Source organism: Amphibalanus amphitrite, unplaced genomic scaffold, assembly GCF_019059575.1.
Source record: "Amphibalanus amphitrite isolate SeventyFive unplaced genomic scaffold, NRLGWU_Aamphi_draft 000189F_arrow, whole genome shotgun sequence".
Classification (NCBI taxonomy): domain Eukaryota; kingdom Metazoa; phylum Arthropoda; class Thecostraca; order Balanomorpha; family Balanidae; genus Amphibalanus; species Amphibalanus amphitrite.
This window is the reverse complement of record NW_024881684.1, coordinates 561-144739: the sequence shown is the minus strand read 5'-3', so window position 1 is coordinate 144739 and position 144179 is coordinate 561. Positions and strand designations below refer to the sequence as shown.

The 144179-nt window shown below is 48.9% G+C and overlaps 3 protein-coding genes and 2 long non-coding RNA genes across 8 annotated transcripts; 4 read left to right on the top strand and 1 right to left on the bottom strand.

Annotated features, from left to right (window-relative positions):
• The first annotated feature begins 50576 nt into the window (after window positions 1-50576).
• On the top strand, window positions 50577-56498 carry LOC122384416. Its single transcript, XR_006257033.1, has 2 exons — window positions 50577-50896; window positions 54332-56498. It is a non-coding gene; the product is annotated as an uncharacterized LOC122384416 (long non-coding RNA).
• Window positions 56499-63569: 7071 nt separating this feature from the next.
• On the top strand, window positions 63570-65176 carry LOC122384415. The gene is made up of 2 exons (XR_006257032.1): window positions 63570-64982; window positions 65147-65176. It is a non-coding gene; the product is annotated as an uncharacterized LOC122384415 (long non-coding RNA).
• Window positions 65177-74403: 9227 nt separating this feature from the next.
• LOC122384414 (heparan-alpha-glucosaminide N-acetyltransferase-like) lies at window positions 74404-124157 on the bottom strand. Its single transcript, XM_043371800.1, has 10 exons — window positions 124049-124157; window positions 122632-122700; window positions 122116-122317; window positions 121874-121995; window positions 116040-116200; window positions 115579-115703; window positions 111165-111348; window positions 82463-83140; window positions 80950-81089; window positions 74404-75055 (listed from the first exon to the last, which is right to left on the bottom strand). The coding sequence occupies exons 1-8, from the start codon at window positions 124138-124140 to the stop codon at window positions 82953-82955; spliced, it is 1143 nt and encodes a 380-aa protein (XP_043227735.1). The 5' UTR covers window positions 124141-124157; the 3' UTR covers window positions 74404-75055; window positions 80950-81089; window positions 82463-82952.
• On the top strand, window positions 75053-80885 carry LOC122384413. 4 transcript variants are annotated; one of them, XM_043371798.1, is made up of 2 exons: window positions 75053-77504; window positions 77611-80885. In XM_043371798.1, the coding sequence occupies exon 2, from the start codon at window positions 77773-77775 to the stop codon at window positions 80488-80490; it is 2718 nt and encodes a 905-aa protein (XP_043227733.1). In that variant the 5' UTR covers window positions 75053-77504; window positions 77611-77772; the 3' UTR covers window positions 80491-80885. The 4 variants fall into 4 exon arrangements, with proteins under 4 accessions (XP_043227733.1, XP_043227730.1, XP_043227731.1 ...); XM_043371795.1 differs by having other exon boundaries at window positions 75053-79725; window positions 80093-80258; XM_043371796.1 differs by having other exon boundaries at window positions 75053-78869; window positions 79159-79270.
• A 10423-nt stretch (window positions 124158-134580) lies between the features above and the next one.
• On the top strand, window positions 134581-136091 carry LOC122384435. Its single transcript, XM_043371819.1, has one exon. It carries the CDS (start codon window positions 134605-134607, stop codon window positions 136036-136038), a length of 1434 nt encoding a protein of 477 aa, XP_043227754.1. The 5' UTR covers window positions 134581-134604; the 3' UTR covers window positions 136039-136091.
• Window positions 136092-144179: the final 8088 nt, after the last annotated feature.

Sequence of the window (144179 nt, the reverse complement as noted above, 5' to 3'; positions counted from 1 at the left end):
GGACGGTCGAGCGGTGCCGAAAGCCGGCAGAGTTGTGCGTAACGTCTTTTCTGACAGTGCCCAAAGAGCGACATGATGACTGAGGAGCATTAAATGCTCAATGCGCATTGCTTGTACAAGGCTGATATGTTCGCGCATTTTTGTTTTATTTTTATAAGCTGCAAATAACAGGCAGATGGCATATACCTGACGCAAGGTTAGGAAATATTCACCTGTATTTAAAGGTAGTGTGCCAGCTTTCCTGGACCGTATGGAGTTAATGGCCCAGATAAGGAGAACCGGATTTTTAGAACTTATCCATACCTTCAAAACTCATGGAAACGTCTTAAATTCTTCAAATTTTGAGTACCCCAGTGCGATATTCGCCCCGACGGGTTGTCGGTCGTACCCCAACCACATTTCACACCACTATGAACAATAAATGCACACACTGAAATCGCTATCACCGATATGCTCATCCAATCAAGTTTCGATAAACCCGTTCATCATCATCTCCTGCGGTTTCGAACACGCCTGTTAGGTGGTGCGGTAGACCGCGCCCAAAGCCAGGGCCCCGGTAACGTGAGGTAGCCGAGTCGGGGCAGCGTGCGCTGACCCAAGCCGGGGCCGCGCGTCCTCCCGGTGTCATGTGATAGCCCGGGGCTGCCCGCGGGGATGCGGTAGACCGCGCCAAAAGCTGCGGCCCCGGCTTGGGTCAGCGCACGCTGCCCCGGCTCGGCTACCTCACGTTACCGGGGCCCTGGCTTTGGGCGCGGTCTACTCATACTTTGTGGTGCGGTGGTGGTGCGTCGGGCCGCGCGCTCTGACTTCGGCCAAGAAAATGCGTCAGCTGATCATTGTCACTTCTGCCACTTGCGTGTGGTGAAATGGGGTCATAACTTAAGAGACGGCTTTTTCATATCAATTATTTTACATAAAATCATATTTCAAACCATAAGTAATGTTCGACAGCCAAATAAAAGAAACAATACCAATACAGGCTTACAGTTTAAGGCTAGACATTGTGTTGTCTACGATTAGACAGCTGATAACTCATTCCCGTACGTCGTAACGCATTCGCGATTGTTGCCGACGCCTGTTTGCAGGTCAGCCCACTACAGTTGTTATACATATCGAAAAACCGATAAACTTTTAGGCGAAAAAGGCACTATTCCAGGCCCATTTTTGATTTTTTTTTACGGTATTAGGTAAAAGCAGAAGCTTCTTATCCTTGGAAAAATAAAATGGGAAATCTTTCAGGTTCAGGTTCAGGTTCAGGTTATGAGCTAGGAGTAGACACTGTCTATTTGGTGCTCATATCGTGGAATGCACTAATCAGAGGATGAGCTTTAGTGGTCGACTAGGGTAGCCCAATGTCGGTCAAGCCTCTTCTTGAAGGCACTAGTACTTGGTGCTGACACAACATAGTCTGGCAGCTCATTCCAAGGGGTGACTACTCTGTTAGCAAATGACATGTTTCTGAAGTGGTGCGTTGACCGCCTTTTCTTCAACTTAAATCGATGACCCCTGGTTCTTTCATTGTCTTGAAATTCAAAGAATCGTCCTGCATCTATATCAACTTTTCCTGTTACAATCATGGGTGGAGAATGTTTGAAAAAGTTACCCCGGCCGGCGACCGATAGTCGCGGGAAGACGATATACTCAGGCCCATGTCACTCCACTTTTGATGACATCATAAGGGGGTCTCAGGACAATTAATGGCGCGGTGCGCCACAATCGCTCCCAAGCTACTGGCCATCAACTGCCATTTTTGAAAATATTATTTTGAAATAAAGTTCCAAGTAATGAAAATATTGTAATAAAGTTGTAACTTAAATCTATAGCATATCTAAAAACTTACTTAAAAATGAATTATCCATAGTAAAAATATAAGCTCGATGCGTTTTTACGTTGCTTTCCTGCTGCTGCAGAGGGTTTTTAAATCGTCTATATCTTCAAAACCGGCCATTTCTTAGCATATTGCAGCATTGCTGCTCTTTTTTGTCGCTGGAAAATTAGTTGGGCTTTCCATTGACATCAACGGCTGAGCGGTATGTGTAGAGTGCCATCAATAATCTTCAAATGAAGTTAGTCATTTTTACGTTGCAAAGGAATGGAGTACCCCTTGCGAGCATCAGGGGTGACGTCACTCAGGATCCGTCTCTGATTGGTCGGCGGGGGAGTGACTGTACCTTCTATAGATGGCCTTGGATATACTCACGTTTTTCTCAACGGTCATCATCAAACCCCTATTCTGACGCATGGAATAGGATGCTGTGTTTGCTCAAGGATGAGCGTTGTATCCGACACCGTATTATTCATAACATTTTTGGAATGATCGAAAAGGCAATTTCCTTTTAAATTATCATTTCTTTTTTCTTAAACTTCCAATTTCACACCTAACCCAAACCAAACCATATGCCATTTTGAGTACCTAAATGTTGCGTTTTCAGCTTTTTATTGTGTCTCAAAATAGCTACAAAAGTCAAAAAAGACAACTCACCATAGTAGAAGCTTTACAGAGAAATTGACAGATCGAACCAAGCAAAGCACTAAAATAGGTCACTGACATCCACGGGCGTAGCCTTTTTCAATGTTGGGCGGCTCTTATAATAGGGGAAGGTGGGGTAAGACGGACCAGCTAAGGTTTGAGGCCGCATATCTTGCTACACTGCTCTCGTAGTTCATATTATTTATAGTCTTCGGAATGCTCAATCCTTCCTCTGTTGATATGTGTAAAGACTAAATTTCAAATTAAAGACATCTAGGTGGTGGATGCTCTTAAAGAGGGACATGTCAAAAACTCAGACAAGAAAAAACGTGGGGTAAGACGGACCACCCAGCAGTGCCTGCTATCCGTTCATGTGTGTTACGCTTCTGCTCTGTACTCTTGTAAGAAAAAGTAACCAAAATGGTAAAATAGCAAAATGAGCCTTTATTCTTTACTCATGTGTGATGGAAGTGCAGCTAAAAGCTGGGAACATGTGTGTTGATTGTCGTTTGGCATGAATCCATGCTAACTGAGCACTTGCATGCATGGCTCACATGCAACAAAGACTCCTTCATGAAAAATTAGCTTACTTAAACTGGTGTCAATGTTTTGGAAAAGAACTTTCCATATGTAGGGAACAATGGACCACCACAGGGTAAGATGGACCACAGTGGTCCGTCTTGCCCCAAATCTAAATTCTGTCATTATCATGACGTATATGTCAAATAGCCCAACATTGCAAAACCTTGCCTTTCCTAAAGTGTGACTATAACTAAGTTTATAACTTTGTTCTTCACAGTAAAGTGCAAAGTAGAAACTAATCATGCAAGAAAGGCGCCGTAATTGAATCACCCGTAGACCTCTTATATTAGATCGGTTTGACGAAAAACAACATTTTTCTCAATAACTCAAAGGCTATTCATCCTAGCAGCATGAGCTCAAGGTGGCCATTGTTACGAAGGAAAACAAACATAGTGAGTGCATAAAGCAGTAGATACCAGCAGCGGTTCAGCCGGGAGGGCTGGTGGTCCGTCTTGCCCCGCTGGGCCGTCTTACCCCACCTTCCCCTACAAACAGGGAGTCGATCCAGGAATATCGACCGGTCCCGGTCTCGTAGCTCAGTTGCTAGAGCGTTGGATTCCGCGTGGCGAGAGCACGCGGCCCGGTTACAACCAACTATATACCCTGGTTACAACAGTCCGAGTTCGAAGCATGATGGCCGCTCGGTGTTTATGAGCACCCTGACGGGTACGCTCATAAACGGGTGTGGTTGCGGTTGGTGGCAGGTCAGTTGAAGGCAATGAGGTCAAGCAGTAGTTTTGAAAAATTGCGCCGAAGGCGCGCCAAAATTTCGAAACTGAACAGGATTTGAGAGCAATCTTGGCATTGGCGACCACACGCGGGTCTTAGGGTTGGAGATTATGGCAAGTTAAGTAAATGGTAAATACCTACCTGATTTGCAATATTACGCCCATGGAAGTCAACATTCGAAGAGCGTGAGTTTTCTTTTCTCGTATGGAGACAGCTTTTAGGATTTACAAGAGTAGAAAAGTTACCCCGGCCGCGCCGGGGTAGGCTGAAAGTTACCCCGGCCACGGCCGGGGTGGCCGGGGCAGGTTCTCCACCCATGGTTACAATCTTGTAAGTCTCAATTAAGTCACCACGCTTGAGTCGATCTCGCATGCTCATCAGATCAAGCCTCGTCAGCCGTTCTTCATAGGGATAGGCTCTAATTTCTCGTACAAGCTTGGTAGCTCGTCTCTGAACTTTTTCAAGCTTTTGTATATCTTGAACCATGTGAGGACCAACCGCAGACAGGCAATAATCTAGATGCGGGCGAACATAAGTGGTGTACAAGGACCTGAAGTTGTTGACATCAATATTTCTGAAAGCCATTCTTAAAAGCCTTAGTGCAGTCATTCCTTTCAGTGCCGCAGCTTGGCAGTGGCATGTTGCTTTCAGGTTGTTGGCTACAATCACGCCCAGATCACGTTCGTGAGTTGTAGTGCAGATCGTCCTGGCTTCATCATTACCTTTCATGACATAGTCCTCTGCAGGGTTCATATATCCACAATGCATGATCTTGCACTTTTCAACGTTGAACTTAAGCAGCCACTGATCTGACCATTCAGATAGCCTGTCAAGGTCTGCTTGCAGTGTTGCAGTCTTGTTGGGTTACTATGTCTTTGAACAGTTTTGTGTCATCTGCGAACAGTTTACAGCCACTCTGCACCAGGGTTGGAAGCTCATTGATGTAGATCAAAAACAAGGTCGGTCCCAATACCGAACCTTGCGGTACTCCACTGGCCACATCTACACACTGTGACTGGCTTCTCCCCACTGTGACCTGCTGTTTTCTGTTCCTGAGGAAGTCGGTTAACCAAGCGAGCAGTTGTCCTCTTATTCCATAAGCACTCAGCTTGTGGATGAGTCTTGCATGCGGAACTCTATCAAAGGCCTTTTGGTAGTCAAGATATGCAATGTCCACAGCTTTGCCTTCATCCATCCACTGAGTCCAGAGTTCAAATGCTTCAAGTAGGTTGGTCTGGCACGATCTACCCTTTACAAATCCATGTTGGTGCTCACTGATCAGCCTGTGCCTGTTAAGGTGGTCTTTGATGTGTCTCAAAATAATTCTTTCCAGAACTTTGCACAGCTGACAAGTAAGACTTATTGGACGGTAGTTTCCAGCAACTTTCTTGCTCCCTTTCTTGAAAATTGGAGTGATGACTGCCATTTTCCACTGGTTCGGCAACTGTCCTTGAGTCAGAGAGCACCTAAACAGTCTTGTTATGGGCTTTGCAAGCTGTTCTGCAGTGTTCCTCAAAAGGGTTGCGGGAAATCCGTCGGGGCCCCCCGCTTTACCTTCTTTGAGACAGTTCAGCTCGTTAAGTACTTCTGTTTCAGATATGTCAAATTCATTAAGTGTATCCTCCTCGTCCACAACATTGGGAAAATGGGGCAAACATCCAGTCTCTTCTTGGACAAAAACCGATTTGAAGCAGGCACTCAGTACTTCTGCTGCCTGCTCATTGCTCTTGGTCAGGTCCCCGCTTGTGGCTTCAAGATCTCCTACTGTAGGCTTAACCTTCAGTTGTGATCTTATATATCTGTGTATTTTCTTTGGGCCTTCCTTTCCTTGCAGGATTATGCCATTTTCATACTTTTTCCTTGATGCCCTTATGAGCTGCGTAACCTTGTTTCTTTGCTCAGCGTATGCATTATAACTGTTGGATGTGTTCAGTCTTGTGAATTCTTTCCACCGTTCGTGTTTCAACTTGACTTCTTTTGTCAACCGTTTTGACCACCATGGGACAGTTTTGTGATTTTTTTTTCATTGATGAAAGTGGCACATGCTGCTCAATATTCTCTTGGATAACCTCCTTTATCTTGGACCACATACTTTCCACATCCATGTCTTCAAGAATGTTCCAGTTCACATCTTGCAGACTCATCCTCATGTCCTGATACCTCCCCTTGCCAAAGTTATATCTGGAAGAGTCTTCTTGTGCCACAGCTTGAGTAGTAAAATCAGGCTGGTACTGATAGTCCCATGTAAGTACAAGATGGTCACTCTTTCCAATGGGGGCACTGGTCTCAATATGATCAATAGCAAACTCATCTTTTGTGAACACAAGGTCAAGTAACGAAGGCGATTGTCCAATTCTAAACCTGGTTTCGGTCATAGTATGTTGCACCCAGAAAAGATCTTGAGTTGTATCGTAGAACTGCATTGGATATGAATCTTCTGGACCATCAACATGACCTGACTGCCAATCAATCTCAGGGAAGTTGAAGTCCCCAAAGACTAGCAAATGCTGTACATGTACCAGTGCTGTTTGTCTCAAAGTTCTAAGCAGCTTCTCATTGTTGCCCTGCTTGAAGGTGACCGGTAACACAATCCCAGTAACATAAATTCAGAGTTATCCAGTTTGATGGTGCACCAAACAGATTCCTCAAATGATGTTTCACCCATTTCTGGACAATCAATAACTTTGATGCTGTTTTCAACAAATATCAACACCCCTCCTCCCTTCCTGTTTCCTTTCCTTGTGTGTCGAATGGCAGAGTGATATCCCTCAACTGCAAAATCCTCTTTCATCCATACTTCTGTAACAGCTATTATATGTGGCTTAATGGTATTGATATTTGCGCGGAACTCATCAAGCTTATTTCTCAAGCTATTGGCATTTGTGTACCAACACCTTAATTTGTTCTTGCATATGCTCTTTTGGCTTTTACTACTTGGGTATGACCTTCCCCCGAAAAATACGGTGAGTGTCCTTTCCCTTCACCTGCAACTCCGCCTCCAATTCGGCCCTCTGCTTTCTTTGGGATTCTCTTTCCTCTGGAGTGAGGTCCCGTGTGATGTAGATGTTGGGGAATCCCTTATCCCTCAACTGCGTCCTCCTCTTGATGAGAATGTCAACATGCTCCTTCTCTTTGACTCTGATCAGCATCAGGCGTCCTTTAAGCTCCCTGCGTTCGTGGAGTTCTTCGGGTTGGGCTTGCTTCTTGCCTAAGCGATAGATCTTGTCGACTTGCACATTTTCTTGGGTACCAACCAGTGCCGATACTACTTTCATGAACATCTCTTTGTCATGTTTGACTCGTTCATCTGGTGTTTCGGCCTGACTCTCGGGGACGTTGTGCAGAATCAGATTGTTTTCCCTTTTTTCCTTTTCGTACTTGCTTTCCATAAGCATCTTCAGATCTTTTGCACTGTTGGCCTGCTTGTTAATTGTCGTCTCAATCTGTTTTTGCTTGTCCGATATTTCTTTCTGCTTCACCAGTATTTCATTGCAGAGCTTTTCCTCCATGTTGTTCATCCTTCTCTCGATACTCTTTTCCAGCTTCGCTCCTCCCTTGATCTTGCTTGTTTCTATTGACTGCATGATGCTCTTTTCAGCGCTCTCGATGCGTTTTTCAATGACCATTCCCATCCTAGCTACAGACATCAGGTTTGGCTTGCAAGTCATGCACACCCACAAAAAGACTTTCTTGAACTTTGTCAGTGCTCTGAAAGCGTCATTTGTTAACCCCTGACATTTCGGGTGGAACCATTTTTGGCAAATGTCACACCACACGCTTTCTTCCCCATCCAGAATTTCCACACCACATGCCTTAGTACCTCCACTGCACCAGTATCTCCTGCCCTTAGCCTTACCTCGTTCCTGGTTTGTTTCTTCGCTCACCGTTCTCCCTGCGCCATCAGTGCTCTCATCATCTGAGTCAATATCATCTTCACTGCCTTCAGTTTCTTCATTTTCGGGCCCAGCTCCTTCACTGGTAGACATTTTTGGCGCCCCTGAGGCACTATTTAATCTTGCCCCTCTTACCTTTTCTTTTTTCGGCGGCATGTTACCTTACCTGATCTGTGCCACTGCTATTTTGATTAACACCTTAACACTGATTTCCGTTTGTCAAAACTAATTTTCTCGTCTTGAAAATCGAGAAAAATGCCACCAGGTACTTGCAAATCGTTCACGCCGCTTCACTCTACTCGGCCGTGTTCAATGTGCCTTGACCTTGAACGGGCTACCACTAGCAATGGCGGATACAGGAGGGGCCAGAGGACGTCCGTCCGGTAGGAGAGCCAGGAGTGGAGAAAAATTCAAAGGTGGCACACTACCTTTAAAGCCTATGGCGTTGCAGATAATGCGATAATGGGATGTCGGATGTCATCAAGTAGCTGCTGATTTGTACATCGCTATGCACCCATCGACCAACGCAATAATTAGTTAATTGCCTTCGCTTCACATCATAAGGCTCGCTCGTATTTCACCAAGCAGATATCCTCCATGGAAAATCTTATTTGTTAGGAATCGTTAACGTTTGTTCGAAGCATGCGTGAGTGGTAGGTTGAGGAGTGATTGTCCTCTTGGTCCTATATATAAGAGTCAACAAGAGCCGAACATTTACTGGACCGTCTGCTGCAATTGATTCATATGCACGTGAAGCGTCAGCGAAATTCATAGTCCTTTGTGTCGTTTGTACAGAGGTCGCTGATGGGCACGGGTCAATGCCGCAGTCGTGGGCGGAGCCTAATGTCATATGACGTATGAAAGCCTCTATTCAGGATGGAAAAACAGTTAACATTACGAGTCAATGACAAGTGCCATAAATATTTAAGTGACAACAAAATGTATTTGAAGAAAAGGTTTCGGCAGGTCTTGAAACGGCTATTTCCTAAATATGGTTGAAATTTTTCCACGCATTTAAAAATAATCGCGAAAAATTAGGGTCTCAAGGGGTCTGGCGTTAACAGTAGTGCCAGCCAATTGCCGAAGCGAGTTACATCCCTTGACTATGAGTTCTTCTAGACAAACCCCTGTCACTAGCGACGGATTAACACTTTTTGGGAAATACTGCGGCGACATGTAAAGTCCTACTTTGTACAGGTCACCGCTGAAGTAATGAGCGCATATACTGTAATCGGACGAAACCTAGCACCAATCGTTAATGGTGAGGTCTTTCATCAAAAGCGAGTATCGCACAGATTCGTGTTTCAGTTGGACAACTTTCTCTAACGCGTCACAGCACCTGCCACAGAATGCTCGCTATAATCGAAAAAGGGAATATTCACTCTATTCGGGGCACTCCGGAGTCCAATCTCTGTGACCGCCACTGAACAGAGAGTTGTAAACCTACGCACGTGCGTACCACGCCGTAGTAAAGTGACATTGCCTGACCCTCCAGTAGAGTGTAGCCATTGATGGTCGGGACACCAGCATCGACCAATAGGGGCTCTCTCTGACAGGCGAGGAGCGGGAGGGTCAGAGGGGGGGGGGAGGGGTTGACCGCGGGGCTACTGGCCGGCGCAGTGCACAGTGGGGATTTTTCCGATCTAGCACGTATTTATTCGTAGAGGGCAAACCAAAATTAGAATTGTAGCCAGATTGTGCACAGATGTTGGCTGGTGTGTCCTGGTGAGAATTTTACCTGTAAATGTGCATAATCAACATAGTATAGGGGGTTCAATTGGACCCCCCGCTCAGCCGTTTGGCCCCTGATCAAGCTAGAGCTTCGCGGAAAAGTCAAGCATGCTGCCTATGACGAAATGAGGCCGAATATATCCAATTTCAAAGTCCAAGGTCATAAGCTGACTTTCCAAGTCAGTTTAATGACCCAACTAAAGTTGGGAAATCGAGACCTCTTGAAACTTCGCAAAGTTAGGGTGTTACGGGGTATTTTGGGGTGCTGATCACGAATTTCATGTTAGTTTTGATCACAGACGATGTCTTTATGCATTTAGGCCAGGTCGGGTCAGGTCAGGTTAGATCAACTAGTAGGCGTCCTGCCGGCCATACATAGAAGTGTCACCTACTACTGATAGCTTCGTAACATGGAACGAAGGCACTAGAACTACTTCGTAAATATTCAAATGGCTGCTAAAATCGAAATCAGCACCAAAAACTACCCTAGAAACAAGTAAAACTCGAAAAAGTGAACCAAGGTCATCAAAAGGTCAATGACCTTGACTTGACCTTCACGTGACCTTGACACCCACCATTATGCATGGCACCAACATCATTTCACATATTTGAACGTTTAAAACCACAAAAAGACTGGAAACCGCGGATAATGTGAGCTGGCATACGCCGAATCGCGATTCCGGCCAAACATGGTCTCGAGAAATATGCCACAGGTCAAAGGTCAGTTGGGTCAGAGTCATGAAATTTTTTGGTTAGATGTAAAATTGATGATCTCGAGGGCACCGAAAGTTTCGGCGCGATCGGCCGCTTTTTGCGCGAGTAATTTGCGGAAAACCATGGGGTTTTATCCGACCCCTTCCCCCTCCCCCTCCCCACAAGTGCGATGGTTAATAAGGTTACGGTATGTATAATTTACGCTTGTCATCCTATTCCTAATGAATGTGTCTCAGAAAATATGCATCATATAAATCACGAAGTAAAATTATTCGCCTATGTTCGGAACATACCTATATCGTGCTGTTTGCCCTAGCGCTCCTCGAGTGGGGTGTTAAGATACTCTAATGTGAATATTCCGTGTTCAGGCAAGTTCCGGCAGCCAAACTAGGCGTTGTCTTGTGTAGGAGAAAGTGGCGAATTCGATAGGATATGTTTCGGAGTGGAAAAGTGTGGAAAACATTGTTGATTTCCTACATTTATTTAGAATACCATTCTTTCAATATGGTGTCTGTAAGGGTTTTTTGTAAAGGGCATTTTTGTGACCTTAGTAAGGTTGTGGCATACTTTCTGTTTGCCATTCCATTCCAAATAAAGGTGCCTTTCAGACGATATGCAACTTTAAGACCTCGCAAGATTAAAACCAACAGGACAGGACAACGAAATTGAGCTATACTTTCGGGCCTTGCTGAGCCCATTGAGTAATCACGCATGAGTGTAAACTTTGGGCGCATTTTTCCTAGTATTGCTGTGGACATACAGATAAAACAATGCCATATATGAAAAATTCAGACATTTCGTAGCCCCACTGACACAAAAAATAAACAAAAATCCAAAAAAGGTTTTTTGAATTAATAGGCGCTAGATCGGAAAAATCCCCACTGTGCAGTGGGAGGGGTGGGTGGAGGTAGGATGACAGGGACGCCAGCCGCAGGGCAACAGCGAGCTTTGACCCCAGGCGTGCGAGAGCGATATGTCTGATGCCATTTTGTGAAGCAGACGGTATGTCACGAGGGAGGTTTGACCGAAATGACTGTTAAGGCTACACTGAAAACTTGTTTACCATTTTCTGGCGGGTTTGTGAGGAACTCTCCAGGGCCCGATTTCACCAAGTGAATATATTCCATTACGGCGGCGTACATATTCACTTTTGGCATATTATGACATATTCAGTTTCACCAAACTTCGTACTGGGATACTTATTCAAGACAAAGTATGACTGCATAAGTTAGTCGTTTTTTGGCATACTATTACATTTGAGGTACCTCTGGGTAGCCGATCTGCTTTTTCAACAGCTGTTTGCCGAGTTTGCTTGCATCGAAAGTATGCAACTTTTTGTGGCATACTTTGAGAAGCAGCTTGGCGAACAGCAATTTGTGTATGATAATGTTGCCGATTTAATGACTTCGTCGATGCAACGTAAGATAAAATACATGCCACTGGCCCAACTAAAAGTTTTAGAGGTCATAATGATTATTTCTTTTTTGATATATAGGTAGAGTATCGTGTGTCAGGGCTTATGTTGAAATAAAACCCAAGAACAGCTATTTTTATAACGCTATCTCATCTTGGCATCAGTGCAATTTAAAATCACTCCATCATGCAGAAACACAACAGGGAATGCCTTTTTTCATTCGCATTCCCGATGACGTTTAGTTTTCCACTTAAAAAGAGCGACAGTTCACATTGCATTTTGATAACACAAAAGACCAATAGCGTTTCAAATCTTTCTCACCGTGATTATTACACCGTGCTAATCCGTGCTAATCCTAATCCGTGATTAATCCGTGACACCGTGCTAATCCGTGATTATTACACCGTGCAGTTATAGGTACAGCGTTTTACCGAAGAGGAAGTAAATAGCTGGCGAGGGCGAGAGGAAGAACGGAAGGCCAGTTCAGCAACGCGTTGATTGACATGCCCAGCATGTTGAATCACAAGTCACAACGCTTCAGTACATTCGTTCTCATCACCCACTTTTAATATTTCTTTGCAGTAGGGTAAGGTGCCTAATTAGCGACCCTTTCCGATTTGCGACTTACCTCCCTACAGAAAAACTGGCAGGAGAAAACGGGATAAAAACATCGTCAAAAGGTCAGCAATACTTTGGTTATCAAATTAAATTATTTTCCGGTCGTCGATGTTCCTGGTGGGACGTTTCAGGTGAGTTTAAATAAAAATGACGAGTTTCTTATCCAAAACGTGTGTGTTTGGGCCCTCTCTGATGAAAAGCGATGCACATTAGGATGATGCACCTTTTTTATTCTGAATCGACATTCCTCTTTTAATTAATTGCCGTTTTCCCATAGTGAATCGCTCAACTGTGCACAGCATGGCGGTTAAAAATGTGTCGCAACTCATATTTCCTATTTGTGTCTGGCATGGTCGCAAATAGACTTCTTTTTAGCACGGATTAGCACGGTGTAATAATCACGGTGAGAAAGATTTGAAACGCTATGGGGGGGGGGGGTTTGTGGGCGTGTCACCTCACCCAAAGACGCTGTTTTCGTGAGAATATAGCCCCGAATCACTTTCGCACCGTCTTTGCTAGCGCGTAGGAGCATTGGAAAATCGGCGTTTAGCGCACCTAGGAGCTTTTTCCAATCGTATACGAGCGAAAAATTTTGTGGTACCATGACTTCTCTGTTTGGCCCTCTAGGGGCAATGAACCAGCGCGCGGCCGCTGCGCAGCCAAGACGTCCGTCGCGGTCACGTGACTTAGGCTAGGGGACGCGCGCCCGCGATAACGCTGTGTCCCATTTCTGCCTGGTCTGTCTGGCGACACACGCGTTGCCGTCCGCCTCCCCGCCGCCGCCATGTCATGTTATTCGCTTGTCGCGTGTTATACCTCATCGGGCTGTCACCTCACCCAAAGACGCTGTTTTCGTGAGAATATAGCCCCGAATCACTTTCATCAGGGACATATATTCAGGGTAAATCACGCGATCTCATTACGACACAGACAGCAGCGCATACACGACCAGACGAATGGCCCGCCAGCCCCCCCCCCCCCCCCCGAGAGGGATGCACACCATCACGCCCCAAAAACTCCGACACGGCCGGACACGGCACGAACTGGACGGGCGGACGCCGATAGCGGAGTCGTAGCCTGAGATTGAGGCTCCGCCGGCGCCGCCTGTAATGGAGACGTCAGTCTCACGCCGGCCGACCCGCGGCGGAATCGCCAGGATTGCGACGTGCACCACACCAGCAGCGAGGAGACCCAGCTCCAGCTCTCGAAACTGCGTCATGAAATGCGTGGAAGAAAAATCCGGCCGGGCCAGGTCGTTGCCACCGATAATCACAAACACCTGGCGACAACCACTCATAGCAGCGCTGCGAATCGCCCGAGTCCGGAACGATTCATCGGCGAGTCGAGCGCCACGCCAGCCGGCACAGGTGACGCGCCATGTCGGCTCTAGATGCGTCGGTAAATGAAAGGCAAAACTATCTCCGATCACGAGCAGCATCGTCCTGAAACGAGAAAGGATGACAGTCGATGAGTGGACCAGAATGGCGGATTGGCCAACAGTCCAGAATCAGCAAACTACCGCAAGCTGTGTCAGCCCTGAACAAACGTGATGAGACGGCAGCGACTACAGGGGTAGCAACCCGGCGCCAAAACTGGCCAAGAGACCAACACATACTGGGCACAGGGACCCACACCGCTGGGCACAGCGACCCGGCGCCAAAACTGACCAAGAAGCCAACACATTCTGGGCACAGCGGCCCGGCGCCAAAACTGACCAAGAGGCCAACACATTCTGGGCACAGCGGCCCGGCACCAAAACTGACCAAGAGGCCAACACATCCAGGGCACAGCGGCCCGGCGCCACGACAGGCCAAGAGGCCACCACAGACTGAACACAGGGGCCCACACCACTGGGCAGACGTTTACATATTACGAAGCGTATAAAAAAAAACTTATTCAGTGCTGCCGAGCCGATCCAGTGTTTACGACTCCGACCCAGGTTCGAAAAAATATGTATGTGCATATTTAATCCATATAACTATATAAATGCTTCGTTTCCAGCTCTAATCCAATTGGGGAACAATAATCGACTCCGATTTCGTTGCCGAGCCCACTTTGCCCAAAACCACCGACTCCAGCCAACAAATCCCTGCCTCCCCGAGATGCGAACTCGGTACCCACGCGTGAAAGCCGGGGTTCTAACCGCAAGACCATCGAGGCACTGATTACAACCCCAACCGCGATTCCGTAGCACGACGGTGAGGAAAACCTCAAACCCAACGCCGAAGCCGCCGCCGACGGCCGGGAACAGAGGTGTGCAAACCCAAAGCCGAAGCCGCCGCCGACGGCCGGCCGGAACTGAGTTGTTGACACATGACACCCTGGCCGGGCGGGCGAGCAGCGGAGGACGTGCCGGCGCGGCTAGACACATGACGCCCGCGGCGCGGCGACTGGGCCGGCCGGATCGGCCGAGACAAAGGCCACGCTGCTGCGCGTCTCCCAGTGCACAAACGCAGCCGGAGCCCGGTATTAGAGATGCTAACTTTCCTCCAAAAGCCACAACCGGCACCGTTCCACACCACGGCCAGCACAAGGATCACCGGCACAACACCACAGTTCAACCACCAATGCCGGCAATGTACCAGCGTGATGAACAAATATCTCGTTTATGCTGTTTGTAGGACAATTTACAACAAGAAGTATTACTTGTATCCAAATATAACCCATGCACATGACCGGCAAGCTGCCGAGAACCACTACCACATCGCTATTGGCGTAATGTAAAATTACCGGCCAGCCGGCAACGTATTAACCCGCGCCCTGCTGGGGGGGGGGGTGTTTGAACACCCCCCTTGTGGTTTTTCGCGAATATCTGAAAAACGGCGGCGCGGAGCGCCGCCGTTTTTGGTACACCTTATCGTACATCAATTCTAAACATGTTGTAAAAATTTCAGACCAAGGTCATTCAAGGTCAGGTCACCAGGTCACTTGAAGTGACCTCACCTCATAAAAAGTTTCAATGTCTGTCATAGCTACACCGAGTGACCGATCGCTTTGAAACTTTCAGCGATTGCTAAGAGCAATAGCATGTACAAAATGTATATCTCAGAATTTTGATATCGATGACCTAAGGTCAGGTCAATTTTGCGACCTCCCCATTTTAAGTCAATGGGAGAAAATTGAAATGCGCCTCTTTTGGACAAAAGACATTATAAACACTCCCAAACACCGAATTACAAGTGGTTCAGACACACTGAACATGAAAATGGTGTCAGTGACCCTTGTTTATGCCCTGAGGTCATCTTAGGTCACGAATGGTATCTAACAGTTTTTCGCAAATAACTTTTGATAGAGGCATGCTAGAGCGATGAAAACGCCTTAGATGTGTTCAGCTTGACGATACGGATCGACTGATATGCAACATGACCCTTTCCGGTCAGGTCATGACCTTGACCTGAGGTCAAATTTTCAAGTTGACCTTTCAAGGTCAACTTATAGTTCATTCGATGCGTCTTGACGAGAGGAACACAATGCCGGTAAAAGTAAGCTCGTACAAGGCTTGAGTCAAAAGTTATTGCAGAAAAACTGTTTCCGAAAAATCGGCTATTTTTGCAATTTTTGCCCCCTGCAGGCAAAACCGTTGACGTTAGGTCAAATCTGAGAGAATTACTCAGAAAGGGCTTTAATAGGGCTATCGAATGCTCTTTTCCGCGGCGCTGTAACTCTATTGGTTCTCGAGTTATGCATTGGCTTCTTGGAAATTTTCGACATTCGACCTGGAAATCGGCGAAATTTTGCCTTCAATGACCTCTGGTGACCTGACCTTTGACCTGACCAAAAAATTGACCGAAGTGATTTCGTCATTATTTTTGACGCTCTTTCGAACGCCGCCTTCCGCGTATCGCTACGTGGCCCAGCAGCCGAGTTACAAGGGGGGGGGGGTGTTCAAACACCCCCCCCCCCAGCAGGGCGTGGAAATCCAGAACCCCCAGCCGGGCGCGGGTTAAGGAAACCTTGCACCTCTACCCGGTATGGAGGACCAAGGCATACATTACGAAGCCTAGAGGCGACACATCATTCCCAAGATTGCCGACAGGAACCACTTGCAGCCTCGAAAACACTGTCTCACACAAACCTGGCGTGATGGGGACGCTAGCCCGGCCCTAGCTCGCATGAGCATTGCCCGGAAACACCACTCATCAGTATAACACAACAACACATGCACAGCACACCGCTCTAAATTGATCACCACCAAATCGAGCACATATAAAAACCGGGAAGCCGAACGGCAACTGTGTGCGAAAGATATATGCGTACCTTGTAACGCCAGTTGGTTGTAAGAGCGGAGCGCCAACGCGTGTGTCGCCAGACAGACCAGGCAGAAATGGGACACAACGTTATCGCGGGCGCGCGTCCCCTAGCCTAAGTCACGTGACCGCGACGGACGTCTTGGCTGCGCAGCGGCCGCGCGCTGGTTCATTGCCCCTAGAGGGCCAAACAGAGAAGTCATGGTACCACAAAATTTTTCGATCGTATACGATTGGAAAAAGCTCCTAGCTGCGCTAAACGCCGATTTGTGTTATCAAAATACAATGTGAACTGTCGCTCTTTTTAAGTGGAAAACTAAACGTCATCGGGAATGCGAATGAAAAAAGGCATTCCCTGTTGTGTTTCTGCATGATGGAGTGATTTTAAATTGCACTGATGCCAAGATGAGATAGCGTTATAAAAATAGCTGTTCTTGGGTTTTATTTCAACATAAGCCCTGACACACGATACTCTACCTATATATCAAAAAAGAAATAATCATATGATGCCACTGGCCCAACTAAAAGTTTTAACTTTTAGTTGGGCCAGTGGCATGTATTTTATCTTACGTTGCATCGACGAAGTCATTAACTCGACAACATTATCATACACAAATTGATGTTTGCCAAGCTGCTTCTCAAAGTATGCCACAAAAAGTTGCATACTTTCGATGCAAGCAAACTCGGCAAACAGCTGTTGAAAAAGCAGATCGGCTACCCAGAGGTACCTCAAATGTAATAGTATGCCAAAAAAACGACGAACTTATGCAGTCATACTTTGTCTTGAATAAGTATCCCAGTACGAAGTTTGGTGAAACTGAATATGTCATAATATGCCAAAAGTGAATATGTACGCCGCCGTAATGGAATATATTCACTTGGTGAAATCGGGCCCTGGAGAGTTCCTCACAAACCCGCCAGAAAATGGTAAACAAGTTTTCAGTGTAGCCTTAACAGTCATTTCGGTCAAACCTCCCTCGTGACATACCGTCTGCTTCACAAAATGGCATCAGACATATCGCTCTCGCACGCCTGGGGTCAAAGCTCGCTGTTGCCCTGCGGCTGGCGTCCCTGTCATCCCACCTCCACCCACCCCTCCCACTGCGCCGGCCAGTAGCCCCGCGGTCAACCCCTGCCCACCTCTGACCCTCCCGCTCCTCGCCTGTCAGAGAGAGCCCCTATTGGTCGATGCTGGTGTCCCGACCATCAATGGCTACACTCTACTGGAGGGTCAGGCAATGTCACTTTACTACGGCGTGGTACGCACGTGCGTAGGTTTACAACTCTCTGTTCAGTGGCGGTCACAGAGATTGGACTCCGGAGTGCCCCGAATAGAGTGAATATTCCCTTTTTCGATTATAGCGAGCATTCTGTGGCAGGTGCTGTGACGCGTTAGAGAAAGTTGTCCAACTGAAACACGAATCTGTGCGATACTCGCTTTTGATGAAAGACCTCACCATTAACGATTGGTGCTAGGTTTCGTCCGATTACAGTATATGCGCTCATTACTTCAGCGGTGACCTGTACAAAGTAGGACTTTACATGTCGCCGCAGTATTTCCCAAAAAGTGTTAATCCGTCGTTAGTGACAGGGGTTTGTCTAGAAGAACTCATAGTCAAGGGATGTAACTCGCTTCGGCAATTGGCTGGCACTACTGTTAACGCCAGACCCCTTGAGACCCTAATTTTTCGCGATTATTTTTAAATGCGTGGAAAAATTTCAACCATATTTAGGAAATAGCCGTTTCAAGACCTGCCGAAACCTTTTCTTCAAATACATTTTGTTGTCACTTAAATATTTATGGCACTTGTCATTGACTCGTAATGTTAACTGTTTTTCCATCCTGAATAGAGGCTTTCATACGTCATATGACATTAGGCTCCGCCCACGACTGCGGCATTGACCCGTGCCCATCAGCGACCTCTGTACAAACGACACAAAGGACTATGAATTTCGCTGACGCTTCACGTGCATATGAATCAATTGCAGCAGACGGTCCAGTAAATGTTCGGCTCTTGTTGACTCTTATATATAGGACCAAGAGGACAATCACTCCTCAACCTACCACTCACGCATGCTTCGAACAAACGTTAACGATTCCTAACAAATAAGATTTTCCATGGAGGATATCTGCTTGGTGAAATACGAGCGAGCCTTATGATGTGAAGCGAAGGCAATTAACTAATTATTGCGTTGTCGATGGGTGCATAGCGATGTACAAATCAGCAGCTACTTGATGACATCCGACATCCCATTATCGCATTATCTGCAACGCCATAGGCTTTAAATACAGGTGAATATTTCCTAACCTTGCGTCAGGTATATGCCATCTGCCTGTTATTTGCAGCTTATAAAAATAAAACAAAAATGCGCGAACATATCAGCCTTGTACAAGCAATGCGCATTGAGCATTTAATGCTCCTCAGTCATCATGTCGCTCTTTGGGCACCGTCAGAAAAGACGTTACGCACAACTCTGCCGGCTTTCGGCACCGCTCGACCGTCCCCGCTCCCCGCCACAGCGCGAGGAGCGCGAGTGACCGCGCGCCGGCCCGAAACCGCCGCAGGCCAAGACCACAGAGGCGGGGCTTAGCTGTGACGTTATAACGTATCACTGACTGACTGGTGATAGCCTCTACACACCGGGTGAAAATCTTGCTCGAAATTTAACATAAAGAGTCAATGAGAAGTGCCTGAAATATTGAAATGGCGACAAAATATCTAAATTATAAAAGTTTCGGCAGGTCTTGAAACGGCCATGTCCTGAGCTTGGTTGAAATTCTTCCACGCATTCAAAAATGAACGCGAAAAATTAGGGTCTCAAGGGGTCTGGCGTTAACAGTAACTTATTCCTTCTGCTCCGTAGGTAAACAAACAAGTCAGAACCGCTCGCAACGATAACCTTCGATGTCAGTTCGCTCCAAAATCAATCAGTCATAAACCGTTTTGAGCGGAAGTGCTGCTGTCCGCAACATGAAGCTTTATCAGCGCAGTTTGGCAGCTAAAACGATATTGAGAACAATTGGAACGACGCGCAAGGTTCCTATCCGGAATAGTGTTATAAACTTCCTCAGCATTTCGCGCTGCAAGTCCGGAAGAAATGTATGTACTACCTGCTTAAACTATGCCAAAAGTGAGCTGCGCAAGCAAAAAGCTCAGAACCTTCCAGAAGACAAATGGAACGGCTTTCATAACCGACAAATGGAACGGCTTTCTACGCGTGTGGGACCCGGTGATTAACCAGCACATGCCGATGAAGACCGTCAAAATGAAGCATCGACACCGCCCCTGGATGGATGATGATGCTGTGACAGACGCGATGGCGGCTCGAGACCAAGCGCGGATCGACAGAGACACCATCCCGTGCGATGACACTGACCGAGAGTTTCGGCAATGCCGTAACGCCGTCAAAGTGGCCATTAATCGAGCCTGCGCCTCCCACTATGCCTCTCTGTACAGAAACTCGCGACCCAAAACGTGGAAGAGCATCAGACAGTTTTTGATTGCATCAAAGAAGGCCGAACCGAGGACTACCGACCTGAATGCTGCAGACAACGGGTGGCCAGATCGACTGAACCGATTCTTCGCGTCAGTCGGCCCTGACGTGGCTGACGCCCTGGCCGCGGAGGACACCGGGGACAGACTGACACCCCGTCCGCCACGTGTGTGCTCGGGTGCATTCAGACCGAGGGCCGCCACTCTCCCCGAGCTTTCTGCGGCGCTCCAGCGGCTGGGATCCTCGCGGGCATGCGGATCAGACGGCATCACTGTGCACATGTTGCGTGAAACGTTCCCAGTGATTGGCCCCAAGCTTCTGGCGCTAGTCAACAGTTCTATTGTTAGTTGTGACGTACCTGTGTCATGGAAGGCCGCCACTGTGACTGCGCTTCACAAGAAGGGTGACATTAGCGACCCAAACAATTACAGACCCATATCAGTGTTGCCTGTTGTCGCCAAGCTGTGTGAAAGAGTTGTTTGCTCCCAGCTAGTGACGTATTTAAGCGAGCACCACATCCTGTGTCCCCAGCAGTACGGGTTCCGGCCGGGTTTGTCCACGGAGGCGGCCCTGCTCGATGCTGTTACGTACGCGGTGACGAACATCGATAGTGGCCGCGTGACGTCACTTGTCACCGCTGATACGTCGAAGGCCTTTGACAGCGTTGAGCATGGCCGTCTCCTGGACAAACTCGGTTGGTACGGGATTGACTCCGGATGGTTCTCGGCCTGGCTGAGAGGACGCACACAATGTGTGAGAGGTGGATCAATTGCTATGAACGTGTCCCATGGAGTGATCCAGGGTTCGATTTTGGGGCCGATTTTGTTTTTGATTTTCACCAATGATTTACCTCAGCACATTCCACATGGTAAATTAGTCATGTACGCTGACGACACCCAGTTCCTTGACACTGACTATTATACAAACTTGCAAAACTTGAAGGACCGCATCGAAACTTCTCTCTCAGTTGGACTGAGATGGTTCACCCAAAATCGTCTGAAAATTAACCCAGCTAAAACTGAACTGATAATAATCAAATCTAGACGTCAAAATCTTGATTCAACATTCTCGATTCATTTTGGAAACGATGAGCTTAAACCAAACCACAGTGTCAGGGTTCTGGGGGTCGTCATCGATTCTCACCTGATTTGGGATGAACACATCACGGGTGTTGTTCGTAAGTGCTTTTGCGTGCTGGTGTGCCTGGCCAGGATCCGACATAAGCTACCGAGATGCACAAGACAGCTGATGATCGAAGCTCTAGTATTTCCCCACATACGTTACTGTTTAAGTGTGTGGGGAAGCTGTACGGTCACACAGAAGCGTCGCATCCAGAAAGCTATTAACTTTGGTGCGCGTATTGTTAGAGGTCTTAGACGGCGCGATCACGTGACTGCGGCGCTACGGGAACTGGGGTGGCCCACCGTAGACGAGTTGATCGCCGAGCGTGACCTCGCAAACGTCACTCGCATCATCGACTCATCTATCACTCCTGAACTTCTGCGCCAACAGTTCGCACTGCGAGCCGATGTGTCATCCCGCAGCACCCGCGCCGTGTCCGACGGCCGGCTGCAGCTGCCCCGGGTCCGCACCGAGTTTGCCCGCCGAAGTTTTCTTTATCGTGCGGCGAGTGCGTGGAATAGCCACAGGTAGTCAGCTGTCACTTGTCATATAGGTATAGGCACGGTTGTCACATGTGTTTTATATTCACTGTTTTATGCCAGTGTGTCATTTTTTATGTAGCACCTGTCTTGCCTAAGCGTTTTTACAATGTCTGTTTATTTGTCATTGACGTAGACACCATAAAAACCATGTCAATGGAGGGTCTTAATAAACTATCTATCTATAAGACCCACACAGTGATGGTGCCGGGTCAAGCGATGCCATGTGTCTAGACGCAGACGTGTCGAGCACATCGTCAAGTCGCGTTGATGCCACAGTACAGGTGTCAGATCCCTGCGCAGAGAACCGCAAAAAGACGACGATTGACTCGTTCGTAGTCACAGCCCAAGAGCTCGAACGACAAGACGTTGATCTGTCGCTTCAAGTGGTCATAGAAGCATTGGGCTCTGGCGCCATGGCAGAGACAAGCCTAACTGAGCTTTCCAAAGCAGTCGGGTGTGCTCTCAATGGCCACCTTCTTAAAGATGTGGAATCACTAATGCCTGAATTCATAAACATCACGTCTCTTGAAGCCCTCGACGTGACGGAGTGGCTAAGAGCTCGTACCAAGCCAGTGATAAGTCTATTAGAAGCCATGACCAAAGGAACAGGAAAAGGAAGCAAATCGGGTCAGAGTTCAAGCTGTCAAAAAAAGCTCAACATGGTCCTTGCCTACGAAATATGATGTCCTGTAGACACTCTCGTTTTGTCGGCCCATTCAGTTTCGCCAACGCCATTGTGAAAAACACTTTTCGTCGGAGCGCTGCCATCACTGAGCTAGACGCGGTAATGACAGCCAGTGGCTCCAAGACGACACACAGAAACTTTCTGCAGGCCAACGGCGAGACACCAAACATCGTATGCACCTGATAGTGAATTATGGTTAGATAACAATCAGGTTGTGGGGAGGACGACGCGTGTTTCTGCTGGCGGCCAACGACTGATGAGCGGCTGCACTATTGTATTGTATTGTATTGTATTGACATCGCGTCTCATCCACTAGTGTGGCTTTTCATGAGAACAAGTACAGATATAAAATGTTAACATGGATGAGTGGGAACAAAATCACATCACAATAACTATGCACTCCATTGACACACATGATGTTCAAACATTCGGTCGATCTATCATCCCTGTGATTGTACTAAGTATTCTTTCAGCCGTCTTTTGGACCCCCCACGAACGGACTGGGGCAGCGCATTGTACGCGGAGACAGTCCTGTACATAAACTGCCGCCGGCCAGTTTCTGTTCTGATCACCGGCGGTTGCAACTGTTGCTGATAACTGGCACGTGTGCTCCTGTCGTGGACCTGGCTGGTGGTCGTGATCGACTGGGCGATTGTGGCTGGCTCGCCGATGACCAGTGCTTGACGCAGCAAGCAGATGCAGCGGTACATACATAGGTTGTGAGCGGAAAGCCAGCCTAACTGTGAGAGCACGTCACTGATGTGATCGTGTTTTTCTGAACCTTCTGAATGCGATGCATGGCCTGCTTTGGAGCGCTGCCATAGACGGGAATACAGTATCGAATGATGGAGAGCACTAATCCGTTGATGACAGTGGGCATGACATCGCCCGGCAGTCTATGCTTGGCGTGACGCAGACCAATCAGCAGACCATTACAGCGATTGACAAGCTCATCAACATGCGGCTCGAAAGACAGGTATCTGTCGAAAACCACTCCTAGGTTTTTGGCTGTCTCCGACTCGACAATGCGCGCGCCTTCGACGTGGAGCGTGACGGGGGGCAGACCACGAAGCATTTGACGGGTACCAATCACTAGAAGTTTTGTTTTGCCGGCGTTGATTTTCATGAGGTTCTGGCTAAACCATGCGAACAGGTCCCTCAGGGCGTTCTCCATACGGTTGACTAGCAGATCTAGTTCAGCTTTGCGACCGGTCACTAACACCTGAGTATCATCTGCGTACTGAGTAATGAGGACGTCGCTGTCAGTGTGCAAGCACATGTCGTTTACAAAAATCGAGAACATCAATGGCCCAAGGGCAGTACCCTGATACACACCGATCGGATTAGGTCGCTTCGCGGATAACTGAGGGCCATTATCCGGCGTGTCAAGACGAACTTGTTGGTGATGGTCTCGAAAATAACTTGCAAACCACTCAGTGTGGACACCGTACAGTATACAAGCTTTTCAAGGAGCTTTTCGTGGCTGACAACGTCGAACCCCTTACTCACATCAAGCAGGACTAACAGTGCTATTTTACCGGCATCCATCGCGCTCAAGGCATGGTCGGTCACCCTGAGTAGCGCCGTCTCAGTTGAATGCCGTGGGCGAAATCCATGCTGTCACTAAACAGGTGGTTCATGGAGAAGTACGTGAACAGTTGCTGATGTTCGTGAACAGTTTACACGTTCGACAATTTTTGCGAGACATGGTACTGTTGAGATAGGTCTGAAACTTGATGGATCATTCAAGGCGCCGGCAGATTTGTAAATTGGATGAACAATCGACAGCTTCCATGACTCCGGTACGATCCCCGTGACCAGACTAGTGTTAACTATTGACAGGATCACATGACCAGCCGCACCAAAACACCGCTTCACAAAACGCATGGTTAATCCATCAGCTCCGCACGCACTACTACCGTTCATGTCCTTCACGATACGGTGGAGCTCCTCTAGGGTCACCGGCTGCACTTGGAACTGACAGGTCGCCACGCGCGGCAATCTGACAGGTAGGTTTCCGGCGGTGGGGTCGGCACGCCTCGACTCGGCGACCGCGGCTGCCGTGCGCACGCCGATATTAGCAAAAAACTGGTTCAATGTGTCACGGTCCAGATCAGGTAGGCTGGTCGCCTCCATAGCCTGCAGCGCGTCCGACGCACCACTCCAGATTGATGCATCTCTCAAGCCGGGAGAATTTGAAACCCTTCAGGTAAGTCGTGAGTTTTCTGCGTATTTTTTATGTTTTGCTAGCTTGTCATGTGCGTTAATATACACCTCCCTCCGAGGCATAAGCGTCCTGCCATATGTATTGCATTCAAACGAAATAGATGATTGTCCTGGCCGGGCTGGCCCAGCCTTGGTTGTCTTGGTATTTTTTTTTTTATTCAGGCCTCCCTCCAACGGGCACTTGTGGCCCATTTACAGGAGGGCTCCTCCTCCTCCTGGCCCTCGTTCCCCCACCCCCCAGGCTACGGCTGAAGTGGGAGCCTACCCCACACCTGGTGACACAGCCGGGGACGACGCCCGCGGAACGGGCGGAACCGGGAATCGAACCCGAATCCGGCACCGCCCGCACCGCGGGTCGACGCCTTAACCCGCGCCCCACTGGGGGGGGCTATTTATAGCCCCCCCTCCCGTTTTTTTGCAATAACTTCAAAACCGCTTGACGTATCGACGCCAAACTTTCAGTACCTTCAGCTGCATCAATTTGACACCTTGTGTCAAAATTTGAACTTCGTAGCTACCATAGGTCGGCCGAAAATGACGTCAGAGTGACGTCATGTTCGGCCGATTTCGACGCAAAACATTGAACCACGGCAATCGCTCCCAAGGGCTCAGTTTTTAAGCTAGATCCAATTTCTTTGCATGAGAGGACTCAGAATAGATTGCGCTATCAAACTGCTATCTCGGATTTTCAAAATTTTGAAAATTTCGAAAATTTCATATAATAAAATTCAAAATTTACATTTTTACATTTTTTTCGAAAAGTTTTTGACTTTTCGAAAAACCGGAACATATGTGATAGAACGCGTTATTATGACTAACTCTAACAAGTTTTAGCTAAATATCTTCAAAAATGACCAAGTTATACGCATTATTGCAAAAAATTCACAATTATTAGTTTTTCAAATCAATTTTTCACCACGTATTTGACATCGTACGCCAATATAAATAGCACCATCGTGTTCCTGAGCTCAAAGTGCATCCAATAGACACCTTTTCTGTTGAAAAATTATAACTTCAAAAATTGACCTTTTTTGACCTGAAAGTGACCTGACCTAAGCTAAATTCGACTCAAGATGACCTCGAATGACACAGACGACATCAAATTCGAAATCGTTGGCCTAAATGGACCATAAAACATGTGTCACGTGACCAACGTATGATATAATATTTTCGTGACCTGTGATGACCTGACCTTGACCTGAAAATCAAAGTACAAGTTTGGTACCCTCAGGGTGTCTAGAGCATCTGTTCACGAGTGTGTGAGCCAAAAATGAGCCTGCTCTGACTTGTAAGACGGCGGCCAGAGCCCAAAACGTGAACAAGCCAAAATGCTAATAATTTTTACTTTGACCTGACCTGTGACGTCATCGGTGACCTCGAGGTCAATGAAATTAGGTTTCGCTCGACAGTTTTTCCGGGGCTATCAGACGCCGTTTGAATTTTGACGATCGGCCCAGTAGTTTCGGAGTTAGGAGGGGGGGCTATGAATAGCCCCCCCCAGTAGGGCGTGTTATACGCAGACCCCAGTGGGGCGCGGGTTAACCGACTGCGCCACCAGGGCCGCAAATCATTTTTTCCTGATTAAATGTGGCTAAATTGTATTCATATGTGTCTTTGCTTGTCGCCTCCCTTGCGCACCCCCACCCCTTCCGAAGTCGGGGACGCTTGTTGCTACCCAAGACGAACAGTCACAACATTGTCGTGGACTCGTGGCATTGTGCTTGCAGGTGGATCAGCTGAAAATCGACATGCAGAAACTAAACGAACTCGAAGCGACTCTGAGCGACAACTATCGCCGGTTCCGGTCTGACTTCTGGAGCGGCGTGCTGGCTTCTGTGCAAAGCGAACAGCGTGCCGTCGCATCATCATACTCCGGCTGGATCGACCATACGGACGCCGTGGCAGCAACTGGATGCCAGTACTGACAACTGGTGTAAGCAGTGCTTGGGGGTACACCCCCAGTATCGACAAGTGTTCCCTGTGTGGGACAGCATCCAGGGCCTCGTTTCATAAAAGGAATTACTTACGGCGTTCCGTCAATTATGCCAGATTTGGCGTATTTGTTGCCAATTCGGTTTCACAAAGCCGAAGACCGGAGTAATTCACGCCATCGAAATTACGGAGCATCGTTTACGGCAAATGCTCGATTCCGGACCAATTGATGCCATTTGGGTTTCATAAAACGACGTAATTAACGCCAAATATTTTATCAAGTTCTTGCTATCAGTGGTGTAAACTACGCACAAAAATGTTGCGTGAATTTGAATTAATGTTGAGATTCGAAGCTAATTTTATCTTTTTTATAATGCTGAGCCCGGTGATGAAGAAAGAACAGCCAAAATGAGAAAAAGAAACTGCAAATCTTCTGTGCCAGTCGCTTTTTGTGGCCACTGTCGGAATTTTGTTTATTCGCCGCGCCGCGCCACTTTCGTAGTTAGGCACCTCCGCTTAGCTGGCTTTCTGCTGTTTTCAATAAATTGATTTAACAAAGGATGGTCAGCAAAATCGATTTTGTTTTTTTCATAAATAATTTTTACGATTTAAATTCAACGTAATTGCTTTATAATTTCTTGTAAAAAAATAAGTGTTGACATGAAATTGTAATTTGTAGGACGCTTGATAAATTACGGTAACTACGCAAATGTGCTTAGTTACGGAGGTGTAAACAATTCCAGTTGTGGCTTTGTGAAACGGCTTCATTTGCGCTCCGTAGTTTGAAAGGGTGTGGATTACGGAAAGGTGTAAGTTACGGCAGAGCTTTATGAAACGAGGCCCAGGACGTCGCTGTCCTCCACTCGCAGCAAGCCGAGCAAATGCATGGCGTGCCATCCGGACACCACTCTCAATGCTCAGTGAAACTGGCGGAGGTAGCGGCATGTGCTCCCTAACTCGTACGCCAGCTGCCGAGAGATCTTGGGAGCACCTGCACCGGGTGGCTGGTGTTGGCAGTCACCGTGAGTGGGTTCCGGTCGGTTGCGACGGTCAGTCTTTTGACTTGATAAGAAATCTCATAGACAACTGTCTGATTCAGTGTGACCTGTGTGGAGAGCGCCTGTCGCCAGACGAGGAGGACAGTCACGATCATGGCGACATACCCTGGAGTGCAAGAAAGGTGTTTGGATACTTCTGAGGCCGGGACTGGGCCATGTAGAAATGAACTGTCTCAAAGTGCTCTTTCGACTTCTATGGTTGCCTGTCCTTCGGCATGTAGCCAGTCTGATCGGCTTCAAGAGCGCACCATCATAGGCATTTATAAGGAACTGTGGGGACAATCACTTGAGCTGGCAACTGCTATGCGTTTTACGTGATGCCTTGTGTCGCGAACTCGCAGTGCCGTACATACGTGCGGGAGTGCCTGTCACATGATGTCAGTCCCTCTTCGACTGGGTTCATCAGCTGGACCATGGGAGTGTCCAACAGCAACTACATGCTGATGTTCAAACTGACTGACCTGATGGTGACGCTCAGTATGATGCGCGCCGGTATCAGACGTAACAATACAAACGCGATGCTCTCTGGACGACAGAGATTTGCGCCGGTGTTTTACACCGGACCGAACCACACCTACCAGAGACTCCTCTTGCGCGACACACTGCAGCGGGTGCAAGCACCGCCGGTGATCCAGCAGTACCTGCGAGCCGCAACCAGCTTCACAGCGACTGGTGATGAAACGAGAGGAGAAGGAGGCGACTTTATCCTCGAGGCGAAGAACCGCGAGACGAAGGCGAGTGGATCCCACCTGGTGAGTTAAGTTGCCGTTTTAGCAGAAGGATGTCTTAAGAGATGCTACGTTTCCTGAGCATCTGTGTGGCTGCACCATTCGACCCAGTCCAAAGGCGGAGCGTTAACCCGCGCCCCGTAGGGCTACCGGCGGACCCTACCACCCGTAGGGGGGGGGGGGCCGTTTCGGCCCCCCCCTAAGATCTCGGAAAGTTACCGGCCGATTTTCAAAATTCAAATGGCGTTCGATAGCCCCACCCGGGAACTACCTTGTGACTAAATTTCATTGACCTAGGTCAAACCGATGACGTCACAGGTCAGGTCAAAGGTCAGATTTTCACCGTTCACAGGCAATTCAAGAAATGTGCTGTGAAAGCGAGTAAATTGGTAATTTATTGAATACCATCGATGGTGCATTGTTCGTCAAACACATACTTTGCTATCTGAGGTCACTGATACCAGGTCAGGTCACAGCGAGGTCAGGTCACCGGGGGTCACAATATGAATGTGTCGTGTGATACATGTTTTATGGTCCATTTTACATGACAAATGCGATTATGTGGGTTAGGCAGCCTTTGGGGCCAGCCTAGGTCACGTTTTGGTGAAGGTCAGGTCAAGGTCAGGTCAAATTAGGTCAAATTTCAAAGTTGATATTTTTATTTGTATGTTGGTGACCTTAAGCCCTAGTGTAAAGACAAAGAAACCAGACTGACCTCCAGATGATGTGAAGACGATGCTGTAGTCGACGATGATGAGGAGAAGACGACGAAGAGAGGACGACGAAGAGAAGTGTGCACAAATTTTCGGCCCTAGGCCATCCTCAGGTGATGAGAGGGGAGGTAGAGGTAAGGAGGGGGAGGAAGACCACCTCCGACGGTCGCCGCGGCGAGGCACCAACTGACGCCCGACGGAGCTTTGAAATGACACCAGTTGGCGCGCGAGGTGACCTGCAGCGCCACCTGTCTCGGTAGGCCATCTGTCGGTCACCGTTCGGACTGGCAACTCCTTCAGCCGCCGGTTATAATATCGGCCATGATGTGGTTTGGGTGTTCAGCGATGGTCTGCGGTCTCGAATAAATAGCGATTCTGCGATTTTCCTGTTTGGGCCGTCTTTGCATACCGTCAAGATGTTGATGCGGAAGCAGTTGGTGATGTCTGTTTGTTCGTTTGGGTGGCAGGTAGTCATGTGGTCGCCGAGGGGAGTGTCCGGGTTTCTGTGCCGCGCGTCTCGGAGGTGCTCGTTAAATCTCAGTCGCACGCTTCGTCTTGTCTCTCCGATATAAATATTCCGCGTCTTTACTTTTTCACACAGCTCACAGGCTATCTCATAGACCACATTTTTTGTGTGACACCTGCCACCCAGACCGCTCATACAAGTCGCGCATTTGCGACCCCCTCCAGGGCAGGGGGGCGGTTCCAGAGCGGAGCGCACTAGGCTCTTAAAAAAAAAAGAGCCTAGTGCGCTCCGCTCTGGAACCGCCCCCCTGCCCTGGAGGGGGTCGCAAATGCGCGACTTGTATGAGCGGTCTGGGTGGCAGGTGTCACACAAAAAATGTGGTCTATGAGATAGCCTGTGAGCTGTGTGAAAAAGTAAAGACGCGGAATATTTATATCGGAGAGACAAGACGAAGCGTGCGACTGAGATTTAACGAGCACCTCCGAGACGCGCGGCACAGAAACCCGGACACTCCCCTCGGCGACCACATGACTACCTGCCACCCAAACGAACAAACAGACATCACCAACTGCTTCCGCATCAACATCTTGACGGTATGCAAAGACGGCCCAAACAGGAAAATCGCAGAATCGCTATTTATTCGAGACCGCAGACCATCGCTGAACACCCAAACCACATCATGGCCGATATTATAACCGGCGGCTGAAGGAGTTGCCAGTCCGAACGGTGACCGACAGATGGCCTACCGAGACAGGTGGCGCTGCAGGTCACCTCGCGCGCCAACTGGTGTCATTTCAAACCTCCGTCGGGCGTCAGTTGGTGCCTCGCCGCGGCGACCGTCGGAGGTGGTCTTCCTCCCCCTCCTTACCTCTACCTCCCCTCTCATCACCTGAGGATGGCCTAGGGCCGAAAATTTGTGCACACTTCTCTTCGTCGTCCTCTCTTCGTCGTCTTCTCCTCATCATCGTCGACTACAGCATCGTCTTCACATCATCTGGAGGTCAGTCTGGTTTCTTTGTCTTTACACTAGGGCTTAAGGTCACCAACATACAAATATTCAAGTTGAAACAATGCCCTACATCCAAGAGGCGTTCCGACAATTAAACAAGTTGATATTTTTGCATAAAATGGGTATCGATTCGATGCAGCTCGTCACGGGGAGTCTAATGGTGGTCTTCGTTTTGCTCTACGAGTTCTAAAATTGCCAAAAATTGAGTTTGAAAATTTGACGTCATCATTTTTGAACAGTTTTTTCGCTATAACTTGGCCAAAAAACGAGGTATCGATCTGAAATTTGGTATGTAGATAGAAGACGGTAGGCACTATCACATATATTCCGGTTTTTTCGAAACTCAAAAAACTTTTTGGATTTTTTGGCGAATATATCCAAAAAATGCCTTTTTTATTTTTGGGGGTCAAAACTAAAAAATTTCAAAAATTCGAGATAGCAGTTTTGTAGCCCTGTCAATTCTACACCTTTTATGTCCTGATTATTTTTCTGTATCTTCAAAGCTGTAGTCCTCACAGGTCTTCTCGCGAAGGTCTTTTTTCGGTCGAAAATGACAGAACATGACGTCACTCTGACGTCATTTGTGGCCAACCTATCATAGCCTCTGGTAAAAGTTTCGGTCACAATGTGTAAAATTGATGCCCGGAGGGGTCCTGAAAGTTTGGTGGCGATATCTCCAGCCGTTTAGGAGATATCGACCGAAAAGGACAGGGGGGGCCGTTTCGGCCCCCCCCCCCTACGTGGCGCGGGTTAACTGGTCCGTCGGTATATTGAGGTAACTCTCAATCTCGCCCTCAGACCGTTGACCGTTGCTAAAGAAAAGAAACGAGACAAATGATTTGCCCCCCCAAAAAAAAACTCTGAGCTGGATCCGCCTCTGCAAGTGATGAAACCGAATAGTAGGTAGGGGAGAGTGGGGAAAGATGCCCAGGGTTTTACTATGTCATATATTATTCGAAAATGACGATCGGAAAGCAAAAACTTGGAGTTTCAACGGAAGCCGACATCATTTTTCTAAAAAATATCACACTTTCGTGCCTGAAATATGATAACCTTTTTTGCTATTAAACATTTTCCTGAAGAAGTGAAAGGGGGCATCTTACCCCACAGGGTGGGAAAGACGCCCCCTGGCGTTGGGGAAGATGCCCCCCTGCACTATAAGTGACATAAATGGGCACGTGAATCGCCTGAACGAATCAGTAGTCCCTTCGAGCCTGCAGTAGACACCAAACGTCATCGTAAGGGCCCTCAAAAGTAGTCGTAAGGGGCTTCAGAGGTCATCATTAGGGCCATCATAGTCCAGCGCGGCCAAACAAGCCTCCGTGGTGGCGTTCGTAGACCACTGTGGGGCCCTTATAGGTCTTCATGATGTTTGAGGGCCCTTGAGCCCATCGTGGGGACCTCAGATGCCAGCGCGGCCCGTGGAGCCAACGTGGGAGCCCTCAAAGGATTTCGTGAGGGGCCCTGGAGCCAAAAATGGGGCCCACAGAGACCGTCGTGAGGGCTCTCAGAAATAGATGCCGCCCAAAAAGTCGCTATGTGGGCCGAGAGACCGGCATGGGGAGCACCCGACCGTACTGGACTCTCAGTAGTCCCAGATCGGCTTTTGTCTACATCACAAGTATGTAATAATTGATTTGACGGGCTGCTCGAAGGACAGCCTACGGATTTAAGGGGGGCGTTTTTCCCCATCAGGACAGGGGGCATCTTACCCCAAGATACCGAAGTAACATTAAATCAGTACATTTTGTTAGCCATAAAACTACACCCTGAAACAAACTGTTTGGGACACAGTACACGCATGTTAATGTATCACGACTATAGCAAGGGACGCAAAAATTATCTACTTTCTTTGATATTTACAATGTTTTGACACCGAAATATTTTTTGAAAGCAGCAAATAAAAAACATGCAATCACCAGCCAGCCGTTGCCCGACTGAGCTTCGCAAATTTTTGTGCAGTTAACAAGGCAGGCTTCCGCTTTACGCTAAGAACATTAATTTCCAGGTTCGATTCTTTGTTTCGCCGCTAGAGGGGGTGGGGCGTCTTTCCCACCCTGGGCATCTTACCCCACTCTCCCCTATCATTGTCGTACTTTGTCGGTGTACTTTTCCAAAGTGCGCCAGGAATATATTCACTTGGTGAAATCGGGCCCTGGCGGGGGTATGGTCAACGGGTTACTCAACTTTAACTCCAGTCGCATGGTTCGATTACTCTGTCCAAACGGCAATTACCCCTCGGAAAGGGTCTCTGCCCGAGCATTGGATCCCAATTACTCGTATGGTTCCAATCACAGTGAATACCTTTTGCTCGCGTATTCCGCTACTCGCAAGGTGATAATACATGGTATCCGGCAGGAAATCCATTTGACTCTTTTCCAAGGAGTAGGCTTCGCGACACTTTCCAGGAACCCTTTGGTCTCTGGTAACGAACGTACCAGAAGGAACGTTACCATCTGCAAAACCTTATTTATACCCCGGGCGGAAACACGATGGTGCTATTTATATTGGCGTACGATGTGAAATACGTGCTGAAAAATTGATTTGAAAAATTAATAATTGTTAATTTTTTTGCAATAATGCGTATAACTTGGCCATTTTTGAAGATATTTAGCTGAAACTTGCTAGAGTTGGTCATTATAATGCGTACTATCACATATATTCCGTTTTTTTTTTCGAAAAGTCAAAAACTTTTTGAAAAAATGTAAAAATATACATTTTGAATTTTATTATATTAAATTTTCGAAATTATCATAATTTCGAAAATCCGAGATGGCAGTTTGATAGTGCAGTCTATTATGAGTCCTCTCATGCAAAGGAATTGGATCTACCTTAAAAATTGAGCTCTTGGGAGCGATTGCCGTGGTTCAAAATTTTGCGTCGAAATCGGCCGAACATGACGTCATTCTGACGTCATTTCCGGCCGACCTATGGTAGCTACGAAGTTCATATTTTGACACAAGGTGTCAAATTGATGCAACCGAAGGTACTGAAAGTTTGGCGTTGATACGTCAAGCGGTTTTGAAGTTATTGCAGAAAAACGGAAGGGGGGCTATGAATAGCCCCCCCCCCCCAGTGGGGCGCGGGTTAATGACCCCAAAAGCGGGAAAATTGGGACCTGTTAGAGCGTCGTAAGTGTGGCTGAACCATTTCTGGGTGCTGGTCACGAATATCGTGTTAGTTTTGATCGCAGAAGATGTCTTCATGCATTTAGGCCAGGTCGGGTCAGGTCAACCAGTAGTGGTCCTGCCGGGTATTCGTAATACATGTCAACCGCCTCTGACAGCCTCGCAACATGTTACGAAGGCAGCAAAAGTACTCCTTAAATGTTCAAATGGTTGCTAAATTCGATTTCAGCTCCAAAAACTAGCCTAGAAACATGTAAAACTCGAAAAAGTGAACTGAGGTCATCAAAAGTCAATGACCTGAAATGACCTTCAGCCTTCCGGTGACCTTGACACCCATCCAAATGCATGAGACCAACATCATATCACATGTTTGAACACATGAAACCACGAAAAGACAGCATGCGCGCGGCTAATGCGTGCCAACATACGCCGAATCGCGATTCCGGCCAAACATGGTCTCGAGAAATAGGTTACAGGTCAAAAGTCACTCGGGTCAGGGTAATGACATTTTCAGGGTAGATGCAAAATGGATTACCTCAAGGGTACTGAAAGTTTCGTCGCGATTAGCCTGTTTTTATGTGAGTTAATCGCGAAAAATCGAGGGGGGGTCTGTTCGACCCCTCCCCCTACACGGGCGAGGGTTAACAGAGGAAGACACAATTTCCCCTTACCTGTATACCTGTTTTTGAAGTGTTTCAAGCGTCATTTTGAGAAGGTGCTTTAAGCCTGAAACAGACTCTTTCCGCGTTCAGGAAATCGCATGCGAGAGCCTATTCAAATACATTGTAATTCTTCTCGCATCAATCGCTTGCGGGAGGTGCGTGCGATTGATGCGAGCGTGCTTCCATGTATTTGAATAGGCTCTCGCATGCGATTTCCTGACTGCGGAAAGAGTCTGTTTCAGGCTTTAGGCAGTTAAGGGGTGCATGTGCACCCTTAAAACCCCTAATGCTCCACCTATGTCACTACCTAAACTCACTATTTGAAGTGATACTTGATGGCACATGGTTTCATTGACGTTAAAGTTTTCACTGAATAAAGTAGGATAATTAAGCCTTAAATGTAAAATTAGAGCTTGAGATTGTCCGGCATTTAGCCCAACAGGATACCTCTTCAAGCGTCCTAGCTGAACCCAGCATAAGCTCAGCTTGTCTGAACTCAGACACACCATCAGCATTGCCGAGTCTGAATTTGAGCTCGACGCCGGGCCCATGGGCCTGGACTTTGTGGTCATGGGCGCGGGAGGGAGCCAGGGGGCAGTGGGGGCAGCTTGCCCCCACAACTCTGGGGCCGTGGGAGCGCTGCCCTCACAACTTTTCATAGGGCCAGGAACCGTCGGGGCAGCTTGTCCTCCCTGAATTAGCGGTCGTGGGTCACCAAGGAAAGCTAAGGGGAAGAAAACATTTAAGAAAAAATCACCCTCTTTACCTGGCTTGACAACTCATGTGAAAGATCTATATTATGAATTATGTCTGTGCGTCCATGCCCGCGTCTGTCAGGACTTATGTGTCTCATTGCGCCTGAAAGGCGCCGCGTGGCGACGTGAAATTTTGTGGGCACAATCTGTGGGTTGAGGCGACCTCTGTATCAAAATTTGGGCGTGATCGGGCCAGGGGTGCGCCGTCAGCACGTGCTCGCGAGCGCCATAGGGTTAACACAGGGAACGGCCAAATCGACGATCGGGTGAAAACTGCCGTGCAGTGCTCCCATCTTGGGCTTATATTTCGGTAACGGATTGGCGTAGCGATGTAGGGTTGCCACCGATGGATAGAGAAGAGATGGGCCTAGCGAATCGGTATGAGAAAGTGGTATAGCACGCGCCACGTGCAAGACAGCACCCCCGGTTGTGAAAAAATGACCGATTTCGTGCAATGTGACGGGAAAATCGATGCCGCTGGAAAACGGCTTGAAGGAATGAAATCGGTGTTGTATCATTTTGCAGACAAATGTACTATTGAGCGCAGAATCCGCGCTCATACCGGGACCGAAGCGGGACAGGTCTGGTGTATCAGAGAGTGTACCGATAGTGCGCTGCGGAACAGTATCCCATCCAGGCGGCTGCTGTCTGGTGAACTTGGGTCAGCCGCCGCACGGAAGGCAGCCGCCCGGGCCTCCCTCCCCCCGAGTGGGGGAGGGAGGCCGGGGAAGGGGAGCGATTCATGCAGTCGCAGCCCGCGCGGAGTTAGTGCGGCAGTGTGTACTGTGTATATTGGGATTATTTCTCCAGCAGTTTTGGGTTTGCTTGAAGTCCACTGATCACGGTGGCTGTTTGCGGGGAGCGGGCCCGGGCGGTGTCAGCAGATAGCTGTTCCCCTACACAGGCAGGCCACAGACATGGTAAAACGGTGTATTACTGTAATATGGCCGACCAGCCGGGGAAAGACCCCTTTCTGTAGGAATGCGATTAAAGAGGCTTCTGTGTTTTAAGGTGTGCCGTTACGTAGTTTCGGATCGTCCTTAAATTCCTCGCCCTCTTTGCTCTCACCGCAACGTTTTATAGAAAAACTCGCCCTTAACCTTGCTCTTCCAGACCATGAGCACACTTTTTATTAACTATAAATGGAAGTTTGCCATGTTTCTCAAAAATGCTCATCTCACCTTAGTAAAAAAAAAATCCGTTCCTATCAAATAAGTACCGGAAGCACAAATCTCACCGGAAGTCTGAGCCGAACTATAAGCGAAAATGCCACAACTTCCCTATGGCCACCGCCATTCTGTCTGAACTAGACTTTTTGTTTCTCCAAACTATATGGTAACATAACGTCAATGTGACATAACAATTCACATTTATTGGGCATGCGTCACGAATGCGTGCCCCTCGGTATTACCGTTATGAAAGTTGCCCGAATCGGCGCTTAAGAACTTTGCAATTTAAAAATTTAACCCTCGCCCGTGGACGGCATTTCGCCATCCTTTCCAGTGTACGACCCCTTCTGCCGTTTCGAAACGCGTCGTCGTAGAGCTTAGCGGAAAAACAGCGTATTGCTCTCGACGAGAGCTCGCAATTGCGCATATTACTTTTGAACATAGGTCAATATTTGACCTAGGTTTGGCAGGTTAAAGATCAAAGTTCGGGAAAATCGGCATTTTTAACTTTGCGCGCTTGTAGCGTCGCCGCTATGGCAGATATCGTCATGGAATTTTCACCATCGTATTTCTGGATGAATTTGGTGCATTTTGGTGTATAGTTTGTCACATTTTACGCGATAGCTTCCGGGGCAGAGCGCCCGGAAGCCGGCGGGGTCGCGTTCGCGCCCCGGGTGGTCGAAAATGCCGTCTGACAGTTGGGGTCGGAAATGTGATCTAACCTGTCGGCGACTTCTCATTGACCCTGAGACGCTCAATAAACCAAGTGCCCGAGCTTTATTTGGTCGTCAGATTCGAATTCAGGGCCAACAATTACCGCCGGAAAGTCAAACTTCAAGAGGTCACCAGAGGTCACTGACCTGAACTAGACCTGACCTGACCTTGACCCTACATAGGTTAAAGGGACTGTCCCACCTTAACATTAGATTTGAGTTGAGATAGCCATCTTGATGGACGTTCTTTGAAAATCAGTGCCGTGAAAACCGTTTCTCCAGCAATTACTTCATCGCAAAGAAATTTGAGTTTGATTTTGACATCTGTGCAAATAAGTGCCACAATGTATTGGTATAGGCACTTAAATCTGATGACGTCATCAGGCTTTCGAACGTCCGTTAAATGTTTGACTAAAACGTTTTGTAGCACGCGGTGGTATATGCTGCGTTGCGCGCAACAAATGCCGCACTTTTAAATAAAGTCGCTAGGAACAGCGGAGATCCCAAAAAGTAAACAAAAGTAAAAGTCTAATATCTTGAAAACCGGTGAATATTTTTCGGTGAAATTTGGTAGATATTCGTTTTCGCTCTTTCTGAACCGAGCGACATCACTTTCATGCCAATTCATAAACTTTTTTAAAGGTGGGAGGGTCCCTTTAATGGAGGGTGTGTCTTCCTTTTCATCTTTTGCACAACCGTTTTAGGAATCCTCAATGCAAAAGATGTCGAAGCCGGAACCGTAGTCGGTCGGAGTGAACAGTTTTATCAGTAGTCGGAGTCATTCAAAATTTGTCGAAGCCCTGGGTGCTGATAAAACTCTCGCTGTCAATGAATTGGAGTTGACTTATTCATTGTTAGAGGGAAATGACTGCAATAGAGGAATGACTGCATACTAGTAGCACCTACGTCTAAAAACGAAGCTTAACAGTTTTTCAAATAATAAAACAAGACATGCCAGGAGCGTCAGCTATATATTTCTTCAACATTCAGCTCCTAGCTCGCACTAATAGTTCAGACGTTTCAAGCCCCCTGAATATCACATCACGAAAAAAACAGGCATCAGCCTTGTCACTGAGTCACATATCTTGCACACTAATCACATGTAGGTAATATAAGTAAAATTTATAAACAAAACACTGTTCTACATAAGATGACAAACAGAACGGTTTAGTAGGAGGTGTGGCCGCCCGCTGCCTCGGAGCACTGCTCCAGCCGCTGCCTCATCGAGGCCACCAGGCTCCGGAAGCAGCCGGGGCGGCGGCGGAGCTCCTCCCATTTCGCCAAGACGGCGGCCCAGAGCTCGTTCTGGTTGAGCTGCCGGGCCGGCTGGCGCAGCTCCTCCTCCAGCTCATGAACCATTAGAGACCACACATTTTCGATAGGGTTCAGGTCTGGGCTCATTGAGGGCCAGGGGATGGCACGAACCTGCGAACAAAACCATGTTTGTTACTCACTGTAACGTGATATAGGTTGACACATCGGTCATGACTACATATGAAGCTGTATGGTGCAACGAATAACACCTGTTGGAAAGTGTTTGATCATTACTGAGCAAATTTTGTAAGGCATCTTAAGAACTTTTTAAATAATTGTTTAAGTATCTCAATAAGTTTATAACAGGCGGGGACGAGGCGACCAGGCGCAAAGCGGCCTCCCGCACATAGCCGTAGGCCTCGCCTCCTCTAATTGGGATGCATTGCTGTTGGGGTGAAAATGAATAAACAGATAAATAAATAAACAGCATCTCAAAATTTTTTAATAATGCCATCAGGTCACCGGTCACCTAGCTAAACCATACCACAGCTTAATGCCGCCCCACACTGGACCTCGCATGCGGGTTTTGAGTTTGCGGGCATAATTACGAGCGAGCGAGCGCAGCGAGCGAAGCGAAGTCTTTTCAATATAACGGAAAAATCTCAGTATGAGCGGCCCGGCCCGGCCCGGCCTGTAACGCTTTTGAGAGGCTTATATCTCAGCAACCGCTGGACCGATTGGCCTGCGGTCTTTTTTGCTGGGTAGCCCCATCCCTTCTACCCCGTAATTGACTACTTTTGATACATCTCAGTGACCGTCGTGGCACGTGCCACGTGAATAGTCAGGGGTGTTCAAGTTGTTTTGCAAAAGCAGTGATTTTGAGAGGCTCATATCTCAGCAGCCGCTTGGGCGATTGTCTTGCGGTAATTTTTGTAGGGTAGCTGCATCCCTTCTACCAAAGGTCGGATACTCTTGATCTATGTGAGTGAATCCCACTACACGTGCAAAATACAAAGAGAAGAGGTGCCACATTTGTTCCCATTTCAATAACTCGGTAATTACTGGGGCGATTTCGCTGAAACTTGGCATACAGGTAGGCACCCACCAGGCAATGCATTCCCATGTGTTGCGGTTAGGGTGATACTGCACGTGCGCACGTGCAGGGGGCGCTCCCAGATCTCGAGAACGGCTGGGCCGATTACGCTCAAATTTGGTACACGGTTGGGGACCGGTTAGTAGGGTGCCGTGCAGAAGTCAGTTTGGACCCTGTTTGCACGTGCGCACGTGCAGAATGCCGCTTCCAGATCTCAGGAACGGCTGGGCCGATTGCGTTCAAATTTGGCACACGGCTAGCGACCGGTTAGAAGGGTGCTTTGCACAAGCCCGTTGGAAGTACCCTCTCGCCCTTCCGCACGTGCAGGGCTCACTATCTCTCTCGCTCGTTGTTCGCCCAAAAGGCGTTTTACTGGTACTAACTCATAGAGTAATTAGACCGTACCCTCATGGTCACTTCATGAATACTGTGAAGCCGGTACACCTTCAGAAAGCTACCTACATATAGTCGCAACACCAGCATGAACGAACCAAAATTCGACTCCAACGAAAAACCCGCAAACTTCGTAGAGCTTGCAGACCTCGCAGCGAGGAAAATCGAAAGTTGACTCAAAATCAACTTTTGGAATGCGATGCAAGGTAGCTCTGAAGCTAAAAACATGCAGACTCGCTTGTTCGATAGTAGTGTGGGTCGCTCAGCTGGATATTATTATTTGATTTTGAAGAAACCCGAAAACCCAAAAACTCGCAACCCGCATGCGAGGTCCAGTGTGGGGCAGCCTTTTAGAGTTAGCAGCCATGATAGGTTTATGATGCCACTTACTGAGTCTGCGTGGTCTTCGGACCACTGCTTGACTGCCCTCGCTGTGTGGTTGTCTTTCATTAGAGTCCAGGGTCGCTCCTCGTCGGGGCGCATTTCCTCCACGGAGGGCAAAAACAACCTGCCGGAGTAGTAAAGACATATTTAACAACAATGAAAAAATGCACATGTTCACAAGGGTATACAGTCAACTCAATTAGTGACAACTTAACCAACGTGGTTTGTGACAATAGAGCCAATGCATTTAGCACACTGGTTGAGTTGTCACTGGTTGTCACTGGTTGTCACTGGTTGTCAATGGTTGAAATGTCGCTGGTTGAGTTGTCACTGGTTGAGTTGTTACTAGCTGAGTTGTCAATGGTTGAGTTGTCACTGGTTTAGTTGTCACTGGTTCAGTTGTCACTGGTTCAGATGTCACTGGTTGAGTTGTCACTGATTGAAATGTCACTGGTTGAGTAGTTGTCACTGGTTTGACCTGCTTGAAATGTCACTGGTGGAATTGACATGGAACCGTTTGCAAGAGTGCGGGGAAGACGGCGTGCTGGGCAAAAACGATATCTACCTGGACATGACTTGTGCAAACGAACGTTTACTGGCAATTGACCTGTAACACAAAGACCATAAAACGTTATCTTAGGTTTTGTCTCTTAGACACCCAGAGGGCAGGAAACCGCCAACCATTGTTCAGTTGGTTCGATTTTTTTATGTGCTCTGATTTTGTCTCACAAACTTTACAAGCATTCAACATGAACATAAAATGTTTGAGCTGTGGCTCTTGCGACATTAAGCGAGATCCGAAGAAAAATTACTCGATATTATTATCAATCCTATCTTGAAGTAAATAGTTTGACACTTTTCTAACTTGAAAGTGTTTGAAAAAGACCTGTGGTCGAAATAAATATTACATTCGGTCAAGTAAAGTATACATTTGTACAGCATTAGTTTTGGTAATTATCGAGGAAAAAAGGTCATGTTTTTACATTTTCTACTATTTATAAACATGTTCCTCGTAGGAGCACTAACCTCATTAAATAGTTTGACACGTTTAATCAATTAGACATGCTGTTTATTCGACATATTACACTGGTCTGCGTGATTTATAAGGTCAATGGTTTCTCAACTGTTTATAGGTCAGTTTTTCACGCTGATTCCGGAAATGGAATCCGTTTTGCTCGATTAGCTCGATTTTTTAAGATACGTCGTTTTGCTTATATGTTCAAAGCTATGCTGATTGGCTTAGTATAGTTAATCACACAGAAGCATATATATGTTTAAACTGCAAACGGACCCACTATAAGTGAATTCCGATTACAGTACACACGCACTGCTGTGACACAAATGGCCTTTTCACGGATTTTCGACTGTGTTGAGCACATGGGACGTCCCTCTTCAAGCACCAGCAATAGTCCGCCAGGAAGTTGACGTCCCACCGACCCTTATACCGTTTTTCCATCACACTTTGTGGCCACACAGTCTTTGTGGAAACATTCTACCTGCTCTTCACTACAATCACCAGTTTTCTGGGAAATAATCTAGATGGGACCTAAAAAAGTGCAAAATGTATCAGCATGCCCACTCCAATGTGCATATCAATGCATCGGTGTGTATCCTTGACATAGTGTGGGAGCTCGAGCTAATCGAGAAAAATGGATACCTTTTCCGAATTCGGCACACAAAACTTGCATCAGAACAGTTGAGAAGTCTTCCATCTTTGGGGAAAATGCATCAGTATGCCCACACCAAGATTCATATTAATATATCAGTGTGTGAGCTGTTATCCGTGACATAGTGTGAAAACTGGAGCTAATCGAGAAAAATGGATAGCTTTGTTGGATTCAGCACACGAAACTTGTATTATAGAACAGCTGAGAAATCTCCAACTTTGGGGAACAATGTATTAGTATGCCCACTCCAAGATGCATATTAATATATCAGTGTGTGAACTTTTATCATTGATATAGTGTGAAAACTCGAGCTAATCGAGAAAAATGGATAGCTTTTTTGAATTCAGCACACGAAACTTGTATTAGAACAGCTGAGAAATATCCAACCTTGGGAAAAATATATCAGCATGCCCACTCCAATGTGCCTATAAATGCATCAGTGTGTGAACTTTTATCCTTGACATAGTTCGAAAACTCGAGCTAATCGAGAAAAATGGACAGCTTTTTCGGATTCAGCACACAAAACTTGTATAAAAATAGCTGAGAAACCTCCGACCTTTTGAAAAAAGTTTTGAAACGCAGGCCAGTGTTATCATTATATGCTGGCCCGATTAGTCATTATGGGCCGATATTATCATTATGCTGGCCTGATTAGTCATCTTGATACTATACGCTCGTCTTGACCTAGAAATGCAGAGACAACAGCAACAAATAATAAAAGAAAAGTACGAACCTCCACCATGCGCCTGTCTTCCTCCTCCGTCGTCTTCCGTTTTCTTCCACACTTATCATAGCGCGCTTTCAAACCCCTTTCTCCTTCCTGCTCATAACGGTGTTTCCACCGTCTGGCAGTAGTTAGAGCTACACCGAGAATCTCTGCCGCCTGCTTGACAGAGTGACCTTGATCGAAAAGCAAGATGAGCCTGCCCTTGTCAAGATCACTGAGGTGTGCCATCACGCTCACGTTGACGTCTAGCCGCACACACTCCACGCGGGCTGCGGCCGCATACTGCGGCTCTCCTTCCCCGGCTTTCCGCCCCACTCGGAACAGAAACAGCCAGGTCATGTCATTCCGTGACCCTCAAAGGATACTGTGCCGCACCACACTAATCGGTACACTCTCTGACACACCAGGCCTGCCCCGCCGTGGCCCAGCCTCGGTCCCGGTATGAGCGCGGATTCTGCGCTCAATAGTACGTGTAATCAGAAGAGGAAACAAAAAGTGATGATCCGTACCATTTCCTTAATAATGAAACTTTTATTTGAAAATTTGATTTGCGAGGAGCGCGATGTCTTTTACAACATCAAAACGTATTTAAAACGCTGACCAATCGCTATGAAACCTAGATATTCGGAAAGAGCATTCTTTTCTGACCAATATCCACCCAAAACATTACCGAAAAGTCAATAAACTTTTGTGAAAATGACTCAAACAGACAACCGTGTTTTGTTAACGTTACGGGTATTTTTCGACAAAATCCGATCGATGGCTTATGACCGGCAGGTCATACAACTTTTGACAATAGCATGGATGAGATAATAATGGATTGGCGTCTTCGCAGTTTTTGGCGACATTGAGCTCAGGCCGGCCATCTAGCGGGAGAATTGTCGTAAGTTAGGAGCAAGCCGAGTGAACGCCGCTGATTAGCATTGTGACACACAGGAGTGTGGTGTAGTAGCAGGCTTGTTGTGCAATTTTTCAAAAGGTTATGTCTTTATATGTCAGTAAAAGTGAAGAACTTAATAGATTTATGTGCAGGGTCAGTAATAAGATAAGCAGTTCCATGTTATTTCCTCATTAAATCGTGAAACAGGGAGTTATTGGAGACTTCGCCAGCACGTGTCGTTTTCGCTATTTTTCACATGAGTCTTTACTTGGCCTAAATCAAACAAATTGTCCGATCAAAGAACAAAACGAACGTAAGTAGGTACTATCTATAAGTCTAATGAAAAAGTTAACCCGCGCCCGGCTGGGGGTCCTGGATTTCCACGCCCTGCTGGGGGGGGGGGGGGTGTTTGAACACCCCCCTTCTAACTCGGCTCCTGGGCCACGTAGCGATACGCGGAAGGCGGCGTTCGAAAGAGCGTCAAAAATAATGAGGAAATCACTTCGGTCAATTTTTTGCTCAGGTCAAAGGTCAGGTCACCAGAGGTCATTGAAGGCAAAATTTCGCCGATTTCCAGGTCGAATGTCGAAAATTTCCAAGAAGCCAACGCATAACTCGGGAACCAAAAGAGCTACAGCGCCGCGGAAAAGCGCATTCGATAGCCCTTTTAAAGCCCTTTCTGAGTAATTTTCTCAGATTTGACCTAACGTCAACGGTTTCGCCTGCAGGGGGCAAAAACTGCAAAAATAGCCGATTTTTTCGGAAAGTTTTTTCTGCAATAACTTTTGACCCAAGCCTTGTACGAGCTTACTTTTACCGGCATCGTGTTCCTCTCGTCAAGACGCATCGAATGAACTATAACTTGACATTGAAAGGTCAACTTGAAAATTTGACCTCAGGTCAAGGTCATGACCTGACCGGAAAGGGTCATGTTGCATATCAGTCGATCCGTATCGTCGAGCTGAACACATCTAAGGCGTTTTCATCGCTCTAGCATGTCTCTATCAAAAGTTATTTGCGAAAAACTGTTAGATACCATTCGTGACCTAAGATGACCTCAGGGCATAAACAGGGGTCACGGACACCATTTTCATGTTCAGTGTGTCTAAACTACTTGTAATTCAGTGTTTGGGAGTGTTTATAATGTCTTTCGTCCAAAAGAGGCGCATTTCAATTTTCTCCCATTGACTTATAATGGGGAGGTCTCAAAATTGACCTGACCTTAGGTCAACGATATCAAAATTCTGAGATAAACATTTTGTACATGCCATTGCTCTTAGCAATCGCTGAAAGTTTCAAAGCATTCGGTCACTCGGTGTAGCTATGACAGACATTGAAACTTTTTATGAGGTGAGGTCACTTCAAGTGACCTGGTGACCTGACCTTGAATGACCTTGGTCTGAAATTTTTACAACATGTGTAGAATTGATGTATGATAAGGTGTACCAAAAACGGCGGCGCTCCGCGCCGCCGTTTTTGAGATATTCGCGAAAAACCACAAGGGGGGGGGGGGTGTTCAAACACCCCCCCAGCAGGGCGCGGGTTAAACGGAATTGCTAACGTCATTACCGCTCAATATGTCATTCAAGACGCTCTATGAAAAGGACCCAACCAGCGCTGCGTAGTCGATGAAATTTCAGTGACTTTGGCTCCAACTTCGATTCCGGTATTCAAATATCGACTCCGACTCCTCCGGGCAGAACTGTCGAGTGTCGATTCACTCAGACTCCGACTCTGACTCCGACTCTGCAGCCCTGGTAAGTCTGTGGAGTCGATGACTTTTCGGTGACGTTCGAGTCACACTCCGACTGGCGACTACAGCTTTTAAAAATCAACCGACTCCAAGTCGGAACAGAACCGCTGACTCTGACTACAACTCCGCAGCCGTGGCCCAAGATAGCCGCCTAAAACAATTTTAATATGTGATCTTCTTCGTATATTGTTTTGTCATTTTAAACAAGGAATGGAAAAGGGAGACGAAGCCTTCACAAACAGGGATCTCCTGTTGCGGATCAATCAGTTGCTGGAACAGAAAGGCATAAACACCACACATCTCATTTCATCTTTTTCCTAATGACTCTGCACCAATGTAAGCACTGATCAATGCAGTGCGAGCATCGATGTGACATTTGTGTACCAAGTTTGAGTGTTATCCGCCCAGCCGTTCTTGAGATATGGAAGCGGCACCCCGCACGTGCGCACGTGCAGTAGCACCCCCATAGTGACACATGGAAATGCATTGGCCACTGGATGACTAACTATTGACGAAGTTTTACTGTCATGGGCCCAGCCATTGCGGAGTTACTTTATGTGGAACAATTTCGACACCCCGAAGTTGGCACGTGGCATGTGCTGTAACATTAACTAAGATGAAGAAAATCGGGCGAAATTCGGAGAAGAAGGAATAAGCCTACCAAATATGTATGACATATTGTCAAACTGCTGTACCATTGTGAGTAAATGACCATATAAAAGGTCGTACAAGCCGATGGGACTGGGCGTTTCAATACACACCGTCTTACGCATTTTATTTTCGTTATTACCTAAAGGCTGCTTGACGTTTTTGGCTTTCAAGCATTTAATACATTTTTTGTCGTCTCAGGTCCAGTAAGATTACCCCCAACTCGTGGGAATATGCAATTCAAGCCAACTAACACACCACACCCACGTGTGTCATAATGCTGAGAGATGGCGTTCACTCGGCTTGCTCCTAACTTACGATAATTCTCTCGCTAGATGGCAGGCCTGATCCCAATGTCGCGGATCCCAATGTTAATTTCCACGAGACACCAATCCAGTGTTATATCATCCATGACAATAGCTATCAAAGCATGGGCTGCAATGCACCACCCGCCAGGGGGAATTCCAAACACTGAAAATAAGCGCCTACCAGTAAACAGCACATTATTGTACTAGGAATAACTCAGCTGCTACTGGGCCGATTGCGCTGAAACTTGGACTGTAGGTGGAGGGGGCATTAACCTGGCGATGCATGGTCGTTTGTGACAGGTAGGGTGGATCGATTGCACGTGCGCACGTGAGGGGTCCACTTACACATCTCAAGAACCGCTGGGCCGATTTCGCTCATTTTTTTTTTATAAATTTAGTCCGAACCTTTTGATTGGAAGGATTCACAAGGACAGAGCCCCCGCTAAGCGAACCTTGCTGCGGTGACCCTGCCCTCTACCCTCCGATCGCGCAATTCCGGTTCTATGGCAGAATTTAGAGTCCAAAGTTTAACGTGCGCACATGGCCGCGCACGGCCGGTCCCCTCACTGACGTCGCCTGGCTACGGCCTGCCACCAACCGCAACCATACCTGTCAGGAGGCCCATAAACGTCAAGCGCCTGTCGCGCTTCGAACCCGGACTGTTGTAACCGGGAACGCGTGCTCTCACCACGCGGAGTCCAACGCTCTACCGACTGAGCTACGGGACCGGCAATTCTGGAGTCTCAGTTAGCGCGTGCGCACGTGCAGTGGGCCAGTTTTATATCTCAAGAACGGCTGGGCCGATTGCGCTCAAATTTGGTACGTTACTTTAGTCGAGTATGAGAAGGGTAACTATGTGTAAGTTATTAGTAAGGTAGGGTATGGGTAGGTTAGGGTAGGGTGGGTTTGAGTTCGATAAAGGCAAACCACGAGAAAGGCTCTAACAACCCGCAACCAGCACCAGCATACCATGCCGTTCAAACCAGTATAACGCCTTATGGGCGACTAACGGAGCGAGCGAGAGGGTGAGCCTTGCACGTGCGAAATTTCGATGGGGTACCTCCAGCTGACTTGTGCACGGCACCCTACTAACCGGTCTCTAGCGATGTGCCAAATTTGAGCACAATCGGCCCAGCCGTTCTCGAGATCTGGAATCGGCACCCTGCACGTGCGCACGTGCAAAATGGGTCCCAACTGACTTTTGCACGGCACCCTACTAACCGGTCCCTAACCATGTGCCAAATTTGAGCGCCATCGGTCCAGCCGTTCTCGAGATTTGGAATCGACCCCTGCACGTGCGCACGTGCAGCAGCACCCCAACTCTGGCACATGGATATGCATTGCCTAGTGGGTGCCTACCTACATGCCAACTTTCAGCGCAATCGGCCAAGTAGTTACCGAGATATTGCAACAATTACAAAACTGACACCTCTTCGTTTTGCACGTGGCACGTGCATAAGGGGTCACCCACATGCATCGGGAATAGTCCAATACTTGGTAGAAGGAATGAAGCTACCCTACAAAAATTACCGCGTGTAAATCGGTCAAGTGGTTGCTGAGATATAAGCCTCGCAAAAGCGTGACCACGGCCGGCCGGCCGGCCGCTCATACTCAGAAATTTCCGTTAATCTAAGGAAAGACTACGCTCGCTTCGCTCGCTCCGTAACAAATATCCAACTCTGACAAAATAAGACAAATAAAAATCATAAGTTCCCACACCCAAACTAATACCCCATCAAACGCATCTATCAAAACGCACAGTTATAGCGCAAAACATGCCATCTAGTTTAAGCTTTAATTTTACGTTACCAAAAGGTAGTTCCTTGACTCAGCTGAGACGAAATATCTCACTTTTTGCAAATGTTTTCGTTTCGTTGTTTTTTTTCGATGAAAAGGCGAAGGGTTGAAAAATAAGTGGCTTAAAACCGGTGAGAAAACAAGATTTTGGGGTACCCTAGGTTTGGCTAGTCCCAACCGGTTGCCCCCCCCCCCCCCCAAGACGGCCGGCTGGATCCACCCTTGGGTACGATATGCCCAGTGTCGAAATGTCCAGTGCCTTGAATGGGCCAGAGTTCATAATGCCCAGGGATTGCATGGTCCAAATGCGGCCAACTAGCTGCAGATAGGGTATATTCAAAGAGGCCAGGGTTCATAATGAGTCCAGGGCACGATGTGTCCAGTGTTCGAAATGGCCAGGGTTCAAGAAGTCCAGGGAACGATGTGTCCAGTGTTCAAAATGGCCAGTGCCTTGCATGGGCCAGAGTTAATAATGTCCAGGGATTGCAAAGTCACTGAAAGTGACGTCATTATGTAAAAAACACGGAACCAGCTCAATGCAAAGCAGTGCAGTGCCGAAGGCAATGCCTTAGGAGAGATTACAGGCAATAGTAAATCAAATATATTTAGGTTAAGTGGTTATGTATCCGGCTTCACGCCGAAGGCCAAGAGCCTGATGGATAACCACTTTACCTAAAAATATTTGATTTACTATTGCTTGCAATCTCCCCGTGGCCTAGTGGATAAGGCGTCCGTCTCCTAACTCGGTGGCAGCGAGTTCGCGGCCGGGAAGCTCCACGTCGTTTGACCCGCGTTCCTATATTAAGCCAGCTGGCAACTGGCGAGAGAGGGCCACGCTAGACCCGGGAGGACCGTGCCGCCATCTACCTGCGGCACGTTAAACTTTCGATCCAAATTATCACCGGTGAACCGGGCGCGGGCAAGGTGGGGTGGTGGGTCCGTGGTGTCATTCGCAACAAGCACTGCTTAGCGGGGCACCCGGGCCCATAGCCACCAATTCATCCATTCGGACAAAATTTCTATAAAAAAATCTATTCATGCGAGAAACTATTTCCTTATCCCCGGTAGGCAAACATCATTACCTTAGGTTAAGCTAGGTTAGGTTAGGTTAGGTTAGGTTAGGTTGGGTTGACTATGTTATCCCTGGACACTGAACTCTGGCCCATTCAAGGCACTGGCCATTTTGAACACTGGACACATCGTGCCCTGGACATTATGAACCCTGGCCATTTCGTACACTGGGCACATCGTGCCCTGGACATTATGAACCCTGGCCTTTTTGAATTTACCCTATCTGCAGCCAGTTGGCCACATTTGGACCATGTAATTCCTGGACAATATGAACACTGGCCAATTCAAGGCACTGGCCATTTCGAGCACTGGACACATCGTGCCCTGAACATTATGAACTCTGGCCTAAATAATACGCACCCGTGTCATAATGCTTAGCGATGGCGTTCACTCGGCTTGCTCCTAACTTACTTTAATTCTCTCGCTAGACGGCAGGCCCAGGTGTGTAATTTTATATCTTTTTGTAGGGGCAGATGCACCCACAATCCTGAATTATGCCCCAACAATGATGGAAATGCACCCACAAGTCTTTTACAAGCGCCCTTTCGAGAGCACGGCGCCCTTCGCATGCACTTACGGCGTCCTCCTGACAGCCTCGCGTTCCTGGGCGTTTTTAATCACTCGGCGCCATTCTGGGAGAATGGCGCCCTTTTGACAGCACTGCGCCATTCTCATGGTCTAACGGCGCCCTCCTGACCGTCTCGCGCCCTTATGTCTCTGTCCACCGTGCATCCCTCGATTGTTCGACGCCTTCCTGGCCTCTCAGCACTCCTGGACCACATAGCGTTTTCAATCACTCGGTGCCCTTCTAGGAGAATGGCGCCCCTTTTCATGGTCTCATGGCGCCCTCGTAACCGTCTGGCGCCCCTATGTCCCCACCAACTTAGCACTACTGATTGTTCGACGCCCTTCTGGCCTCTCAGCGCCCCTGAACCACATGGCGTTTTCAATCACTCTGCGCCCTTCTAGGAGAATGGCGCCCCTTTTCATGGTCTCACGGCACCCTCGTAACCGTCTGGCGCCCCTACGTCCCCACCAACCTAGCATTACTGTGTGGCGCCTTTCTGACCTCTCTGGGCCCTTGGATCATATAGCATTTTTAATCACCTGTCGCCCTTCTGGGAGAATGACGCCCTTTTGACAGCACTGCGCCCTTCTCATGGTCTAACGGCGCCCTCCTGATCATCCCGCGCCCTTATGTCGCTGTCCACTTCTATCCCGGTTACAGGGTGTCCCAAAAATAATGTCACACCTTTCCAGCGTCCATTGCATGAAAATAGCAATCATTAGGGTTCCGCTTTTCTTACATATATCCCCGCTTCTCACAGATACAAACAAGAATACGGTCCGGCACGCCAGACATAAGCTTGTCCAGCTTCTGTTGACTGATCTCGGATCGGGCAGATCGAACGTCGCTGGTCAGCGTGCTGTCGATGTTCCCGTGCCATTTTGTTCACCTCTTACCGGACGATCGCCCGGAGATTTTCTATCGGCGACGGGTCCACACTGGGCCGGGGGCCCGTAAAAGTGCTAGAAATGATCTGTGCTTGAGTTGTTGATCTCAGTGACAAGCAAACATGCTTAAAACGAAGTGGGGCTGCTTAACCCTCGCCGGACCTATTGTCGGACCCCCCACCCCCTCGGCCGGACGAGGGGAGAGGGTTGGTACGACCCCTTTTCGCCGTTTCGCCCCGAATGGAGCTAGAGCCTCGCGGAAAAAACAAGCGTGTGCGCCGTTTCAAGACGGAACGATTGATACCCGATTTTAAGGTCCCAGGTCAACCGGTAACCTCTGTGGAGAAGGAAATCATGCCTCCCACTCCCGATGGAGGCCCCAAATGTCGGACCCCTATTTTTTGTATCTGTCTGGGTGTCTGGGGCGCATAGCGACACGGGACCGCCGGCTCGCTGGCCGGCTGCCCGTCCGGTCACGTGCTTGCGTCCCGACACCCACCATAAAACCATGTTCTTCGGAAATACACTCTCTCACTTCTCCTCTACCGACTGTGACGCCAACACCATCCGCGGACCCCGGCTCCGACGAGGGCGGCCGAAATGGCCGGCCCACAATTGGTGCCAGCGGTGGTGGTTGGTTGTCGGTGGAGGACTTTTGGCTTCAGGTGAGTTCTCTTTTAAATTAATTTTATTTGCTATTTGTGATGTTTGAAATTTGAGATTTGATATTTAGTTCCATTCGTTTATCTACATGTGATTTTTTATTATTTGCTAGACTTACCATGGAAGATGCTACCAGAAATTTTAGTATTGAGTACAATACCCAGATGAACGATATTTTAAGGCGAATTGCTCATTTAGAATTAGCTGTAGCAGAAGAGCTTATTGCTCAACAAAATCAAAATCTATCAAAATCTCAGAGCCGAGGACGTGATCGTCAATCTCGTCAGCAAAAATTCCGTTATCAACCTGTTCGCTCTAAATCATTTCACTCTTCGTATCATTGTTGTCAAGCGAGGAGTCATTTTCGTTCATACTCTTGTCATTATGAACAAGCAAAATGTTTTTCGACAAGTTGTCACCGGAACTTTTCGCCATGTAGACACTCTCGTTATCAGAGCCCAAACGGGATCCGCTCACTGCACTAGGGGATGAGTGCGTGAGCGTCGCTTCAGATGACAGGGACCGTTCAGCACATCCCCCGGTTTTACGTGACGTCAAAATTTCGGGTCAAGCTTGTTCAGCTCTTTATGATAGTGGAAGTAGTGTCTCTTTAGTTTCAGAAAAATGTCTGCAAAAATCTGGTTTAAAAGTAGCTTACGAACCTCCCAGTGTCTCTATTCTTGATGTTACTGGAAACCCTATTGACGTTGTAGGTGAAATCAATCTGAACATTAGCATTCTTGGTCAAACGGTTCAACACAAATTTTTCGTTACAGCAAAAAGTTTGCCATTCAAATGCGATATCATTCTCGGAATCGATTTTATCATTGCTCACAAATTGATTTACAATCCATCGAGTCGTACGGTGCACTTTCTAAAACCAATTCTTTCTTCCAATGTAGTCGAAAGACGCTCAAAACGTCTGAGTCCCAAAAGACGTAAAAGAGTACGTTTTCTTTTATCAACAAAGGACAATGAAAAATCTGTCGATCAAATCGTTTATCCTGATAAAACGGTAGACATGTTCACAACTGCAGAAAAACATGCATTGACTATTGATGACGAAAAGTCATATCCATTATTCGTGAAACAAACAGTAGAAATTTCTGGTTACAGCGAAAAATTTGTACGCGTAAAATTACCACATTTTCTACAACCAAATGATTTTCCATACCTAATTCAAACGCATTGTGATCAAAGTATTCGAGACATTCAGGTTGCCCGTTCTATCAATTTCTTGGAAAATTCAGGCACGCTTGTACGCGTGATTAATGCTTCAAGTAACCCAGTCATTTTGAGAAAAAATCAGAGAATCGCACAAGCCCATCCGACCAAAAAGTACCCCTTCAGTCAGGTCACAGACCGACCCCATCCCACCAGACAGAACGCTGACCTTGCTCAGTACCATGGGTCAGTCAGTGCCTGTCAAACAGCGCCGTCTGTTCCCAATTCCGCCAGCGTCTCGTCAGAACAAAAAACGGTCGCTAGGCCGGACTTGGTTGCGTCAGACAGCGGACGCATGACAGACGTAAACAGACCGACGACCTCTATCCCGAGGACGTCAGGGCACAGGTCTGTCAGTGACATTGATTTGAAACACATCCCAATACACTTTCGTTTTAAACTCCGTGAACTCTTAGACAAACATCGACATGTCTTTGGAAATAATATTTCTGACATACAACAGACAGATGTTTACAAAAATCACAATGGATTCACAGACCACACTCCGGCTGATCAACGAACAAGTCTCCCATTTGCTCATCGGGAGACAACTAAGGAAAATATAAAACGCATGGTAACAGCCAAAGTTATCAAACCATTAGTTTCACCATATAACTCTCCAATCATTCTTATCAAGAAATCAAATGGTCAATATCGCCTCGTTTCAGATTTGCGACTTCTCAACTCCAAAATCAAGGATGACAAGTTTTCTCGTTCATTTACATCACAGGTCAAATATCAACTTTCTGACTGTGAAGTTTTCTCTACCTTGGATTTGATTAGTTCATTCCACCAAATTTCTTTGAATGAATCTTCAAATCATTCTACGGATTTTGCAAATCATGACGCCAAACATCATATGAGCGATAAACCAATGGGTCTTCGTTCAAGTTCCTCCGTTCTCAACAGAGGGTTGCAAATTGCACTCAGTAGTCTTCAAGGCATAGATGCATTTTTATATGTTGACAATATTCTTATCGGTAGCAAAACGTACGACGAGCATTTAGAAAAACTCGACAACATATGTTCTCGTTTAGAAGAAATTCATCTTGTGATCAACCCCGAAAAGTGTGAATTTATGAAATCTCAGGTAAAGTATCTGGGTTTCATGCTTGACAAACATGGAATTCGTCCAGATGCATCCAAATTACAAGCGGTACAAGATTTTCCTATACCAGAAACAGCGAAAGATGTTCGTATTTTTCTTCGGTTTGCGAACTATTATCGCAGACACATTCCAAAACTGGTTGAGCTTACTGCTCCGTTAATTCATTTGACAAAGAAAAATGTTGATTTTATTTGGTCAAAAGAGTGCGAAAAAGCATTCTCATCGATAAAAAGGTCACTTCGAAAATGCGCTTTATTAAAATTTCCAAATTTCGAAAAAGACTTCTATCTATTTACACATACAAGTGATTTCGCCATTAGTGGCGTACTTGAACAAAAATATGGTGATGAATTTCACCCAATTGCTTTTATTAGTCGACAGCTTAGCAAAGCTGAAAGAAATTATTCTACTTCAGAAAAGTAATGCCTCACAGAGCAGCAACAACGGTGCACGTTCGCCTGTTACACTGCCGGCAAAGCCAGGGACGTTGGTGACTCCTTCTGAAGAGAATGGGATCGACCAGAGTGATCTTACACGGCTGGAGGAAGATTGGCGAAATTGTCGAGCAGGCCGAGAGGTTAGTCAGGCTGATCACCTGCGGTATAACCTCTGGTCTCGCAAAAATATACGCCCCCCAGACCGTCAAGAAGGAACATAGCGCTCACATAGCGCCCATTTAGCGCTCAAATATATTATTTGCCTGCAGAAGACATGCTGCGTTACAATGAGGTTGACGAGGTCCCTCCCGCGCATGTAAATAGCCGACGTACGGCCAAAAATGGTGACAGAGATCCCATTTCACGTGATGCGAACGAAGGTTGATGATTACGTCCCTCGCGCACACCGCCAGCCAAAGGCTGAGCAAAAGGTTTACTCAATGTAAACAGAAGAGAGCAATTGCAATTTCATTGAGCTCAATTCATTGTAAATAAAGCATCCACGATATATATATATATATATGCTAGTATGAGAGGTGAATGATTCTCATTTGTATGATTGCCAAAACCTATGTTGTCGCTTGCTGTTGCCATCTTTCATTTCTTTACATATGTTGCAATGTCAAAAATGTCTTGATACTGACACATTAGCCCTGTTTCTTTTTCAGGTTCGTGCTTCTTGTGGCGGAACGAGTGCAGCGTCAAATAATACCCAAAGGACATGCATGCTTCTCGATATTCCCAATTAATTAACAGTATACTTTATCGAACTAACTACCGATTAGCTTTAATTTTGGTGATCTGGTAAAAAAAAAAAACGATTTCTATAACATTGACCAATAACTTTTGGCCATTCTGAACAATTTACACCAGCGAAAGTAATAAGTGGCAATAAAAAATTGTCCACAGAAAGTTTGCCAATTCAACAATTTACCAGCGATATAACTACATTAGAAGTATTGCTGTTTGCATGCCTTCCCAAACGATTTCACGGGTATGACGTAATACACATAGATGCACTCGTTCAGAAGACGCCACTCTTTAAAAGGACTTCATTTTTTTTTCAACCGTATATTTTTTTTATTGAACAACTAAGTAAGTTCTAACACAATAGTTAGATATTCCAATAACACTTTAACCCACTAAAAACATTGGCCTCTTCAATTTATTCGTTAAAATAAGTCACTTGGCAGTACTATTAAAACCGGTCTTTTGCTAGTCATTGGCTCATTAGCCCCATTTTTTCCCCTTACTACTCACTTTGCGACGTAAGCGATCTCTCGATCGACTGACCGGCGGTGCTGCCCGTTTTTAACAATCATTCAATGTTTTGCTATCCGCTGTGTCAAAAACATGCCTTCTGTGTCATTTATATAATGATGTCTTCCAATGAATGTTCAGCCTTCACAAAGTTCATACTGCCGTTTTATCACACAATTGTTATCACACACCAGGGAAAATGTATCACTGACCGGCACAGCGATAGCACAACATTATAACAAAAAGTGTATGTGGATGCATGTTTGAATACTTGGACACGGAAACAAATTCGAATGTCCTACGGACCCGAATGTTTTGGCCTTTGAAAGTCCATGGGTTCCGTGGCACGCCTGGGGAAGCATTACGACACTTGTGTCGCCCAGTGCTACGTGCCTTTTGTACAAATGTTGTACTGTACAGCTGTAAATATGAATGACTGTTTTGTATGATGTATATGTTGGGGCATTGTTTCGGCACATTTTAATTTGGTTCTTTTTCTATTACAGTCCTTGCGTTTCTGTTACCCATCTGGGAGTGGCCACTATCTGACTCCCCGAGCATCGACTACGGAGAAACGCCGATACGCATCACGGTCGACAAAAGCTGGCTGATCATAGTCATGATGGGATCGGACGCTCATCGCCGACCCGTCTGGCTGTCTCAGTCGCTCTGCATATGGTCCACGAATCACGCACTGCAACTGCGGACGCCATCACCGACTGCAACGGCTGCAACTGCAACCAGCAGGTGGCCTAGGTCCAGAGCCAACGCCTGGCTGACCCACATGGCCGCCTGCCGTCGCTGCTACCCCGTCTGCGCTTCGTGCTTCGCTGCTCTCTCTGTCAAATCGTCTCGTCAAGGTCGTCACCAGTGCCATCCGCCATCAACATGGATGTGCACACCATCGTCGTCACCAACGTTGTCGATCAACATCACGGAGACCAGCACCCCGCAACCGGTTCATCTTCTTCCGGTATGCTGAAGCCCTCTGGTATCGATGCTGTGCGGCGGCAGCCGTTGCTCAACGACGATCGAGGCCTCATCCGTCACGGCACCCACGGCCGCTGCCCCTCACGATCAAGTCGGACGTCAGCATCCAACCCGCAGAGGTGTCTGGTTCCACGAATCGACAACGAATCAACAACGCGGCGACGATGACGACGACGACGACAAGAACGAGACCAACAACTCGGACAGCAGCAGCAGCAGCATCATCAGCAGCAGCAGCGACAACAGCAGTCGCACCAGTAGCAGCAGCAGCAGTCCTTCCCGGCGTTCCATGCGCGGTGTCATACGTGGATCTATGCAGTTAGGATCGTGATTGCTTATTGGTCGCCTCCTTTTGTCGGCTTGTTGGGGGAGGAAAGATATGTGGAGAAGGAAATCATGCCTCCCACTCCCGATGGAGGCCCCAAATGTCGGACCCCTATTTTTTGTATCTGTCTGGGTGTCTGGGGCGCATAGCGACACGGGACCGCCGGCTCGCTGGCCGGCTGCCCGTCCGGTCACGTGCTTGCGTCCCGACACCCACCATAAAACCATGTTCTTCGGAAATACACTCTCTCACTTCTCCTCTACCGACTGTGACGCCAACACCATCCGCGGACCCCGGCTCCGACGAGGGCGGCCGAAATGGCCGGCCCACACCTCTGAGGTGAAGTCAAAAAGCCCAAGGTAAGGTTTAGTTTTTGGTAAGTAATTTCGCAAAAAATGGCCGAAGAGCAGCGATTTTGGCACCATCGTGTTCGCCTGGCTCAGGCGCGTCGAATGGTATACTTTTTGTCCGGGTGAGGTCAACTTAAGGTGTTGACCTCGAGTCAAGGTCAGGTCAGAGCCCATCTGGCCACGAACTTAATCGAAGGAAGTCGTATTGCATATCATTCGATTCGGGAGGTCGTTCCGAGTCCATTGGTGGTTTTCCCGAGTCGCTGGCTCAATTTGATCATGAGTTATTGACGAGAAATTCCTATGACCGTAGTGACGTCATAAATGACGTCACGGAAGGTCAAAATGCAAAAGTAAAGCATCGGATCTTGCAAGGAGTGCATGAAATCACGATTCAGTGTGCTTGAGATAGTTTGAGATCATTCCATGCGCAAAAACAACAGTTTCCTTATTTCCCCATTTACTTTTAATGGTGAGGTCACGTGACCTCGAAGAGTAGCAGGCATTAGCAAAAATTGCGAGTAGGGCATGGCAGAAAGATCATTAGTGGTTTGTATGGCATGGCCATTTTTAGCGGCTCGAAATAACATTTCTCAAAAAGTCTAACTAAAGAGCAAGTTGTTGTTGATTATCACTGACTTGTGTTTGGGGGTTAATAATGACTGAATTTTTGAGTTAAGCCCAAAATTTTTGACAGCATTGTGTGCGTTGATCGATTCTGAGCTCAGGGACATATATTTTATTCTGATTATACGCGTTTGTTTCTCACAACTTCCAGCGCTTTAAAGAGCGCCGGGCCTTCAGTAGAGTGGCGAGGTGACAATTGTCCCTACACCATGTGGTTTACTGGCGCATATCTCGAAAAGTAGCAGGGAAAAGCAGCAAAGCACCTATATGAAACGAAAGATGAGTAATCAGAGGCTAGTATAAAATGTTCATTTTTAGCCGCTTGAAATCACATTTTTATAAAAGTCTAATTAAAAAATTAGATATGATTTTTAATTACGTCTTGCAGCTGCTTGCAAAAAGCTAGCTTATCTTGCAGAAAAGCGATGCAATATGTAAGAATGATGTTGGCACAGTGAACAACAGTGCCCTGAACTAGTCTGACAGGAAATTTCGTTCAAAACGACGATTGGTCAGCTAATAAATTACCACTAAAGATCATCATGAAAATCGTCAAATGTGATGGCTGTCGTAACTACGAGTGTTTTGACGCGGAGGCATGCTTGCTAACGCGCGAGAATAGCTTTGAAATTTTACTGACGTTTTTATATGTTCATGATAAAAATCAGCACGGCTTGGAAAGAATGTAGGCAAATGTTTCAGTTTATACTGCATTTACAATGATGTAATTTAAGTTGATAGTGGCGAGAAATTGAAGATGTAATTTAAGTTGAGAGTGGCGAGAAAATGAATGGAATAAGCTGTATAGCCGAAACGATCGATCGATGTCACCGAACCGAAACGTCACCGATATGAACCGAGGTCAACGTTTGGTGAGTGTTCAATGATCATGCATTTAGTATCATGCATGTATTGTCGTTACTTGCTTCGTTTTGTTAAAACTTTCATTTCCATGTATGTCAGTAGTTACCGATTTATCCACCAACGGAATTCGTGCACGTCACCTGCAGTCTGCTCAATGTATTTTCTTTTTCAGAAACCGCTAAATACATCGTGGATCAGGGCTGCACAGGCTATAACATGTCCCTAGATAGCGCGTTTTAACCCAAGGGTTATCGGTGACGACAGTTTCAAACGTTTCCCAGCAGTAAGAGCATACGGCCTATTGAGGTCAATCCCCCTTTTGATATTACACGCCTAAAATAGCACCGATTCACATTAATCATGTCTGAGACCGCTACGCAGGCGAAACAAAAGCGGAGATACGCACTGGGGAAGCTTACAAGAGCAAGGCATCGTGCATTACTGATGGTCAATGGTGACAGAAGCAGCGCAGAGTTGTTGAAGGTTCTGCCAGAACTTGATGAAGCTTTCCTGGACTTGCAAGTAATAAATGATCAATATATATTTGCCCTAGAAGATACAGATGAGGTGAAAAGGGCCCAAAATTATATAGCAGAGGCAGAGCTACAGTATCAACAAATAGTGACTCAGATAGAGCAACGATTGTCAGAAACTAAGACAGAACATGATCCTTTTGTTGATGGCTCACAGTGCTCTTCTGCAAGGTCACAAATGTCTGAATCGAAGAAAGCAGAGATCTCTCTGAAGGTGAAGGAACTAGAAGTAGAACAACTAAAAAGACGGCATGAGCGAGAGAGGAAGGCAGAAGAACTAAAGCGAGCCAATGAGTTGGAAAATGCACGGGATATGAGAGAAGCAGCCGAACTGGAAGCAAGACTCACCGTAGCAGCTGAAAACCAGCTGGAATGGGAGAGACAGAATGACTTCATCGGGGAAAAAGAAGACAATCTGTGCAGTCCGAAGAAGATGGAAGGAACGCAATCATCTTCTATAATTCCGGCTGTTGCTGTCAGTGTTAACCAAGTCCCCGCCATTGCCGAGGTGGTTCACCGACCCGATGACTCCGCTGGCGCTAGCTGCGGCTTTCTGAGAAATCTTCCGCGGCTCGAGCTAACCAAGTTTAGTGGTGCTCCGGGGGAATGGCCACGGTGGTTTGCTTTATTCCAAGCCCTGGTTGGCAATCAGGCATCCCTGTCGGATGCAGAAAAGATGGCGCATCTGCAGGGTGCTGTTATTGGTCCGGCGCAACAAACTATTGCTGGCCTGCTGTATGATGGTCGGCTTTATCATTCAGCACTTACTGCACTTCAAGACCGGTACGGCAGGCAGGAAGACATAGTGCATGCAAATATGAGAACGGTATTCTCCTGTCCACCGCCCACCTATCTCGACCCTGAGTCTATGGATCGGTTCCATGCTGCCGTCCACTCGGCTGTGTCAGTGTTGAAAAATTTGGGGTACGAGGGGGACTTATTTAGCACGGAGAATCTTCGTAACATAGTCCGAAAACTCCCAATCGAATTAAAGAAAGAATGGGGACATTATGTACTGGAACTAGAACCGGCCAAACCGAATTTGCTGCATCTCGACGATTGGTTACGGCGCCAAGTAAGAGTGGCCATGAATTTTGCAACGGTGACGCCAGAGGAAGAGCTCAATAGGACACGAAGGCGTGACACCAAAGTAGAACCTATTCGAAGGACCACGCTCATTACGGAAGTTGGAACCTCCGGTAGCAGTTGTACATCATGTGGAGGTCATCATCGGGTGGATTCATGCCCCCGTTTTATGGAGAAGGATGTTAACCAGAGGATAGAGTTCGTGATCACATCAGGAGTTTGTTTCTATTGTCTAAAGGAGGGACACAGGGCTCGGCATTGTAGAATAGCGAAGCAGTGTGGCATTGATGGCTGCAGAATGAGACACCACCATTTACTCCATGGAAGTCGCCGGGTCGGACGCTTCGCTTCGCCAACCGAAACGAGCGAGACTAAACAAGAGCGTGATGTGACTGGGGCCCGAGTAGTTGCAGCTGCATCCAAAGCAGATCACGTCACTACACTGCTGCAGGTCGTTCGGGTGAAGGTACTGGGGGAACAAGGACGCTCGAGAATCGTCAATGCCCTCCTCGACCCGGGAGCCCAAACATCTCTTTGCTGTGACGAGGTTCTCCGGGACCTCCAGATATTAGGTGAAAAGCGGGACCTCCAGCTGCTGACAGCCGGGGGTCGTGAGACAGTGCAGCGCGCCCAGAGGGTGACTTTAACGCTCATTCCGACTACCGAAATGTGTGCGCGCCCTATACTCGTTCCCGAGGTATTCTCAGTCCCTGACTTGCATGTCCAGGTTCCGTGTCTTGACAGGTGTTTGCAAAGCTGGGACCATGTACGGGATCTTGATGTAGCTGGTTATAACGGTCAGAAGATTGAGCTGCTTCTGGGCGCCAATATTATTGAAACGGTGATTCAGCAAGAAGCAAGGGTTGGCAAACCGGGAGAGCCTGTTGCTATCAAGACGGCGTTTGGCTGGGCGCTCGCAGGAAATGTGCGGAGCCTCGTCCCGGAACATGTGAAGCAAGTCATGTTTCTGCACAAAACAGCTTTACATGGAGAACACGATTTTCTTCAAGACTGGTGGAGCACGGAATCTTTCGGAACGAAGCACGGAACCGAGTTCCCCACGTCTGCCGAAGATAGAAGAGCGTTGAGAATTTTGGAAAGGACAACAAAACCAGTCGGAAACCGCTATGAAGTTGGATTATTGTGGAAAACAGACGATGTAACACTACCTAACAACTATAGTGCAGCTATCCGTCGCTTGATCTCGACAGAGAAAAGCTTGAAGAAAGACCCAGGAAAAGCATCATCATATGAAGAAGTGCTAATGGGATATGTAAAAAAGGGTCACGCTCGCAAATTATCAAGAGAAGAAGTAAATCACCACACATCAAAAACTTGGTTCCTCCCACATCATGGAGTATACAACCCCAACAAGGAAAAGGTACGTGTAGTTTTCGATGCGGCCGCATCCTTCAAAGGAACTTCTCTGAATGATAATTTGCTGACAGGGCCAGACATGCTGCAGAACCTGGTGGAGATTCTGTTGCGGTTTCGTGAAGAACGAGTCGCGATGATGGCTGACATAACCGAAATGTTCCATCAGGTGAATGTGCGACCGGAAGATCAACCAGCACTCACGTTTTTATGGAGAAATTGTGATACGTCCCGGCCACCTGACCACTATCGGATGTTGGTGACAATTTTCGGTGCTCGATGCAGTCCAGCAACAGCGAGCTACATTCTTCAGCGGACCGCTGCTGATCACACAGACGGTACCGCTGACTGTGAGAGAGCTGCTGCTGCTGTACGGAGTAGCTTCTATTTGGATGACTTTCTTCACTCAGAGAAAACAGTTGATGAAGCAATAAGTCTAAAGAAAGGAGTTACGCGGCTTGTGAGCAAGGGGGGCTTTGTTCTGACGAAATGGGCAAGCAGTCATTCTGAAGTACTTTCAAAATCTCAACTCCCAGGCACGGGTGCGCTCAATGTAGACCTATTATGCTGTAAGCCGCACCACGAAAGGGCCTTGGGCTGTGTTTGGATTCCTCAAGAAGATATCCTCGGAGTCAAGAACCGCGTCGTCGAGGTCCCAGAGACCAAACGAGGTGTGCTTCGTCGAGTGGCTATGATTTTTGACCCCCTAGGTATCGTTGCTCCTTTCACCCTTCGAGCTAAGATGCTTGTACAACGCCTGTGGCTACTGAAGTATGAATGGGATGAAAGGCTGAAGAGCAGGGAGCTTCATGACTTCCGGTCATGGATCGCAGAGTTACACCATCTCGAGAACATTCGCATCCCTCGCTGCTATAAAGCGAATCTTTCGACAGAACCTACTGCGTACGAGCTCCACGTATTTTGTGATGCTTCGGAGTCAGCTTTCGGAGCAGTGGCGTATGTCAGAATGACAACTCTGATTCCAAAGGGGGAGAAGGCAGCCACGTGCGCCTTCATAATGGCAAAGACAAGATTAGCACCCCTAAAGCAGCTTTCTATTGCACGGTTAGAACTTCAAGCGGCAGTGCTGGCCTGCAGGCTAGCCGCGTCCGTCAAGCGATCTATGACGTACAAATTCGATCGCTCCTTTTACTGGACTGACAGCAAAATTGTGCTTGCATATATACAACATGAGAGCCGTCGCTTTCATACCTTTACAGCAAACCGTGTTTCAGAAATTCATGATCTATCAGACTGTGGTGACTGGTACCATGTTCCTGGACACCTAAATCCAGCTGACGCCTGCTCACGTGGTGCCTCAGGAGCGACACTCAGTGATCTTCTTTCATGGTGGGAGGGTCCAGACTTCTTAAAGGAGACCTCGACGATGTGGCCATCACAGACCAGCCCGCCGTCGCACCTCAGTTGTTCTGATCCGGAGGTGAAGAATTCACAGCATGTTCTGAGCACTCAAGTACACCAAACAGTGTTGCCCGATCCAGTTCGCTTTTCTTCATGGCTCGAATACACGAGAATAGTGGCTTGGGTAAACAGGTTCATGAACAACTTAAAGGCTGCTGTCAAGGGGGAAGAAAAAATATTGACTTCACTGAACGGCGGTGAGATCGAGGCTGCGATCATATCAATTATCAAAGAATCACAAAGGAAGTGTTATATGAAAGACAAAGATGCACTAAATTCTAGCGGCTCGGTGGGGTCGGCGAGCCGGTTATTGGATTTATCGCCTTTCTTGGACGACAATGGACTCCTTCGAGTTGGCGGTCGCCTCTCGCACGCTCCTGTCCCTGACGCAGCTCGCCATCCAATAATATTGAGCAGTGGCGATGAAGTGACTCGCCTGGTCGTACACGACGCTCATAGACGGATGTTGCATGCTGGAGTGGATCAAACACTGAGCGCGCTTCGCAGTCGATACTGGATCCCAAGAGGCAGGGCAACTGTTCGACGCATGCTTCACGCATGCGCCTTCTGTCGCAATCGGAGAGCGAAGCCCTGCCAGCCGAAGATGGCAGATTTGCCGCGCCATCGATTCCACGCGACGCGTCCCTTCAAAGCTGTGGGCTTGGATTTCTTTGGCCCATTACACGTTAAAAAATTTAGGAAGATTGAAAAGCGATGGGTTCTTCTCATAACCTGCCTCAGCACCAGAGCGATTCACCTAGAACTGTTGGAGTCCATGGACACTGATAGTTTCTTGATGGCTCTAAGGCGCTTCTTCGGTCGCAGAGGCAAGCCTTCCGTTGTCTTCTCAGATAATGGGTCAAATATTTCAGCTGGCGAGAAGGAGCTGAAGAGTCTCATCGAACAATGGAATCAGTCACAGATTATGGAAAAATTGAGCCAGCACCAAATCGAATGGCACTTCAATCCTCCCACAGCGAGCCACATGGGTGGAGTGTGGGAACGTCTAGTTGCTTCTGTGAAAAGATCTCTGAGAGTGGTGCTGGGCAATCAAGTTGTCTCAGGAGAAGTGCTATCCACTGTGCTGGTTGAAGTTGAAAGTGTTCTCAACTGCAGGCCAATAACATACTGCAGCGGTGACGCAAGAGATCCCGAGCCTCTAACACCCAGTCACTTCTTGCTTGGCTCCGCAGAGTCGGTTTTACCTCCCGGCATGTTCAATGACTCGGAATTACTGAGTAAGAAGAGGTGGCGACACGCTCAAGTCCTTGCGAACCATTTCTGGCAAAGGTGGAGGAAGGAATATCTGCCTACACTGATTCGCCGCGAAAAGTGGAACAGCGAATCTGAGAACCTTCAAGAAGGGGACGTTATCCTCATGGTGGATGATCAAGCCCCACGGGGGTACTGGCCTCTGGCGACTGTCACACGCACCGTACCAGGCGAGGACGGCCGAGTCCGTTCGGTGGAAATCAGAACTGGAAGCGGTCTGACGTACCACCGACCAGTCAACAAAGTGTGCTTCCTTGAAAGACTTGAGTAATTTCCTGGCTTCAACGATGCATGACTGCCAAGAAAGCTAGTGGTTCTTCCTAACACCCTTTCACTAACATGTACACGTAAGCGCTGAGATAGGTATGCTCACGTACCCATTCCTCTGCATATACTTCCCATATAGCCTGTGCAGCCCACCAACTGATCGATCACCCAACTGCCCGCCCGGAGCACGCATGGACCTGCATGGGCGCGGCGACTGCGACGCAGCCAGCCGGCAGCTGGGACGGAGAGGCACGGCGCCGGCACCACGAGGGCTGCTCACGGGAGGACCTAGCAAGATTGAGCCGGTGGAGGAGCTGACTGAATGCCGCCGCTGGTACCTGCTAGCAGCCGGCGATGACTGCTACGGACTGTTATGGACAGTTATCACTGGATGTGGCCCCTCATCGCCACCGAAGTCCGACTGGGCTGCTGCCGCTCACTTAGGGAGGGGTTCCCTCTGTTCCCGTTCGGCTGTTATCGACTGCAGCAGTCGGATGCCGGACATGCTTGGACATGCCGGACATGAACATAGAACACTGGTGGATAAGCACTACAGAGTGACATGTGTTAACGATTGGACAATGCATGGTTTAAGTGGCATATCGCGTTCCTGCGCATACAGAACTCTGGTGGGGGAGGGTGTCGTAACTACGAGTGTTTTGACGCGGAGGCATGCTTGCTAACGCGCGAGAATAGCTTTGAAATTTTACTGACAACGTTTTTATATGTTCATGATAAAAATCAGCACGGCTTGGAAAGAATGTAGGCAAATGTTTCAGTTTATACTGCATTTACAATGATGTAATTTAAGTTGATAGTGGCGAGAAATTGAAGATGTAATTTAAGTTGAGAGTGGCGAGAAAATGAATGGAATAAGTTGTATAGCCGAAACGATCGATCGATGTCACCGAACCGAAACGTCACCGATATGAACCGAGGTCAACGTTTGGTGAGTGTTCAATGATCATGCATTTAGTATCATGCATGTATTGTCGTTACTTGCTTCGTTTTGTTAAAACTTTCATTTCCATGTATGTCAGTAGTTACCGATTTATCCACCAACGGAATTCGTGCACGTCACCTGCAGTCTGCTCAATGTATTTTCTTTTTCAGAAACCGCTAAATACATCGTGGATCAGGGCTGCACAGGCTATAACATGTCCCTAGATAGCGCGTTTTAACCCAAGGGTTATCGGTGACGACAATGGCCACTAGAGAGTCTAAATTGTCTTGTGTTTGGTGACAACTGACGACCTCATTTTTGACCATAGGGAAAAACTGGCATCGGAATCGTATTCTTCGATCAATTTGGGTTAAATGATACCTATTTTGTTGATATTGCGGGCAGTCAGTTGGGGTGAATTTCTAGCGCTTTTTCGGGCTGCCGGCCTACAGTGGGGTCGGGGCTATTTCCCGGCAATTTGTCCTTCTAGAATGCCGGGAAGTACGATCGACATCGATTCTGCGTCGTTCTAGCTGATGAGCCGGGGCGCCGTCCTGTTGAGAGGTGGCTCTGGACATGTTTAGCAGAAGTTTTCGGCTGGAGACGTAGATTGGTGGGCTTCAGGTTTAAAGACAACCTCAGGTATCGATGGATTGCTGCTGACTTGGATACTGGATGACCGTTGGCAGTCAGCCCTCTTGCCAGTTTCCTTGTGGATTGGCCCGTCTTTAGCACCGCGCTTCGCGATGACGATTTGCGCTACCCGGCTGACGAAACTCTTCCTGTCGCGACCCGGCTTGCTCTCAAACCGTCAAGCGGCTATCCACCTCTGTCGCGTGGCAGCCCTCAGAGTCACAAAACTTCGAAGCTCACGTGACTTAACCTTCGCCCCAGTGGGGGGGGGGGGCATATGTTACCACCCTGTGGCGTTTTTTGCGTGTAAATAAAAAACCGCGGCGCGTAGCGCCGCGCCGCTTGGGGTAGCTTTTGGTACATCAATTTTGGACAATGTGTGAAATTTTTGACCCCAGGTCATGTCAGGTCAGGTCACCAGGTCAAGTTAACTGACCAAGCCTAAAAAAGTTTGCAATCATGTCCAGCCTGCAGTGTTTGTCAGAAAGGTTTAAAACTTAGTGGATTGCATGATGTTACGGGTGCCTACAATTTTTATATCTCGGATTTTTTATATCCGTGACCTAAGGTCAGGTCAGTGGCGTGACCTTTCCATTACAAGTCAATGGAGAAAAATGAAAATGCCTCTAGATCCGTGTGTACGCATAGGAACAGTCCAAATATTTCAGAATCACAATGATTTGGACCAACCGTGATGACCAGGGTGTCATTTTTGCTGATAGCCTCTAGAAAGGTCATCCGAGGTCATTTGAGGCTACAAACAGATTTTTGCCAATAACTCGCGATTGGAAAGAGATAGAACGCTGGGGATGGTCTCATTGTGTTTTTCTTGCCGAGACGCATCGACTGATATGCAACATGACCTTTTCCGGTCAGGTCATGACCTTGACCTGAGGTCAAATTTTCATGTTGACCTTTCAAGGTCAAATTATAGTTCATTCGACGCGTCTCGGCGAGAGGAACACGATTCTGGCAGTAAAAATGTCGTGGCTTTTTGTTGTCGAAAGTTATTGTCGAAAAACACTTTTAGTAAAAACAGCTATTTTTGGAGTTTTTGCCCTCTGGAGGCTAAACCCGTGACCTGAGGTCAATGTTGATAATGACCTTTTCAAAAGAAGAGTTCAAGAGCTATCGATTGCTTTTCCATGCGTTTTTCTAGCTACCATAGTTTCTGAGATAACGGCATGTTTTCTGAAAAATATAATGACCATTGGCAAATTTTGACCTTTGATGACCTCTGGTGACCCTAATATTGCTCTAAGATGAAAAATGACAGAAATACTTTCAAACGTACGCATTGAGAGCTATCGACTGCTTTTTACCGCGTCTTTCTAGCCCTCTTAGTTTTTGAGTTTGAGGTGGGTGGTAACATATGCCCCCCCCCCCCCCCCCACTAGGGCGAAGTTGGCGGAGACCGCCACTGGGGCGCGGGTTAAATGTAACCAATATGATTTGGGAGCTGGTACTGGCGAAATTATACAGGGTGGCGCCGGTAAATAACCACAAATGTCAAACCTGTGTTACGAGGAAGCTGTTTCGTGCAGAGCAATAATTTTTTGCATTCATGTTCCATGCTTTATGTAAATTGTTGTCCATAGCAAAAGGGAACGTTGCAGCTGAAGATGATAACGGAAGAGATGAAAAGACACGTGGTCATTGTGGCGCTTCACGCCGGCAGCGAGGCTCCCGAGGTCGCCAACTTCCTCAAGGTCGACAGAAGCCATGATTATAAAGTCGAGCGGAGCTTGGATGAGTCTGTGGGCGACGTCCCGTCTGTGGCAAAGCGGAAGAAACATCCCGTCGTCGTGATGCCGTCGGAGACGACGATTTCATTGCCAAAGTCGAGCACATCGTCGACGATGACACGGCGTCGACGTCACCGTCGATGACGGTGACGTCGTGAAACCCTGGATCGACTGAGTGGCTGAGGAAGACCCTATGTGTTCCAACAAGATAACCGCCCACAAGGCCAAGGTGACGCAGGAGTGGATGAGCGGCAACGTGCACAGTCACATCACGCCCGAGTTCTGGCCGTCAAACTTCCCGGACCTGAACCCGCTCGACTAAAACGTGTGGGGCGTAGTCGAGAGGGACACTAACAAACAACTACACAACAATACTGACTCTCTGAAGTCAGCCATCAAGCAGATGATGGTCAAGATGGATAAGACCATTCTGACCAAGGCCTGAGCCCGGTTCAGGCCGCGCATCGAGGCCGTCATCGACGCGGAGGGGGATTCATCGGGTGAAGTGTGCTCGACAGATCGCCATCAGTCACCCCAGTTCCAAGCTTCCATCCAATGTACTGACTTTTGCCAAAAAATTAATGTTTTGTGTGGAGCACATATTGTCTTCATTTATCGGCGCCACCCTGTATTCAAATTGCGCCGTAGGAGGCAAAAATGAAGGTTTTGGGAGGGCGTGACATTTATTTTGGGACACCCTGTAAACCGGGAAAAGGTCTTAAAACGTGTGGTCTGACTTGAATAGGGAAAATGAGAAGAACTACGGGTCTCAGAGAAGGGTCGGTACTCTCACTTTCTTTTCTCAGTGTAACGACCGCCGAACACTTACTTGTTTCAGCAGTCTAACGAAAATGACGAGAATACGAGGCCAGGTATGCCTGAACTGACAATACTCTGTCGTTCGGTTCAGTGAGGAAAGGTATCAAGTATATCGCGAATTATATACTCGTATTAGGTATTACTAGTTCATGTTTATTGGGCTGCAATCATGACATTTGAATATTTTTGAAAGGCCCTTTCCTTTTCCTCATTCCTTCTTTTGTTAACCCGCGCCGGGCCGGTGCTCCGAGACTTCCGCGCCGGGCCGGGGGGGGGGGGGGTGTCTGAACACCCCCCCTTCTAACTCGGCTCCTGGGCCACGAAGCGACACGCGGTAAGCGGCAATCGAAAGAACGTCCAAAATAAGGACGAAAACACATCATTTTGTTTTGGGTCAGGTTAGTCAGGTTACCAGAGGTTACCAAAGATAAAATGTTGACTATTTCAAGGAAACTGCCAACAGCTATCTCGGGAACCGATAGAGCTACAGCGCCGCGGAAAAGCGCATTCGATAGCCCTTTTACAGACCTTTCTGGTAATGGTCTCAGATTTGACCTCAGGTCAACGGTTTAGCCTCCAGAGGGCAAAAACTCCGAGAATAGCCGTTTTTATGAAGAGTATTTTTTTTTCGGCAATAACTGGACTCAAAAGAGCCATGACATTACTTTTGCCAGCATCGTGTTCCTCTCGTCGAGACGCGTCGAGTGAACTATAATTTGACCTTGAAAGGTCAACTTGAAATTTGACCTCAGGTCAAGGTCATGAACTGATCGGAAAAGGTCATGTTGCATATCAGTCGATCCGCAACGTCGAGCCGAACACGTCGAGCGTAAGGCGTTTTCATCGCTCTAGCACGCCTCTATCAGAAGTTATTAGCGAAAAACTATTAGATTCTGTTCGTGACCTGAGATGACCTCGGGGACATAACGAGGGGTCACAGCTGCCATTTTCCGGTTCAGTGTGTCAATTTTACCTACATCTCGATGTTTGAGAGTGCTCAGAACAGCGTTCGTGAAAAAAGACGCTTTTCAATTTTCTCCCATTGACATAATGGAGAGGCCGCAAAATTGACCTGACCTTAGGTTACCGATATCAAAATTCCGAGATATAAATTTTATAGATAATGTTTCCTCTTATCAATCGCTGAAAGTTTCAAGGCAATCGTTCAGTCGGTGTAGCTATGACGAACATTCTTATTTTTTTCTGAGGTGAGGTCACTTGGCGTGACCTGGTGACCTGACCTTAGGCGACCTGGGTCTGAAATTTTCACATGTGCGGAAAAGATGCACGACGCTCGGCGCCGCCGTTTTTGAGATACCTGCGAAAAACCGCAGGGAGGGGGGTGTTCAAACACCCCCCCCCCCTCCTCCGGCCCGTCGTAGGTTAAATGAACGGACATAATTTTAACAAGCACTTCATGGAAGGACACTCTAGTTTGAAACACTTGATAAACATCTTAGTTTTGTTGTCCATATAGTAAACCGCCCGTCTCAATTGGTCACAGCGCAACCTCTTCACCGTCTAGGGCTGTGAGTAAATCTCCCGGCGCTCTTTTCCCGCCCATCACCTTTTATCGCATTCAGGACATTCTGGCTGTCTTGTGTTATCATTCCTGACCCTCCGTCGCCTCTTGACCGCATAAGACATTTAAGACGTACCTATACCTAACGTAATCATTTGTTAGCCATTGACTGGATGGCGTCCCTCTACATTTTTTTTTTTTTTTGACGCCCTTCCAGTCACTTTACACTTTTAACCGTCAGTAGCGGCGGAACACTGTCAATTAAAGGGGGGGGGGGCACTGCCGACTTTTGGTCTCATTCTTTCCATGCAACGCCCATAGGGCTTATGTTAAAATGCCAAAATCAAAGGGGGGCACGGTGCCCCGGTGCCCTCCCCGTTCCGCCGCCTATGTTAACCGTGTATTTGCTTAGTAAGACATGTCACTTGAAGCGCCCTTCGGCTAGCAATGTTATCAAATTCGGTAGGTATTACTTAAGGCTCCCACATAAAGAGTACCTATCCATTGCGCCCCAAAGCGGCCTGGCGCCCCTACAGCTGGGCACCCGCAATCATTTTAGGAAAATTACACCCCTGGGCCGCAGGCCTGATCCCAATGTCGCGGATTCCAATGTTAATTTCCACGAGACACCAATCCAGTGTTATCTCATCCAAGCTGTAGCTTTTGTCAGCGTTTCAGCATTTCTTGCTGTTTGCTCATTTTTGCTCGAACATGACCTCAGTTTGAACTCAATCACTCCTGACCTAAGATGACCTGTGACTTGAAATTTTGCATGAAGTTGTCAAATTTATATCTGAAAAGGTACTGAAAATGTGGCGCCGCCGCCATTTTCTCGCTATTCAAGAAAAAACCCAGGGGGGGGGGGGCAAAATGGCCCCCCATCAGGGCGCGGGTTAACCAATCACCAAGGACCTTAACCCTCGCCGGACCTATTGGTTTTCTACATACGCGCCGGCCGAGGGGGGAGGCAGGTACGACCCCCCTCGCCGTTTCGCCCCTGGTGGAGCTAGCGCGTCGCGGAAAAAACGAGCGTGTGCGCCGTTACGAGACGCAGAGATTGGTACCCGATTTTAAGGTCCTAGGTCAACCGGTGACCTCTGAGGTCAGGTCAAGTACCCCAAGGTACGGTTCAGTTTTGGGTGAATAACTTCGCCAAAAACGGCCGCAGAGCCGACATTTTGGCAGCATTGTGTTCGCCTCGCTCAGGCGCGTCAAATGATATACTTTTTGTTTGGGTGAAGTCAACTTTGGGTGTTGACCAGTGAGGGCGTTGCGAAGTTGCGACCATAGGCGGCGGAACGGGGGGGGGGAGGGGCTACGGGGCACCGTGCCCCCTTGAATTCTGCAAGGGGGGCACCAATAGCAAGGTGCCCCCCTTAAATTTGATGTATTAGTACCAGGGGCGGATTCGGGAAAACTCCAAGGGGAGGGTCATGAATCGAAGTGGCGCCCCTACTTATACCCAAAATTAAAACCTCAACGGATTTCGGCCACTTAAATTTGGTGGTGCCCTATTTTCAGTTTTTTTCTTTCTTTATTTTTGGTTAGTCATGTGATGACTGGTGCCCCTGCTAGGCCGCTAGTGCCCCTGGAAAGACTGTGGTACCTACCTACCCTGTCCTCTGACAAGCCTACGGTGGGCCCTGACATGACTTAGGTGCCCATGAGCCCTGACAGGCCCGTGGTGCCCCTGGCAGGCCTGTGGTGTCCTTGCTAGGCCTGTGGTGTCCCTGGGCCTTGGCAGGTCTGTGGTGCCCCTGGCGAGCCCGTGGTGCCCCTGTTAGAACGCAGGTGCCCTTAACAGGTTTGTGGTGCCCCTGACAATCCTAAAGTGCCAACGACAGGCTTGTGGTGCCCTTGACAGGCCCATGGTGCCCTTGCGAGGCCGGTGGTTCCCCTGCGAAGCCGATAGTGCCCCTGGCAGGCCTCTGGTACCCCTGGCAGGTCTGTGGTACCCCTGGAAGACCTGTAGTGCTTTTGCTAGGCCGATGGTGCTCCTGACAGGCCTGTGGTGCCACTGACAGGCCCGTGGTGCCCCTGCTAGGCCTGTGGTACCCCTGGCGGGCCTGTGGTGCCCCTGTCGGCTGTCAGGCCTGTGGTGCTCCTGGCAGGCATGTGGTGACCCCAGGCCCTAAGTCATGACCCATGTGACCTCCCCCTGGGATTCGCCACTGATTGGTAGTGCGATGGCTTCTTGGAAATTTGATACATGTAGGATAAATGGAATTTATCAAACGACAATAAGGAAGAGACAAACACATAGGTACTTGTGGAGCAGCTTAAAGTTAACCACACATAAAGGGGTGAAGAACTGCCATTTTCGTTTAGTAAAAAAAAAAAAATCGTGTCAAAGCTGTGACGAAAAATAAGTGGCCTAAATCCGATGAGAAAACAGGATTTGGGGGTACCCTAGGTTTGGCTCCTTGAGCTGGTGCCCCCCTTGTCTCAAATCGTTCCGCCGCCTATGGACTTGCGACATCTGAAGACCGTGCAGGGGTTCACTTATGACGTCATAGGTCAGTGGCCTGACGTGACCCGAAAATGCGGTTGGTGTCAAAAGATCCGGTTTGAATCAATGGTCAGGTATGCAAAGTTTCAGCTCTCTATCGCCAGCGTTTTCGGAGCTATCGCGAAAAAAACCTTATGGGGGGTAGGGCGGCACCCCCCTGGGCCGGCGAGAGTTGAAATTGTGTATCATCGGCTTCCTCTCGTCACGGGGAATACCTACGCTCTTTTTCCGCGAATCTCTAGTTCGATCAAGGGCGAAACAGCAAGGGGGGTCAACGCCCCCCTTTATACATTCGCGGCTGGCAAAACACCAATACGGGCGAGGGTTAAAGGCCTCTCGTGTGAACCAAGAAAGTTGATAACTCTTTGTTTTGAACAACATTGAATCGCTAAAATGGTCATACATTAACCCTCGCATGTGTAGGGGGTGGGGGTCGGATGGACCCCCATGGTTTTTCGCGAATAACTCGCGTAAAAAGCGGCAGATCGCGACGAAACTTTCAGTACCCTCGCATTGATCAATTTTACACCTACCCTAAAAATTTCATGGCCCTGACCCAAATGACCGTTGACCTGTGACCTCTTTTCTGTGACCATGTTTGGCCGGAATCGCGATTCAGCGAATTTCGGCTCGCATTAGCCGCGCGTTTGCAAGTTTTTCGTGGTTTCAAACGTTTAAACATGTGATTTGATGTTGCTCCCATGCATTAGGGTGGGTGTCAAGGTCACCTGAAGGTCAGGTCAGGTCAATGACCTTTGGTGACCTCGGTTCACTTTTTCGAGTTTTACATGTTTCTAGGCTAGTTTTTCGAGCTGAACTCGAATTTAGCAACCATTTGAACATTTACGAAATAGTTTTGGTGACTTCGTAACATGTTACGAAGCTGTCAGAGGCGGTTGACACGTACAGCCCACCGCTAAAGTAATGTGTGGTTTTACCAATCTCAACGGATGGCTTTGACCGACGATTTTTAAATGCGGACTGATTGAAAAGAAGACGTCAATAGATAAAGTTGTAGCTGCAAGGGTGAAGATACATGTAAGCTACATTTAAAGTCTCGTTGCAGTCTGGCTAATCGTTCCTAGGCTTCAGAAGCAGAACATACCCATGACTGAAACCACACATTACTTCTGCTGTGGACTGTACAGGTCTCGCGGGTTTTAGCGGTAGGTTTTGCACCTAGAAAATTTAGTGTATGTACTTCAGGCTATATCTTCGTCGTCTTAAGCTTTTAAGTGTTGAAGATGCGATCGACTTGTTGGGTAACAAGCCGGCCATGATCGTGTAAAATGGCTTCATCGTAGATCGATTAGTTTCTGAGATATAACCGGAAATGTAAAAGTGCAAAACCTACCGCTTAATCTCGCGAGACCTGTACATACTACGAATACCCGTCACGACCCCTACTGGTTGACCTGACCTGACCTGACCCGACCTTGTCTAAATGCTTTAGGACATCATCTGTGATCAAAACTAACACGATATTCGCGATCAGCGTCCCGAAAAACCCCTTCGCAGCCACACTTTACGACTTTCTAACAGGTCCCGATTTTCCCGACTTTGGGTCTTTGACCTGACCTGGAAGGTCAACCAATGACCTAGGACCTTAAAATTGGGTATCATCGGCTTCCTCTCGTCACGGACAACACGCTCGCTTTTTTTTCGCGAAGCTCTAGCTCGATCAGGGGCCAAACGGCAAGTGGGGTCCAACCGACCCCCCCCCCCTACACATTAGAAGCTGGCAAACGCCGCACACATGCGAGGGTTAACCCTATGATGATGTGATATCGGGGTGGGCGCCATTACCCCGTAGGCGGCATTGCCCCTGAAAATGCTGACTTTTTAAATTGTCCACCAAATTTAAACGATTAAAAAATTGCCAATTTTATGCTTAAGTATTTGAGGAAATTGTCTGAAGAGAGCATTTAGACAGCAAAGTTAGTGCTCCAGGTCTTTGGTTTCTCCCGATATGCACGAGAGCTTAGGGGATCGCCATTCCCCCACCTTCCCCTATGGCCTGCTGCTAGCAAAACATCGCTGCCAAGTACCATGACCTACCTGTACGTGGAGAATGTTGCATAGGCAAGGAGTTATCCCAAGGCTATAACTCCAGGGGCGTTCTATGGCCGGCCCGCGCCCTGTCAGGATGGCGCGCACTGGGCCGCGGACAGCGACCGCCAAGAAGACGTAATGCGAAACTGAGACCGTCTATAAATTTATTTGATGGCAAAGCAAAGATGTATAATCAACTTAGACATAAAAAACACTTCTTAGACTTTTGTTCGGTTTGCAAATGGTGGGGCCAAAAGATAGTACGGCCGCACCTTTCTTGACCAAAAGGGGCCCATGCCTCCTCCCCCCTTCGGACAGCCCATGTCTTCTGGCACCGGTGAATGGTCGGACCGGCACGGACCGGCGTCCATACACTCAATCCTCCCCAGCTATAAACGTCCATACACCTGTCCAATCACGAGCCGCGTAACAGGGCGACATCGGCCGGCGGACTTTCCACTGTAAATACTAAACAGTAATGGCACGCATGTGGTGCCGGCCGCGGGACGGACCAGCTTGGCGCCCAGAGCCACTCATCGGCCGCACACCGCCGCCGGTGGCCCGCCTGTACATGCACGTACGGTGCCGGCCAGCCCGCCGTGCTGGCGTGCTCGGCTCAGACACAGCACATGGCCGATACGGCATACAACGGACACGGCGTGCCAGCGCTGAGGCGGCGAATAAGCAAAGCTCAAGTTGACAGCAGCGCGGGTCCGCTAGCGACGTAGGAGCCCAAGACAGACAAACGGTCTGCATGCTTCGATCAGGAACACAAGGTGCTCCGAGAGCCCGCACGGACCCTGTCGCTATTCGTTACTGCCCTGTGACCTTTTTTCTCCTCATGTTACCGTACCGTATTTGTTTTCCATCGTTACTGTGTTGTATCCTACCTTTCCTTTACGCCCCGTCATTTTATTTTACCTATGGCAGCCCATTTGGTAACCCCTGCATCCTTCACGAATATTTTTCCTAACCGCGCCGATTTCGCTTTGTTGTATTATTTCGTTCACGAGTTCTGTCGCCACCGCCGCCGTGTGAGGTCGTGTACCGCCAGTGTGCTATCTGCTGCCACCACCGCCACCAATATAATTGAAGTGCTCATATATTCAAGTTTTTTAAGTCAAACCAGAGAGCCGGCCCTATTTATTTCATTTTGATTTTCAACATAGTCCTCCGGGCCGGATGACTTTTTGATTTCTGTTAAATTTGCTTCTTTGATGATTTGCTGATTGATTTTGACTGATCAAGACTGAGATTGACTTGTGAATTGTGTATATCAAGATGGAGCGTGAGGCACAGCTTAAACAGAAAAGGACTGTGGCTCGAGGTAAGGCAACCAGACTGATGAAAGAGCTTGCCGAATGTGATAATTCTCAAGAGGACGACCTTGCCTTGGCAATACACCACCTTGAGCAGCACGTTGATCTGATGACCGAGATCCAGGTGAGCCTGACAAAGCTGTCTGTGCCTGATGATACCTCGCATGTTCAGGATATGCAGGATCAGATTTTCAAAGCTAAGCGTGTGCTTGCTCGTCTGGAAAGGAGCTCTGAGGTCTCTGTTGGAAGGGCTCAGTGTGTGCCACCTTACCTGGGGGGAAAGCTGGACCTGAAGCTGCCCAAGTTCTGTGGGGATGTGGAAAAGTGGTCAGAGTTCTGGAGCCTGTTCTGTGTATCTGTCCATGACAACCCTGCTTATGCACCTGTCGAAAAGCTGGTGCACTTGAAGGCGCACCTCGTCGATCAGGCAGAGGTGGCTGTGCAGGGTCTTCCCATCACTGACCAGGGCTACTTGAAGGCTGTGGAGACCCTGAAGGAAAGGTTTGATCGCCCAGATTTGTGCATTAAGGTGCTGATGCAGAGATTGTTGTCCACCACCCCTGTGCACAGTGACAATGACTTGGTCCGCTTGCGCCGCATGATTGATGGGCTGGTTTCTGAGGTCAGGGCGCTGGAGACGATGAACGTGTTGCCTGACTCATATGCTGTCCTGCTGATGCCTGTGCTATTGTCGTGCATCCCTGAGTCATGGAAGATTGAGTGGCTGAGATGCAGTGCTGACTCATCTGATGAACTCACAGTCTTCCTGAAGTTCCTGCAGAAGGAGATGAGCATCAGGGAGGAGGCAGCTGCTCGGAGGAAGAGGATCACCAGTGAGCAGCCACCTACCGCAGTACCTGGGAAGCCGACAGTCAGCATGCTGAACGTGAGGCAGAAGAAGGGACCTGACTGGGTATGTCTGGCATGCGGAACGGGTAAGCATGGCCTGGCTGCGTGTTCGGCCTACCGCACCATGACTGTGCCTGTTCGCTGGGATGTTGTGCGCCGGGCTAAGCTCTGCTACCAGTGTCTTGGCCCCCATCTGCTGCGTGCTTGCCACAGCACCCGATGCCCGTGGTGTGGTGGCCCGCACCACTCGTCATTGCACCCACCGCCAGGAGAGCATGCAGCCCTCATGCCTACTGAGAGATGTGTACCTGATCGCGGACCTCTGTCACCCCCTGCCGCTGCTGCTGTGTCTGAGAGTCGCATGCCTGATCGCAGACCATTGCCACCCCCCGCTGCTGCTGGTACTTTTTCTGCCAACCAGGGACGGATGTGCATGGGCGTGCGGAGCCAGCAGCACTGCTACGTGCAGACAGCGCTCGTGGAGGTGGCTGGTCCTCGGGGCGTGCGTCTAGTACGCGCGCTGATTGACGGCGGGGCAGACGCCTCCTTCATCCGGGCTTCACTGGCTGACCAGCTGGGACTCGAGAAGGTCGGCCAGGGGACCTTCGCGTGCGTCGGATTCAAGGAGAGAGTTGAGGAGGCTCACCAGTACGACCAAGTAAGCGCGCGGCTCACTGGATACCAGAAAGGTGAGGCCGAGCTTGTGTTCTGGAGAACTGATAAGCTGTGTGCGCCCGTGGGAGCTCCACCACCCATTCAGTCTCTGCCCCCAAGTGTAGAGCTTGCTGATGACTTCCGTGACGGACCTGTTGATGTTCTAATTGGGTGTGATCAGCTGTACAAGGTGGTGTTGTGGAACCAGGTGGAGGTGAATCCTGGCCTCCGGCTGGTGGAGACTGTGTTTGGGTATGTGCTCCACGGACAGTCCCCAGGCCAGCAGACGACCCGGCAGCGGCACGCCTACCGCTGTCAGCTGGTTGACGTCGAGCGAATGTGGACGCTGGACGCTGTGGGAGTCGCCGCAGAGGAGACCGCCGAGAGAGACCCACCTGTACCGACTTGGAACGCCACCGAGAACAGGTATGAGATGGGGCTAGTATGGAAGTCCGACCAGCGCCCAGTGTCTAACCTGATGTTATCGAAGACCCGGACTCACCGTATGACAGAGAAGTTGAATGTTGAACAGTTTCAGGAGTACGATGACCACCTGCATCAGCTGCTGGAAGACGCCGTCATCGAGCCCGCGCTGCCGAGTCCACCATCAGAGTTCATCTTACCGCATCGAGGACTGCACCGCAACGGCAAACTGCGAGTGGTGTTCGATGGATCAGCGCCAGACGGTGCAGGTATGAGCCTGAACTCCTACCTTGAGCCGGGAGAGAACCTGCTGCATCGTTTACCAGCTGTGCTACTTAACTTCCGTTCAGGAGCTGTGGGTTGTCAGACGGACATTCGTGCAGCTTTCCATCAGATTGTACTCACTGAGGAGGACCGTCAGTTCGTGCAGCTACTGTGGGCGGGCCAGCGGCTGAGGTTTCGCAGGGTCCCGTTTGGACTCACCTGTTCGCCCTACATGCTGCTGTGCACTATCGCTGAGCACGTCCGCCGGTGTCTGCGCGATGAACCTGTTCTGTTGCAGAAGGTTCAGGATTCCGTCTACATGGACGACATGTGCCCGTCCTTCAGTACGAGGGCGGAGGCAGAGGCCGGACTGACGAAGATGGGTGACGTCTTCAGCGAGGCCTCCATGGATCTTCACAAGACCAGGATGTCTGGTGACGACACTGAGGACGAGAAGGTGCTCGGCCTACTGTGGAGCACAAGATCGGATCGTCTGGCCGTGACCGTGCCACAGGTGACCTGCCCTGGCACCCGGACTGAGCTGCTATCTGCTGTGAGTAGACCGTTTGATCCGCTCGGCGTGGTGACGCCGTGGCTGATCTGGGGGAAGGCCCTGTTTCAGCGTACCTGGCTTGACGCTCAATGCACATGGGATAGTCCCCTGAGTGGGGAGCTGCAGACCGAGGTCCGAGCCTGGTGGAGAGACTCGCCGGGGAGGGTGATCTGGTTCCCTCGCCTAGCCGGAGCGCGTGACGATCAGTCCGGAGCGACTTTTCACGTGTTTTGTGACGCGTCTCGGACCGCCTACTGCGCGGTGGTGTATGTGGTCCAGGGTGGGGAGCCTGCCCTGGTGATGTCTAAGAGTAGGCTGGCCCCCCTGTCTCCACATCTAACGATCCCCAGGCTGGAGCTGATGGCCGCTGTTGTTGGAGCCAGGTTGATGGACTTCATCAAGAACGCGCTGCATCTGGAGAGCGCAACAGTCACCTACTGGTCCGACTCGACCGACGTGCTTCACTGGCTCAACCGGAGGCGGCCTCTCAAGATGTTCGTGGAGAACCGGGTGAAGACTGTGCTTCAGTTGACGACCGCCGACCAGTGGAGGTACGTCAGAGGCTCTGATAACCCCGCTGACATAGGCACGAGAGGGGTAACGCTGACCTCTCTCATCGCCTGTGACAAGTGGTGGAAGGGTCCACCATTTGATTTGAGTCCGTCTGACTATGATGCCTCGTTAGTGCTACTGACGCCTCCCTCAGCAGAAGCCGAAGCAGAGACGAGGCCCGAGGTCAGACGTCAGGTCGTGACCGTGAGACGAGGGCGTGGCCCTGATCCGATTCCGGACGTCATGCGTGGACCGTTTGATGTGACTCAGTGTTCTCATCTCAAGCAGGCAGTGAACCGCACCGCGTGGATTCTTCGTTTCGCGCACAACGCCAGGCACCAGCGCACTGAGAGGAGGAGTGGAGCGCTGTCACCCGAGGAGCGCCGGGAGGCGCTGCGGTTCTGGATCCGGGTCTCGCAGAGTGCCGCCTACGCGCCGGAGCTGGAGGCGCTGACGGCTGGCGCGCCGCTGCCACCCAACTCGCGACTCGAGAAGGTCAGACCTCGTCTAAACGCAGATGGTGTCCTAGAAGCAGTCACGCGAACTCACGAACCTGCTCTGATCATTCTGCCTGAGTTTGCCCATCTGACCACCTTGATAGTGGATGATGCACACCGTAAATCGTTTCACCAGGGTACCCGCACCACACTGGCACTGCTGTCTGGTGAATACTGTGTGAGGAGACGAACTGTTCATCGTGTGGTCAGTACATGCTTCAGGTGCCGGAGGTACCGGGGTGCGCCGTACCGGTCAGCTGATGGCGCGCTGCCCCTGTTTAGGACGGAGCCCAGCCGTCCGTTCAGCCGGGTCGGTGTGGACTTTTTCGGTCCGATGTACGTCAAGGGCGGCGACAAGGTATGGGTACTGCTGCTGACCTGTGCCTCGTCGCGAGCTGTGCATCTCGAACTGTGTAAGACTCAGAATGTCGCTGACGTCAAGCTGGCTTTGCGCCGCTTCTTTGCGCTACGTGGCACGCCATCGCTAGTTGTGAGTGACAATGCCAGAACGTTTCATGCCCTGCTCGGGCACCTACCTGCCGCTGTGACCTGGCGCTTTGTACCCGAGGCGGCGCCCTGGTGGGGCGGCTTCTGGGAACGTTTGGTCGGGATAACCAAGAAGTCCCTGCGCATTACCCTGCACCAGTGTTATCTTACCCATGAGGAGTTGGCAGTCACCCTGTATGAGTTGGCGTTACAACTGAACTTCCGACCTCTCACCCCAGGTGACGACGACGTGCTGACGCCCGCGCACCTGTTGTTCGGGGTCACGTCCATCCGTGGCGTGCTCTCTCCGTCTGGCCACGAGCTGGACAGCCTGAGTCGGCGCTGGCGGCACCAGCGGCTGGTCAGCGAGCACCTGGTTCAGCGATGGACCAAAGAGTACCTGCAGACTCTACGCACGTGGAGCTTCTCTCGGCGCGGCCGTCCGGTTCGGCTGCCCGAGGTCGGAGAGATTGTGCTGGTGCACGCAGAAGGTCCGCGTGGTCGCTGGCCTCTGGCGCGCGTGGTGTCCCTCCTGTCTGGAGCGGACGGCCGCGCTCGCGCGGCGAGTATCGTGCTAAGAGGGCGACTTACCCGCCGCCCGATTAACAAACTGTTGAGACTAGAGGCGTCTGAGTGAAGTGAGCGTCGGCGAGGCGAATGCCGAAAAAGTGACTGTGCCGAGTGAGGAGACTTTTCGAAGTGACGGCTCACTTCGAAAGTGGGGAGTATGTCGCTATTCGTTACTGCCCTGTGACCTTTTTTCTCCTCATGTTACCGTACCGTATTTGTTTTCCATCGTTACTGTGTTGTATCCTACCTTTCCTTTACGCCCCGTCATTTTATTTTACCTATGGCAGCCCATTTGGTAACCCCTGCATCCTTCACGAATATTTTTCCTAACCGCGCCGATTTCGCTTTGTTGTATTATTTCGTTCACGAGTTCTGTCGCCACCGCCGCCGTGTGAGGTCGTGTACCGCCAGTGTGCTATCTGCTGCCACCACCGCCACCAATATAATTGAAGTGCTCATATATTCAAGTTTTTTAAGTCAAACCAGAGAGCCGGCCCTATTTATTTCATTTTGATTTTCAACAGACCCTGCGCGACAGGGTGACTCTGCCAGTGGGAGTGCCGGCCAGCGTCTGATCTCCGCTGCCCGAGTCGACGCACCGCACCGCGCCGGCAGCCGCCGTGCGGCCACGCCAGTCCTCCTTCAATGCTCGACATACCTCCTACACTTATCGGGGTTACATGAGCACAGTAAATACGTATTTAGCCGCTATTTCGAATTAGGAACGCATTACCGACTCATGTAGCCACCTGCTAGTACGAATCGGCGATCCGATCCGCGGTTACATGAGCAAAGCAAATTCGTATCACGATCGGATTCACCGCTAATGCGAATCAGGAGCGTACTACCGACTCATGTATCCACCTGCTAATACGAATCGGCGGTCCGAACAAAATCCGCTGAGAAACAGGCTTAGAAGCGAATAGGACCAAGATACGTATTACAGGAACTATTTCTTTGCAAAAAGAAACATTAAAATGCAAAATAATAGGTATTTTTTTCAATTTCTTCTTTTGAAATAATATTTAAAAAATATGTCGGTATATTGTCAAGTTTTCAACAATAATTATTGTGAAAACCAAATAGTAAATATCCACATAATTTCAGTTGAAACATTTTTCTGACAGCACTACAGACGAATCAAGAGAGGCAATTGCCCAATGAGTCAAAGCAGGACAACTTTATGTTCAACTTTTTTTTGTTAAGTTAATTGAGAATGATTTGAGCAGATTAAATGCAAAAAAGACATAAGATAATAAATTTTTAATTTAGTCACCTCTATTGCTACGGAAGTGCGCCACATTTGTATGCTATTTCGTTTGTAATGCGCATCGGGCCGAGAGCCAAACTAGATCCGTTTGACGTCACTGATACGAATTTGCTCATGTAGTCGGTGCACTGAATGCGTTCTTGGGGAGCTGATGCGAATTAGCGATAGTGCGTATTTGGAACGGATCGCTCATGTAACCGAAACGTCCGAGGCACACGATTCGGGCCGTATTTCACAAGAACTATTCTTTGCTGACTGGAAGCGTCAAAATGCAAAATACTAAGCATTTTTTTATTGGCTGCCTCGTAGAAAATAACATAAAAAAATGTTGGTATTTTGGTTTAGTCTTTGCATGTGAAATAAAATGAATGAAATATTTTGATAGATAATTTTTTCTGACCACCCTGCTGTCGCTGCATGGCGAATCAGTGCCCACTGACTTAAAACAAGAAAACTTTGTTTTCATTTTTTGATTTCATGTTAATTTTAAATGTTTTTGAGCCTATCAAATGATATAATTATTTAAAATTTAGCTCAGTCGTCCCGGTAAATGCCGCAACTGCGCCATGACTGTACGCTAATCCTATTCCGTTTGTGATGCGAATTACCGGCCGTCGAGGAGTCAGCCCGGGTGAGCCAAACAAGATCCGTTTGACGTAGATAAAACGAATTAGTCTCATGTAACCGGTGCCGTAGATCCGTTTGTGGGGAGCTGATGCGCATTAGCGTAGTGCGTATTTGGAACGGATCGCTCATGTAACCCCGGTAACTGTAAACAGTGTTTACTAATTTCCTAGTTATCCGCCCACTTTTCACTGCATTAAATTCGAGTAGACTTCAGTCTACTCGCATTATGTTTACTCGCATTGAGTAAACATAATGTTTAGTTTACATTGAGTAAACTCGACTTTTCACTAACAAAATGTGAGTAGACTTCACTTTTCACTAACAAAATGCGAGTATGTAGACTTCAAGTCTACTCGCATCTTGTTGGCGAAAAGTGGCCGGCTAACTAAGAAATCAGAGAACATTTTTACAGCGTACGGATAGATAAACCCACAGTATTACACACATCTACAGAGAGCCCTTAACAGCGCACTTGTCGGTTGCCGGGTGTATGGTACGAGCTGCGGCTCATGATGGAGGTGGCGCCCGAGCTGCGGCGCCGGCTCAGAGTCGCCGCCAATAGCGCTCCGCCCACAGGCGGCCATTGCAGCCGCGGCCTGTCTTCAGCAGCCGAAAGCGCTCATTCGCTGCACTCACAGCGCAATGAAGAGGCCATGTTTGTAGAGGCGCCAGGCGACCAGCAGCCACACGAGGGCGGCCCAGAGGCTGTTGAGCAGCGCGGCGGCGTGCGTGCCGGCTGGCGGCAGCACGGAGCGCAGCGACACCGGGAACAGGCCGCCCACCAGCTCGTGACCCAGGTACAGGACGATGGCGTTCAGCCCTGGCCGCAGACGGAGACGTCACACTGAGCGGCGTCACACTGAGGGGCGTCACACTGAGCGGCGTCACACTGAGGGGCGTCACACTCACACTGAAAGGCGTCACACTGAGCCGGTTCCCTCGTCTTTCAAAGTGACGTCCCGATTTTCCTAAACCACCGCATGCTGTATCAGATAACCCCACCTGTATCAAATAGCGTCATCTGGCGGCAGGTGCGGAGATATGTCAAACAACCTCTGATAGTACGTCCTCTGTATAGTCTCCCTTGAAAGTATCGCGACTCGGAGGAGAGGGCAACACTAGTCCCAGCCGCGGTTGAGCGGAAAAGTTTGAAGGCCACTGGTAGCACTGACCGGAGCCTGACACGCGGTGGCAGCCAGCGCGGCGGGACGAGGGGAGTGGTTGCGGAGGGATGGGGGGCGGTCACCGTGCGGTAACTTGTGATGGCAGTAAAGCATGGGTCAACGGAGGCCACCCTTTTCACAGAGGATTTGTTGAAATTTGTTTCATTAAAATGTTACGGTACAAACTCCAAATATAAGCGGACTTTGGGCTCAGATTGTTATTATGAGTAAAATATAAGACTTTTCGTAATTAAACGGTTGTTTCTCTATGCGGCGATCATTTATGAAGCACGCCATACTTAGTTATCAACAAGCGATATCATAATAGCTCCATTTCTGCCAGTATCGGGTCAATTGTAACATTTTTTGCCTGTTATCATCTGGTTCCAACACGTTTGCAGTTGGGGCATTCCACGATAGATCGTACCAGGCCCGTCACCCTCATCTCTCAGATTTTAATGAAAATCGGTCCTAGGGGTAATCATAGGCCCCAAAGACGCCTGGCAAAATATCAGACTTCTCAGATCAAAACTTTTTGAGTTATATTGCATTACATTTTTTAAACTTCGGTATGTAACGGTGAGTTTGATGGCCTATAACTCAAGAACGGGTTAAGCAACCAACAAAAAGTAAACAACACTAAGCTTGCGATGAATCAAAAATTAATATTACTATTTAAAAATTGCAAAGAAAAAATTTCATTATTGAACAAAAACCATAATCTTTTTTTCATTTGCCTCTAATGACTTTTGGGACCAAAATTTTTCACATTTTTATTCTTTCAAAATAAACTTCATGTCATTGCAAATCGACATGCAAAAAATTAAAAAGGTGTTCTTTCTATAAGTTCCTCATTTTCCCGCAAACAAAATGGGTTTCGGAGGGGTTGATACGACCCCAGCACGCCGTTTCGCTTCTAATAGAGCTAGAGCCTCGCGGAAAAAACAAGCGTGTGTGCCGTTACAAGTCGCAGCGATTGGTACCCGATTTTAAGGTCTCAGGTTAACCGGTAGCGTCTGAGGTCAGGTCACGTGACTGAAGTTACGGGTTCGGTTTTTAGTAAATAACTTCGTAAAAAATGGCCGCAGAACCGCGATTTTGGCATCATTGTGTTTGCCTAGCTCAGGTGCATCGAATGGTATACTTTTTGCTAGGGTGAGGTCAACTTAAGTAGTTGACCTCGGGTCAAGGTCAGGTCAGAGCCCCTCAGGTCACGGAGCTGGGCAAAGGGTATCATATGGCATATCATTCGATTCGGAAGGTCTTTCCGAGTCCATTGGTGGCTTTCCCGACCCTTTTGCTCCATTTGATCGGGAGTTATTGACGAAAAACTCGTACGACCCTAGTGACGTCATAAATGACGTCACGCAAGGTTAACAATGCAAAAGTAAAGCATTGAACTTTGCAAGGAGTGCATGAAATCACGATACCATGTACGTGGGATAGTTTTAGATCATTCTCGGCGCCAAAATAACAGTTTTTTATATTTCCCCATTGATTTATAACAGTGATGTCACGTGACCGACCTGACCTTATGTAACCTTGAAAAATTCCCAGATATACAAGTTGTGAGACCTCTGGAGGACACCATGTATGCGTCCTGTAGCTTTCATCTCGGACAGCTATGGTCATTGGCGTCCAAAACAATGTCAGAACCAAACAGCCTTTTTCACCCTCGCGCTTATAGGAAAGAGGGTTGGATGCATGGGTGTCGATTTGTATACCTTTGGGGGTGCTGCAGCACCCCCAATGCTCAAATGAGCACCCCCAATGGTTTTCCGGGCACCCCCAATGGTTTTGTCCCTCAATAACTCTGCTTGAGGAAAATAATTGTTCTGCAGTAGTTCACTACTAAAAATAAAACAATTACGCAACTTACAAGGCATGAAATAAAGATGTAAAGAAAAGAAAATTTAGATTTAAGAAGGGCGAAAAAAAACGTTAAGTTGCAAAGATGGTGTGGGTCCGTCGTACACGGGTGTCGGACCCTTAGAGCTGCTGGCGCGTACCCTTTACAAGCCGGCAGGGGGCTCCAGAGACCGGCGACGGGCCCTCAGAGGCCGGCAAAGGGTCATCAGAGGCCGGTGGTATGTACCTTCAGAAACCCTGTGGAGTAGGGATGACCGAGATTTTCGAATTTGCAATTTCAGTTCGGCTCGCCTTTTTTCCGATGTAAAATTGAATTTTAAGGTGAAATGTCATCTTACAGTTTTTTGATAAAAATACTCCTTTCGTAGTAAATTTGCACATTTATATTTAACCCTCGCCGGACCTATTGGTTTTCTATACGCGCCCCGGCTGAGAATGAGAGGTTGGTACGACCCCCATCGCCGTTTCGCCCCTAATTGAGCTAGAGTCTTGGGAAAAGAACGAGCGTGTGCGCCGTTACGAGACGCAGCGATTGGTACCCGATTTTAAGGCCTGATATTAACTGGTGACCTCTGAGGTCAGGTCAAGTGGCGCAAGATCGGTTCGGTTTTTGATGAATAACTTCGCTCAAAATGGTCGCAGAGCCGCGATTTTGTCAGCATTGTGTTTTGCTATATCAGGCGCGTCGAATGGTATACTTTTTGTTCGGGTGAGAGCAAGTTAAGGTGTTGACCTCGGGTCAAGGTCAGGTCAGGTCCCTTTAGGTCACGACCTTGAACAAAAGAGGTTATCCTGCATATCATTCGATTCGGCAGGTCTTCCTGAGTCCATTCGTGATTTTTGCGACTCGCTAACTCAATTTGATCGGGAGTTATTGACGAGGAACTCATTCACTTCAGGTATTTGATACGCCCTTTATTAGGCTCATCACAAAGCAGGATGGAATGAGGGCAGTTGGTGATATTACACAGTTTGATCAGTATTTGCATAACCTTTTCCTCCCAGTTTGTTTCGCCCTTCCTAGAGCAACTTCTTCGACTCTTCTCCAAAGCTTCTCCACTTTCACCGTGAGACTCTTCTCGATGATCACTGGACTGGAGGGCTGAATCTTGCATAATTGGATTTCAGTCACTGCGCCAGGATAAGCGGAACCAGCTCCTTCACAATCTCTCTCTCTCTCTCTCTCTCTCTCTCTCTCTCTCTCTCTCTCTCTCTCTCTCTCTCTCTCTCTCTCTCTCCCTCTCTCTCTCTCTCTCTCTCTCTCACCGATCTTCTTTCTCGCCCTTTCTTTGTCGATCATCAGCTGTTCCTGAATCAAAATTCCTGTTTGCAACACAGCCCTTTCGGCTGGTACCTACTTCATTCTGGTTGAACTTTCTACGATTTCCGACCAAATCCCTTATCTTGCCGCCAGATGCCTTCCTGATGGTTTGTTTGGCCTAAGCATCCATCTACGTTTAGCTTTGGGCTATCTAACTACTTGAATTATTGGCCCTGATGGAATATAAAAAGGCATCAGAAATCGCCGAACTCTATCACTGGACTCGGATGAATGGAAACCACCAAATCGCTAAACCTACTGATCTCATTGACTTGTTTAATGTTTAATTGTTCAGCTATATTCCTTCAGTGCACTTCAATGGTGATTGTTGGTAGACTATTGCAAACAAATTTGAATGAAATTGATTTGAATGATTTGTATCAGCTGAGAAGTCAATTGTATATTTTGATAGAGTTCTTTCAACATATTTGGGTACTGACCTTAACACCAGCATTGACATGTGCCTTTTCACTACATGTTACTAGTAGGAAAAATTATTCAACGCCCAAGGGCATAGTTATAAGCTTGCATCCAACGAATTGACATCTTTTATGTGCACCTGTAACGATATGATGAACAACTAATCAGTGCCGTTGTATTGTTCCTGCCGAGGGAGAGGCTTTAGTCGCCAATGCCTCTGGCAATATTCAGCAATTCTGGAAGAGTTTAAATTGCTCTGAAGAGCAGCTTCACCTGTTTCGTAGGTTTTTGCAGCCACCGGTATTCCATCCAACCTGATTGTTTGGACTCGTACGCCGTATGATGAGGTTTCGAAGCAAAAGACCATTCATCGATAAGAAAGAGGAGGTACGGAACTGATGTTGCAAATATCGGACTAACTTCTGGAAACAGTTCCCATAAAACTGCATTTTTACTACGGAAGATGTATCCTGATCAATTTTTGTCCCATGTAAGACCCTATCTAAAATTAAATTTTACATAGGAAAAAGAGTGAGCCGAAGCCGAACTATGAAATTCGTCCGATTCGAACTAATCTCGGTCAGCCCTACTGTGGAGTCATCTTTAGAGACCGGAACGGGCTCAGGCGCTGATGGGGCCCTCAGAATCGCCGGTGTGGGGCCTTCAAATGTCACCGGTGGCAGGGTGGCCGTCACATGCGCACTTGTGGGGCCTTCAGAAGCTACGATGTTGGGCCCTCAGAGCCGCCGATATAGGGCCTTAAGAGGCACTAGTGTGGGGCCCTCAGATATGGCAATGTGGGGCCCTCGGACTGGAGGCGCCGGTGTGGGGGCTCTCAGAGACATTGGTTTAGGGCCATCACAGGCGCGCGTTGGGCCCTCAGAACTGCTGTTACGGAACGGATCCTTCATAGGCCGACAAGAAGATATCAAGAGGTCACCGGTGCCTTCAGGAGCCTTGTGGGGTTCTCAGAGACTGGCATGGTGCGCTCAGACGCCGCTGGGACCCTCCGTGTCACCTGTGTGGGGCCGTCAGGGTCGCTGGTAACTGTCAAGGGCCCTCAGAACCGCCCATGTAGGGTTTTTAAAGGCATTGGTATAGGGCCTCAGAGTTAGGGGTGTGGGGCCCTCAGAGACGCCGGTGTGGCGCTCAGGGGCGCCGGTGAGGGCCCTCACAGTCGCCGTTATAGGGGCCCTCAGAGAAATGGGTGTGGGGCCATTACAGGCGGGTGTGCAGCTCCTAGAGCTGGCCCCCTAGAGGCCGGTTAAGACCCCCAGAGGCCGGCAAGTGGCCCTCAGAGGCTGGCTTGGGGCCCTTATGGAGATCTTAATGTTAGTACTTTTGGGCCCATGAGGTGTTCTTACGAGCCCTGTGGGGCCCTTCTGAGTCCAAATATAGCCAACGTGGACCCTCAGTGGCCAATTGGCGCCGCAGTGCCCCTCAGGCCCGAATAATCCGATGGGCCCCTGAACCTGATGGGGCGGGGGGGGGGGGGGCTCACGGGCCCACCTGGCTACGCCACTGAGGAAAATCGTAAACCCATAAATATCGAATTGCAATCACCTGTTATTTTTTCAGCGATTATTGTGATCGTCTGATAAACGCCAGAGCCTCGTAGCTATACCGTTGCCTCCCGCGCAATGTCCGCCCCTGCGGATCGCAGGGGCTGCTGCACCGGTGCTAATCGCGGTCATCGGTTTCTGTCACCTTATTACAGAGGTGTCGGGGCTGCTGCCGAGCTGCCGGCAAAAGTACGCGTTTTTTTCGGAAAGATGTTTATGTAATGAGGTAGCCAAGTACTAGGACGAGCAGAATGATTTTGAAGAACGTTCAACCTTTGGGAAATATTAGTGGAAATCCCGGGATTATCAGTACCTTATGGGGATACACAACCATGCCTTGTAGGTACGGTTGTGCCCCATGGTAAAGCTACAATCTTTCACCCGGTGCAGGGGTTGAGCACCCCCAACCATTTTGAAAAATCGACACCCCTACTTGGATGAACCCTCTTTTCACTTTTTTCAGATGACTCAGACTTAAATTGAAATTTCAGTAACCCGTGATGTCACTAGGCAGCTTTACCACGCCATTTGTAAGCTCCCCTCCCGAAATCACTATTCGAAACCGTTATCGTGGCGTAAAATAAATACATTTATAGAAAGAACACCTTCCTAATTTTTTGCATACTTCTTAACAATGAGCCAAATGTTTTTTTTAAGAAATAAAAATTCAAAAAAAAATTTGGTCCAAAAGTCCAAAAAATACAAATGAAAGAAAACTCGATATGTCATATATCAAAAATAGCGTATTTTTCGAAATTTCAAAAATACATATTAATCTCTGCTTCATTGCATGTTCAATGTTATATAACATTTGGCATTTGAATAATCCGTCTTAGAGTTACAGCCCGCCAAACTTAGCGCTGCAAAGCAAGATCGAAAAAATGTTATACACCATAACTAAAAAAATACTTATCTGATAAGCCTGAAATTGTTACAGGTGGACTCAGAGCCCCTGATTACCCCTGAGACCAATTCTCGTCAAATTCCGAGAGATGAGGGTGTCAAATTGGAAAAAAGTGGTACGATCTATCGTGGAATGCCCCAGTTGTAAAGCTCTTTCTTTTATTTTGATAAACTATGATGTTTTGTCGTTTAAATGCAGTACAAACATTTCCGTAATTACATCTTTTTCGGGTTAAAATGGGGCCCCACCCAACCCTCGAAAATTCAATACGAGTGATACGACAAATGAGTGCAGACGTCCGACTTGGCGTGAAAATTTCACCTTCGTAGCCCTCACCGTTCTCGAGCTATAGCGTGTTTTTGCCAATTCTAATGTTAACCCGCGCCGGGCCGGTGCTCTGAGATTCCGCGCCGGGCCGGGGGAGGGGGGTGTCTGAACATCCCCCCCCCCTTCTAACTCGGCTCTTGGGCCACGTAGCGACACGCGGTAAGCGGCAATCGAAAGAACGTCCAAAATAAGGACGAAAACACTTCGGTCATTTTTTGGGTCAGGTCAAAGGTCAGGTCACCAGAGGTCACGAAAGGTCAAATGTCCACTTTTTCAACATTTTGGAAACTGCCAACGGCTATCTCGGGAACCGATAGAGCTACAGCGCCGCAGAAAAGCGCATTCGATAGCCCTTTTACAGACCTTTCTGAACAATGTCCTCAGATCTGACCTCAGGTCAACGGTTTAGCCTCCAGAGGGCAAAAACTCCGAGAATAGCCGTTTTTATGAAGAGTATTTTTTCGGCAATAACTGGACTCTCTCGTCGAGACGCGTCGAGTGAACTATAATTTGACCTTGAAAGGTCAACTTGAAATTTGACCTCAGGTCAAGGTCATGACCTGATCGGAAAAGGTCATGTTGCATATCAGTCGATCCGCAACGTCGAGCCGAACACATCTAAGGCGTTTTCATCGCTCTAGCACGCCTCTATCAGAAGTTATTAGCGAAAAACTATTAGATTCTGTTCGTGACCTGAGATGACCTCGGGGACATAACGAGGGGTCACAGCTGCCATTTTCCGGTTCAGTGTGTCAATTTTACCTACATCTCGATGTTTGAGAGTGCTCAGAACAGCGTTCGTGAAAAAAGACGCTTTTCAATTTTCTCCCATTGACATAATGGAGAGGCCGCAAAATTGACCTGACCTTAGGTTACCGATATCAAAATTCCGAGATATAAATTTTATAGATAATGTTTCCTCTTATCAATCGCTGAAAGTTTCAAGGCAATCGTTCAGTCGGTGTAGCTATGACGAACATTCTTATTTTTTCTGAGGTGAGGTCACTTGGCGTGACCTGGTGACCTGACCTAAAGTGACCTGGGTCTGAAATTTTCACAACATGTGCGGAAAAGATGCACGAACAGGTGTGCCAAAAACGGCGGCGCTCCGCCGCCGTTTTTGAGATATCTGCGGAAAACCGCAGGGGGGGGGGGGTGTTCAAACACCCCCGGCCCGGCGCGGGTTAACCCTACGGGCACGCGAGCACGCGCCAAGGGCACATCCCCGGCCGCACCATGTCCAAATGTTAGTACGACCTACGTGTAAAGGTGACCAACATTTCTGTAAAATTTAACCCTCGCCCCGTTGGGGGGAGCCAATTTGGCCCCCCCTGTGGTTTTTCCTAAATGGCAAGAAAACGGCGGCGCGCAGCGCCGCCAAATTTTCAGTACCTTCCCGGGCATCAATTTGACACCTTCACACCACATTTCAAGTCTTAGGTCACCTTAGGTCAGGAGTTATTGAGGTCAAACTAAGGTCATGTTCGAGCAAAAATGAGCAAAAAACATGCAATCTTGAAACGCTCACCAAATCTACAGTTACCAAGCAATTTCAAAGTTCTTTATATGGTCTAGTAGACAAAAAGCGGCGCTACAAAACTGCTACCTCGGATTTTCAAAATTTTGGGTTTTTGACCCCTAAATTAAAGAAAATACTTTTTTTTAGAAAAACTAAAAAAAATCCAAAAAATCCGAATTTCGAAAAAAACCGGAATACATGTGATAGTCCTTGCACTGTTCTATATACACACCAAATTTCAGATCGATATCTCGTTTTTTGGCCAAGTTATAGCGAAAAAAACTGTTCAAAAATGATGACGTCAAATTTTTGAACTCAATTTTTAGCGATTCTAGATCACGTAGGGTAAACCAAAGACCACCATTGAACTCCCCGTGACAAGCTGCATCGAATCGATACCCATTTTATGCAAAAATATCAACTTTGAAATTTGACCTAATTTGACCTGACCTTGACCTGACCTTGACCAAAACGTGACCTAAGCTGGCCCCAAAGGCTGCCTGACCACATAATCGCATTTGTCATGTAAAATGGACCATAAAACATGTATTACACGGCACTTTCATATTGTGACCCCCAGTGACCTGACCTCTGTGACCTGACCTGGTATCAGTGACCTCAAATAGCAAAATATGTGTTTGAAGAACATTTCCCCATCGATGATTTTCAACGAAATGCATTTTACTCGATTTTACAACGCATTTCTTGAAACGCCTGTAAACGGTGAAAATTCGACCTTTGACCTGACCTGTGACGTCATCAGTTTGACCTAGGTCAATAAAATTGGGTCACAAGGTAGTTCCCTGATAGGGCAATCCAACACCGTTTGCTGCTTGTCGCTAGGTTGCGTGGTTCTCGAGATCTTAGGGGGGCCAAATTGCCCCCCCCCCCCCAACAGGGCGCGTTGCTCGGCAGAGCCCAACGGGGCGCGGGTTAAAACAAAGGCGGCTAGCTGTAGGGCTCGCACGCTGACAAAAAGCTTATATATCATATGCGCCCCATAAATACTTTTTATTTACACTGTTCAGTGATCCATCCATCCAAGCATGTACCGCCGCTTGTCATAAATTTACTTAGTTCACGTCCCAATTAGATCCGTTCAACTGAAGTGTGGATACTCTATTGAGCCTGACTCTGGAAGTTTCTGTTTCTTCTTCTTTGTTATAAAATAAAAACCGTTTGAAATTTATGCTTAATTTTTGATCAGGCGATTCACTGCTCGATTCCACACCTTCCTGAGCAAAAATATCTCATAAAAATCAAACGGTCTTCATTTTATAGCGATTATAAATACTGTCTCAAATAGCCCCACTGTCTCAAATAGCCCCACTTTACGGTACAGAAAAAATGTTTCAACATAAAAGATGTAGAATTTAGAGGGCTACAAAACTGCTATCTCGGATTTTTGAAATTTTTGGATTTTGCCCCAAAAATAAAAAAATAGATTTTTTAATATAATAGCCGAGAAATCAAAAAAAAAATGGATTTCGAAAAACCGGAAGATATGTGATAATCCCTACCGCCCTCTATCTACATACCAGATTTTAGATCGATACCTCTTTTTTTTTGGCCAAGTTATAGCGAAAAAACTGTTCAAAATTGATGACGTCAAATTTTCAAACTCAATTTTTAGCAATTCTAGACCTCATAGCGCACAACAAAGACCACCATTAGACTCCCCGTGACGAGCTGCAGCGAATCAATACCCATTTTATGCAAAAATATCAACTTTGAAATTTGACCTTTTTGACCTGACCTCCACCAGAAAGTGACATAAACCGTACCTGATTGTCTTATAACCAACATCATTGAGTTGGAAATGAAAAAATGGCCATAAAACATGCATCGCACCACCTTAGTAAAGTTGGGTTCATGTGGTGTGACCTTTGGTGACCTGACCTGTGACCTGACCTGGTATGACCAGTGACCTCTAATAGCAACATATGTACTAGACAACTGACGCCCTATCGCTGATTTTCGACAAAATGCGTTTTACTCGGTGTTATAGCGCTTTCCCTAGAAGCCCCGTGAACGGTGAAACATTTTATCTTTGACCTGACCTGTGACGTCATCGGTGACCCCAAGGTCAATGAAATTTGGTTTCCTTCGACAAATTTGACAGGGCTATCGAACGCCGCTTGAATTTTCCGGATCCGTCCAGTAGTTTCGGAGATACGGGGGGGGGGAATGCCCCCCCCCCCACTGCGCGGAAGGTGGCCGGGAGGCCCACCGCCTGCCGGGTTAAGCCCATGGGAAAATATTCAATTCGGAAAATACTGAAGATTTCCGCTTCGTTCTATCACTTTTGTGCTTTGAAACATCAGTACATAACATTATGTCACTTGATGCTTCTTTGTTTGGTGTACTTATCCATGGGTCAGGTCAAATGAGGTCAACAGGGGTCAAATGACGTTTGTGCCAATAACTTGTCCAGGGTTGGATAAAAGCCGGCTTAAATTGAATTTATGCCAGCCAGTGGTTTAAACCGGTTTAAACCGGTTTAAACCGGCTTAAATTAATGAAAACCACCTTCAGTTAAAACATCTACTATAACTTATCTTGTGGGTCAGTGTACTCGTTGGTGACTGTGCAGGAAGTCAATGCCGTGTCATTTGGTATTATGTCAACATTTTGGCATGTGATTATGTTGATAATCTGGTCAGTAGGTAATTAAGCTAAGAAACAAAGTAGGTATAAGGCATAAGCACATTCTAATCTTAACATTCGGTTTACGAGTTGAAAGTCTCACTTTATTTTACATATAAAATGTATTCTGACCAATCTTCTGGGGACTGGGCCAGTAACACTAGAAAAAATTATTTATCATGGTATCACCCATTCTGTGATTTTTTGTTAATTGCACAGCAAACCATTGTAACAACTCATCATTTATAAATCTTCTTGAATGTTCCTATGGTTTCTGTTTTCTTCAGGTACTAGGTAGTGCATGTTGTTTTCTTGGTATAACAGTGTCCCTAACTAATCACACTTATTATTGTTTTTTTTTTTACATGAACTTCGGAGCCTATAATGGTGGCCGTGCTGCCAATTCCTATGTTTAGTGTCACTGACTGCTTCAGCAATAGACAGTTCCCTAGTAAATAGGCAATGTTCTGTATGATAGTTCTTAGGGCCTTACCATTCACTGATCCTTGCACCATGCATTTGGCATTAGGTCATGTTTGCTACAGCTTCTCATAAAATTGAAATTGGGTTCTTTATTGAAGCTGTCTCCAAGACTTTTCATTCCATGAACCACCTATGCAAATCAAAATAAACATTGGATGCAGGGTGATACAGATCAATCTACTATTATAAATCTTAAAAAGTCCGCCGCCGCCCACGCCGCCGCCGTCGGGGTTACTCCCTAAAAGGCTTATTGCGGCGCCGTCGATTGACGCAGGAGGGTGAAATTTTCACGACTCGTGGGTCACGTAATAAAACAGGTCGTATTAAATTTTGGGCACGATTCGGCCGGGGGTGCGCCCGTGGCGCGTGCTCATGTGCGCCATAGGGTTAACATTAAAAACGGCAAAAACAGGCTATTGCTCGGGAACGGTAAGGGCTACGGGGCTGAAGTTTTCACGCAAAGTCGAGCGCGTGAACTCATTTGTCGTATTAAATTTTCGAGGGGGTGGGTTCAGCGGTGTGCACGTGGTGGGGCCGCGACCGGCGCCGAGCAGAAGGCACGTGCTTTAGGCTCAGCAAAGGCTCAGTTTCTTCGCTTGCAAAACTGAGCGAAATCAGAGCCGGGAGGTCGTTGACCTTTGGCAATGAATACCGACGCCGGGCACCGCTCGCCAAGATGATTCGCCAGTAAATACAATTAATTTGTTCTTGCAATATCTCAGCCGTTTCTAGGCCGATTTAGCTGAAACTTGGACTGTCGGTGGTAGTGTAGTGTAGGGTAGGGTAGGGTAGGGTAGGGTAGGGTAGGGTAGGGTAGGGTAGGGGATTGTAGGGTAGGGTAGGGTAGGGTAGGGTAGGGTAAGGTAGTGTAGGGGTAGGGTAGGGTAGGGTAGGGTAGGGTAGGGTAGGATAGGGTAGGGTTGGGTAGGGGTAGGGTAGGGGTAGGGTAGGGTAGGGTAGGGGTAGGGTAGGGTAGGGGATTGTAGGGTAGCGTAGGGTAGGGTAGAGTAGGGTAGGGTAGGGGTAGGGTAGGGTAGTGTAGGGGTAGGGTAGGGTAGTGTAGGGGTAGGGTAGGGTAGTGTAGGGGTAGGGTAGTGTAGGGTAGGGTAGGGTAGGGTAGGTTAGGGTAGGGTAGGGTAGGGTAGGGTAGGGTAGGTTAGGGTAGGGTAGTGTAGGGGTAGGGGTAGGGTAGTTTAGGTTAGAGTAGGGTAGGGTAGGGTAGGGTAGTGTAGAGGTAGGGTAGGGTAGGGTATGGTAGGATAGTGTAGGGGTAGGGAAGGGTAGGGTAGGGTAGTGTAGGGTAGGTTAGGGTAGGGTAGGGTAGGTTAGTGTAGGAGTAGGGTAGGGTAGGGTAGGGTAGGGTAGGGTAGGGTAGGGTAGGGTAGGGGTAGGGTAGGGTAGGGTAGGGTAGGGTAGGGTAGGGTAGGGTAGGGTAGGGTAGGGTAGGGTAGGGTAGGGTAGGGGTAGGGTTAAGTTCAAAAAGTGCCTAACATACAAAACACTTGAACACCCCGCACCTATCACCAACCCTTACAGTTTAATTAAAAACAGCTACCCAAATCTATCCAAATAATACATCTAAAAATACAAGTCAATCACCCAAACTAATGCACCCGTATCATAACATAAATCAAAACATACAGTTATCGCGTAAACCTGTACCTCTAGTCTACTATTTATAAATCTTAAAAAGTCCGCCGCCGGTTACTCCCAAAAAGGCTTATTGCGGCGCCGTCGATTCATGCAGGAGGGTGAAATTTTCACGACACGTGGGTCACGTCATTCAACAGGTCGTATTAAATTTTGGGCACGATGCGGCTGGGGGTGCGCCCGTGGCGCGTGCTCATGTGCGCCATAGGGTTAGCATTAGAATCGGCAAAAACAGGCTATAGCTCGGGAACGGTAAGGGCTACGGGGGTGAAATTTTCACGCCAAGTCGATCGCGTGCACTTATTTGTCGTATTAAATTTTCGACGGTGTGGGTTCAGCGGTGTGCACGTGGTGGGGCCGCGGTCGGCGCCGAGCAAAACGCTCGTGCTTTAGGCTCAGTTGTTCGCTTAAAAACCTGAGTGAAAATAATCAGACAACGAAGGCCGACACAAGGCACCGCTCGCCAAGGGGATTCGCCAGTAAATACAATAAATTTGTTTTTTTTGCAATATCTCAGCCGTTTCTGGGCCGATTTAGCTGAAACTTGGATTGTCGGTGGCAGTGTAGGGTAGGGTAGGGTAGGGTAGTGTAGGGGTAGGGTAGGGTAGGGTAGGGTAGGGTAGGGTAGGGTAGGGAAGGGTAGGGTAGGGTAGGGTAGGGTAGGGTAGGGTAGGGTAGGGTAGGGTAGGGGATTGTAGGGTAGGGTAGGGTAGGGTAGGGGATTGTAGGGTAGGGTAGGGTAGGGTAGAGTAGGGTAGGGTAGGGTAGTGTAGGGTAGTGTAGGGGTAGGGTAGGGGTAGGGTAGGGTAGTGTAAGGTTAGGGTAGGGTAGGTTAGGGTAGTGTAGGGTAGGGTAGGGTATGGTAGGGTAGGGGATTGTAGGGTAGGATAGGGTAGGATAGGGTAGGGTAGGGGATTGTAGGGTAGCGTAGGGTAGGGTAGAGTAGGGTAAGTTAGGGGTAGGGTAGAATAGTGTAGGGGTAGGGTAGTGTAGGGGTAGGGTAGGGTAGTGTAGGGGTAGGGTAGGGTAGTGTAGGGGTATGGTAGGGTAGGGTAGGGTAGGGGATTGTAGGGTAGGGTAGGGTAGGGGATTGTAGGGTAGGGTAGGGTAGGGTAGGGTAGGGTAGGGTGGTGTAGGGGTAGGGTAGGGTAGGGTATGGTAGGGTAGGGTATGGTAGGGTAGTGTAGGGGTAGGGTAGGGTAGGGTAGGGTAGTGTAGGGTAGGTTAGGATAGGGTAGGGTAGTGTAGGGGTAGGGTAGGGTAGGGTAGGGTAGGGGTAGTGTAGGGTAGGGTAGGGTAGGAGTAGGGTAGGGTAGGGTAGGGTTGGGGTAGGGTAGGGGTAGGGTTGAGCTCAAAAAGGGCCCAACATACAAAATACTTGAACACCCCGCAACTATCACCAACCCTTACAGTTTAATTAAAAACAGCTACCCAAATCTATCCAAATAATACATCTAAAAATACAAGTCAATCACCCAAACAAATGCACCCGTAACATAACATAAATCAAAACATACAGTTATCGCGTAAACCTGTACCTCTAGTCTATATTATAAATCCTAGAAAATCCGCCCACGCCGTCGGGGTTACTCCCTAAAAGGCTTATTATGGCGCCGTCGATTGACGCAGGAGGGTGAAATTTTCACGACTCGTGGGTCACGTCATTCAACAGGTCGTATTAGATTTTGGGCACGTTTCGGCCGGGGGTGCGCCCGTGGCGCGTGCTCATGTGCGCCATAGGGTTAACATTAAAAACGGCAAAAACAGGCTATTGCTCGGAAACGGTAAGGGCTACGGGGGTGAAATTTTCGCTGTAAGTCGGACGCGTGCAATAATTTGTCGTATTAAATTTTCGAGGGGGTGGGTTCAGCGGTGTGCACGTGGTGGGGCCGCGACCGGCGCCAAGCAGAAGGCACGTGCTTTAGGCTCAGTTTCTTCGTTTGCAAAACTGAGCGAACTCAGAGCCGGGAGGTCGTTGACCTTTGGCAACGAATACCGACGCCGGGCACCGCTCGCCAAGAGGATTCGCCAGTAAATACAATTAATTTGTTCTTGCAATATCTCAGCCGTTTCTGGGCCGATTTAGCTGAAACTTGAACTGTCGGTGGTAGTGTAGGGTAGTGTAGTGTAGGGTATAGGCCATAGGGTAGGGTAGGGTAGGGTAGGGTAGGGTAGGGTAGGGTAGGGTAGGGTACGGTACGGTAGGGTAGGGTACGGTAGGGTATGGTAGGGTAGGGTAGGGGATTGTAGGGTAGGGTAAGGTAGGGTAGGGGATTGTAGGGTAGGGTAGGGTAGGGTAGGGGATTGTAGGGTAGGGTAGGGTAGAGTAGGGTAGTGTAGGGATAGGGGTAGGGTAGGGTAGGGTAGGGAAGGATAGTGTAAGGTTAGGGTAGGGTAGTGTAGGGGTAGGGTAGGGTTAGTGTAGGGGTAGGGTAGGGTAGGGTAGGGGATTGTAGGGTAGCGTAGGGTAGGGTAGAGTAGGGTAGGGTAGGGTAGGGGTAGGGTAGGGTAGGGTAGTGTAGGGGTAGGGTAGGGTAGTGTAGGGGTAGGGTAGGGTTAGTGTAGGGGTAGGGTAGGGTAGGGTGGGGTAGGGTAAGGTAGGGTAGGGGATTGTAGGGTAGGGTAGGGGATTGTAGGGTAGGGTTGGGTAGGGTAGGGTAGTGTAGGGTAGGTTAGGGTAGGGTAGGGTAGGGTAGTGTTGCGGTAGGGTAGGGGTAGGGTAGGGTAGGGTAGGGGTAGGGTAGGGTAGGGTAGTGTAGGGTAGGTTAGTGTAGGGTAGGGTAGGGTAGGGGTAGGGTTAAGTTCAAAATGGGCCTAACATACAAAACACTTGAACACCCCGCACCTATCACCAACCCTTACAGTTTAATTAAAAACAGCTACCCAAATCTATCCAAATAATACATCTAAAAATACAAGTCAATCACCCAAACTAATGCACCCGTAACATAACATAAATCAAAACATACAGTTATCGCGTAAACCTGTACCTCTAGTCTACTATTATAAATCTTAAAAAGTCCGCCGCCGTCGGGGTTACGCCGGCGGCGTGACGCCCACAAACGGCTATTTTGGCGCCGTCGATTGACGCAGGACGGTGAAATTTTGACGACTCGTGGGTCACGTAATAAAACAGGTTGTATTAATTTTTGGGCACGATGCGGCCGGGGGTGCGCCCGTGGCGCGTGCTCATGTGCGCCATAGGGTTAGCATTAGAATCGGCAAAAACAGGCTATTGCTCGGAAACGGTAAGGGCTACGGGGGTGAAATTTTCGCTGTAAGTCGGACGCGTGCACTCATTTGTCGTATTAAATTTTCGAGGGTGTGGGTTCAGCGGTGTGCACGTGGTGGGGCCGCGACCGGTGCCGAGCAGAAGGCACGTGCTTTAGGCTCAGTTGTTCGCTTAAAAAACTTTGACAACGAAGGCCGACACAAGGCACCGCTCCCCAAGAGGATTCGCCAGTAAATACAATTAATTTGTTTTTGCAATATCTCAGCCGTTTCTGGGCCGATTTAGCTGAAACTAGGACTGTCGGTGGTAGTGTAGGGTAGGGTAGGGTAAGGTAAGGTAGGGTAGGGTAGGGTAGGGTAAGGTAAGGTAGGGTAGGGTAGGGTAGGGTAGGGTAGGGTATGGTAGGTAGGGTAGGGTAGGGTAGGGTAGGGTAGGGTAGTGTAGGGGTAGGGGTAGGGTAGGGTAGGGTAAGGGTAGGGTAGGGTAGGGTAGGGTAGGGTAGGGTTAGGGGTAGGGTAGGGTAGGGTAAGGGTAGGGTAGGGTAGGGTAGGGTAGGGTAAGGGTAGGGTAGGGTAGGGTAGTAGGGTAGGGTATGGTAGGGTAGGGTAGTAGGGTAGGGTAGGGTAAGGTAGGGTAGGGTAGGGTAGGGTACGGTACGGTAGGGTATGGTAGGGTAGGGTAGGGGATTGTAAGGTAGGGTAGGGTAGGGTAGGGTAGGGTAGGGTAGGGTAGGGTAAGGGATTGTAGGGTAGGGGATTGTAGGGTAGGGTAGGGTAGGGTAGGGCAGGGTAGGGTAGGGTAGTGTAGGAGTAGGGTAGAGTAGGGTAGGGGTAGGGTAGGGGTAGGGGTAGGGTAGTGTAAGGGTAGGGTAGGGTAGGGTAGGGTAGGGGTAGGGTAAGGTAGGGTAGGGTAGTGTAAGGGTAGGGTAGGGTAGTGTAAGGGTAGGGTAGGGTATGGTAGGGTAGGGTAGGGTAGGGTAGGGTAGGGGTAGGGTAGGGGTAGGGGTAGGGTAGTGTAAGGGTAGGGTAGGGTAGGGTAGGGTAGGGTAGGGGTAGGGTAAGGTAGGGTAGGGTAGTGTAAGGGTAGGGTAGGGTAGTGTAAGGGTAGGGTAGGGTAGGGTAGGGTAGGGTAGGGGTAGGGTAGGGTAGGGTAGGGTAGGGTTGAATTGAGTAACATCCTAACTTACTGTAATAGAATTTAAACAACCGAACACCAGTAGCGCCCAAAAGTCTCTCGTTTATTCACAAAATTCTCCAAACAAATTTGTACGTACAATTATTTCCGCGTGGAATAATTTCACGCACTTCAATAATCATACCACTTCTGACACACGCCCCTCTGATCTTCAAGATCACTAAAACGCACACAAACAAAATATCAAAAACGTTATCTTCGGTCATAAAACCGCGGCCAAGCTAGGCACCATCGTCGGTCACAAAACCGGGCACCATAATTGGTAACCAAACCGTGCACCTTAATCGGTCAACAAACCGGAGCACTCGCCGCTCACCACCCGGGCACCATCACCGGGCACCATTGCCGGTCTCCAGCACCGGTCTTCATTACCGGTCTCCAGCACCGGGCTCCATCACCGGGCTCCTCCAGCACCGGGCTCCAGCACCGGGCTCCACGACCAGTCACCATCACCGGGCTCCATAACCGCGGTCTCCAGCACCGGGCTCCATCACCGGGCTCCACCACCGGGCTCCATCACCGGTCTCCATCACCGGGCTCCATCGCCGGTTACCATCACCGGACTCCAGCACCGGTATCCAAACTGGACAAAATCGAATCGATCGTTGGTTCGTTGCCGTGTCTTGCCTCTTCGCCATTTTTAGCTTTCTTTATCTTCCCTGTCGAATTTTCCCTTATTTAAACAATACCGTAACTAGACCGAGATAAGGCCGAAATAGCTTGTAATAGAATTTAAACAACCGAACACCAGTAGCGCCCAAAAGTCTCTCGTTTATTCACAAAATTCTCCAAACAAATTTGTACGTACAATTATTTCCGCGTGGAATAATTTCACGCACTTCAATAATCATACCACTTCTGACACACTTACAAAGGGCTCGAACAACTCGCATGCATCACCATCATACTCTACAGTTCAATTAAAAGCAGTTACCCAGTTCTTCACAAATAATACCAATAAAAATGCAAGTTTTTACACCCAAACTAATGCATCCATTAATCATACATATCAAAACATACAGTTATCGCGTAAACCTGTACCTCTAGTCTATATTATAAATCCTAAAAAGTCCGCCGTCGGGGTAACTCCCAAAATGGCTTATTACGGCGCCGTCGATTGACGCAGGAGGGTGAAATTTTTGCCACTCGTGGGTCGCGTCATTCAACAGGTCGTATTAAATTTTGGGCACGATGCGGCCGGGGGTGCGCCCGTGGCGCGTGCTCACGTGGTGTGCCATAGGGTTTACACTAGAATCGGCAACAGGCTATTGCTCGGGAACGGTAAGGGCTACGGGGGTGAAATTTTCGCTGTAAGTCGGACGCGTGCACTCATTTGTCGTATTAAATTTTCGAGGGGGTGGGTTCAGCAGTGTGCACGTGGTGGGGCCGCGACCGGCGCCGAGCAGAAGGCACGTGCTTTAGGCTCAGTTGTTTGCTTAAAAAACTGAGTGAAAAGCATCAGAGCCGGGAGGTCGTTGACCTTTGACAACGAAGGCCGACACAAGGCACCGCTCGCCAAGGGGATTCGCCAGTAAATACAATTAATTTGTTCTTGCAATATCTCAGCCGTTTCTGGGCCGATTTAGCTGAAACTTGGTAGTGTAGGGTATGGTAGGGTAGGGTAAAGAGGCGGTGCTGCATTAGTTTCAGCACGGAATCAGGTTGCGCCTTTTTACGACCTAAATTTCTCGTGCTCCGTCTGTTAAATAATTTGAAAGGAAAAATGTTATTTCAAAAGATGTAGTTTCCGGCTATGTGTTCTAGTTTTGATATTGTTTTTAGACGGGCACAATTCAAGTAAATTCAAGCAAGATTGTCTTATGTTATATACTTTAATTCATGCTTGTTTTGTATGAGTTAAACTTTCACAAGACAATAAATTCGGTGCTCTGTAAAATGAAATTTTGATACCTACGTCGAACACTCCGAACTCTACATAAGTCTAAAAACAATACAAGTAAAGTAATGTAGATTAGTAGTTATATGGTCGTATAAGACGATTTTAAGATAAAGTAACTTAAATTTCATAAGAGAATTGAAGATGGAAGCATACAACACGAAGACCAAGAAGGTGTTGAAAATTTTATTGCAAGAAAGGGGACTAAAAACAACAGGAACGAAAGACGACCTCATTAAAAGACTCATCTCATCACACAAGACTTCACAAATGGACATTGAACCTGAAGATAGTGCGTCACAAATTTCAACGTCTTCGTCATCAAGTTTCATTAAAATTCAGCGAGCCGTCGACACGGCGAAAAGGGCGGAGCTAGAAGCACGATCGAGCATTCTTGAAGAAAAACGGCGTCTACTCGAGGAAGAGTTACGTCTAAAATTACGACAAGAGCAATTAAACATTGAAGAAGAATTAGCAGCCATTCATGCCCGTGAAAAATATTTCGCTGCGAGTGATATAATGGAAAATACTGATGAAACAACTCATTTACATCAAATTCAGGTTCCTGGCACATCTTCACAATTTGTTCACTCTGATGTTGGTCACAGCAAGACGTGCGGTGCGCAAATGTACGACATGGCAGAAACTATGTTACGACAACAACGAAGAAGTTCCCTACCGAAGACCGAAATAACGAAATTTAAGGGTGATCCCATGGAATACCCTATGTTTATCCGTTCATTTATAAGCCGTATCGAAACCCAAACTGAGAACGACGCCGAAAGACTTTATTTCTTGCTTCAAAGCGTAACAGGAAAACCACATGAAATCGTGAAAGGATATATGCACTTACAGCCAGACAGAGGCTACAAGGATGCCAGGGCGGCACTGGATCGCAAGTATGGCGACGAGCATCGCATTTCTTCTGCTTATGTTGATAAAATTCTCTCTTGGCCGCAGATGAAATCATTGGATGTTGACTGTTTGGAAGATTTTTCAATTCTAATTCGAAGCTGTAAAAATGCAATGGAATCTCTGGGCGCTCTCAGCGAGGTAAATCATCCTAGGAATCTTCAGAAAATCGTTGGCAAGTTACCATATCAGTTGCAAGAAAAATGGCGTCAGCTAGTGTTTGAAAGTTCGCAACAAAATATGAAGTCAGATTTTGGAGATATAGTTGAATTTGTGGAGCGGCAAGTGTGTATATGCAGCGACCCAGTGTTTGGAGTGAAAGAAATGATGGATGCAAAATCAAGCCACGGAAAATCGTTCAAATCAACATTTTACACTGCAACCACAAATTCAGACGTGCGATGCTACGCATGTGACGAATGTCATACAATTGAATCATGTCCTGTTCTACTTCAGATGGATATATCTGCAAGGATCGAGAAAATAAAGGAGAAACGACTTTGTTTTGCTTGTCTTCGTCCAAATCATGTATCGAAACATTGTAGAAGGCGAATGCAATGTCGTCATTGTGACAAAAGGCATCCATCTCTACTGCACGTGGAATTCAAACCCGTCACCAGACCTTCCCTTCCGCCTCACCATGACAGTGTCAGTACCGATCCAAATTCAAGTACTCCACAAAACAAATTATGTGGTGGGACCAAGGCAGTCACTTCAGGCACAGTTCTACCAGTCTTGCCGGTACAATTAAGCGTCTCAGGCAAAGCCCCTGTCAAGACATATGCATTTTTGGATAACGGCAGTCAAAGTACATTCATAACGGAAGAGTTACGAAGTCAGTTGGGTCAAACTGGAGAAGAGACGCTGCTCACTATTACCACAGTAGAACATACAGCTAGCCCGGTTAAAAGTCGACTGGTAACGGGGTTACATGTAGCTGATGTCAACGGTAACAACTCTCTTCCGTTACCACCAGTATATACGATACCAACCATTCCAGTTGGAGACCAAGATGTAGCAAGAACAAGTTTGAAGAAACAGTGGTCTTATCTAGAAATTGAAATCCCAGAAGTAAAGGCGGATAAAATTGGAATATTAATAGGATGCGACTGCCCGAAAGCAATGGAGCCATGGGAGGTAATCCACAGCCAAAACGGTGGCCCTTACGCCTTGAAAACTTGCTTGGGCTGGACGGTGGTTGGCCCCAAGGTAATGTCCGAAGTCAGTTACAATGCAGCAGACGTTAAAGTGAACACAGTACGATTGGAAACAGAAAAGTTACAAGAAATGATGATCACAATATTCAACAATGATTTCACAGATAAGACTGCTACGATGACGGGGTATGAAAACATGTCACAAGAAGATAAACTTTGGAAGGCCAAGGTAGAAGGGAGTGTGCAATTGAAGAACGGTAGTTATGAAATAGCCCTTCCGTTTAAGGCTGAAAGCGTTCGGCTTCCAAATAACAGAGCCCTAGCAGAGAGACGAGCCATAGGTCTCAAAAAGAGACTGGAAAGAGACCCAGCCCTCCACATTCGTTACACTCAATACATGAACGGGCTATTAGAAAAGGGTCACGCCGAGCCAGCGTCAATGGCATATCCTCCAGAAGAAGGCAAAATGTGGTATATTCCCCATCATTCGGTTCAGCACCCGGCTAAGCCCGAGAAAACAAGAGTGGTTTTTGACGGTTCGGCAAGGTACGGCGGAACATCCTTGAATGATCAGCTTCTACAGGGTCCAAATTTGTCAAATACTTTGATCGGTGTTCTCATCAGGTTCAGGAAGGAACGGGTCGCATTTATGGCGGATATTCAAGAAATGTTTTATCAGGTACAAGTACCATCAACCGACGTCAATTTCTACAGATTCCTATGGTGGCCAGAGGGTGATACAACAAGGGAATTGGAGGACTTTGTCATGAAAAAACACATTTTTGGCAGTGTATCGTCTCCGGGTTGTGCCAACTTCGCACTACAAAAATGTGCACAAGACAATCACACGTTCAGTCCGGATGCGGCGAAGACTATACAATATTCTTTTTATATTGATGACTGTCTGAAGTCGGTGGAAAGCATAAATAAGGCAGTGACACTGGTCCGCGAACTCAAGCAAATGTGCGCCATGGGGGGATTTAATCTCACCAAGTTCGTTAGCAATCATCGAGAAGTGACAGAATCGTTACCAGACCATGACAAAACGGAGAATATGAAAGGAGCCGAGCTGGGGTGTGACACAACGGCGGAGCGTGCACTCGGCGTTCTATGGGACTTTCAGCAAGATAGGTTCAGATTCAAGGTGAAAATCCAGTCAAAACCACTCACAAGACGTGGGATTCTTTCGGCAACAAGCTCATTTTTTGACCCATTGGGAATCGCTGCTCCCGTTTTGATGGTGCCAAAATTGATCCTTCAAGAACTATGTACATTGAATCTTGGCTGGGATGACATTATTCCCATGCCTCTGCAACAAAAATGGCTTCGGTGGCACTCCTCCCTTTGCCAGCTGGAACTCTTCAGTGTAGAGCGGTGCATGAAACCAGGAGATTTTGGTCGTGTCTTATCCACACAAATACATCACTTCGCAGATGCTAGCCAAGCTGGTTACGGCGCGGTATCATACCTCCGACAAGTGGATGATAACGGGAAAATCCACTGCTCTTTTCTCATTGGAAAGGCGCGCGTGGCGCCGCTGAAAAGTGTCACCATTCCTCGAATGGAGCTCACTGCTGCGACTTTAGCAGTGCGCCTTGACTTAGTTGTGAAAGAAGAACTCCAAACAGTTGTCGACTCGACAGTTTTCTGGACCGATAGTACAACTGTTCTTCGTTATATCAAGAACAAAACAAGTAGATTTCATATTTATGTAGCAAATCGCATTGGTTACATTCTTGAACACAGCGACGAGAACCAGTGGAAATACGTTACTTCAAAGGTGAATCCTGCTGATGAAGCCTCACGAAGCACAACGGTGGAAAAGTTTTTGAATGAGTCGATGTGGGTTCGTGGGCCAGAGTTCCTGACGCTTCCTGAAGATAAGTGGCCAGAGCAGCCATTCAAAGAACTTGAAACAGTGATGGATGGTGACCCTGAAGTAAAAATGCCAAAACTGGTGTCAGCGACGTCCACCGAAACACAGCCAACTGACAAGCTACTGCAACATTATTCCAACTGGTACCGCCTTAAAAGAGCTGTAGCTTACTATATGCGATTGAAACAAGTCTTGCGTGATCGTATCAAGAAGGAAGAGAAGCCAGAGAGCAGAAACGTCACCAATGGAGGCATAGCGAGTGACTTGTCTGTCGAAGAACTTCAAAGTGCTGAAATGTGCATTGTCAAGTACGTTCAAGCAGGATCCTTTTCAGAAGAGTTGGCCGTTCTTCATTCTCCAGAGCACAAGAAAATAACCAAGAAGAGTAACATCTACCGGCTAGATCCAGTCTGTGAGAGCGGTGTGCTACGGGTCGGTGGTCGACTAAGTCATGCTTACGCCTCAGAAGCATCACACCCAGCGATTCTGCCAGCAAGGTCTCATGTGACTGATTTGATTATCTCAGACACACATCGCAAGATCGGCCACAGTGGACGTCTCCATGTCTTGTCAGTGATTAGGGAACGGTTCTGGATTATTCGCGGAATGGCTGCGGTGCGCCGCGTGCTGTCACGTTGCGTATTCTGTCGCAGACTACACGGCCGTCCTTTAACACAGAAAATGGCTGATCTCCCGCAAGACCGCGTCACCCCGGACTTGACGCCATTCGCGGTCACTGGAGTCGACTTATTCGGACCTTTTTATGTCAAAAGAGGTAGAGCCACAGTGAAACGGTTTGGTGTCATATTTGTGTGCCAAAAAATCCGCGCTGTACATCTGGAAGTTGTACACTCCTTGACGACTCATTCCTTCATAAACGCGTTGCGTCGTTTCATGGCCAGACGAGGGGCAGTAAGGATAATCAGATGTGACAACGGCACAAATTTCGTGGGAGCCCGCCGGGAGCTGAAGGAAGAGATCCGCAACTGGAATCAGCAGCAAATAGAAGACGAACTTCTGCAGAAAGAGGTAAAATGGATTTTTAACGCACCGGGCGCCTCGCACCACGGAGGAACATGGGAACGCCTGATTCGCGAAACGAGGAAAATATTGAACTTTCTGCTGCAGCAAAAGACTTTAGAGGATGAGTGCTTATCCACCTTCATGTGTGAGGTAGAGGCGATTTTGAACGGACGCCCGCTCACACCTGTCTCAGATGACCCAAGGGACTTGGAAGCGCTCACACCTAACCATCTGCTCATCTACCGTTCGGCACAGCCATTGCCACCCGGTATCTTCTCAGAAGCCGACTCGTTTTCAAGAAAGCGATGGAAACTAGTTCAGTACCTTGCGACGGAATTCTGGCGCCGTTGGAAGAAGGAATACGTCAGTTCACTTCAAGTACGACAAAAGTGGATCCAGCCTCAGAGAAATTTGCGTGAAAATGACATGGTTCTCCTGGTAGACGCAGACTCGTCTCGCAACGAATGGAAAATGGGAAGAGTGATCAACGTGTATCCTGACGCAAAGGGCAATGTTCGTGTCGCAGAAGTGAGGACGAGCACCTCCATTCTTAGAAGGCCGATCAGCAAGCTTGTGCTCCTCTTACCAGAAGACGGCGCGAGCACGTGCTGAAACGGGGGAGGGGGTAAAGAGGCGGTGCTGCATTAGTTTCAGCACGGAATCAGGTTGCGCCTTTTTACGACCTAAATTTCTCGTGCTCCGTCTGTTAAATAATTTGAAAGGAAAAATGTTATTTCAAAAGATGTAGTTTCCGGCTATGTGTTCTAGTTTTGATATTGTTTTTAGACGGGCACAATTCAAGTAAATTCAAGCAAGATTGTCTTATGTTATATACTTTAATTCATGCTTGTTTTGTATGAGTTAAACTTTCACAAGACAATAAATTCGGTGCTCTGTAAAATGAAATTTTGATACCTACGTCGAACACTCCGAACTCTACATAGGGTAGGGTAGAGTAGGGTAGGGTAGGGTAGGGTAGGGGTAGGGGTAGGGTAGGGTAGGGTAGGGTAGGGGATTGTAGGGTAGGGGATTGTAGGGTAGGGGATTGTAGGGTAGGGTAGGGTAGGGTAGGGTAGGGTAGGGTAGAGTAGGGTAGAGTAGGGTAGGGTAGGGTAGTGTAGGGGTGGGGTAGGGTAGGGTAGGGTAGGGTAGTGTAAGGTTAGGGTAGGGTAGGGTAGGGTAGGGGATTGTAGGGTAGGGTAGGGGATTGTAGGGTAGCGTAGGGTAGCGTAGGGTAGGGTAGGGTAGAGTAGGGTAGTGTAGGGGTAGGGTAGGGTAGTGTAGGGGTAGTGTAGGGTAGTGTAGGGGTAGGGTAGGGTAGGGTAGGGTAGGGTAGGGTAGGGTAGGGGATTGTAAGGTAGGGTAGGGTAGGGTAGGGTAGGGGATTGTAGGGTAGGGTAGGGTAGGGTAGTGTAGGTTAGGGTAGGGTAGGGTAGGTAGTGTAGGGGTAGGGTAGGGTAGTTTAGGGTAGGGTAGGGTAGGGTATGGTAGGGTAGGGTAGGGTAGGGTAGGGGTAGGGTTAAGTTAAAAAAGGGCCTAACCAACAAAACACTTGAACACCCCGCACCTATCACCAACCCTTACAGTTTAATTAAAAACGGCTACCCAAATCTATCCAAATAATACATCTAAAAATACAAGTCAATCACCCAAACCAATGCACCCGTAACATAACATAAATCAAAACATACAGTTATCGCGTAAACCTGTACCTCTAGTAATGAATGACATAAAGTTAACCCCCAGGAAAAAAACATTACAAGTTAGCATGTATAATTGAAAGGTGTGTACAGAAAATGGGAAGAGAAGAAGCAGTTTAACCCAAGTGATGTTACGACAAGTTAACGTAAGTGGCATTTATTATGTTGGTGCACACTGGTTTAAACCGGGGTGGCTTAAATTAGTTTATGCCAGCCGGTTTAATCCATGGATTAAACCGGTTTAAACCGGCTGCTGGCATAAATTTGCCAACCCTGAACTTGTCACATAATAAAGATACAGCTTTCAAAATCGTATCATTCTGTTCCGCTTGAAGAGCCGAGTCGAATGATATGCAACATTAAGCATTTCGACCATTCTTAAAACTTAAGTTATACTTAACCCTATTCCGGGCGGGCTCTGAACGGTTCGATTCTGGGCGGGGGGGGGGGGGGGCCTTTTCGGCCCTCCTTCAGATCTCAAAAACTACATATCGGACCGACAAACGGCAAACAGCGTTTGATAGGTCGTTTAAAGATCTACAACTTTTATACAAAACATTTTCGGGTCAAGTCAATATCGAGGTCACCAGAGGTCATCAACGATAAAATGTTTCAGAATTAGTTACTTTATAACCTTTAAACTAATTAATAATATAGACATAAAATTAACACATTTTTTGTTGCTCTCGTCGAGGCGATGCGAAATAAGTATGCGGTGACCTTCACAGGTCAATTTGAAGTTTGACCTGAGGTCAAGGTCAGGTCATTCACCAATGAGCATGGGGTATAGCAGCATGGGGTATGGTCATGCTGCATACCAAACGACGCTCCTTGACCAGGCGAGCAGTTTGGTACCACTTACAAGTCTTAAGCACCATCATGTCGTGATTTATTGACAGAAAATGATTTATGACGTCACATGACCTCAGATGACCTTTCCCGGTGCCCCTGTCAATAATCGGCACCAGGATCATCACCGATGAGATAATCTTCCATAATACCGAAAGAATTGGGTGGTTTTGATACACGAAGCAGGAGGCGTTTCAATATTTTCCCCATAGGCTTGCAATGCAAAGGTCACGAGTCTGGCCTGACCTCAGGTCACATATATAAAAATTCTGAGATATACAAATTGTACATACTGGTACCCTTACTAAAACCTGAAGAGAAGAAATTGATCAGTCAAAAACTCTAGCTCTGGCGTGATTGCAAACTTTTCTGAGGCGGGGGTCAACAAACCGCCTCTGGTGACCTGACCTGACCTGACCCGGCAACTTTTTTTTTGTCAAAATGTGCGCAATAAATGTTTAGAAAAAGTCACCGAGTATGAACTTTCAGTCTTGCGGCGTTTGGCAATGGCACAAGAAAAACCTGAATGGGGGGGGGGGGGCCTAAAGGCCCCCGCCCGGAATAGGGTTAAGATGTGCTAACTTTTAAGTACACTTAAGCAAGCAAGCAGTGAATAAAGTGAAAAAGTGAAAAAGTGAATGAAAAAGTGAATAACACGAAACGTTGGGTGGTTTTGGTGTTTTTATCTTACATCATAAACGAATTAAGCAAGCAAACAAGTATATCATTTGACGCGCCTTTACGTGCTGAGTTCACTGGTGCTTTTCGTTTTGCTCTATCTTCATTAGATAAAAAGTTATAAGCGAAGAACTTTTGACCTGTTTTTGGCGAAATTTTTACATTCATACCCCCCAAAAACCCCCTAAATAATGACCTAGAGCAACAAAATTTGCACAGCGGTGAGAACTCCAGGAGGCCCACCTACCTACCAAATTTGGTGTTTCTAGGTGCCATAGGAGCCAATCGCAAGGGGAGGTCGCATCGACCCCCCCTCCCCCCCTGCCAGGCCGTGCTATGGAAAATGCCCTGCCAGGACGAGGGATAATGTATATAATGCCGCATTTAGCAGCTGAACAAGTGCTATTTAGAGATGGTCCTGAATTAGCTGCCTGAGGCTGGTCCCCGGCCCGGCGCGCTCACCGGCGTAGTGAAAGGGCCGGCCTCGCCAGACAGCCAACACGTCCACCAGCAGGTGCAGGGCGGCCAGCAGCGCCGACGCCAGGCCCGACAGCGCCAGCACAAACGACAGCGACCACAGGTTCTTGTTGACCGGGATGGGGCCGCCCTCCTGCGAGAAGCGGCAGAGAGCGCCGCCGGCGCCGCACTGCGCGCAGAGGAGGCGTCACCGGCAGCCGAGCGCCGACTACACCCACCGGCACCCGGCCGACACCCAGCGGCACCCGGCCGACACCCACCGACACCCACCGGCACCCGGCCGACACCCACCGGCACCCGGCCGACACCCACCGGCAGCCGAGCGCCGACTACACCCACCGGCACCCGGCCGACTACACCCACCGGCACCCGGCCGACACCCACCGGCAGCCGAGCGCCGACTATGTACAGTACACCCACCGGCACCCGGCCGACACCCACCGGCAGCCGAGCGCCGACTATGTACACCCACCGGCACCCGGCCGACTACACCCACCGGCACCCGGCCGACTACACCCACCGGCAGCCGAGCGCCGACTATGTACACCCACCGGCACCCGGCCGACTACACCCACCGGCACCCGGCCGACACCCACCGGCAGCCGAGCGCCGACTATGTACACCCACCGGCACCCGGCCGACACCCACCGGCAGCCGAGCGCCGACTATGTACACCCACCGGCAGCCGAGCGCCGACTATGTACACCCACCGGCAGCCGAGCGCCGACTATGTACACCCACCGGCACCCGGCCGACTACACCCACCGGCACCCGGCCGACTACACCCACCGGCACCCGGCCGACTACACCCACCGGCACCCGGCCGACACCCACCGGCACCCGGCCGACACCCACCGGCAGCCGAGCGCCGCCTACACGCACCGGCACCCGGCCGACACCCACCGGCACCCGGCCGACTACACCCACCGGCACCCGGCCGACACCCACCGGCACCCGGCCGACACCCACCGGCACCCGGCCGACATCCAGCGGCACCCGGCCGACACAAACGCCCAAACAAATAACACACAAAACAAACGCACAAATAAAGAAATGTCACCCCACACATAATATAGATGTATCATATTATGTATATCATATCATATTGTATTATAAGATTAATATAAGATCATATATTATAGTAAACAATATTATATTATATTACATCATTATAATATACCATACATATATTACACAAATATAACCATAATAACTCATACCGATCATATACAAGGTGGGCCAGAAAGATTTACAAACGGATTTTTTGAAATATTTCGGTCCCGAACAAAGATATCGAATTGATTTTTTGGTACAGGGACCCGCAGTTGCTACTGTATAGTCGGTCAAATATGTATCTTTCCCGGCTGGCCCTCCCCACGCTGGGCAGGTCGGTAACTTGGCTGAATCCGCCGGCCGCTGCGAGTACTACGGAGGGGAGGGGACAGGTTGTGCGGTTGCCGCGTCGGCCAATGAGCGCGGACCTGGCGAGCGGGCTGGGGCCACGGCGTGTTGACCTAATATGGTCAAAGGTTCATGCCCTGCGGGTATGGTCTGCGGCCAGCTGGCCCACTGATTGAGCCACAGCACCGGGTCGCGGAAAGGTTTCGATAGGTATCTGAATTGGAGAGTGGAGACCGTTAGCTTGAACTTGAGTGTAGTCGCTCTAGGTTTGAGATGCCGTATCACTGCACCGTTTTTGAAAAGGGGAGAATTATTCAGTTGAGTGATGAGGGTAGAACGGTTGCAGAAATCTTTAGGAGGGTTGGTTTAGGAGGTTGTTTTAGGAGGGGGCGGTTTTACGCCCCCCCCCGTCTAACTCGACTCCTGAGCGTCGTAGAGACAAGCGGTAGGCGGCGTTCGAAAGAGCGATAAAAAACGTTTTTACTTCTGATACTTTTTCTTAAATAGCTTTTGATCCAGACAAGATAAAGGATCGATTCGAACGTCATCGTTCTTAGCTTGTCAAAGCGCATCGAAAGCTATATCATGTGACCTCGAAAGGTCAAGTTGAAAATTTGACCTAAGGTCAAGGTCATGACCTGACTGAAATAGGTCATGTTGCATATCATTCGATCCGCATTGATCAGACAAACATGATAAACGTCGAACGGAGTCTCTATTTCTATTCACTCAAAAGTTATTGCAGAAAACCCCCGCTGGTGACCTCAGGTGACCTCGGATGACCTAGCGACACCTTCCAAAGGTCACCCGTGACATCTTTCGGTGGAATGACCACCAGGGACCTGCAACACCATGATCCTGAATATATTGTGTGGATCGGGTGGCATTCAGATGAAGTTGAAATTTATCCCATTGACTTATAATGGGGAGGTTGTGAGATTGACCTGACCTCAGGTCATAGATAAAAAAATCCGAGACATACATTTTGTGGATATTGTCACCCTTACTAACTCCTGAAAGTTTCATATCGATCGGTCAACAGTTGTAGCTTTGGTGCAAGTTCAAACTTTTTGTGACGTTAGGTCACTCAAACCGAACTGTTGACCTGACCTTAAGTCATATAAGGTCAAAATTCGCACACAGTATGCGCAATAGATGGAAAAACAGGTATGCAAAATTTGGTGGCGCTGCACGCCGCCGTTTTTTCGGCTATCTGCGAAAAACCTGGGGGGGGGGGCGCAAATCGCCCCCCCCCCCGGCCCGGCGCAGGTTAAGATTTTCAGTAGATATGGCTTAACGCTTTCCCGTTAATGCCAAAAAAAAAATGAAAAAAGTTTTTGCTTTATCAAAAAATAACCGGTCATAATTCGATTAAATATTTCTCTTGCGCTAATCATCATATCACCAAGCATTCAATCGTATCAAGAGCAACCATCTTAATTTTTAGGTCAGCGACCCCTGTTGAAACACCAGATAATCCTTTGATAGCTCATAGCACTCAGTCTATAATTTACACGGCGCATGAAAGCACAGCCATCATTAGACCATCGCGCTGCCCTCACATTCGTTAGATTCCTAACGCATCCGCTTGCTCGCCTCTCCCGGCCAGACCCGCCGGAGCACCCGGCGGCGAGGCCGTCCAGTGCTGGTCTGCGGTCACTCTCCAGCCGGCCGCTGTGTAGCTCCGCCCCCCGCGCGTGACGTCACAGGGCCGCCAGAGCCGCCAGGGCAGCTGGGGTGTGGGCTCAGCCAACTATCGAATCCAGACCGTAGCGCCACTTGGCGGCCGGGAAAGATACATATTTGACCGACTATACACATATATTACCAATTTAGAAATGTGCTATTATTTGCTAAGTGCTGGCCATCATTGGAGAAAGGAAATGTAGCGCAAAGTATGGAGGAATAACACATGTTTGCTCCTAGGACGTATGTTTTGTATAGGTAATTCCTCTTACCGCAACCGATATTCTTCCAAAACTACAATTGTGCTATTTTTCTGTGCCGGCTGCCTCCCCAGATCCCGTCCTTGTATCGCCTATAGCTTCCGTTCCCGCTACGTGAATGAAAGTCACGTGACTACTACACGTTTGCGCACAGTATGCGCGAGGAGGACGGTCTTGTCTTTGTCTAAAGTGGACGTCACCGGCTGCTCGGTTTTCTGGCTGACTGGTTCCGCGGTGGAAGCTGTCTCACACCGCTTACATCCCATTGTGCAGCTACACCACGTATATCTACGTTACGCTACAGTAATGTATGACACAGTTTACATGTAGTGAAAATAATGAAAAAATCGGCCTTTTCGCCTTCCACCTGTGGACACATCAGTTGAAAGAGAGTAAAAACGTGGCATTTGGTATGTCTGTCAGCAACATTTGAGAATCTTGAAGCACAAAAACGTTGTTTTTCAACTTCGATTTAGTCGCAAGCTTAAATTTGGAAACTTGATTTTTACGAGGAAAAATGAAACTTTGACCTCGTTGAGCGACCTCTATTTTTTTATATATTTCCAAAATGTTTTGTACATCTTGTTTTTATGTCAAGTGGAATGCAATGCGGGGGTGTCCCGTTAAAAATCCAAAATATTATTTTTACCCCCAGAATAAGTGCCACCCTAAATTCCTCACTTATTTTTTTGTCAACAGAAATCCCGAAAATTACTTGTTGCAACTCACAGACGTTCTGTTTTATTGATTTTATGTGACTGCACGTCAAATGTATAGTTTTGTGGCACTTATGGACAGAAACACTTGAAACCTGCTTTCAAATACTGTGCATGGTGGAATCCACTCAGATAATAGATCCATGTTCTTGGTTCATCGTCAGATCCAATGAGATCATAGATTCAGATGAAGTTTGTCATGCCAGATCCGGTGGAATCATAGATTCTAACCTGCAGTTTTCTTCCAGATCCACTGGGATCCCTGCTTATGTCTGATTAGGCGCGGTGCCGGGGCCGTCTGGGCGGGGGGCGCCGTGGGCGCCGACTCGGACTCACCAGCAGCAGCGCCCAGCCGGCGAGTCGCGCCAGCCGCTCGGGGGCGCCGCTGCACGTGGCCATCAGGCGGCCGGCTACCGAGCCCAGGAACACGGCAACGCAGGAGGTGAGCGTGCCGAGCAGACCTGCCGGCGCCGTCAGCCGCCCGTCACTGGCCGTCCACAGCCCGACACAACACACAGTCAGTCCACAGAGCCGTCAGCCGCCCGTCACTGGCCGTCCACAGCCCGACACAACACACAGTCAGTCCACAGAGCCGTCAGCCGCCCGTCACTGGCCGTCCACAGCCCGACACAACACACAGTCAGTCCACAGAGCCGTCAGCCGCCCGTCACTGGCCGTCCACAGCCCGACACAACACACAGCCGCAACAGTGCAGTCACACGCGCCAGCCGGCGCACACAGGCACACTAGTGAGCGCGCGGTGGGCGGTGGGCAGCGCCAGCGTCGTGCACTCTCACCCTCGGGGTCGTAGGCCAGCTGAGTGTCGTAGACGCGGTGCGCCGTCGGTCTGTGGTACATGTGCGAGCCAAAGAGCCGGCGGTCGATGTAGCCGGCCGCGCCGCCCGTGCAGTTGGCGAACCGACCGCCATCTGCCAGACCGCCCGGGCCCAGGTACCCCCTGAGCACAGGCGGGGGGGGGGGGGGGGGGGTATAGTCAGACCGGGCCCAGGTACCCCCCTGAGCAAGGGGGGAGGGGGAGGGGTAGAGTCAGACCGGGCCCAGGTACCCCCCCAGAGCACCGGGGGGGGGGGGTACAGTCAGACCGGGCCCAGGTACCCCCTAAGCACAGGCGGGGTAGTCAGACCACGCCCAGGCATACGAATAAACTCTCTTGAAAGTATCGCGACTCGGAGGGGAGGGCGTCACTTGTCCCAGCCGCGGTTGAGCGAAAAAATTTGAGAGCCACTGTTAGCACTGACCGAAGCTCGACACGCGGTGGCAGCCAGCGCAGCGGGGCGAGGGGAGTGGTTACGGAAGTATGGGGGAGGGGGGACGGCGGTCGCCGTGCGATAACTTGTGATAGCAGTTAAGCATGTGGTCAACGGAGGCCACCCTATTTGCGTCTAACTCGACTCCTGGGCCACGTAGCGATTACATGACAAAAAGTCAAAAGACAAAAAGTCAAAAGACAGAAAGTCAAAAGACAGAAAGTCAAAAGACAAAAACTCAAAAGACAAAGTCAAAAGACAGAAAGTCAAAAGACAGAAAGTCAAAAGACAAAAACTCAAAAGACAAAAAGTCAAATGACAAAAGTCAAAAGACAAAAAGTCAAAAGACAAAAAGTCAAATGACAAAAAGTCAAAAGACAAAAAGTCAAAAATATAAAAATCAAATGGCAAAAAGTCAAATCCGCTAAAAGCCAGCAGACAAAAAGTCAAAAAGCAGAAAGTCAAATAAGCAAAAAGATGACTTTAGACTTTTGACTTCTTGACGTTTTGACTTTAATACATTTCGACTTTCTTCCATTTGACTTTTATCCCTTTTAACTTTTTGCATTTTAATGGTGTTTGTCGAGTCGCGTCGAATGAGCTATAGGTACGTTGACCTTGAAGGGCCATTTTGAAAATTTGACCTCAGGCCCTCAGGCCAAGGTCATGACCAGACCGGAAAGGATCATGTTGCATATCAGTCGATCCGTATCGTCGAGCTGAACACAGCTGACGTGTTTTCACCGCTCTAGCACGTTTCTATCAAAAGTGATAGTAAAAAAAAACTGCTGGTGACCTTTCATGACCTGAGATGCCCTCGGGGGCACACAGGGATCACAGGTGCAAATTTCTGATTCAGTGTGTCATGTTTACTTATGAACCGATGTTTTAGAGGGTTTAGATTAGCAAGCCTTTGAACTTTTTCTGAGGTAAGGTCACTTAACGTGACCTGGTGACCTGACCTTAAACGACACAGGTCTGAAATTTTCACAGCATGTGCGGAAAAAAGTATGAACAGGTGTACAAAAAATATTCACGAATAACCTGAGGGGAGTCGTGAAAACGCTCCCCCCAGCACGGCGTGGGTTAACGAACTTCAAAGGAAGTGAATTGCAAAAACGATCTTCAACTGAAGTTATATAACTGCAAACATTTTATCAAGGTTGACAAACGCAAGACAATGCATTTCATTTACAACATCTCGAATTCTATCGTATATTTACTGTTTTTGACCTCGATTTTTTCACACCAGGATAAGCAGTCGCCGTGGGGCTCCCTTGAGCTGACCTCCGGGCCCTTCTTGGCTGTCGCCCCTCCCTGAGCGAAATCCTGCATACGTGCCTGGCTGTAGAGTAGATACACAGATAACACAATACCATATATGAAAAATTCAAACATTGCTTAGCCCCACTGACGCAAAAAATAAACAAAAAACAAAAAATGTTTTTTTTTTAATAACACGCGTTAGATCGAAAAAATCCCACTGTGAGGTGGGGCAATTTTAACATAATATGAATAACACAAAATTATGGAAAATCGATAAGCGGCACAACAATAAGACCAATGAGGGAAATTATCGTAACTAACAGAGCTATCATATGAATGGGGTTTAAAGGTACAGGGAATAAATATGTTGACGCACACTGTAAAAAATCAATTTCGCAAGTAAAAACACCCAACAACACGTCGTTGCAACTCCATTGCAGCGCGAAATCTTCCTAGCGCCTAATACGCAACGGCTTTTGTTGTACAATGAACTGATAAGTGCCTTTAATCTAAGAAATTTGCTTTTGAAACCTGTTTTTAAATATGGCAAAAAAGCTTTAGCCCGCGCCGAGCCGGTGCTCTGAGATTCCGCGCCGGGCCGGGGGGGGGGGGGGTGTCTGAACAGTCTCGGCTCCTGGGCCACGTAGCGACACGCCGTAAGCGGCAATCGAAAGAACGTCCAAAATAAGGACGAAAACACTTCGGTCATTTTTTGGGTCAGGTCAAAGGTCAGGTCAACAGAGGTCACCAAAGGTCAAACGTTGACTATTTCAACATTTTGGAAACTGCCGACGGCTATCTCGGGAACCGATAGAGCTACAGCGCCGCGGAAAAGTGCATTCGATAGCCCTTTTACAGACCTTTCTGATTAATGTTCTCAGATTTGACCTCAGGTCAACGGTTTAGCCTCCAGAGGGCAAAAACTCCAAAAATAGCCGTTTTTACGAAAACGTTTTCTTTTTCGGCAATAACTTTCGACTTAAAAGAGCCATGACATTACTTTTGCCAGCATCGTGTTCCCCTCGTCGAGACGCGTCGAATGAACTAAAATTTGACCTTGAAAGGTCAACTTGAAAATTTGACCGCAGGTCAAGGTCATGACCTGACCGGAAAAGGTCATATTGCATATCAGTCGATCCGCAACGTCGAGCCGAACACATTAAAGGCGTTTTCAGCGCTCTAGCACGCCTCTATCAGAAGTTATTAGCGAAAAACTGTTAGATTCTGTTCGTGACCTGAGATGACCTCGGGGACATAACGAGAGGTCACAGTTGCCATTTTCCGGTTCAGTGTGTCAATTTTACCAACATCTCGATGTTTGAGAGTGTCTAGAATAGCGTTCGGGCAAAACAGACGCTTTTCATTTTTCTCCCATTGACTTATAATGGAGAGGCCGCAAAATCTGGTGACACCACCTCCAGACATGATCCACCGGAAAGAAGGCGAGCGGCAGCAGAGCGCGTCCTGGAATCCCTGCCGCCCACGGACTCAACCTACTACACTGACGGTTCCACGGAGAAGGGGTTTGGAGTTGGCGGAGGGGGAGTTGTCCGCATCGAGCAAGGCCGAGGCAACGCGAGCCCCAAAGGAAGTCAAGACGACCCGCCTGTGCACCGACTCACTCTCACTGGTAACCTTCCTCAAACAGGGTACCAGAGGGCCCGCCCCAGAAACCCTTACCGAGATATGGACAGGCCTGAACCATCTCAGTCGCAGAAAAATGAACGTGCAAATCGTCTGGATCCCTGGCCACGCAGACATCGCGGGAAACGAGCAGGCAGATCAGGCTGCAAACACCGGAAGGACCCTCCCTCAAGAAACGGCCAAGATCGACCTCCCGTCGGCGAAAGTGGCCATCCGTGGTGTGTGCTGGAAGAAATGGTCTGGCACGTACCACACCACCGTGCCCCCGGAGCACACACACCGGAGAGCGACGGACGGGCGCTGCCTGAAGTATGAGAGTGAATGGGCCAGACGGGACCAGGTTCTGCTCCATCAGCTGCGAGCGAACCGCTGTCCACTGCTCCAAGCCACACTAGCCAGATGGAACAGGCCGGACACCGACGGCCTGTGTCCCGAGTGTGGCGTGCCGGAGGACACGGAACACGTGGTCTGTGAATGCCCGAAATACCAGGCGGCGCGGTCTGCGCTCCTCGGCCACACCCCGACACTGACGGTGCTACAAGAGGACCCGGACGCGGTGCTGAGGTTCTTCAGGAGGACTGGCCTCCTGCCGGAGGCCCGATGATCGGCCCGCCGGAATCGCCGGACAACAGAAGAAGAAGAAGGCCGCAAAATTGACCTGACCTTAGGTCACCGATATCAAAATTCCGAGATATAAATTTTATAGATAATATTGCTTTAATCAATCGCTGAAAAAATCAAGGCAATCGATCAATTGGTGTAGCTATGACGAGCTTTCTTATTTTTTTCTGAGATGAGGTCAGTTGGCGTGACCTGGTGACCTGACCTAAGGGGACCTGGGTCTACAATTTTCACAACATGTGCGGAAAAGATGCACGAACAGGTGTGCCAAAAACGGCGGCGCGGAGCCGTTTTGGAGGTATCTGCGAAAAACCGCAGGGGGTGTTCACTGTTCAAACACCCCCCCCCCCGGCCCGGCGCAGGTTAAGCGTGTGGTAATTTGAACATAGTCTGATCAATTCAATGAAGACAGGGATAACTCCGAAAAACAACGTTCCTAGTTTTTTGCCAATATCTTCGACCCAAAGCAGTTGCAGATAAGTGATGCTAGTTTTAGAAAATTTGTGTGTAATATCCGTCCAATGTCCGGCATTTTCGTTGATTTTCCGTCCAAAAATGTTCAAATCAGCCATTTGTCCAAATATGTCCGAAAATTGCGCAGTAATCTATGCTCAAAACTGTCATTTACGTTGTTTATTATGTAATTTTACCAGCCGAAAACTGTTTATTATGTTGAGAGCTTCACTCAGCTTTCCATTCGCCAATCAACGCTATGCACGATTACTTTCTAAAATTGCTAAAATTGCTAAAGTGTAGCAAGCCATCGTCCAATGTTGTCCAGTCTGCTGCCTTTGTTCAGCCAATTCCGAATTGGACATCGGACAAAATCTGAACTCCGAATGTCCAGGTTCCGATTGGCACCAATATAACAGATGAAATTCAACGTACGTTTTTCGACTACTAGTCATTTATTATTTTCGTTTCGAATTTTCGACCTTCGCATCGAGGCCGTTGTCAAGAAACATACAACAATCTGACAACAGCCTCGATGCGAAGGTCGAAAATTCGAAACGAAAACAATAAACGACTAGAGGCCAGAACACAGCGCACGCTTGCAAAACGCGTAGTAGCCAAAAAACGTGCGTTGAATTACAATGTCTAGTCGTAAAAGTTTGAAATCATACATAACAGATGAAGTAAGGTTGGGAGGGTTTGTATCGACCGGAAGTGATAGACGTTCTGTTAATTGAAGAGAGGCGACTTTTGCCAACTGAGCGGTGTGCAGCGTGCAGATATGGATTCTCTGCAACCGTTATTTTTGTTGTTCTGTCGATTTTTCAAATGAAGGTATGTTTAGCACTGTTCTGCCTATTTGTTTATGGATCAAACAACATCGGTGCTGGCGAGATTATCGTTTTTATAGCATGCCAAGGCAGCATGTTCAAATTACCCCACGGTGGGGCAATTTGAACACACCGTGATTTGGTGGAGAAGTGAGGCCATGCTTTTCAAGGTGTGCTCGGCTTGTCCAAAAATGAGGCTTGCATGGTGAAAGTAATTGACACTTGCGCTACTGAAGTTTTTCTTCATCCAGGACTGAGCTGGAATTTCGTACGACGGAGAAGACGTAAAAATATGTTCAAACTGCCCCAGCCTACCCTGCCCCGCTGAGCACGGGGGCACAGAGGGTACTAGTACGGTGGACGCTCCCGCACGCCATCTAGCCCTGCTGGGGCCGCGAGGTGGGCGCCACAGAGAGCATGGGAAAGCCGGCGCCGACCATCTCTGGCGGCTGTGAGAATGAGCGCGCCTCTCCGGTGAGGGACGTACCGCGGACAGCCGGGCACCGGCAGGCTGTGAGACTGAGCGCGCCTCTCCGGTGAGGGACGTACCGCGGACAGCCGGGCACCGGCAGCAGCAGCGTGATGGCCGTGTGCGCGGCCGCCAGCAGCGCCACGGCCAGCCACTGAGCCCAGCAGCAGGTCACGTCGCGCAGCCAGGCCAGCCGCCAGCCCTGCCGGCCGACAACACCAGCTCAGAACAGACAACACAACACGCCCCACAGCAGAGAGCGGGTCAGAGAACAGCACAGAGCTCCCCCCCCCCCCCCCCGTCCACGGCCGGCGGCTCTGACCTGGGTCAGCGGCTCGGCCGCGCTCAGCGCCGGTAGCTGCAGAGTGCCGATCACCAGTGAGCAGACTGCGAACCGCTGTAGCACTCCCGGCACGCGCAGGCCGCCGGCCGACCAGCCGCTCTGCGCCGAGCCCGAGTTGACCACCAGCCCGAGCAGGAAGAGCAGCGCGGCGCGGCGCACCAGACGCACCCAGATCTGACACCTGGCCGGCCACATATACACACACAGTACAGAGTACAGAGTGCGGCAGACGGCTGACACGCACACACACCCAGATCTGACACCTGGCCGGCCACACACACACACACAGTACAGAGTACGGCAGACGGCTGACACGCACACGCACACGCGCACGCACACACACACACACACACACACACACACACACCAGGGCAGCGCCGTCACACAGATACGTCTGTGCCCGACCGGTCCCAGCCCGACCGGTCTGTATCCCCCCGGTCCAGTCGGGTCTGCACCCCCCCCCCCGGTCCCGTCGGGTCTGTACCCTGCACGTACTTTGGTACGGAGCGGCGGATCTGGCTGCGCAGAGAAAACACCATGCTGGCGCCCATGATCCACATGAACCTGTGGACAGGCCGGATATGATCCACATGAACCCGCGGACAGGCCGGATATGATCCACATGAACCCGTGGACAGGTCGGATATGATCCACATGAACCCGCGGACAGGCCGGATATGATCCACATGAACCCGTGGACAGGCCGGATATGATCCACATGAACCCGTGGACAGGCCGGATATGATCCACATGAACCCGTGGACAGGCCGGATATGATCCACATGAACCCGTGGACAGGCCGGATATGATCCACATGAACCCGTGGACAGGCCGGATATGATCCACATGAACCCGCGGACAGGCCGGATATGATCCACATGAACCCGCGGACAGGCCGGATATGATCCACATGAACCCGCGGACAGGCCGGATATGATCCACATGAACCCGTGGACAGGCCGGATATGATCCACATGAACCTGTGGACAGGTCGGATATGATCCACATGAACCCGTGGACAGGCCGGATATGATCCACATGAACCTGTGGACAGGGTGGACAGAGCGTCACATTTCTAGCCAAACAAGTGACCTTGATACATTGTCAATGAAATGGCATAATAGCACCATGACAGTACTTTGGAACCAAACGCCGAGCTCTGTAATAACAGCAGCTCCAGTTCAGGTTCTCCCCATGGGCCCCGTTGTGCAGGGGCACAGCACGTAGGCGGATCGACTGCACACACATATGCTATGGTTCGGTCGGCCATGTATGCCATGCAGCTCTGTCTGAGCTCGGGAACAATGCTGCTTTCAGTATACCGAGCTGTTGTGTTTGAATATTGTAAGTTTAACCCTCGCCCGTACTGGTGCTCTGCCAGCCGCGAACGTATAAGAAGGGGGGGGGGGGGGTCCGTTGGACCTCCTTGCCCTTTGGCCTCTGATCGAGCTAGAAAAAATTAGCGTGTTGCCCGTGACGAGAGGAACAGAAAATTGAATTTTTTGGGGGGCGGGGTAATTTAGGTACCTATCTGAATGTTCAATATAATTCTACATTTCGGAACACCCCCTTGAAGCTCACAACGAGCCTCCCCTTGAAACCGTTTTCCTATATCGGAAGCGAGCCGCGATACATACCTACCAAAGTCGAGAGGGAACATAATACCCAGTGGGGCTCCCTACCCTCACCCCAACGTCTATGGCAGTGAATTTCTGCACCCATGAGCCCACAATGTTCAAGCCGTTCCTATGCCAATGTGCATGAATGCCGGCTCCATGTTTTTTGTGATGAGTGCGAGTGTGCGGGATAACTTCATGTTGTCTCTGTTTTGCACTTGTTCTCCAATAATGTTGGAATAAAAATAAAAAATAATTCACGAAGTCGGTGGGGCGCGGTGCCTGCTAAGTCTCACCAGGGGAACACCAGGTCGGCCACCGTGAGGCCGTTCCAGGGAGCGTGTCGGAAGAACCAGTACCGGCCGCCGCCGTAGTTGACAAAGATCATCACCACGATACATATGCTGGGGACGAGAGGCGAATGGCACACGGTCAGACGAGACTCCTGTTGCTGCGGCCGGCCAGGGACGTAGCCGGGGGGGGGGGGGGGCAGGGACGTAGCACGCGGGCCATGCCCCTTCCCCTGAAGGCGAAAAATAAAATAAAATTAAGCAAAAAGTAAAAATGAATAAAAACAGCTGCACCACATCCCCCAAAATTGTCGGGGGCGGTCGCAGACTTGGCGTTGGGGAGGGGGGGGGGGGAGGGCAACTTGACAAAGGGGCCCCTCCGCTCAGGGTATATAGAACAACGGGTACACCAACGACGCGGAAAGCGCCCATTTTACCTGGATGAGTTAGGTGGTAGGTGATATATTTTTTGAATATGGAAAAAATAGAGCACTCCATTCTGAAGAGTAAAGCCAAATTCATAAAGCAGTTATTTTTAAATTATATGTACCAGAAATAACATACTAACCGTAGTTTAAAACTTAGTCTTTACTTGAAAAGCGTATAGTTGATACTAAGATGGAAGGAATCTATGGAAGGCGGAAATGGCGCAGCTGTTTCATTCTTAAAATGTGTTCGCAAGCAGGATTTACGTGATACTAGCGACATCTATGAATGTAATCAGTGATGCTGATTGGCTGATCGAGTCCGTGAGCAGTATCACTAATGTACGCTAGTACAGGGTTGAGGCAATGTGCGCATGAGCAGGATCTTGTGCTCTCATGGAGGGGCTTTTGGTACCTCGGCCAGCGCCCAATGCTTTTTGGACCTGTTATGGCCTCCGCATCGAAAAACGCTAGATAGAAAGGTTGTAGAGGAAGCTTGAGGCTACCTTTCCCCACCATAATATTGGCATTTTATCTTCTAGCTTACGTATGGGGCTCGCTTGAAAAAGGTCGATTTAACATGGAAACCCTATGGGGCAGCAGTTTTTGAGCGCCCATTTGGCCTAATGCTACCAACTGTTACTGGCTACCCCTGCCTCCGCTGGCCCGAGGGCCCGGTGCTAGCTTACCCCTCACCGGACCTATTGGCTTTCTACATAACTACGCGCCGGCCAAGAGGGGGGGGGGGGGGGGGGCTAGCACGTTGCAGAAAAAACGGGCGTGTGCGCCGTATACGTTCGAATGATATACTTTTTGTTTGGGTGAGGTCAACTTAGGGTGTTGACCTCGGGTCACAGACAGGGCAGCGCCCCCAGGTCACGAATTGGTCGAGGGAGGTCATGTTGCATATCAGTCGATTCACCAGGTCTTCCTGAGTCCATTGGTGGTTTTCCCGACTCGCTAGCTCAATTTGATCAAGAGTTGTTGACGAAAAACTAATATGACCTTGATGACGTCACAAATGACGTCACGCAAGGTCAACATTGCAAAAGTGACGCATCTAACCTTGCAAGGAGTGCATCAAATCACGATTCTGTGTGCTTGAGATAGTTGGAAATCGTTCCCGGCGCCAGAATAGCAGTTTTTATTTTTCCCCATTGACTTATAAAGGTGAGGTCACGAAAATGACCTGGCCTCATATGACCTTTAGGAAAAATCCGAGATATACAAGTTGCGAGGCTCATAATGGATACTAGATCCTGCAAGTTTCATTTCCCTGTGACATCTCCTCTGGCAGTGAGGGCGTTGCGAAGTTGCGACATCTGAAGACCGTGCAGAGGTTCACTTATGACGTCATAGGTCAGTGACCTGACCTGACCTAAAAATTCGGTTGGTGTCAAAAGATCCGGCTTGAATTGAAGGTCAGGTATGCCAAGTTTTAGCTCTCTATCGCCAGCGTGTTCGGAGCTATCGCGAAAAAAAACCCTATGGGGGGCGGCACCCGCTCCCCCCCCCCCTCGGCCGGCGAGGGTTAACCCGCCCCCCACTGGGGCCGGGGTCCTGGATTTCCACGCCCTGCTGGGGGTGGGGGTGTTGGAACCCCACCCCACCCCCTTCTAACTCGGCTGCTGGGCCACGAAGTGATACGCAGAAGGCGGCGTTCGAAAGAGCGCCAAAATAATGACGAAATCACTTCGGTCACTTTTTTGTTAGGTCAAAGCTCATGTCACCAGAGGTCATTGAAGGCAAAATTTCACCAATTTTCAGGTCGAATGTCGACAATTTTCAAGAAGCCAACGCATAACTCGGGAACCAATAGAGTTACAGCGTCGCAGAAAAGCGCATTCGATAGCCCTAGCCGCCCTTTCTGAGTAATTCTCTCAGATTTGACCTAACGTCAACGGTTTTGCCTGCAGGAAGCAAAAGCTGCCAAAACAGCCGATTTTTTAAACAGTTTTTTTTTTCTGCAGTAACTTTTGATCCAAGCCTTGCACGATGTTACTTTTAAGGGCATCGTGTTCCTCTCGTCAAGACGCTTCACTTGAACTTGACTGAAAATGGTCATGTTGCATATCAGGCGATCCGTGTCGTCGAGCTGTACACATCGCTCTAGAATGGCTCTATCAAAAGTTATTTGCGAAAAAACTGTTAGATACCATTCGTGACCTGAGATGACCTCAGGGTCATAAACAGGGGTCCCGGGCACCATTTTCATGCTCAGTGTGTCTAAGTTACTTGTAATTTGGTGTTTGGGAGTGTTTATAATGGCTTCCGTCCAAAAGCGGCGCATTTCAGTTTTCTCCCATCGAAAATATATTAGCATTACCTTTCCTCGATATTGAATAAAAAAGTGCCGAAAAATGTACTGTATTGATAGAAAATATGTGATATTTCGGCCACTGGCCTTTGTCGAACATATATAATCAAGATAAACCATAGCTTCGTTTCGCCGCATCGCGTTCCAACTGCCTCTACAAAATTACGTACATCGCACACTGGGCGGATCGCCAGGTCTAGCACGACATGGGCAAAAAAATCGAACGTTGTGAATGTGCAATGAAACCTATACCAATTTGTTCAAAAATGATCATAATATGTACATTGCTGTGGTCTTTGTTTTCAAACACAATTGCTATTTCATGAAGAAAACTCAGCTTAAACACGAACTTCGGAATCGTTTGGACCGAACTTGTCCCCGCACTCTTCGACAACGTATCTTTGATCCACGAAAACAATCACAACTTGAGGAGGAATTCCACATTTATATACATCAAACGACAGCTCCGGGTCTGCAAAACACACATAACCACATGAAAATGGCGAACTCTTACTTGGTTATGATGTATTTGCACCGCAAAGATTTCAAGACGAAAATATAATTTCACATAATTGATGTCACACACAAAAAGATTTAAAAAAAAAAGTACCGCAAAGTACCGCTTCGAAAATCTCGCTACATGTCAATGAGTCATTGCACTACAAGATCCAACAGTCATTTCTTGCGACTTTTTGCGACTTTTGATGTAGCAGCCAAACATCAACCCGCGCCGGACCGGTCCTCGGCGTCAAACGCGCCGGGACGGGAGGTGTTGATTGAACACTCCCCTTCTAACTCGGCTCCTGTGCCACATAGCGACACGTAGTAAGTGGCATTCGAAGGAGCGCCCAAAGTTCCAGATAGGGTAATTAGTCATTTCTAGGTCAGGTCAAAGGTCACGTCACCAGAGTTCATCAAAGGTAAAATGTTGCATATATCAACATTTCTCGAAAAACAGGCCCCTTACCTCGGGGACCAATAGAGCTATATCTTCGCGGAAAAGTGCATTCAATTGCTCTGTTAGCACCGGCAGCTGCAGGCCGGGCCGCCCGGGACCACCGAGCGGGCCATGCGGCGGCCGGCCGACCACGTGGCGCTCGGGGCTATGCCGGCACTGAGCTGGCTCATTGTAAGCGGCCCCGTGATTGGCTGTGTGGGCTCCTGCCCTCGGGGCGCCGGTGAGGTGACCTCGGGTCGGCGCACGGGGCTCGAGGGGAGTTCGTTCTGGATGCTCGGCGGGGAAGTGCTCGCTGTGTGGGCGGAAGTGGTGCTCTGGCTGTGGTGTGGTGGTGGTGCACAATACAGCAAGTGAAATATCTTAACTGGTGTGGAGAGGAGCTGGACCAGTGGAAAAAGGGACGGGACAGTGAACAGCAGCGAGTCTTCTCAGCGTGCGAGTAGCCGATCATTTCCTTCCATCCGGGACTCATAACACGGCCTCTTCCGGGGTGTGTGAGGGAGGCGGCCACAGTGTCTCGCCATCGAGTTACTGAGCTTAAACTCGTTCCCCGGGTCTTGCCATCGAGGCTCGGGTGCGGGGTCTCCGCTCAGACAGGGGTGCGACCAGTCGGCTCCGGCTAACCTTGCCATCGAGGCGCCGGAGTATCGGTTGATCTGTCCGATTACAGTGGTCTCGCCATCGAGAGGCTGGAATCGGGCAGCGGCTGGCGTCTTCCTCACCATCCTTATCTACCCATCGCTCTCCTACAGTCCTTGTCTATCATCCGGCTAAATAAGTGTCGTTGGCGTGTGAAATACCAGAGGACACGTGGCGACATTTCTGGTCCTCCGCGGGCCGGATTGCGACCCAGTGAGCTGAACAGGAGAAGATGGGGATAGAAAAAGAAGAGGCAAAGGATGTCAAACGGCCCGATCCCACTGCAGATGGAGCTTTCAAGGATGTTAGAGATCAAGAGCTTGCTGATCTGCGACGACTGCGTGGTATCAAGAGGGCTGTCGTGACGAGGGTGTCCAAGGTGTTAGAAGCAGAGATAGCAAGACAGCGGAACCGCGATCACATCCAGGAGGTAAACGGAAGGCTGAAAGAAGCTTTTTCTGATTTGAGAAAAGCTCATCAGGAGTATGAAAGCAAACTCAATGACGCAGAACTGGACGAAGCTCAGGGATACGCTGATAATCTTGAAGAAGAAGAGTCGGCTATTCAAGGGAAGATCTAGGAGTATCTTCAGGGGTTGGATGAAGCCAAGTCATCAGCTGCCACCTCCCGTCACGCTCGAAGTCGTGCCAGGTCACACACGTCTGCAGAGACGGCCGCCTCAGTCCGGTCACGAGAAGCGGCAGTTGAGTTGGATGATGCCGACCGCCAGGTGAACGATGTTAGAGCACAGCTCGAAGAGGCACGTCGTATCAGAAAAGAACGCTTGGAGAAAGAAATGGCGCGATTGGAAGCAGAGAAGTTACGACAGCAAGAACAATGGAACTTAGAAGAACGTGACGATACACTGGAACTAAAGAAAGCAGAAAGGGCTAGAGCCAGGGCGGCTCGAAAGCTACATATATGTACCGCGCTGCGGAAGATGAACTTAATTGGGACCTGTTTACTTTAATGATTGAGTTAATTGAGTTAATTGGGACCGTCGACATGACTCCGATGACACCGCCATCAAGGACAGCAAAGGGTCTGCTGAAGGTACGGGGGTGGATCAAGCCACCGAAACACCAAATTGCCGGGACGCGCCCGACAATGTGGTTGACTCAAGATCACAAGACCAGAACGACGGACCCAAGGCAGCACCGGAAGTAGATGGTTCATCTTTGAACCCAAAGAACTGGACATCAAACAACAAAGGTCAAGAGAAGCCTGGGCATCCACCTCATGGGATGTCAGCAGCTTTCTCGAACAGTGTTCCGCGTCTCAGCTTGCCGCGGTTCACGGGAGATCCAAGTGAGTGGCCGCGTTGGATCAGCCTCTTCAGAGCACTGGTTCACGATCAGGCGTCTCTCTCTGACACGGAGCGGATGGCGCATCTACAACAAGCAGTAGATGGAGTTGCCCATCAAGCCATCGAGGGATTCTTGTTCGATGGCAAGATGTATCACCAAGCGTTGGCAAGGCTGCACGAGCGTTTCGGTCGAGAAGGCGACATCAGTCAAGCATATCTCAGCTCCATGTTTGCAACTCCAGCTCCTTCAATCAACAACATCGCCCCAGTGGAGAGGTTCAGTTCAGCTGTTAGCAACACTGTGCTGACGCTGCGCGCTCTGAACCACTACAATGATCTGAGAGCCATCGAGAACCTGCGTCGAGTAGTATTGAAGCTTCCTGCGGAGTTGTCCTACCAGTGGGGACGAGAAGTGCATCAGATGCATCCCAAGCAGCCCGATCTGGAGATCTTCAGCAAGTGGCTGGAGACAGAGACTGCCATCTTGAGAAACTCAGCCAACCACAACCGCGATCCAGAAAGGAAAAGGCCATCCGCGAGTGCAAGGGAGACCTCGGCGCGACGAACAACTCTGACTACGTCGGCTACGTCTTCCCAGACGGAAAACAACCGACGTCGCTGGTTCTGTGTCCTGTGCAAGGAACAGCACAAGCTTCAGGATTGCACGGAGTTCAAGTCGAAGACGGTGGAGGAGAGGCTGGTCGTAGTGAGCAAGGAACGACTGTGTTGGGGCTGCCTGAACAAGGGTCACTTCATGAGGGATTGCCGCTCTGCAAGACGATGCAACTTGAATGGATGTAATGCATCTCATCACCGACTCATACATGTGGACAGAAGCGCCGCTTGTAATGAAGAAAGACAAACAGAACCAAAAACAGTGGCACGAGAAGGAAGTCGCATCGTCGGCACGGCTCTCAAGAGACGACAGACACACTGCTGCAGTTGGTGCCGGTGCGGATTCACGGCCCAAACGGGGAGAGAGACGTAGTAGCACTGCTGGACCCGGGAGCGCAGACATCGCTCTGCTGTGAAGATGTCTTGGAAGACGTTGGGGTCCCTGGAGTCCGAGAGAATCTGCAGCTACAGAACATCGAAGGAAGCGGTACCAGACAGTCGTCTCTTCGAGTTCAGCTGACGGTCAGTCCTCTGAGCACAGCGACCAGCAGAAATCGAATCGTCGTGCCCGAGGTGTGGTCTGTGCCAAGGTTGAACGTGGCCCCACCCAGCATGAGTACTGAGTAGCAAGCAGCTTCGCAGCTGGAAGCACTTGCAGGACCTGGACCTACAGCAGTACAACGGCGCACACGTCGAGCTCCTACTTGGTGCCAACATTCTGGAAACTGTGCTGCAGCGAGAGGTCAGGGTGGGAGGCCCCGGAATGCCCGTCGCTATCCGGACAGACTTTGGCTGGACCCTGACGGGATCGATATCCACCCTGATTCCAAGCACAATGCGGCAAGTCATGTTCGTGCGTCAACGTGCTCCCGAAGACGCTCTGGAGGGTCTGCAAGAGTTGGTCCAAGACTGGTGGACGACCGAGGCCTTCGGCACCATGATCAACAGCTCTGATGCACGATCTCAAGAAGATCTCAGAGCTATGCGAATCTTGGATCAGCAGACCAGGAAGGTGGGGGACAGATATGAAGCTGGCCTTCTGTGGGGTGAAGACGAACCGATGTTACCGGACAACTGGAACCAAGCGTACCGACGTCTCCAGTCCATTGAGAGGAAACTCGACAAGCAGCCAGAACTGGCCACAAGGTACCAAGCCATCATCGACGGATATGTGAAAGATGGTCACGCAAGGAAGCTTTCAGCAGAAGAAGCGGACGAACCGAAGGAGAAGCGTTGGTATCTGCCACACCACGCAGTAGTGAATCCGAACAAGCCAGGGAAGCTGAGAATCGTTTTTGACGCTGCGGCAACATACCAAGGTGTATCACTGAACTCGAAGCTCATCACAGGTCCAGATCTACTACAAAGCCTTCCTGGGGTGATCATGCGCTTCAGGGAAGGTCTGATCGCTGTGACCGCGGACATCAAGCAGATGTATCATCAGGTGAGGATCCGGACAGAAGACCAGCCTGCATCGAGCTTTCTATGGCGAGATATGGAGCGACACCGCAAGCCTGACGTCTATCAGATGGAGGTGGTCATCTTTGGCGCGAAGTCATCACCGGCAACGGCCAACTACGTGCTGAGAAAAGCACTTCTGGACCATGGAGCGGAGACAGACAAGGTTCTCAGCAGAAGTCCCGAGCAACTGGCAAAGTCGTTCTACATGGACGATTGCCTGTTCTCTTGCATGACGGAAGACGCCGCCAAACAGCTGTACGCTGACGTGAAGGAGACACTGGAGAGAGGAGGTTTTCACCTCACGAAGTGGAGAAGCAGTTCCCCCGCTGTGCTGAAAGGCGTTCCAGAGAGTGAGAAAGCCAGCGCCTCTGCGAGCCTATGTCTCAGGAGCACGCACACCGCTGAAAAGACGCTGGGCATCGCATGGGAGGAAGACGAGGACACATTGGGGTTTCGTCTCCAAGCCAAAGAAGTGAGTGCAACCAAGCGTGGTGTGCTCAGCAAAGTGTCAACAATTTTTGACCCTCTGGGGATTGCTGCTCCTGTTACCGTGAGAGCAAAGATGATGATGCAGCGACTCTGGTGGAAACATCTGGAGTGGGACGAGCCACTACCCGAACCTGAGCTGAGCCAATGGTTGGAGTGGCTGAGTGAAGCAGAGAAGCTGAACAAAGTCGTGATGCAACGCTGCGTGAACCCCAGCGGCCCAGGGACACTGCGACGCCAACTTCATGTGTTCTGCAATGCGTCAGAGAGTGCGTTCGGCGCTGTGGCATACTGGAGGACAACTTCGAGCGATGGGTTACACCACTGTCGCTTCCTGATCGGCAAGTGCCGAGTCGCTCCACTGAAGCGACTATCAATTGTCCGTCTGGAGCTGCAAGCAGCCGTTCTTGGAGCGCGTCTGGTGGCTACCGTTCTCGGGGAGATCACTCAGCCGCCGGATGACATCTTCTGCTGGACGGACAGCAAGGTCGTTCAGCAGTACCTTGGTAATGAAACCCGACGGTTCAAGACCTTCGTGGCTAACCGACTGGCTGAGATTCACGAGCTGACCCACAACGCGTGCTGGCTCCACGTTCCTGGGAAGCTCAACCCCGCTGACGACTGTTCCAGAGGGTTTCGGTGCTCATGCTCAGTAGGGTTGTTAAAAAAAAACCGTTTTTTGAAAAAGTATACGGGCTCATGGCTCATGTGGTGCGATTCTCTTTTCTGAGTTTAACGATACCCAATATGACGAAAACAAATAACCCTTAGGGGTTCCTCAAACGGCTTGAAGGGAAGCTTGCAGCGCCCGGCCGCTGGCCAGAGTCAATAAGGGCAATAATTACAGGCTGCGCCCGGGCGGAAACGACCTAGCGAAGCCTCGCGCTCGGACGGCTGCGGCGGCCGGCCGGCGCGGTGGGGCGGGGGATGGATTTTGGACGAATGCCAATTGCCTGGAGGTGCGTAGGTCAGTTATCGCATTATCGGGTCGCTAGGCGTCAGGTCGAGTCAGGTCAGGTCAGCTAGTGTTGTGGTGTCAGCGAAGGAGGGCCGCCGGTGTTGCGGGCGAGGATTTCTGTGTTCAGCGAGCGCCAGTGTCGGAGGTCGGCGCTCGTATTTTGATTTGAGGTACGTCTTTGCGAGTTTTTTTAACTTAAAATGAATCGGAAAGAACTACGCAAAGACACTTATTATTTTATGGTGGGTCACCCTGAGCCTGACATTTCTGGATCGAAATTGCCTACTGCAAGATCAGTGTTGAAGAATGTATTTCACCTAAAGAAACAGACACCGGAGAATAGCACCGTTTTTCGCATTGTGGTCGATAATGTGCTTCGTTTTTGGACGATGGCAGGAATCCCTACAATGCTGCCGCGCAACTGTATGCGAAAGTTGAAAACTCTTTACGAAGAATGGCATGCAGTAGCAAAGAACCAGGCAAGGGAAGGCGATCCCGGCGGCCGCAGGGCCCAGTTCAAGAGGACTCTCGACTCTCTTTGGGACATCGCTGCCGACGACGCCATCGAACAAATAAGGACAAATAGAATGTTAAGAAAAGAAGAGAAGGAGATGGACATACAGTTTTACTTTGACCAAAAGGGCGAAAGAAGAGGATGCATGTCCGGAAAGGATAAGGTATTTGAAAAAAATGCTGAGCGAATCGAGCAGAGGAAGCGGCGGAAGCGCATGGAGCCGGGCTCTGAGGGGCCGTCGGTCCTCAACAGCAGCGGTATCGGGTCCGACAGCCAAGCCGAGTCTGCCGATAGTGACACGGGTCAAGAATTACACCCGGGACCGGCGAAGAAAGCTCGCCGTGATACCGAGGTAACGCTGACGTTTCCCCGGCGCATTATGACGGCTGCGCCTATACTGGACGTCGCTGACCGACTCCGTCTGTCTACATGTCAGGTAAGTTTCAATAATATTGGTACAATATAGTTATCAGCGTTTATCGATTACATCGTATAACTAATTTTGCATTTTATAAATATCTGTGATTTATCAAACGATGATGTCTTGGATATTATATGTTTTATATATGTATGCCCCTATGATTGTCTGACTCGTATCCGAACCAACACTTTTGTCGGTACCCGGTGCCGGTTCATAGCAACAGTACCTATATGCTATTTGGCAGAACGCATGGGAATTGGTGCTCCGTACCAGCATATGCCAGCAGAGGTCCAGCCCATTAAGGCACCACTTTGTCACCGCACTGTGTATTCAGTACCATATAACCATTTTTACGTACAAAATGGTAACCGAACATTATTGTTTTCTCAGATTACGGCGACAGTGGCTGCCGTTTTAAAATCAGCGCAGCCTCCTGCCAACCTCGGCGACTTCAATTTGTCAATGGCAACGTCACGGCGCCAGCGGCGGCTGCATCGCCGGCACCAGGCAGCGGGAGCCCTCCGAGCTTCATTCACTCCGCCGCAACACGCTGTCGTCCATTGGGACGGCAAGATGATCAAGGATTCACTGGGCACCAGCGAACATCGTTTGGCCATCCTCGTCTCCGGTGGGCCCGACCACACGGGCGGGAAGCTGCTGGCGGTGCCGACCATTGCCGATGGCACCGGGCTCGCTCAGGCCGAGGCGACTGCCACAGCTCTGGACGACTGGGGCGTCAGCGACAACGTCGTCGGCCTGTGTTACGACACCACCTCAAGCAACACCGGCCGGCTGAAGGGCGCAGTGGTGAAGCTGGAGGCGATGCTGGAAAAAAAGCTGCTTCGGCTCGAATGTCGTCACCACGTGCTCGAGCTCGTGCTGGGAGCCGTCTCTACTGCGCTGTTCGGCCCCACCAGCGGGCCCGTGGACGCCAAGTTTCAAGACTTGAAACGCAGATGGCCGCAGCTGGATACGAGTGAAATGAGGTTCCTTTTCATCGAAGACTCGTGGCTGCAGGAACTACGGGATGCCACTATAGAGCAGCTGCAGGCGATGCTGGCGCGCCCCGGCAAGGACCACTTCTTGAGAGAGGACTACAGGGAGCTGGCGCAGCTCGTGCTGCTGGTGCTTGATGCGGGACCGTCCCGACCACGGTTTCGCCGCCCCGGCGCGTGTCACCACGCCCGCTGGATGGCAAAGGTGTTATACTACATCAAGATGTACCTGTTCGCTGGACAGCTCGGCTACGACGCGCAAGAGCAGGAGCGGCTGCGCCGGATGGTGACCTTCATTGCCCTCATCTACGCGCGGGCGTGGCTGACGGCTCCACTGGCCGCTGACGCGCCCGTGCGTGACCTGCAGCTCTACCGGGACCTGCAAAGGTTCCGGGACGTGGACCAGCCGGTGGCTGATGCCGCGCTGGCGGTGCTACGACGCCACACAGCCTACCTCCAGCCGCAGACGGTGGTGCTGAGCCTGGCGTCAGACGCCGTCGGCGAGGGCGAGCGCCAGGCCCTGGCAGAGGCTCTGCTCTCCCAGCCGGAGAGCGCCGACCCAGAGGACGCCGCGCTGTGTCTTGAGAGACACACGCAGCTGGCCGACCTCGTAACCGACGCCAGCTGGCAGCTGTTCCAGCTTCTGAAGCTGGACCCACGATCCTGGCTGCGACAGCCAGCATGTGCATGGGAGGACGACAGCGGCTACACGAGGTTCAAAACATTCGTGCGTGAGCTAAATGTGACGAACGATGTCGCCGAGAGAGGTGTTGCTATGATAGAGACATTCGCCAATACGGTCACCCAGGACGAAGACCAGCTTCAGTGGCTTCTCCAAGCTGTAGAGGACCACCGGAAGCGCCTGCCTTCCTTCAAAAAGAGCGCCCTCGACAGCCTGTGAAGTGGCCGTGGCCGCCTCCGCACCCTCCCCACCGCTCTACCCTGCTGCGTGAAAATCAGCCTCGTCACAATGTCAATAAAATCGTTTGTCTGCCCTATGTTGTTTGCTTATCGCTCTTATTGACACCGGTTAACGGCCGGGGGCTGCAGACCTCCCTGTAAGCCGGTTGAGGAACCCCTAAGAGTTATTTGCTTTCGTTAAGTTGGGTATCATTGAATTCAGGAAAGAGAATCGCACTAAAAAACGTTTTTTTAACAACCCTTCTGTCGGGTCTCCATATTCTATACTTGGGCAATGGCATTGCCAGCTTCTGCTGTATGTAAATCGGGAATTTTCGATTCTCGCAAAGTTGCCATTCGCCGTTGGATTAAAGTTGCGCGGCAGCATATTGGGGCGGCGAGCCACCGTCCAAAAGTAACGTAAATTGTCAACAGCAATGCAAAGAAGTATGTTATTGCTCAGAGCTTGCTTTTTGAAGAATTAACAAGTGATACAGTACGTTAAGAAGGCAGCTGTATTCTTGAAACGGATTGTTTCGAGGCAACTATCCGGAATCGTTCAGTCTTTTCTGAGCTCTGTTTGCCTTATTTTCTGTACCATTAACACAGATCACCGCGGCAGACGCACCGATGCTGCACTGAAACTTTCCGCCCCGAAAACATGGGATAGCGCACCCCGATCGCGTGATAAAGACCACGCACTTATAACTTCCCACCGCCCGGCCGGCCGCCCGGCAGATGTCGTGGCGCGCGGTGCCGATAAGGCGCTGCCGCCCGTGCGCGGCGTCGAATTCTCGCCTTTATTGACACCGGCCGTTCGGCGGGCGTAACATGGTCCTCTTTAAGCCGTTTGAGGAGCCCCTAACAGTTAATACTTTTCAGAAAAAAAGGGCATCATTGGACTCAGAAAAGAATATTGCACCACATGAGCCATGAGCCCGTATACTTTTCCAAAATTCGGTTTTTTTGAACAACCCTAATGCTCAGTCAGGACGGCAGGTGGCTGACGGGTCCCACCTTCTTGAGGGAGGACGTCAGCCAGTGGCCACCTCAAGAGGAGCTAGCCCAGCTGGCACAGGATGAAGAGATGCGGGACGCGCTGGTATTCACGACTACCAAGTGCACATCAGAGGAACCGATTCCAGCGAGGTTTTCATCCTGGGGGAAGTTCAAGCGAGTCGTTGGATGGATGTTGCGCGTGCGCAACATGAAGGCGTGTCTTTCAGGACAGCTGCCGAAGGCCACCGGACCACTCTCACGTTCGGAACTGCAAGCAGCGGAGGTGTGGGTCGTTGCCAGGGAACAGGCGCAGTCCTACGCTGAAGAAGTACGCTGTCTGACGCAGCAACGGCCGCTGCCTACGTCCAGTTCTCTGCTTCCTCTGGCCCCGTTTCAGGACGAGGACGGCCTGATCAGAGTCGGGGGACGCATCGGCAAGGCATGCATCCCGGAGGAAGCAAACACCCAATCATCCTTCCACGGCAAAGTGAGCTGGCTCGGCTTGTCATCAAGCACGAACACACTCGTCATGGTCATGCAGGAGCTGAGCACACACTGAACTTGGTGCGCCAGAAGTACTGGATTCCGCAAGGACGCTCAGCCATCAAGGCGCAGCTTCGTGACTGCTCCTTCTGTCGCCGTCGCAGGGCCGCCCCTGTGCCACCGCGGATGGCTGATCTCCCTCGGGAGAGACTCGAAGCTGGACGTCCATTTCGAAACGCTGGTGTTGACTTCTTCGGGCCGCTGCATGTGAAAAGATTCAGGAAAACAGAGACCCGATACGGACTGTTGGTGACTTGTCTGGCGACGCGAGCTGTACATCTAGAAGTGGCCCACTCATTAGATACATACAGTTGTATCATGGCCCTCAGAAGATTCTTTGCTCGCAGATCGCAGCCGGATGTCATCTTCTCAGACCGTGGGACAAACTTCGTCGGCAGCAACCGTGAGCTTCGTCAAGAGCTCCGAGGGGTTCTGGCGCAGATGCCAGAGAAACTGAGTTCCTACGAAATTGACTGGCGCTTCAATCCACCAGCCGTGAGCCACATGGGTGGGGTGTGGGAACGCATGGTCAGATTTGTGAAGACGTGCCTGCAAGTCGTAGTTGGCTCACAGGTATTGACGGACGAAGTCCTGCTGACCGTGTTCGCAGAGGTTGAACACATGGTGAACAGTCGGCCGCTTACCTACGTAAGCTCCGACCCAACTGACGCCGAGGCGCTAACACCCAATCACTTTCTGTTGGGTCACGCTTCTCATCATCTAGCGCCAGCTCTGACGAGAAACGGAGACTTGAGCAGTCGTCGGCGTTGGAGACAAGCTCAAGCAGTCGCTGAGCACGTGTGGCGGAGATGGACGCGAGAATACGTACCAACTTTGTCGCGCAGAAGCAAGTGGCACCGAGAAACCAGAAACCAGAAACCTACGTGTGGGGGATCTGGTTCTCATGACAGACACAAATATGCCCAGGGGGTCGTGGCCATTGGCTCGTATCACAAGAGTATTTCCTGGAGAAGACGGCATAGTGAGGTCCGCTGAGCTGAGAACCTCTGGCGGGAGAATCTACACCAGACCTGCGATCAAGCTATGCTTCCTAGAAGAGGACTGTCAGTGACCTTGGCGTCGGAATCAAATGACGCCCAGGTCAACTCGCCAACGAGAGGCCGAACCATCGACCCTTCCGTCTGCTCCCAGTGGCGTCGCCATCGAGGGGCTGGGAGAGACAACACATCGGCATCTCCGCAACCGTGAGATAAACCAGCGGGAATTACACGATCCTGACACAACGCTTTCAAGCGCTGGAGGACCAAGGGTCCTCTGAGTCTGGAGGCTCTCCAGCGTCTCTCCATCTCCAGCGCGGGAGGCATTAGCCTCCGCAAGCGCTGCAGCGGCCTCCGCGCAGGCGGCGGTGGCCTCCTCAGCCGCCTCAGCACGGGCGGCGGCAACCTCCTCGGCTACACCAGCTCGGGAGGTAGCTTCCTCGGATGTGGCGGTTTCTGCTTGGGCGGCAGCGATTCGTCTAGCAGCGACGACGTCGCCAGTCGCCTTGGTACGTCGGTGGGGATGCCACTGATCCCCATCATTAATCGTTGCTTAACAAAGTTGAAGTGTTTTTTATTTCTTCTGTTTCATGTTATACTTGCTGGTGTTTCAAAAAAAATAGCATCGTATTTGTTGGAATGTGAAATGGTTTATATATGTTAGCGACGCGATGTGTACGGCAGCACGCCGGTTACCTTTCGTGAGTGTTGCCCTGCAGTGCAACACGGTGCGGGGGGATGTTAGCACCGGCGGCTGCAGGCCGGGCCGCCCGGGACCACCGAGCGGGCCATGCGGCGGCCGGCCGACCACGTGGCGCTCGGGGCTATGCCGGCACTGAGCTGGCTCATTGTAAGCGGCCCCGTGATTGGCTGTGTGGGCTCCTGCCCTCGGGGCGCCGGCGAGGTGACCTCGGGTCGGCGCACGGGGCTCGAGGGGAGTTCGTTCTGGATGCTCGGCGGGGAAGTGCTCGCTGTGTGGGCGGAAGTGGTGCTCTGGCTGTGGTGTGGTGGTGGTGCACAATACAGCAAGTGAAAAATATCTTAACTGGTGTGGAGAGGAGCTGGACCAGTGGAAAAAGGGACGGGACAGTGAACAGCAGCGAGTCTTCTCAGCGTGCGAGTAGCCGATCATTTCCTTCCATCCGGGACTCATAACACGGCCTCTTCCGGGGTGTGTGAGGGAGGCGGCCACAGTGTCTCGCCATCGAGTCACTGAGCTTAAACTCGTTCCCCGGGTCTTGCCATCGAGGCTCCGGTGCGGGGTCTCCGCTCAGACAGGGGTGCGACCAGTCGGCTCCGGCTAACCTTGCCATCGAGGCGCCGGAGTATCGGTTGATCTGTCCGATTACAGTGGTCTCGCCATCGAGAGGCTGGAATTGGGCAGCGGCTGGCGTCTTCCTCACCATCCTTATCTACCCATCGCTCTCCTACAGTCCTTGTCTATCATCCGGCTAAATAAGTGTCGTTGGCGTGTGAAATACTAGAGGACACGTGGCGACATGCTCTTTTAGCGGTCTTTCTGAAATAAGCCCTCAGATTTAGCTTAACCCTCGCCCCTAGTGGTGTTTTTCCAGCCGCGAACGTATAGAAGGGATCCGTTGGACCCCTGCTTTTCGCCCCTGATCGAGCTAGAGCTTCGCGGAAAAGACGAGCGTGTTGCCCGTGACAAGAGGAAGCTGATGATATCCAATTATAAGGTCCTAGGTCATCGGTGGATCTTCCAGGTCAGGTCAATGACCCAAAAGTCGGGAAAATCGGGACCTGTTAGAACGTCGTAAAGGGTGGCTGCTATGGGTTGTTTTGTGCTGATCACGAATATTATGTTATTTATGATCAAAGATGATGTCTTCATACATTTAGGCCAGGTCGGATCAGGTCAGGTCAACCAGTAAGGGTTTTGCCGGGTATTTGTAGTAGGTGGCAACCGCCTCTGACAGCTTCGTAACATGTTACGAAGGCACCAAAGCTACATAGTAAATGTTCAAATGGTTTCTAGATTCGAATTCAGCTCCAAAAACTAGCCTAGAAACATGTAAAACTCGAAAAAGTGAACCAAGGTCATCAAAGGTCAATGACCTTACCTGACCTTCCGGTGACCTTGACACCCATCCTAATGCATGGGAGCAACATAATATCCCATGTTTGAACGCTTTAAACCACGAAAAGACTGCAAACTCGCGGCTAATGCGAACCAACATACGCTGAATCGCGATTCCGGCCAAACATGGTCTCGAAAGAAGGTCACAGGTCAAAGATCATTAAGGTCAGGGTCATGAAATTTTCAGGTTAGCTGTGAAAATAGTTATCGCGAGGATACTGAAAGTTTCGTTGCGATCGGCCGCTTTCTACGCGAATTACTCGCGAAAAACCAAGGGTTCCGTTCGAAGATTCAGGTCCTGTCGCGCTAGAATGGCCTATCCGCCCACTGTGCATCGGTACGTGACAAAATCGATATCGTACCACTGTAACAAGGTATTATAATTCCGTTGAAGGGTGAAAACTCTATCTATGAGTACACAGGTGTAGATACACCTACCGGCCAATAAAAATATCTATAATCAGGTTTAGACACATAAATAAAGCTAAAAAAAAAACATGACAAAGGCTTTACACCGAAAGAAAGTAAGAACAGTTTAAGACGAAATTATCCTAACATCTGTGAAGACCGCGTATGGAAGGTAAGTCTATACAAATCAAATGAAAACAAGCACATCAATAAACAATCCAAATCACTCACACGTATCTCAAAGCAGTACGTACAACACATATACACACATGTATGTACGTTGTACATACATATAATTTCACAGGATAGGCCATGGCGAGTTGTTACCGTTTAGATGTGGGCGGTGGTTCCTGATCATCAAAGACTCGGCTATTTTTCGATCCGGGTGGTCCTTAGACCTGTGCTTCCTCGCACAAGCACTTAACTCCATCAATAATTTCTCCCATCGACTTATGTATAATGGGGAGCTCGCCAAATTGACCTGGCCATAGGTCATCGATATCAAAATTTTGAGATATACATTTTGTGCATGCTATTGCTTTTAGCAATCGTTGAAAGTTTCAAAGCGATCGGTCACTCGGTATAGCTATTGCAGACATTGAAACTTTTTATGAGGTGAGGTCACTTCGAGTGACCTGGCCTTGAATGACCTTGGTCTGGAATCTTCACAACATGTGTAGAATTGATGCATGATAAGGTGTGCCAAAAACCGTTTTTTTAAGATATTCACGAAAGCACACAGGGTGGGGGTGTTCACCCCCCCCCCCAGCAGGGCGCGGGTTAAAATGTCCATGATTTTACGGAAACATTGAACATGTGACGTGTCATCTCTACCACAATGGCAGCCTTTATGGCGGCGGCCATTTGCATTTAGGCACAGCGCTGCTAAAAAACAAGTTGTTTTGCTTTACATTTCTGTGCTTGTTCATGGCCGCAACAGTTTATCTCCTGGTTTCGTAATTTCTCTGTAATATTCGTCTTTCTGTCACGCTTGGGCTGTGGCCCACTTCAGCTCTCGTCTTTGACCTACTTCAACGGTGAGACAGCTGAACATGACCATCATCATCAATGAATTGCTTTGTTATATGATTGCGAAGATTGATAGTGTCCCAACAGATACTATTGTAAGACTTGTGAGTGAAGCCTTTACTGGCAGCGAAGTTGATACGGCGAAGAAATTACTCTGTGAACATGTTGATGAATCAGTCAAGGCAGGAAACAAGCGCGGTCAGAACAAAAAGAAGCATGACTTGGACGACATTGTAAAGATGCTGGTCTTGTGCGACAGAAGCAATCTTCCTAGTTTTGTCGCACTTGACCTGGCCAAGCTTCCCCCCGTGTCAAACGACTGTATTGACGTCAGTGCACTAATGCGGAAGCAGCAGATGCAAGAGGTCGAAGTTTCAAACTTGAAGAGTCTGGTTCAGGAGATACTAACGGTGACCGCTGAAACCTCCAAGCGGGTGGAAGAAGTAAGTCTGGGGCGCCTTCGAGATATACCCGAGGCCCCCAGGTGTCTAGCAAGCAGGCCGGCCACTTCGTGCCCCCTCTCTGCTCCCTCCGGAGATGCTGCATCTGGTGGTGCCACGGTGGCTGCGTCTATGCCCCTGTCCGATGTGGCGGGACCTGATCCTGCGCAGGCATGTCCGAGGCCCAGCTACTCGGAGGTGGTGGTGAATGGCGAGCCAGCGGCCACTGGTCCTGACAGCTCTGATGGGCCTGAGTGGTCGCTGGCCAACAGAAGAAAGCGTGCCAAGGCACCGGCACCGAGGAAGCCTGCTGCAACTGCCTCAGCTCTTCAGCCCCAGGGCACTGCTGGAGATCAGCAGACAAGACCCGTGGCGAAGAAGGCTGTCATCGGCTCCAGGACTTCAGACTCCATCAAAGCTGTAGCAGCTGTGAAACGCGTCCCGGTCTTCATCTCGCGGCTTCCACCTGGTACTGGAGAGGAGGCCGTGAGGAAGTACGCCATGGAGCAGACTGGTGCTGATGATGTGAAGGTGCTTCGACTGAAAACAAGGTACGATACCTATGAATCATATAGGCTTGACATTTTGAACCCATCTTGTGATGACGTCCTGGATCCAGACCTCTGGGCGCTGGGTCTTGTGATCCGCCGGTTCTTCTCGGGTCGTCAATCATCGGACAGTAGTACATCAGCACCACCTGAGAACATTCGCCCGGCTGGGTCGGGTGCGCGCTACTGAGGGTATGTGATCCCGACTCTGGTTGTTGTTTACTTAAATCAAACGTGTCACCATGTTACGAGTCAGCTCATATAACTGCAAATCTTCTAAACGTAATGCAGTTGGAATCAAGAAGTTGTGTGATATCTCGGATGTTGTATTCCTGCAGGAACACTGGTTATTTCCTCAAGAACTTACCCTTTTGAATAATGTTCACAATGATTTCATGTCTTTTGCCACTTCATCCATTGACCCGTGTGACCGTGTAATTCTGGGTAGGCCGTATGGAGGTGTTGCCGTCCTGTGGAGGAGTAAGCTGGCTCCGCGGGTAAGACCTATCTCCTTTGATGACGACAGAATTATTGGATTAGAATGTAATTTAGGTGGCCACAAACTGCTTCTCGTTGGGGTTTATCTTCCGTATGACTCGAGACAAAACTTTGATCAATACGTGTACTATCTAGCTAAGCTCAAAGGAATCATCGATGATTTTGACTCACCCAATGTCTGCATTGTAGGCGACTTTAATGCTGACATCATCAAGCAATCTGACTTTGGAATTGAACTTGAATCATTCTGTCATGAGGCAGACTTACGCATTGCTGATGTGTTGTTATTGCCCCAGAGTTCAATCACTCATACTAATGATGGCAGTTGCACAGAATCTTGGATTGACCACATAGTCTGTACAAAGAGTCTTTACTCTCTCGTTCGTGCTGTTAGGGTTGATGTGTCGATTATGAGTTCTGACCACTTCCCAGTGTGTTGTGATCTGGAAATCATGACCACCGATCCTATCCCGGATTCACACGAGGCTGCTGAATCTGATCCTAGGTGGGTAGTTGATTGGTCTTCTGTTGACGAACTTGGTCTGAACAACTTTGCTATGGCTGCGAGGGAGCAATTGTCT

Bases quoted from the DNA above. Each gene is read 5' to 3' on its own strand.
- LOC122384435 (XM_043371819.1), top strand. From the start codon at position 134,605: ATGGCAACGTCACGGCGCCAGCGGCGGCTGCATCGCCGGCACCAGGCA.
- LOC122384413 (XM_043371795.1), top strand. From the start codon at position 75,538: ATGGAGCGTGAGGCACAGCTTAAACAGAAAAGGACTGTGGCTCGAGGT.
- LOC122384414 (XM_043371800.1), bottom strand. From the start codon at position 124,140: ATGATCTTTGTCAACTACGGCGGCGGCCGGTACTGGTTCTTCCGACAC. The intron at 115,704-116,039 runs GTGAGAGTGCAC...CGGCGCCGGCAG, and splicing joins GCTGGCCTACGACCCCGAGG to GTCTGCTCGGCACGCTCACC. The intron at 83,141-111,164 runs GTGAGCGCGCCG...GTCTGCGGCCAG, and splicing joins CCGGCCCTTTCACTACGCCG to GGCTGAACGCCATCGTCCTG.